Genomic DNA, 144179 nt, shown 5'->3' with positions numbered 1-144179 from the left:
TGTGGTTAGTCACTAAGTTGATCAGCATTTTAAAGTCTCAAAAGTCTTTCATTCTAAAGTTTTTTGTTTATCTTTATGATAAAGTTATTGCTGAATAAATTCTTCTCTCGCTTCTCGCTTCACTCTATATCAATTTATATGTCTTTTCAGGTTTCTCTGAAACTACCACCTTCATTTCTTATAGCAGAGTAGCATTCCATTACAATTATATGCCATAATTTATTGAGCCATTCTCTAATTAATGGGCACCACATTTTTCTATTCTTTGCAACTACGCCTGGTGGCAAAGAATTGGAAATTGAGGGGATGTTCATTAATTGGGGAATGGCTGAACAAGTTGTAGTATATGAATGTGATGGCATGCCATTGTGCTATAAGAAATGATGAGCAGGCAGATTTCAGAAAAACCTGAAAAGACTTACATGAACTGATGCTGAGTGAAGTGAGCAGAACCAGGTGAACATTGTACACAGTAACAGCAGCATTGTGTGATGATCAACTTTGATAGACTCAGCTCTTCTCAGCAATACAATGATCTAAGAAGATAATTCCAGAAGACTCATGATGGAAAATGCTGTCCACATCCAGAGAAAGAACTATGGAGTCTGAATGCAGATTGAAGCATACTATTTTTTCTCTTTCTCTCTTTTTTCCTTTCTCGTGGTTATTCCCTTTTGTTCTGATTCTTCTGTCACAACATGACTAATGTGGAAATTTGTTTAATATGATTGTACATGTACAGCCTATAGCAGATTGCTTGCCTTCTTGGGGAGTGGGGAGGAGAAGGAGGGAGGAAGAAAAGAATTTGGAACTCAAAATCTATTTATAAAAGGGAACTTTTTTTTTTAGTTAAACATTTAAAATTTATTAAATTTTTTGATCAAAAACAAAAGAGCTGCTATAAATATTTTTGTACATAGGCAAACCCATTTTTGTATGAGGTAACCCTTTGAGGAATTCCCCCCTCCACCCCCCTGGAATTCACCTTAATGAAGCCACATATGCGTAATTCCCAAACTAAGCCACTAAAAATGGGATAAGGGAGGGTCTCCCACTGGAGTCTCTGATTTAACTGGCTTTGTAAAAGTAAATCTTTTGTGAACTCCCAAGGGGGCTGGAACTCTAGAGCTCTGCATTGGTTCCCCTACCAGAGGTGGGGAACCTGTGGTCTTAAGGCCACATGTGGCCCTCTAGGTCCTCAAGTGCAGCCCTTTGACTGAATCCAAACTTCACAGAACAAATCCCCTTAATAAAAGGATTTGTTCTGTAAAACTTGGACTCAGTTAAAAAGCCAAACCCAAGGAGGTAGAAGGCCATACATGGCCTCGAGGCCACAGGTTCCCCCACTCCTTCAAGACCATCCCCTCAGCAGGTACTGTCCCAGTAGTTCATCAAGTTGCTGCTTCAATTCTTGCAGCCTTCCAAATTCCATGGTGCTATTCAACCCTTCAACCCTTCTGTAGAAGAAGCTACCCCTCATTTTATAAGGAGCTATCACACTGTTTCCCTGTTAGGGACAGAGAGAGAGAGAGAGAGAGAGAGAGAGAGACTGAGTGCAGTACAGAGAAAGAATGGGGAGAACTTTAGGACAATATTGTAATTTATCTTGTGAAAAGGATGAAGAACAAAGTTGTTAAGTTGTTTCAATAGTGTCTGACTCTTTGTGACCCCATCTGGGGTTTTCTTGGCAAAGGCAGTAGAGTGGTTTGCCATTTCCTCCTCCAGCTCATTTTACAAATGAGGAACTGAGACAAATGAGGTTAAGTGACTTGCCCAGGATTACATAGCTAGTAAGAGTTGGAGGTCAGATTCAGGAAAGTGAGTCATCCTGACTTTGAGCCCTTTATTTATTATCCTAAAAGGTATGGAACAGTGTTCTTAGTTGTGAATAGAAGTCTTTTGTGGTTATAGTAAGGGTTTCAGGTAAGTGCTGGGATCTTACTGCTAAAATATAATTACCTCTTGACTATTTTATTATCAAAATAAATTGCTAATAAATAGTATATTTTGTAAATAATATTTCATTTTATCCTATGAGATGATAGTATTTAATGTATACAGAGTTATGAGTAACTACTATTGGGAAAGAAGGTTGCTCCAGTTTTAAAAATAAATAATATTTGAAGAATTTGGATAGAGCTCTGAGCTTAGTTGATTGAAAGATATGTTGAAATTTTATTAATGAAGAAATATACAGATATGCCACTAGATTACCCTAGAGTTTAATATAGGATCAAATCAAATAAGTAGCAAGCTGAGGGGTGACCTATCTGTTTGACTCCTCACTCTCACCCCACATATGTAATCTATTTGCTTCTGTCTCCACAAAATCTCTTGAATTTCTTTCCTCCTCTTCATTCATACTACTCCTACCTTAATTTTAAGCCCAGATCACCTGGAGCATTGCAATTGCCTGCTATTGGTGTTTCTGCCTCTTCCTACTCCAGTTAGTCCTTCACACATTTATCAAATTAATTTTCCCAGAGTGTAGGTCTGATAAAATATAAGCTTCCTTTTCAGTCTTCTTACCCTTCTGAAATTCTCTGGGAAAAAACTCTGAAATCCAGTCAAAGTGACCTACTCATTCTTCCACCCATCTTCCATCTCCATGCTTTTGAACTGGCTATTATCCCCTATTCTTGGAATGTATTCTCTCACCTCTGGGAATCCTTCTTCTTCCTTCGAGGATCAGCTTACATGCCATTTTCTGTATGAAGCCTTTGTCTTCCCTCTAGCGACTAGTGACCTGTCTCCCGTGACCATTTTGTAATGTACACACACACACACACACTTATTTGTTTGCATGTGGTCTCCCCTACTAGAATGTCAGTTCCTGGAGGGCAGGTGCTGTGTTAATCTTATTTGCTGTTGAGTAATTTCAGTCATGTTTGACTCTTCGCGACCCTTTTTGGGGTTTTCTTGGCAAAGATGTGGTTTGCTATTTCCTTCTCCAGCTCATTTTACAGGTGCAGAACTGAAGTAAGTAGGGTTAAGTGACTTGTCCAGGATCACATGAGTAGTGTCTGAGGTTGGATTTGAACACATAGGATGAGTCTTCCTCATTCTGAACGTGGTGCTCTATCTACTGCGCCACCTAGCTGCCCACCTGACACCTAGTAAGCATTTAATCAACATTTACTGACTGACCGATTTTATGTCGTGCAATGCTGCAGACTTGCTCTACCAAATCTACCCTCAGGTGCAGCTGGCCACATTTTCTCTTTCGTGGTTCTTGGGGTAACATCTGAGAGGTAATGAGGGCTGTCTAAACCGCCATCCAGATGAGTTTTCTCAATACCAACTGCCAGTGATTACTGCTTCAATGCTTCAAAACCCATTGATATCATCACTGAGTAATTAACATCAATTACCTTTTACAAAAGGATATTTACTGAAATTACAAATCAAGGACATAAGTACGATGAAATGGGAGCACTCTCCCCTCTATCCCTTTGGTTTCTGGGCAAGAGTAGGCTCCAGGTTAACTAGGCTACTAGTAACAATTTGCCCCATCAAATCTCACTTCTGAGGGTGGCAGAGCTGCTGGACGGGAAAGACATGGCTTCTCTTCTGCTGGGTGGACTCACCATTAGGCTGGATCCTACAGGTCATTCCTTCATGCCTGTTCTGGAGCTTCAATCTGCTCAGGCTGCAGGAGCCACAGCAGTTTTTGCAAGAGACTCCTGTTACTGGGAAGTTCGCAAAGTCATTCCGTGTCCAGTACTTTAACCTAAGAACAAAGAATAAAACAGACAGAAGCAACATAGCTCAGCATGTGTCCAAAACCATTTGGTGACCAGGTTGGGGATGGGCTCCTCCAACCAGAAAGTTACAGCATCTTTTCCTTGTCACTCAGACTCCAGTGAGTGTGTTTTGGCTTTTTTATGCCTTCTGTATACAAACTCTGCTCTGGCTCATTATCCACGATTAAGGATTTTAGCCACACACTAAAGAAGTTTCCCTGTTATTAGCCTATTCATGAACATCAGAACCACACAAAACTGCTTCTCCACCTCTATTTGACTTGTTGATGTCCACTCTTTAGCTGGAGAAATCTTCTTTTTCTCCCTTTTCAAATATAGCTTTTATAAGCTCTTTCAGTTAACCACCAACCCTTAAAAAGGCATTTAGAAAATGACAGCCCTTAATGTGAATAACAATTGTCTTGTAAGGCAAACTGCCAAATTCATCAAACTGGCTCTCAGAGCAACACACTCAAGCAGACACCGCGGCATCCAATCAGAGTTCAGCTCTCACGGCTGATATACCAGGCTCACTCTTACCACGATGCTTTTCCTTGCCAAGCCAGAGATGGCAGCAAAGACTAACAAGTGCCTGGATTGTTATTGCTGCGCTTTGCCAATGAGGTCATTCTTCTCCAACCAATCAGGAATGATTTGGCGGAAGGTTCCTCAACAGCCTCAGCTTTGGGTTTTTCGGGCCCCTGCTGAGTCTTCAATTCTTTTCAGTTTCCTTTTTCTGTCTTGCTGATCAGCGTGGTGTCTGCCACCCTTTGTGAAAAAATAAAATGAGAGCCACCTGATTCTCAGTGACTCACCTTTCACTTAAAATGTCGGAACTCTTTAAATTTCCTCCTTCAAATTTATGGTCCTTTCAAAATCCTATCTCCATCACCAAATATTTATATGATTTCCCATTTTCTTAGTTTTACCTTCTTTAATCATAAAACATTTGTATGCAGATTAGGAGGGGTTCCCATCATGCCTCAGCTCTTGGAAGTTCTCAACACAGTAGTTGTCTCTTTGGTGCTCTTGTAACTGTTTCTTCATACTCATGTTTCTCTGGTTTTTAAAAATAAAGGCTATTCCTCTTGCCTTTTTATAACATTAAACTCTTTCCATACATGTGAGGCATTGCTCCACATTGTTACCAAAGAGATCCCAGTCCTCAGATCCACATCATTGATCATTTCTTTCCAAAACTGTCCAAAATCCCATCTGGAAGCTCTGTTTCTTCATACACATAGCAGTCTATGTTAAAAAAATTTCTACTCTTATTAGCTATCTCACCTCCTTTGACAATAAAAGTATCTTCTTTTACACAAAAACATTTTATGCCTTTTTCATCATAAACAACTCCTTATAAAAAGAGGGCATATGCATATATAAATACATACATACATACATGCATACATATTCTTCCCCAAGTGAGAATTTGGAGTTCTCTAAAAATTAAAATTTCAAGAAAGGAGAGGTATGAAACATCATATAACTACCAAAATATATTAAATGTTAACATATTCTACATTAAATTAACATGGCATTAATTTTTTTAATTTCAGGTCAGCAATATATAGGCAAAAGGAAACATTGCCATTCATGACTATTTCTGTGTATACATATAATTATATCACCAAATAAATAACCAAATACATAATTCACATGTAAAAATCTACATAGGCAAATACGGTAATAATACACATATATACTGACTTTTGATCAAGCAATATAACACCTCTTAACATATGGCATAAAATACAATATCAGAAGGCAACTGTATATAGCAACACACATCACACATTTGCAACAGAATTATGTTTGGTCATCGGAGTTAAGCCTCTCCAGATTTTCCTGGTGTATCATATGTCTAACAACTGACATTTCTTACCTTCTTACTCTCTTGGTTTCTAAATTTCTAGGTGCTTTATTATTAGTATTATGTGATAGCAATTCTATAGTCTTAGATAACTTAAGCTGCTTATCACAGTCCCCTACTAATGAAGCTATCCTCTCTACAACTGGTTATTCACATACATACATATGTATCTGCATGCATATGTGTCTATATACATATACTCATGTCACACTGTAAAATGTAGTTGCTCTCTTATCATTTCTTGAATTATTATTCCTCTTTGACTCTCTCTCTCTCTCTCTCTCTCTCTCTCTCTCTCTCTCTCTCTCTCTCTCTCTCACAATATAGCTAGTGAAACTACCTGAACTTTTGATAGGTACCAAAGTTCAATTAAATCAGCATCATTTGAACTAGTCTTCTTCAGTTCTGGAAAATGTTTTTGGTTTTACCCTAGTAATATCTTTTCATATTAGTTCTCTTTCTTGTCTTTTTCTTTTCTTTCTTTTTCTTTTTTTTCTCACTTTTCATATTAGTTCTCTTTATTGATTCTGGAACACATTGATTTTTCAATAGTTTTGTCTAGTCAATAGTCTTTGGTCTCTGCTTTGGTAGCAGCTGCTTCTGATCTATCACTTGGTTTACGCTTCCATAAAGCATCTCATTTTGATGTCCCCAATTCTAATTCTTGAAATTATATGCAAGTTACATTTGGAGTTTTGTGCACATCACTTTCACCTGTATTTCTTCAATTCAGATATCTCATAGCTAAGAATCTCCAAATTATTTTCATTAAGAAATATTTCAAGAACCACAAAGGTTTTTTTCTTTCTCAAAACTTCATAATCTTCTTGCACCCTTTGGAAACAAACTTTGACCTCATACACTCTGAATTTCCAGCACTAGTTCCAAACCAAGTGATAGTTCTCCTTTTTAGTGCATGTAACATACTTATGGCAAAGTGGTCCACAATTATAGCAGGCAATTATTCTTCTTTTCTGATGATATCTTTATGGTCGTGTTCCTACATCAACTAGTGGTGACTTAGTTGAGGATGAGGTCATTTTTATTGTGTTTGGAGTCCAGGATGACCTAGATTCCTGATTCCTGTTTCTGTTTCTCATATACCAAAACTACATTTCTCTTATTAATATACCCAATACTTTTACATCCATCCAAACCATTGTTCCATTGTTCATTCTGAGCTAGTGATCTTCCATCAAAGGTACTGGATCTTTGTAACCTTGCTCTCTGGTTGCTACAATTAGATTCGTATGGAGTGTTGTTCTGTTTTATATTAGAGCATTTATTTATTTCTTCTTTTGAATCTTTGCAATGTGAAGTGATATCTTTCTTGATTTCTACAGCACACCTGGGAACTAATGGAATAGAAATGGCATTAGATCAGTTTTCAGCTTGTTAATACTTATTATTATCAATAATACATCAACATTTGGTACCTTTTTTCATAACCTGATGAACTAGATTTACCTTTAAGCATTGGAAATATACCATGTCTCAGCACCCTTGATTGATTCTAATGACATCTGTTTCTTCACATCCTTTTGGCATTAATTTTAAAAGTTGAGGCAACAAATATAAATTTATAATTTACCAATGCAAAAAGTCTGTCATCTCTTTTCTGTATAGTATTTTATTGAAAAATATTGCATCTATTTTTAGGTGTCTCACCAGCATGAAAGTGCTTTACTAATTTCTATAAGCATTTTTGCCAAATTATTTCAGGGACTGTACTTTTATGCCCTGCATGATTCCCAAACTTTCTAATAATCCCCTTTCTCCACTTCCAAGGTTGCAGTGCTTCAATTACATTTCTAACACAAACATTCCACGTTTTCTCCACAGAGAAAAATACTGATTTAGGCCTGCAGCTTGTGTGGATAAGCTTATTAATCTCTCTTGCCATTTATTATGTTTCCAATGGTTTTTCTTCCAATTTAATTCTGATAAGTTTTCTCCTGATATAGCATTTTAACTCTATTTAGAACTTTCTCTTCCTCTCTGATAGGTTTTATAGTCATATTCCATTTTACTCCCTGAAATCTCTATTCTACTAGGAATTTTTAAATGGTCTATATGCTTTAGTAATTTGCAGAAAGCAGAGAATGTTTTATTTTTCTTTAATCTCTTACTTATTACTTCATATTGCCCTATATTCTCTAACAGAGTCTTTTAAAATATCTTCAATATCTTTATCACTTAGGTCAGATGACTCTCCCTTAGCTAATAATCCTCTGTGTGCTTCCACCTGTGTTTTTAAGTGCCAATATTCTGAATATGTTACATCTGGGTTACTTGTTAACCTTTATATTTAGTATAGAGACAGAAAATCACAAGTTCTAATATATAAATCATTAATTTATATCACAGCAAATGTGCCTTACACTGAGCAATGTACTTGTCTCTCCAGATAGAACGCAAAGTCTTTGAGAAGATAGCCTGTTTCATTCTTTTTATTGTATCTCTTTTCTGTATAGTATTTTATTGAAAAATATTGCATCTATTTTTTATTGTATCCCCAGTGGCTTGCATATATTATGTGCTTGATAAATGCTTGTTGATTGATTCAGTAGTGGCAGCAAGGGGGAGCAGAATTTAATTATCCACTTTTCCCCCAAAACTGGGTGTCAGGCAGAGCCATCTTTAGAAGGCTGTGGGGCAAACACGATTTTATAAGTGCATGTTCTTAATACTTTTACATAGGAGAGATCTGATAAAAATGAAAATTAAAGGCAGAAGGGGAGGAGAAATATGGAAGGGATAAGACACAAAAACAGGTAAATTTTTATAGGGAAAGTGTGCTAAAAAGAAACAATGCATAACACACAATTTGTGAGTCCTCCAATAGGGCCATCAGTTCTTTTAGTATCTGTTATAATAATTTTATACCCTAAGACTGGTATTTTTACCTCCAATTATGACTATTTACCTTCTCTATAATAGCCGAGTTGGAGAAGGAAATGGCAAACCACTCCAGTATCTTGCCAAGAAAACCCCAAATGGAGTCACAGAGAGTCAGACATGATTGAAACAACACAACAACAAAATAACAGCCTAGCCTGCCAGGAACAAAGCCCCCTGACATTCCTCCCCCAATCCCCTGTACCAGATTCCACTCCAGTCTGAGGACTTACAAGGGGACCTCAGTCAGAGACAAATCGGTTCTTGTACTAATCTAGGTTGTGCTGTTCCAATTCATCCAGTGGGAGTGCAGTCTAAGACTTCTAGACCTGTCTTCAGAATTACATAATGCTCAGTGTGGGAATCAAAGCTACTCTAGATCAGCTGCCTTCCAACATCAGTGGGGCACAGCCAATTGAAATAGGATAAGGCTGCTTCCTTTCCCTCAGACCAGCCGGGGTCCTTGGGGCAGCTAATCCTCCGATGATAACTGGTAGTTAAAGTCAGCCTAAAAAAGGTTGTTTTTGTTCAGTTGCGTCCAACGCTTTGTGACCTCATTTGGGGTTTTCTTGGCAAAGATACTGGAGTAGTTTGCCATTTCCTTCTCTGGCTCATTTTACAGATGATGAAACTGAGGCAAACAGGGTTAAGTGACTTGCCCAAGATCACACAGCTAGTAAGTGTCTGAGGTCACATCTGAACTCAGGTCTTCCTGACTTCGGGCCCAGTGCACTATCCACTGGGCCACCAAGTTGTCCCTCTTAAATAAGTATACAATTACTTTTACTCAAAACTGGTTACTTCTGAAACTAGGGGGACACCTCTGCTCCAAGTTGGTTAGCTTGGCAACTTTTATAGAGCTGAGGTCAGGGGAGAGGAAGGTCATGTAAAATGCACCGATCATTGCACCAATCACAGGCGTAGGGCGGGAAGTGTGCCGCCTCCTCAGTACCAGCCTACCTGTGGAGAGAGTGCTGGATGCAGAGTCTGTGTGATTATGGGCAAGGCAATTAACCTGTCTGAGCCTTACTTTCCTTAGCTGCAAAATCAATCCATCTGCAAGCATTTTTAAGGACTCACTATGTGTCAGGCTCTGTGCCAAAGAAAAGAAAAGGTAGTCCTTACTCTCAGGGAGCTTTTATTCTAAAAGGGGAACCAAAATGTATATAAATAGTTGCATATAAAAATATAGAGAGGGGGCATCTAGGGGTGCAATGGCTAGAACGCTGGTTGGAACGCAGACCCTGAAGTCAGGAAGACCTGAGTTCATCCACTTAGATAGATGGAGTATCAGAGAAGTTTATCAGAAGTTTTAGGCTGAGATCCTGACGGACAGATAGACACTACAAGGAAGATGCAGTGGTTCCCAGCCAGTGACATTCCTAGCAAGAGGACAGAGCAGAAGTCTGGAAACATCAGAGGGGTCTAGTGGTTGTATCATAGGATTTGGAGCTGAAAGTCGCCCCGGAGATGATCAAGTCCATGGAGGAAATGGAAGCCAAGAGTGGTGACGTAACTTGCCCAAGGTCACACAACTGATAAGAAGGAGGGCCAAAATTCACAGCTGGGTTGTCCAACTCTCCATGCATTGTTGTTTGCTCTAGGCTATGATGCACAGCTCTGGCTCTGTGGTTCTGTGAATGTGCAGGAGAATATGAGACAATATAAAAATGTCCTCATCAAGGTTGAATAGGTATCTCAGGGGAGGCAAGCAGTACCTTGGTGTTTTAGGTCAGACGAGCCTGACTCAGGCCAGTCTGATGCTCTAGACTAGATTCTACAAAATGAGACACTGGTAAATCATCTGAGAGTTAACAAAACTCTTATAACTTGCTTAGTCTTGGCATGGAAAGGATGTGTACCAAGTATATGGCATTGATTCAGCTGGGCTCAGTGTCCTTGACTCTGCATTGATCAACACTGGCTAGCAGAGAAGAGAGTGTTGGACCTGTGATAGGAGTTCTTAGCTCCTCCAACTCTGGCTTGTTTGATACTGAGAGCTCTTTTCAGCCCGTCCCCTTCTGATCTTTCTAAGTTTCTCAGACTATACTTTCCTCCATGCGCTCTATGATCCAGCTATACCAGACTATTTGATATCTCAGGTCTGTGTATTTATACTGCCTGTTCCTCAAGGCTGGAATGCTCTCCGTACTCAGTTTCCCTGGCTTACTTCAAGACTCAGCCAAATACTAGGGTTTCCTAGTCCTCTAAGCTACTAGTGTCTTTCCCTCTGAGGTTACCTTCCACCACTACCTTCCTCCTATGGATCTTATAAATCCCTTGGTATTTGCATTTGACTTCCCTTTTAGAACACGATTTCCTTGAGAATAGGGACTGTTTTTGCCTTTCTTTGCATCATCGACACTTAGCACAGTGCCTGGCACATAGTAAGTGTTTAATAAATGCTTGTTGATTGAATGACTTGCTGTAGCCCTAGCTCTGAGGCTAAGGGCCTGGTCCTCTTACCTCCAAGGGGCTGGTGCTTTCTAGGTATCCTCTCTTCTCTTGCTAGAGGACTGGGTCCTAGAACTCTCCAAGAATTTGGTATTACTCAGGAAGTTCTGCCCTCCTCTGTGCAGGAAGGTAGGCACAGGAACTTTTTTGATGGTGAGGTTTCCTCACATGGTAATGAAAGAGTGATTTGTTTTACAGAGGCTCGCCAGGTGGGGAAAGGCTACTGTAGAAGTGAAGAACAAAAGGCTGGGAACCCAGGGCTGGTATCTCAAGGGAGCGATCTCTCCTGGGGATGGTGGCAGTGGAAAGAAGAGCAGGAATAGGACCAGGCCAGGGGTCTTCTGTTTAGGGGCTTTTCCTGGAGGCTAAGAAGGACCCTTTATGAACAGCAGCATCAGGATCTTGGAGAATGGTTGTATGAAGAATAAGATTAGGAAGAGATTTTCAATCTTCATTCAAATACCCTTCAAAAACAGAATCAGAACAACACACCCAACACAGTAACTGACTATAAGTATCAGTAGCAATACTAGCAACAAGAATTTTTTTTTAAAAAAATCACAGAAGAGCTGAAATAAACAAAACATTGTTGGAACTAATATGGATATTTTAAAAATTATAAATAGTTTAGAAGTTATGGCTTATATAAGATCCCATTTTAAAATAATGCGTAACAATTAGAACCACTGCTGAACTGGACTAATGGGCTCAGTGATCGCCTTCAGTCATGGACAAATCTGTTTTCTTTTTCAAGTTCTTTGGTTCATTCTAACTCTACTGGGCTGTGGAGAGAATTTAGTTAAAGCTTAGGTCTGGCTCATGTCTAGAGACTCTCTAAGGGAGTAGCAATAGGAAGGTATTCAATGTATAATATGGATCAGATATGGGACTGCTATCTATTTCCTCTACACAAAAGAAATGCTTAATACACACACGAGACCCACAAGCATTCACTGATAGAAAAACCTAAGACTGGATTCAGCAACTTGTAACTACTCTTACACTTTCCTGGGAGGTTCATCAGAATATGAAACACCCAGATGGAGTAGTGAATAATTACTGGACAAGGAGTCAGGAAGACCTGAGTTCAGATCTTGTTTTGTCACCGTATCAACTTGCCTTGTGACCATGGGCAAGTCACTTAACCTCTGACTGCCTTGATATTGTCATCTGTAAAATGATGATAATAAATAGAACTACCTCACACGGTTGTTGTGGGGATGAAATGAATGGATGTCTATAAAGCACTTTGCAAACCCTAAAATGCTAGATGCCATTTGTGGGGCTACTTTGCCCTAACCGTACAATTCTCTCCAGGTCCGTGTTTTCCAAGCCAGGTTTGAGCTCCTTCCTGTCAGTTCAATGGTATTTAGTCCATTGCAGAGACTCTCCCTGATGCAGTCAAGGTACACAGAGTAGCCCCATCTCTTGAACTCGCACGACTACCTCCCAGGGTAGACGTGCATCACTGTTCAGTCGCCTGTGTTCAGGGAAGGAACCATAAGTCAGCAAGGGACTCCAAGGCCAGGGCTTGCCTGGCTGTGTGCTGGCACATGATGGGCTGGCTGCTAGATAAGCCACTCACAACCTCACAGGATGTCTAGTGAAAAAAAAAACAAACACCACAAGCAACAACTTACCTCATGGGAGAGGTGAGGGAAGAAAGACAGCCGAAAGCTGCCTCACCCTTTTAGTTGATGTAGTACCACACACACCCTTTTACTATTATGGGGCAAGAGGATGACAATCAGGATTTGCTGCATCATACAAAAGCATCAAGTCATTTTGAAGCTGAGCTGCATTCGCAGTTGACTGGAAGCAAGCAAGCAGGACTCCTGGTGGAGTCCGCATAAACCTTCACTCGTGATGGCCCAAGACTATGGTGCTTTTGAGTGCCTACCTGGCTCTTTTCTCTACTATTAGGGGTCATTCTCCTTGAAGCTTCAAGTCACTGCCTCCTTATATCTGTGTCTGTCTTCAAGGTGTGCCTCTGTTCCCTCAACTCATAATTACATTCAGAGACAGTGTGGTGTAATGGATAGTGTGCTTAAACTGGGGTCTGTGGGAGAAAAATAGATTTTCATTAATTTTTAAAAATTAAACTATTTTAAATGATAAAATAAGAACTGAGGTCAGAAGATGTGAGTTTGAATCCTGCTTCAGATGCCTGCAAGCTGTGTGACCTTTGAGTAGCTCACTTAACTTTGGGGATTCTCGTCTATAAAATGAGAGGGTTGGATCTGATGGCTGCTGGGAGCCCTTTGCACTCTAATTATATGATCCTGTGATCATCTGGCTACATCCACTGAACTGTGTATAGTATGAAACCTTCTCTTGAAACCCTTCATTAGAATGTGATCCTCTTGAGGACATGGACTGTCTTACTTTTCTCTTTGTATCTCCAGTGTTATGCACACAACAAACACTTCATAAATGCTTTATTTATTCATTCTCACATAAGTACAATACGACATAGAAGAGGAGACTTCTCTTCATATTAGAGGTGTAGACAAATAGCTGGAGTCTCATCTGAGGAAGGAAAACATAATTTCTGACTGGAGGCAGAATCAAAGAAGACTTCATGGAGGTGGTGGCACTCAAGACAGACTTTGAAAACAGGTAGTATTTTATTAGGTAGAGGTAGGTGTACCATTAGAGGTTTAAGGTGGCAAGAAGTGATGGTTTATATTTATGGACACATAGACAGTTCATTTTATTTTTTTTTGGCAGGACAATTGAGGTTAAGTGACTTGCCCAAGGTCACACAGCTAGTACATGTGTCAACTTTCTGAGGCTGGATTTGAACTCAGGTCCTCCTGACTCCAGGGCCGGTGCTCTACTCACTGCACTACCTAGCTGCCCCAACAGTTCATTTTCTAATGTAACATGCCTATAGTGACTGTAAGACTTGGAATGGGTGAAAGTGCTGTTGGCTGGAGTGGACTGACCCAACTTCCCAAATTTAGGGATCTGCTCCAGTGTGACCTTGGGCTTAAGGTAGAGATTATAAAACATGGTCTAGGTAAACTTCTGGATTTTGACACAGTTACACACACATAATAGAGACAAAACAAAGAAAACTATAAACCAATATCTCTAGTTAACACTGATGGAAATATTTTAAATAAATAAAATACCAGTTAGCAGGCTACAACAATGTATTTAAAAGATTATAGGTTGAATGGGTTGGCTTTATACCAGGAATGCAGATTTGATTCAATATAAGACAGACTATAAATATAATAAAACATGTTAATAATTAAAGCCCTATGGTAATATCAATAGATGCTAAAAAGGCTTTTGATAAAATATAACATACATACTTCTATTAAAAATTCTAGTAGTCGTAGGAATAAATGTGCCTTTTATTAATATAGTAAATAATATCTATCCAAATCCAAGGACAAACATTATATGTAATAGAGAAAAGTCGGAGGCCTAGATTAGAGATAAAGCAAGGATGTCCATTATCACCACTACTATTTAACATAGTGCTAGAATGCTAGTTATAGCAATAAGACAAGAAAAAGAAATAGAGGGAATAAGCATAGGCAGAAAGAAAACAAAATTATCTCTTTTTGCAGATGATAGGCTGTTACAAAGTAAACAAAAAATTAATTAAAATAATAAATAACTTCATCAAAGTTGCAGGATTTGGAAGTAATGCACTAACTCATCAGTATTCCCATTTATAACCAACAAAACCCAGAAAGAAGAGCTAAGAAGATAAATTGCTTTCAAAAGAACTACAGAAATTTTAAAATGTTATGCAGTGTATCTAGCAATATTTACTCAGAAGCTATATGACTCTAACTATACAACACTCTTTGAAGAGATAGACAGCCTTAAATAACTGGAGAAATATTACTTGCTCATGGGTAGGTTGAGCCAACATAATAAAAATTACAATGCTGCTTATGTTAATTTACTTATTCAATGCTGTAGTGAGCACCCAAAAGAATATTTTATAGAGCAAAACAACAACAACAATGTAATTAGTTTGGAGGAACAAAAAGCTCCAGCGGTAATAATGAAAAGAAGAGGAAGTAAAGGTATCTGTAAGTACCAGATCTTAAACTGTGCAGCAAACCAGTTTTCATTAAAAAAACTTAGTAACAGGTTTGTTTGTTTGTTTGTTTTTTAAGAGAGAGAGGTTAATCAGTGAAATGTATTAGGTATATAGAGTACATAGAAGCAAGAAAACACAGCAGCATTATATTTTATAAAGACTCCAATTTCTGAGGGAAGGACTCATTATTTGACAAAACTGAGGGAAAAACTGGATAGCAGTCTGGCAGAAATTAGATTTGAGTCATACATCAAGATATGTTCCAAATGCATGTATGACCTATATATAAATGGTCACATTGAAAACATATTAAACAAATGACAAAGAGGATTACACCAGAGAAAATGGGCAATTGTGATTAAATATAATTGGAAAGTTTTTGCACAAACAAATCTAAGTTAATAAAAATTAGAAGGGAAACAAGTTACTGGGGGAAAATCTTTGCAACAAGTTTCTCTGATAAAGGTTTCATTTCTTAGATATATTAGGAACAGATTCAAATTTACATGAATGAATAAGAACCATTTCTCAACAGATATAGTCAAAGGATATAGTCTTAAAAATAAATCCAAGTTATCAATAATCATATGGGAAAAAATCACTAATAATTAGAGAAATGCAAATTAAAGCAACTTTGAGGTTCCACCTCATACCTTCAGACTGGCAAAGATGACAAAAGAGAAAAATGACAAATTGTTGGTGGAGTTGTGAATTGGTCCAGCCATTCTGGAAACTTTCTTCAGAAAGTTACCTAATTGTGCATATCTTTTGATCCAGTTATACCACTACTAGATCTATACCTCAAAGAAATCAAAGGAAGATTAAAAGGATCTATATGCATGAAAATATTTATAGCACGGTAGCCCAAAATTTGAAACTAAAGGGGTATCCTCCTTTTTGAGAATGGCTAAATAAATTGTGGTAATAGGATATTATTGTATCCTAAGAAATTATGAAATGAACAATTTCAGAAGAAATTGGAAAGATCTTGATGAACTGATGCAAAACCAAAGTGAACAGAACTAGGAGAACAAGCTATACAACAAAAACAACTTTGAAAGACTTTAGAACTCTGATCAATGTAACGATAAATATGAATCCAAAAGAATGAAGATGAAAACATATCCTTTACCTCCTCCCAGAGCGGTGATGAACTTAAAATGCAGAAGAAGACATATTTTCAGGAATGGACAATGTGGAAATTTGTGTTGCTGGACTGTGTTGCTATATACTGACAGCTTTTGGGGTTTAAGAAATTTGCTTGAGTAAGAAAGTAGTAGGAAGTACAGATTAATTTGTTTAAATGCTTCTTAAAATAAAAATAATGATAATAAACTTTAACAAAAGGAAAGGAAGCAGGAGCCACGGAGGGAGAGGGATGATTAATAGAAGATGAAAGGCATTATAGGAAAAGGTTTGGAAGAGAGATTGAGGCAAATCTCTCAAAAACTGCTTTGAACAAGGAAGTGCGATAGATCCATGCACACTGACCCAGAGTTCTGTAAAGGAGGGGTAGGAGTAAGTTAAATTCAGCAGAACCAGGGGAAGCCTCCTTTGAAGAATGACACTCAAGGCTATGCCTGTAGACTGCCAGTCCTGTCTGGGACTGAGATTAATAGGATTGTACTTGTAGGAAACTATGAAAAATGTTCTCCAGGGGCCAGGAGGTGGAGCTGTAGGACAGGCTATTTGAGACTTGACTACCAGAAAGCAGATAAGTTTTGGGACTTCAATTCACAAGAATGAATATACTTGCTTTTGCTTACTTTCAATGAAGAGGGAAAAGGGAAAAAGAGGAAAGGCCATGGAATTGTAACTCCAGCTTTTTAGCTTTGTGTTCTCTCCTAGGGTAGGATTTCACAATCCCTAGGCTCTGTGCTAGGTAGAAGCGGGCATAGTAGTTACGATCAATTTCACAGTTTTAAATGGGCAACCTTCGTATTATAATAATGACAACAACAACACATAATAATGCTTTAAAATTTGCAAAGCGTTTTACAAATATTATCTAATTTTATCCTCACAACAACCCTGGAAATTAGTTGGTATTTTAATCCTCATTTTACAGATGAGAAAACTGAGGGAGAAAGAAATTAAATGACTTGTCCAGAGTTGCATAACTAATAAATGTCTGACACAATTTGAGCTCAGGTCTTCCTGACTCCAGGTGTGGCACTCTATGCACTGCACTACCTAGCTACCTATGTAGATATTGGGAGCATACCAAGGCCTCCTTGTTCCCCCTGTAGGCTTCATATTTATTACAAAATAATATTACGGCAGTACTTTAGTGTGAGGTCCTTGGTATAATCCGAATAAGTAAACTTGTCAATCTTTCGTTAAATATCACTTCCAAAGCAATGTCCTACTCTGAAATGTTTTTACATGATTCTTATTGAATACCTAACCAGTTTCTAAAGGGAGAAGACTGATCAGACCAGTAAGTACTCTTCTCTGAAAGTGATTGGTATAATGGTCAGATTAAGAGTGAGTTTACCACTTTCAAGGTTGAAAGGAGAATCCTTAAAAGGAATATTTTAAAGAGGGATTTGAGAGATTATGGGAAATGATTCTCCAGGGTTCACCAAAAGTTATTACTAGTATTTTGTTTGATGAAATAAAAAACCATCCCTTAAATTTTGTTTTCCTCTTAAATCTTGACCACAGAATTTTGTCTTGAATTCTATAAATTTAGAAAATGGCTTGGGCAGAGAGATTTTTCTAAAACAGTACAGATCCAGGTCCCTTCAGATTTCTCTCTCTAAGCAGAGAGGCTTAGTAGATTGGATAATTAATAAAATTGTCTCTTATATACATTCAACCTAAAAAGCCCAGAGAGCTGGAAAGAGGCCTTTCACAGCCTACTGCAGGGTGGGACAACTGTGAGAGAAAAAAAAAGTATGAAGACAGGAATGTGTGTGAAGTAGAAACATACTGAGCAATCCTGTTGAGTTGGAACAGAGGATACATGCAGTGAGTGAACAAATCACTTCTCTCTGGTCCTCAGTTTCTTCATCTGTAAAATGAGGATATTGGACTCTGGGGTCTCTTTCCTCTATAAGTTGATAACCCTATGACTAAATGATTCCTAGGCTCTTTTCTGACTCTGAAATCTGTGACTTCCTTTTCCTCCTTTTCTTCCAAGCATTGAAATCTTACTCCATTAGAATCAACATTAATGAGGTAAGCTTCTGGTCTCCACCCTGTCAGTGGTTTTGTTTCTAAACCCTTGTGCAACTCTTCCTACTTCAAAACTGCTTCCTGTCCTTGCTGCCCTTCCTATAAGGGCTGAGTCTCATTCTTCCTTTTTGCATCCTGTTGTTGTGTTTTGAGCTGATTCATGATCCTGCTTAACATTATTTGTCAGGTTAAGTAGCCACAAGAGACAGGGACTGAGACCCAGGGCCACATACATTCTGAGGAGAGGAGAAGGATTTGAAAAGGGTTGGGGTCCTAGGGCACTTCCTGCGAAAGGGAAAATAGCCCTAGTACAACAGAATTCTAGGAAACCAGTTAAGTGGGACCTTAGGGGTCATCTAGTTCAATCCTTCTATTCAGATAAGAAGCAACTTGTTCAAAGTCTCACAGTGACTTACTTAGTGTCAGAGCTTGCCCTAGAATCTGGATCTCCTCGCTGCTAGCCAATGAATAGTCTTCCCACCACACCACATATCTCCAAAGCTCAAGGAGAGTGAATTCTAGGCAAAGTGTCAGTCAGCAGCTTGGGTAGCAAGCATTTTTGGCACTTGTGACATGAATAAAATGAGGAAACAATAAGTTTGTAGTCATCAAGACTTGGACCTTGGATTTCTAACTTGCAGTTTGGTGTTCTTTCTGGTCCACCGTGAGTCGGGGAAGTCTGGCTACTTTCATTCTTATTGAATTCACATTTATTAAGCATTTACTATGGGCCATGCAGCATTCTTTACACTGAAAGAATAAAGAAACAAGTCACTACCCTCAAGGAATTTAAAATATAATGGGGGGAAAGGATCATATATATGTCACAAGTATTCTGGGCTTTCTTTTTCAACCAGATGCAGAGTCTGGACTCAACCATGGCAGGTTGAGAGGGTCTTTCTTTAATGCCATTGGCTCAAACCCTACACTATATGCTTTACCCCAAGATTGTCAGTTGAGAATAGTTTAATCAGCCAGCCGCAAGCAGTTTTTTAAAGAAAGGGATATTTAGTAAGGTGACAGAGTAAGCAGAGTTGGTATAAACCATCCCTTCCCCGTCCCTTTTCTACAAAAAAGTCTATGACATACTTAATATACATATAGAATGGAGGAGAAATTGGTCTGAAACTTAGAGAGGCCAAGAAGCAAGGGTGTAACAAACAATTCTTGGTTGCTAGTAGTCTTTTTCTTCCATTTGCAAGGTGCTCAAGAAGTTACTTGCACCCACAAAGAATCTGTATTTAATTTGTTCTTGGTTTTCCAAAGCAGATATTGCTACTAGCAGATTCTGGGACAACATTAGGGCATTACTGGGAAGATGGGAGCTATTGCTGCTCCAGGGGTGTGGTGATAGGACATGAATAGACTGGAAGTCCAATATCCTCTGGACCCTTTGAAGCTGGGAGGTCCTCTCCTGGGTAATGGAAGGAGACCCAGTCAAGACTGAATCCAAGACTTTTCTTCCCACCCCGCCCCCCAACCCCGCTCTCTTTGATACCATAGTTCCTGCTCAGAGATTTTCACTAGAATTCCACACAATTTCTAATTTTTAGAATTTCTCCATTACTAGCCAAATAGATGTTTTTATACAGGATTTTATACAAAGGTTATAACAAAATCCCCTAGCCAACTATGACAGATTTCTCTTTTTTAAATCTTATTTAATATTTTAGTATTTCCCAATTACTTGCAAAAACAATTTCGATATTCTTCTTTTCTTCAAATTTTGAGTTCTAAATTCTTTCCTCCCTCCCCTCCCCTCACGTTGAGAAGGCAAGTAACTTGACATAGATTATACATTTACATGTAAGTCATTCTGGGAAAGAAAACACTTTTTGTCAAAGAAGTGGAAATTGAGGAGATGCCCATCAATTGGGGAATGGTTGAATAAGTATATGAATGTAGTGGAATACTATTATGCTATAAGAAATGATGAGAAGGCAGATTTTGGAAAAACTTAGAAAGACTTACATGAACTGATGCTGAGCGAAGTGAGCAGAACCAGGAGAACATTGTACACAGTAGCAACAACATTGTGCAATGGTCAGTTATGATAGACTTAGCTCTTCTCAGCAATACAGTGATCTAAGACAACTTCAAAAAACTCATGATAGAAAACACTATCCACATCCAAAGAAAGAACTATGGAGTCTGAATGCAGATCAAAACATACTATATTGTCTTTTTGTTTCTTTTTTTTCTTTCTCATGGTTTTTCCCTTTTGTATTGATTCTTCTTTCACAACATGACTAATGTGGAAATATGTTTAATATGATTGGATGCATATAACCTATATCAGATTGTTTGCCATCTTGGGGAGGGGGATGGGAAGGGAGAGAGGAAGAAAATTTTGGAACTCAAAGTCTTTTTTTGTGGCCCTTTATTACATATAATTTTTATTGCATCTTGATCTGAATTTTCACGAGTTTGAGTACAAATTTTCTCCCCATTTCTACCCTCCCCCAACTCCAAGATGGCATATATTCTGATTGCCCCATTCCCCAGTCAGCCCTCCCTTCTGTCACCCCACTCCCCCATCCCCTTTTCCCTTACTTTCTTGTAGGGCAAGATAGATTTCTATGCCCCATTACCAGTATATCTTATTTCCCAGTTGCATGCAAGAACTTTTTTTTTGAAAATCTGCTTTTAAAACTTTGAGCTCCAAATTCTCTCCCCTCTTCCCTCCCCACCCACCCTCCCTAAGAAGGCAAGCAATTCAACATAGGCCACATGTAAAACTCTTCCACAATACTCATGTTGTGAAAGACTATATTTTGTTCCTTCCTATCCTATCCCCCTTTATTTGATTTTCTCCCTTGACCCTGTCCCTCCCCCATCTGCCCTCCCTTTTATTGTCCCCCTTTTTTTGTCACCCCCTTTTTATCCCCTTCCTCCTTCTTTCCTGTGGGGTAAGATACACAATTGAGTGTGTATGTTATTCCCTCCTTAGGTCAAATCCAATAACAGCAAAATTCACTCATTGCCTCTCACCTGTCCCCTCTTCCCTTCCTACAGAACTGCTTTTTCTTGCCACTTTTGTGTGACATAATTTACCCCATTCTGTCTCTCCCTTTCTCCCTCTCAATATATTCCTCTCTCATCCCTTAATTTGATTTTATTTTTTTAGATATCATCCCTTCATATTCAACTCACCCTGTGCCCTCTGTCTATATATATATGCATATATATATATATATATATATGTATATTTACTGAGTTCTCATGAATTACACATATTGTCTTTCCATGTAGGAATGTAAACAAAACACTTCAAGTTTAGTAAGTCCCTTATGATTTCTCTTTCTTCATTACCTTTTCATACTTCTCTTGATTCTTGTGTTCGAAAGTCAAATTTTCCATTCAGCTCTGGTCTTTTCACTGAGAAAGCTTGAAAGTCCTCTATTTTATTGAAAATCCATATTTTGCCTTGGAGTATGATACCCAGTTTTGCTGGGTAGGTGATTCTTGGTTTTAATCCTAGCTCCTTTGACTTCTGGAGTATCATATTCCAAGCCCTTCGATCCCTTAATGTTGAAGCTGCTAGATCTTATGTTATCCTGATTCTGTTTCCACAATACTCAAATTATTTCTTTCTGGCTGTTTGCAGTATTTTCTCCTTGATCTGGGAGCTCTGGAATTTGGCGACAATGTTCCTAGGAGTTTTCTTTTTGGGATCTTTTTCAGGAGGCAATCTGTGGGTTCTTTCAATTTCTATTCTACCCTCTGGCTCTAGAATATCAGGGCAGTTTTCCTTGATAATTTTTTGAAAGATCATGGCTTTCAGGTAGTCCAATAATTTTTAAATGATCTCTCCTGGATCTATTTTCCAGGTCAGGGGTTTTTCCAATGAGATATTTCACATTGTCTTCCATTTTTTCACTCCTTTGGTTCTGTTTTATAATATCTTGATTTCTCCTAAAGTCACTAGCTTCCACTTGCTCCAATCTAATTTTTAGGGTAGTATTTTTTTCAGTGGTCTTTTGGACCTCCTTTTCCATTTGGGTAATTCTGCCTTTCCAGGCATTCTTCTCCTCCTTGGCTTTTTGGAGCTCTTTTGCCATTTGAGTTAGTCTATTTTTTAAGGTGTTATTTTCTTCAGTATTTTTGGGGGGTCTCCTTTAGCCAGTCATTGACTTGTTTTTCATGGTTTTCTTGCATCCCTCTCATTTCTCTTCCCAATTTTTCCTCTAATTCTCTAACTTGCTTTTCCAAATCCTTTTTGAGCTCCTCCATGTCCTGAGACCATTTCATGTTTTTCTTGGAGGCTTTTGACGTAGGCTCTTTGACTTTGTTGACTTCTTCTGTCTGTATGTTTTGGTCTTCTTTGTCACCAAAGAAAGATTCCAAAGTCTGAGACTGAATCTGAGCACGTTTTCGCTGCCTGTTCATGTTCCCAGCCAACTACATGACCCTTGAGTTTTTTTGTTGGGTATGACTGCTTGTAGAGTAGAGAGTACTTTGTGCCAAGCTTGAGGGGTTGTGCTGTTGTTTTCAGAGCTATTTCTATACTGCAAGCTGTGCCACACCAGCGCTCTTCCTCCCCCAAGACCCACCAACCCAGACTGCGACTCAGATCTTAAGAAGGCTCTGCACTCCCAGTCTGATCTGCCACTTAATTCCTCCCACCACATGGGCCTGGGGCCAGAAGCAACTGCAGCTGTAATCCTCAGAGCTGCACCACCTCCGCTGCCCCCAGGGTGGTGACTAAACCGTGAACTCCTTTCATTCTGTCCCCGCAGTTTTTCCCACTAATCTGCTCTGCTGTCTTTGGTGTTTGTGGGTTGAGAAGTCTGGTAACTGTCACAGCTCACTGACTCAGGATGCTACGGCCTGTTCCACCCGGCTCCTGGTCTGGTTGGTCCTGGCGCAGCCCATGCTGGGCTCTGCTCCGCTCCACTCCGCTCCCAGCTCCATGTGATAGACCTCACCCAGTGACCATCCAGGCTGTCCTGGACTGGAGCCCTGCTTCCCTCTGCTATTTCGTGGGTTCTGCAGTTCTACAATTTGTTCAGAACCATTTTTAACAGGTGTTTGGAGGGTCCTGGGGGAGAGCTTTAGGCAAGTCCCTTCTTTCCAGCCACCATCTTGGCTCTGCCCCGGAACTCAAAGTCTTATAAAAGTGAATGTTGAAAACCATCTTTACATGCAATTGGAAAAAATGAAATACTGTTAAGTGAAAAAATAAATAAATCCAGGTCTTTTTTGAAGCTTTCCTATCTCTGTCAAGGCCACCGCAATACTTCTAATAACCCAGGCATCATCCTTACTTTCTTTCATAATTCCTCACTCTCCTTCTTTGCACATATCCAAGAAGCTGCCAAGTCTTATCAATTCTAATTCCATTTCTTTCACGTGCCTTCCTTTCTAGTTGTCTAGTCACCACCCCATTGCTTCTTATCTCCCTGGATTAATTCTGTACTCTCTCCAACCTATTCTACACACACCCGCCAAAGTGATTTTCTCAAAACTAAAATCGGGTTATATCATTCCCATGTCAAATAAACTCTAGTCCCTGTTACCTCTGGGATCACGTATAGATTCCTTGTTTGGCACTTCACAACCTGGATCTCACTTACCTTTGCAGCCTCATTATGCGTCCCTCCCTGTCATACAGTCCATAGTCTAGCCAACCTGGCCGTCTCACTGTTCCTTACATGTAATGCTTGATCTTGCATCTTCTGGCCTTTTCACGGTCTGTCCTCTATGACTGTGATGTGGTCTCTGCCCGTCTCTGGCTCTTGGAATCCTAGTTTCCCGAAGCTCTGGTTATAAATGACCTTTTGCACGGAGCTTTTCCTGATATCATCATCTGCTAGTGTTTTCCTGCCTTGCTTCCTCCCACGCACCAGTTACCTCATATATAGCACACTGTGGTATATTCAAATTTACTTATTTATGTATAACATTGAGGAGCCACTGCTGGGTCCATAAAGACTAGGGTACTGCATCTGTTCCTTATTTTGTACCTAGCCATGTAGTTTGGACCATGTTGATTCCTGGGAAGCCTAGCGTCTAATGAAAGGGGTGGGGCTAGGCTTCTTTCTTGTTCGAACACTCTTTAGCTCATTAAAACCTCCACCCCAATGCCCCAGGGACAAATTTACTTATAATTTGGGCTACAGCTCATATTTATAGTTCCCTCCCAGAGGGAAGGTGGGGACTATGTACGCCATGAATCAGGCATAAAACAAGCAATTTATTCCTACCCACACAGGAAATGCTAAGCATAAAAGACTGACCGACAACATGCATCAACCAATTGACTTAAAACAGAATTCAATAATTTGTAATTACATTTGCGGCCTACTGGCAGGATGATACTTAAATCTCATCAGAACATGAAGTAGTTTACGGAAATATTCTTAAGTATCCAAACAATTCTTAGTATGTTTGCTGCTAAAGCGGCCAGGCTTTGGCCATTATTTCTAAGAGTTCTGGAGTAGTTGCCAGGGACTACTTCCCCTCCCTGCCTACTAGCTTCCATTCAGTTATGATCCGACGGGTCCCAGGACTTCTCACATTTCATATTCACACAATTGTCTCCAAGCTTGGTCCATCTCAAGATAGATGTTCATTCACCTGAGATCAGGGAAGAATAGACAAAAAAATGGGGGAAGGGCATCCAAGGTCCTAGATGCAGGCCTGCCCATTTGAATCCCTCTGCACTAGTTGTCACGTGGACATGGTCGTCATTATGCTAGGGTGGAGAAAGGCCAATCCTTCCCTACCTTTAAAGTCCAGGGTGGGGACCTTGAAAGCCCCAGGACTAGCTGCCTCCAGAGGCAGCACTCAGACAGGAATAGCCCAGGCCAAGTGAACTCTCTAGCACTCTGTCTTGAGATGTCATAGAAGACCTTGAAGATCCAAGTCTCTGAACTTCAAAGATCCAGGAAGGCCCAATTCTTGGGCCTCAGTATCTAGTTTATAGTATATATACGGGAGGAGGGATCATTTGCTTTGGGACAGGATCCGCAACTAAATGGTGTGAGCACGGCCCGCCTGGTTCTAAGTATGGTGTCTAAAATTAGGTCCTTCCTTCAAGGGTTTCTGGGGTCGCTCCAAAGAATGCAGGTGGAGACCAAGCAAAGCCAGCCATCCTGCCCAAAAGAACAACAAGGTGTGGAGTCTGGCTTTGGCACAAAATACCCATTCAGAAATTAAAGCTAGAGAAATGAGTGAATCGAAGGAAATATAGATCTCTACGAAAACTTGTAGATCTAGCAACCCCTAAAGAGGAGGAACTTTATAACGACACTACTTCAGACCTGTCAAGTTGGTAAACTTGACCAAAAAAGAAAAATGGCAGATGTTGGAGGGAATACAAGAAACAGTTTTCCTGTTGTGGGAAAAGCACAAAGGCTAACACACTGTTGGAGTTGTGAACTGTTCTGAAAAGTAATTTGGAACTATGCATAAAAAATTTACTAAGCTGTGCATATCTTTTAATCCAATAGGACCACTGACAGATCTATATCCCCAAAGAGGAAAAAGATCCAGCCATGTAAAAATATTTACATCAGCTGGCAAAGAACTGGAAATTGAGTTTGCTCATCAATTGGCAATAGCTGAACAAATCTCACCTTCTCCAGGAAGCCTTTACTGGTCCCCTTTCTCTCTGAGATTGTATATAATTGTTTTCATGTTATCTCCCTTATTAAAATAAAGCTTCTTGAGATCAAGCCCTGGTTGTTTTTGTTTTTTAACTTTCTTTATATCCTCAGAGTTTAGTGCAGTGCCTGGCACATAGTAAACACTTGATAAATGCTTATTGATTAGAACTGACTGGAATATTCTTGTTCTGTAAAAAAAGATAAAGGAGACAGTCTCAGAGAAACCTGGGAAGACTTTTATTAACTGACAGAGAACAGTGATCAAAACTAGTAAGTAATTTATAGAATAATTTATACAATAATGGCGACATTGTAAAGACAAACAACATTGAAAAAATTAAGGAGACTGATCAGGGAAGAAGGCAGCGTGTTAGGATGTAGAGAAGCGCAGATCCTCTGTGGGGTTTAGAAATGCACCAGTCTAAAAAGAAATAAAAAGACATACTTATATACTCCTCCACTCAGCTCTAAGATCAACAGTAGGATCTCATGTAAACTTGTGGAGACCCTGAGATAGGTAAGCTGGGTAGGTCAGAAGTAGAACACAGAGAAACTTGGGAAAGGGTTAGAGTGTGAAGTGGAGTTCATTCAGCCTCAGCTATATTCAGCCCACAGGTAGGAAATATGCCTAGGCAAAGACTAACTTGGGCATCTGGAAATCTATGGTAGCAGGAACCCAGTGAGAAGGAGCAGTCCCCAGGTACTCCAGGTGGGGCCTAGAACAGCATTAGCAACCAGAACCCAGAGGCAGGAGAAAGGCCCTAGGCAAAGACCAACCCAAGGTTTCTCCAAAGCTGTTGGCAAATGACTGGTGCTAGAGTAGCCCTGTAGCCCAGAAACATGAGGAAAACACCTAGGCAGAGACTAACGTAGAGAGAGGTTTTGGTGCCCTAGTGCAAGAGAGGACCCCTAGACAGAGCTCAGAATTGGAACAGTCCAGAAATCCTTGGAAGAGGGACCAGGCAAGCTCTGCTGACACCATTCAGTTGTGGATCCTGTCCTAAGCAAAAGGGAAATAGGAGGAGAAAGGGACAAAGGAGGGGCAGAGAGTTGTTTAAGATGAGTATAGGATAAGTAAGGAAATAGTCATAGGCAAAATAAGCTTAAATATTTGAGGGAGAAACATGGAGGATTAAAAGGAAAAGAAGGAAGAATAAAAAACCTGGGGTCAGCAAACAATAAGAGCTGTAACAGAAAAAATAGGCCACTTCATTTATAGGTGCTAAGCAAACTCCCTCTCTTTTACTATATTCTTGTTATAAAGTAGGTGGTGATAGCAAAGAGAGGAAACAGTACTAGAGGACAAGATGGGGAAAAGTACACATTTAATAATCATAATTATGAATATCAATGCAATGAGTGTACCCATAAATAGCAGAATGGATTAGAAAACAGAACCTGACAGTACGTTGTTCATAAGAAATACATTTGAAACACAAAGATTCATATAGAGTTTAAATGAGGGGCTATAGTAAAATCTAGTATGCTTTCACGGGGATAGCAATAATAATTTCAGATAAGGCTCTGGTAAAATATATATATATATATATATATGTGATAAAGAGATAAGGGGGGGCAGTTAGGTGGCATAGTGAGTAGAGCATCAGCTCTGGAATCGGGAGGACCTGAGTTCAAATCTGGCCTTAGATGCTTGATACCCTTACTAGCTGTGTGACCTTGGGCAAGTCACTTAACCCCAATTGCCCTGCCTTCCCCACTCCAAAAAAAAACATTCAAAGAGATAAGAGAGGAAATAAGCTTAATGTAATGCTTAAAGATACAATACATACATCAAATTTCTATACTTAATATTTATGTATCTAAAAGCATAGCATCTAAATAATTAAGGGGAAATTGGAGGGAGAAATAGATAGTAAAACTGTAATAGTCAGAGACACTAATGTAATCCTTTTAGAATTAGACAAATCTAATAAAAATAAAAACCACAAAGAAGAAATTAAGGGCCTGAATAGAATTTTCAAAAAAAATTGAGATGACACATCTTTGGTTACTACCAAATGAGGAGAGAAAGAGTTTTGTATAATGAACTGGTGAGTCAAAGAGCCAAATTTTGGAAAAACAGAAAATTTAATAAAAGAAAATTATAATAATGAGATAGCATGTCAAAACTTATATGATGTGGCTAAAGTAGCTTCTAGGAGGAAATTTATATCTCTAAATGCTTTCATTAACAAAAGAACAAGTGAATGAGTTAGATACACAACTAAAGAAACTTGAACAACAATAAATCAAAAATCCTTAACTAAGCAGCAAAGTAAAAATGCTGAAAATTTGAGAAAAGATTAATAAGCTTGAACACTCCAGAACTAGAATGAATTTACAAGTAAATTACAGAACAATTAATTCCAATACTATATAAACTGTTTGTAACATTAAAAAGGCCACCTTCCAATCTCCATGATCTTCATATCTAAACCAGGGAGAGATAAGACAGAGAAAGAAAGTTACAGATATCCTTATTAAACATTGATGAAAAAATTTAAATAAAATATTAGGAGACAGGCTATAACAACACATTAGGTTATACACTATGACCAAATTGCCTTTATAAGTAGGGTTAGTTCAACATAAAGAAAACTATAAATATGAGACATGTTGATAATATAAATAATAAAAACCATATACTTATATCAATAGATGCTGAAAAACCTTTTGACAAAACCAAGTTACATTTCAATTTAAAGCTTTAGAAATCATATAATAAATATCTTTTGAGAAGATTGAGCAAGATTCTGTATAATTTATTTATTGATCCTGTTTATAAACAATTTATTTTGTCCTGTAACTTGTTTTGTCCTGTAACTGCTTAAATCATGGCTCTTTGTTTCTGAACTTGGTTCAGAGTTTCAGCTGGCTTGTAATTGGTAAAGTTTAAAAATGCAATTTCCCTGTTAATCACTGATCTGTTCTTGCCTAAAGAGATTTAAGCGACTTTGGGGATGTGTGTGAAAGCAAAGAAGTCAGACCTAATATCTTTACACCACCAACCTCTCTTTCAAGGATGTCTGGTTTGTTGCCCAAAAGTCTGGGCCACTATCTTACACTTGCATTCAAATGATAAGCACTTCTTAGTTTCATGAGAAAAGAAGGGGAGCTCATTGCTAGCCCCATCACCAAATTTCCAACCAATCGTGTTGTTCCCTGCACCTCAGCTTTGTAACCAATCATGTTGCCCTTAATCCCATGTTGTTCTTTGTTCTGTGTTTCCCAAAACCTATAAAAGGGGAACTGTTCTTTTACTTAGGGTCTTTGGCATAGAGGCAAATCATTGACCCATTTATTGTCAGGCAGCATGCCCCTGCTAATAAATGTTATCTTGCTTGGAGAATTGCCTCAGTGTAACCTTTTGTTAACTTTCAAATGCAACACTTTATAAATCTAAGAACAAACATTATGTGCAATGGAGATAAGTTAGAGGCCTTTCCAGTAGAAGAAAGAATAAAGAAGTATGTCCATTACCACAACTATTACTTAACGTGGTGTTAGAAATATAGCTGTAGTGATAAGATAGGAAAGAGAAATTGAGAGAATAAGTATAAGCAAAGAGGAAACAAACATAGTGTTTTTGCAGATGATATAATGATGTACTTGGAAAATGCTAAAGATTCAACTGAAATTAATTGAAACAATAAAATTAGTAAAGTTGTGGGATATAAAATAAAATCACATAATCATAATCATAACTAGCGTTTATATAGCACTTTAAAGCTTGCAGAGCATTTTACAAATATTATTTCATTTTATCCTCACAATAACCCTGGGTAATAGGTATTATTATCCTCACCCTCATTTTACAGATAATGAAACTGAGGCAGGTAGTTTTTAAGTGATTTGTGCCTAGTCTGAGGCAGGATTTAAACTCAAGTTTCAATTCCAGGTCCAGTGCTCTGTCCATTGTACCATTTACCTGCCTGTATGTACAAAATTTCAATATCTCACCAACAAAGCCTAGCAGGAAGAGTTAAAAAGAGAAATTCCATTCAAAATAACTAGAGAAGCTATAAAATATTTGAGACTGTATCTACCAAAATTCAACCAAGGACTATATGAATCCAACTATAAAATATACTGCTGAAATAAAGTTATACTTAAATAATTAGAGAAATATAAATTGCTCATGAGTAGGTTGAGCTACTATAACAACAAATAATAATAAAAATTATACTAGTATCTAAATTCATTTTTTTGTGCTATACCAATTAAACTACCAAAAGGATGTTTTGTAGAGCTAGAAAAGAAGTAATAATGAAATAATGAAATCCATATAGAGGAATAAAAGGTGAAGAATCTGAAGAGTAATGATCAAAATGGGGGAGAAGGAAAAGGGTCTATTGGTACCAGATCTCAAGCTGTACTATAAAGTAATAGTAATTAAAATATTTTAAACTGGTTTAAAAACAGAGAGATCAATCAGTGGCTCAGATTTGGTATATAATCTGCAGAAGCAAAAAACACAGTAGTAGAATCACTCTGATGTGCCAAGAACCGTGCTAAATTCTCAGGATACAAAGAAAGGCAAGACACAGTTCTTGCTGGACTTCCAAGGGCAGAGTCAAGATGGCAGAGTAGAGAAAGCACTCAGATGAATTCTCCCAACATTTCCCTCCAAACAACCTTAAAGTGACATCTTAAATAGAATTTTGGAGTGGCAGATAACAACAAAAGCTCAGAAAGAGACATTCTTCCAGCCCAATATAGCATAGGAGGTTAACATAACCTTAGTAACATAAGAGAGATCTGTGACATGGGTGAGGAGGCTGGCCCAGAGCCCATGTGGATGAAACACCAGTGGTAGGACTAGGCGGTGGTGACAGAAGCATCAGCAACTTTGGGACCTCTCAAACCAAAGATGACCAGGAGTAGAAGCCCTGAGGGGCAATATCACTTCTGGTCCCAAGTGTTCAGTGACCCTGAGGAATAACATTGTTTCCCTAAGGGAGGTCCCCAGGGAAGAGGAGCCCTAAGGAGCAGTATCGATTGCAATCCCAAAGGATAAGGGCCTTTCCTGGATAAGAACCAGAGTACAGGCCTAGAAAGAAGTGATCACACTTCTCCCCAGATCATACTACCAATAAAAGTACTGATAACTTCTAAACCCCCGGAACTAGCTCTGAAAACAGCAGTACAAAAAAACTGGAAGCTTGAGACAGTGTTGCTTCCCCACCCCATGCCACCCATGCCATGAAGTTCCAAATAAAGAAACAGGGTGGGAAAAATGAGCAAACAACAACAACAAAACAATCTGACCATAAAAACCTACTAGGGTGACACGGGAGATCAAGACACAGACTCAGAATGAGACAATGAAATCAAAACAGCTACAAAGCAAAGCCTCAAATGAAAAAATGTAAATTGGAGAGGAACCCAATAAGGTTTTATAGAAGAGCTAAAAAAATTCAAAACCAGAGTTGTAGATGAAAAATTAGGTGAAGAAATGAAAGCAAAAGGAGAAAATTATGAAAAGACAATTAACAACTTAGTAAAAAAAATACTGAAGAAAATAACATCTTAAAAAATAGAATTGGCCAAATGGAAAAAGAGGTATGAAAGCTCACTGAAGAAAGTAATTCCTTAAAAATTGGAATTGTCCAAGTGGAAGGTAATAACTCCATGAGACATCAGGAAACAATAAAACAAAATACAAAGAATGAAAAAAATAGAAGACAGTGTGAAATATCTCATTGGAAAGACAATGACCTGGAAAATAGATCAAGGAGAGGTAATTTAAGAATTATTAGATACCTGAAAGCTATGATTAAAGAAAAAACCAGATATCATATTTTAAAAAAATACCAAGGAAAACTTCCCAGTATACTAGAACCAGAGGGTAAAATAGAAATGGAAGGAACCCACCAATCACCTCCTGAAAGAGATCCTAAAATGAAAATTCACAAAAATATCATAGCCAACTTCTAGAACTCCTAGTACTTCAAGCAACTAAAAAGAAACCATTTAAATACTGTGGAGCCAGTCAGGATAACACAAGATTTAATGGCTTACATGTTAAAGGAGCAGAGGGATTAGAATATGATATTCCGAAAGTCAAAGAACTGGAATTACAACCAAGAATAACTTACCCAGAAAAACTGAGTATAATCCTTCAAGAGAAAAAAATGGAAATTTAATGAACTAGAGGACTTTCAAGCATTCCTGATGAAAAAATCAGAGGTTAATAAAAAAATTGACTCTCAAATACAAGAGTCAAGAGAAACATCAAAACATAAACATGAAAGAGAAGTCATAAGGAACTCAATAAGGTTAAAACTACCCTTCTAGCTGGGAAGATGATACATGTATCTTCTAACAAGGCAGTTAGGGCAGTTAGGAGGATTCTACATAGAAAGAGGGTGCAGGAGGGAGTTGATTATGTTGGGATGATGTAAAAAAATGGAGAGGTGAGAAAGAGAATTGCTCTGGGAAAGGGAAGAAGAGAGAGGAAGAATGGGGAAAATGATCTCACATAAAACAAGCATTCAAGGAAGAGCTTTTACGTGGAGGGGAAAATGTGTGTGTGCAGGTATTAATGCTTAAACCTCAATCACATCTAAATTGGTTCAACAAGAGGGAATATGTATATGTGAGTATGTATACATATTCATATACACACATATATATGTAAATACATTTACACACACACTCAAGTAGTAATAGAAATCTATCTTACCCAACAGGGAATAGGACAGGAAGGATATAAGAGAAAAGGGGGTGATAAAAGAGAGGGTAGATAAAAGAAAGCAGTGGTCAGAAGCAAAACAGACTTTAGAAGAGGACAGAATAAAAAGAGAGTGAGAAGGATAAACAGAAGAAAATAGCATGGAGAGAAATGTACAGTTAGTAATCACAACTCTGAATGTGAATGGGATGAACTCACCTATAAAACACAAATGGATAGCAGAATGGATTAGAAACCAGAACCCAATAATATGTTATTTGCAAGAAACACACTTGAAACATATACAGTTAAAATAAGGGTCTGGAGCAGAATCCATTATACTTTAGCTGACATAAAAAAGAAAGGGATAGCAATTTGATCTCAGACAAAAACAAAGGCAAAAATAATTAAAAGGGATAAACGGGGAAACAAATTCTTGCTAAAATGCAACATAGACAATGAAGTAATATAGCAATACTAAGCATATATGCACCAAATGGAATAGATCCAAATTCTTAAAGGAAAAGTTAAGTGAATTACAGGAGGAAATAGACAATAAAACTGTAGTAGACCTCAACTCCCCCCCCCCCCGAACTAGATAAATCTAACCAAAAATAAATAAGAAAGAAGTCAAGGAGATGAATAGAATCTTAGAAAAGTTAGATATCCAGCCTCAGACACTTGACACACTTACTAGCTGTGTGACCTTGGGCAAGTCACTTAACCCCAATTGCCCTGCCTTCCCCCCTCCAAAAAAAAAAAAAGAAAAGCTAGATATGATACACCTCTGGAGAAAACCAAATGGGAATAGAAAGAAGCATACCTTCTTCTCAGCTGTATGTAGCACCTTCACAAAAAAAAAAATGACTATGTATTAGGCCATAAAAACCTCACAACCAAATGCAGAAAAGTAGAAATATTAAATCACCCTTTTCAGGTCATAAGGTAATAAAAATTACATTTAATAAAGGGCCATGGAAGTATAGATTAAAACTTAATTGGAAACTAAATAATAAAATCCTAAAGAATGAGTAGATCAAAGAACAAGTCATAGAAACAACCAATAATTTCATTAAAAAGAATGATGAGACAACATAACTAAATTTGTGGGATGCAGCCAAAGTAGTATATAGGGGAAAATTTATATCTCTAAATCTGTGCATTAATAAAAGAGAGAAAGATCAGATCAATGAATTGGGTATTCAACTAAAAAAATAGAAAAATAACATTAAAAATACCCAATCAAACACCAGAATTGGAAATTCTGAAAATCAGAGAGATGAATATTACTGAAAGTAAACAAAAACAAAATGAAACAAAAACCTTTGAACTAACAAGTAAAACTAGGAGTCAGTTTTATGGTTAAAAAAAAGCAACAGCAAAATGGACAAACCATTGATTAATTTGATTTTTAAAAAAAAGAAAAGCAAACTGCTAGTATCAAAATTAAAAGTGACTGCATGATCAATGAAGATTTAATTAAAGCAAATATTAAAGTTATTTTGTCCAATTACATGCCAGTAAAACTGAAAATCTAAATGGAATGCATGAATGTTTACAAAAATATAAACTACTCAAATTAACAGAAGAGGAAATAAAATACTTAATCCTATTTTGGAAAAAGAAATGAACAAACCATCAATGAGCTCTCTAAGAAAATATCCCCAGGACCAGATGTATTTACAAGTTAATTCTATCAAACATTTAAGGAACAGTTAATTCCAATATTATATAAACTATTTGAAAAATAGGCAAAGGAGTCCTACCCAAGTCCTTTTATAATACAAATATGGTATTGATACCTAAAGCAGGAAAAGTGAAAACAGAGAAAACTATCAAGCAATTTCCTTAATGAATGTTGATGCAAAACTTTTTTTTTCAACCTCTGCTTTTAAAACTTTGAGTTCCAAATTCTCTCCCCTCTTCCCTCCCCACCCACCCTCCCTAAGAAGGCAAGCAATTCAACATAGGTCACACGTGTATCATTATGCAAAACCCTTCCACAATACTCATGTTGTGAGAGACTAACTATATTTCCCTCCCTCCTATCCTGTCCCCCTTTATTCAATTTTCTCCCCGGACCCTGTCCCTTTTTGAAAGTGTTTGCTTTTGATTACCTCCTCCCCCTATCTGCCCTCCCTTCTATTGTCCCCCCTTTTTTGTCCCCCCCTTTTTATCTCCTTCCTCCTTCTTTCCTGTGGGGTAAGATACCCATTTGAGTGTGTATGTTATTTCCTCCTCAGGTCAAATCCCATGAGAGCAAGATTCACTCACTCCCCCTCACCTGCCCCCTCTTCCCTTCCAACAGAACTGCTTTTTCTTGCCATTTTCATGCAAGATAATTTACAATTTAAAAAAAATCTGTGCACTAAAGAAAGAGGTGAAGGGAAACACTGTAGGTTTTACACCCCCCAAACCCACCCCCTCTGATTTTCAAAGTCTATTTTCAGGGCTGAATGGCAGCGGGAGGAATTTCTTACATCAGAGAGAATGACAACTGACAGGAAGAGGAACCCAACCCAGACCCAGCTGGTCAGAATACCTTGGAGTTGCTTGAGTCTTCTGTGTGGTCTTTTTTTACTTCATCAATGTTATCGATCAGCTAAGGGCATTGACATCCTGGCCCAAGACGTGGGACGACATGCATGTAACACTAGTGAGGGGTGAGAGCAGGGGGGAATTGTGTGGCACCAGGCCTACCTAGCATAGGGGACATTGATAGCATGGGGGATAGAGATTAGGCTCCAGAAATAGTGACTCTGGTCCTCCTGACTGGGGAGAAGTAGCATGAGCCCCCAGGATGAGATGTGGGGGAATTGCTTAGATCTGGTATAGGAGAATATCACCAGTTCAGGAAAGGGAGGCAGAGTCAGGCCCTAGAAATGGCAGTGCCTGGTGCAAGGAAGCAGTTGCAGTGTCCAAAGCAGCACCAGCTTGGCACAGGAGATCAGTGCTATACCCTGTATGAAATAGGGAGAAGAGTCAGGTTCTATGTGGTGACACCTGCCCAGCAAAGGAAGGCAGCGGCAGCACCCATGTCAGCGCTCCAGGTTATAATGCTACGCACAGGTGGCAAAGCTTGGCCTAGGCAAAGTGTGTGTGTGTGTGTGTGTGTGTGTGTGTGTGTGTGTGTGTGTGTTAGGAGGGAGGTGTGGAGCCCCGGAAACAACATGGGCCACAACAGTAGCCGTGGCAGCAGACAGCAAAAGGTTAGGCCCTGGTGGCAGTGGGCAATGGCACAGTCCTTATATCAGTGACAGATGGCAACAGTGCAAGCCTCAGAGGCAATGGGGAGCAATAGCAGGCTCCATGTAGGGCATACCCTAACAGCAGCAGAATGGTCAGTCATATGGGCCCTAGCAGAGTAGGCCAAGTAGCAAAAGACAAGCCCAGTATAATCTTTTGGCTTAGGGTGATCCGGAAATGATGAGGTCCTTCTGTGTTGTTACCAGTACAGTATCCAGTGGCCGTTGGACTCCTTCTTCCTTAGGGAGTGCTTAAGGACCAAGGGCCTGGCATTCATTGTTGGGAAGTAGCTTGCTTTCTTGGTGAAGGGGGACCTGAAACTGTCTGCCCAGCCCCAATAGAAGAATGGAAGTATTTTCTCATCATCCTCCAAGGAGGTAAATTTTTTCCTTTCCCATCCCTGCCCTCACCCTCACCCCCCCACTCCCAAAGAGAGAGAAGTCCTAGTTGATGGGCCAGGAAATACTGGGTAGTGTTACAGTGTTATTCCTAGTTATAGATCCTCTGGTGCAAGGTGCATAAAGGACGGAAACTGCCAAAGACTGGCATCAACTATCACACGTAGTAGCCAGAATATGTTGATCTAAAACTCTTTCCTTTCAAAGTGTGTAGTTTGGGGGTATGGGGAAGGGAGGAATGCAAGGACTGATATTTCTGGTCTTTTAAGATTCTCTCACAGTTAGCTACAGTGAGAGTGATATTTCTTGTTCATTTCTTATTCATTTCTTGTCTTTTATTTATGCTATCTTTCTAGTTTTCTTTTTTCTTTTTCAGGGCTGCCTATGCCAGGTTTCTTGCATTCCTTAGATTAGGGTTGTCCAGTAACAGACCTAAGGCCATTTAAGTGGAAGTGTCAAACACATGACCAGTTAGCAGCAGAAGGTCCCACAACAGTGGAGTGAACCAGATTACAATGTAACTGGGGAATATTTAACAAAATGAAAGATACAATAAAACATGGATAATATTAATACTTATTTTTCTAAGTCAATATATAGGACAGCTAGGTGGCACAGTGAATAGAGTGCTGGGCCTAGAAGCAGAAAGACCTGAATTCAAATCTGGACTCAGACATTTACTTGCTATGTGAACTTGAGCAAGTCACTTAACTCTATTTGCCTCAGTTTTCTCATCTGTAAAAATGAGCTGGAGAAGGAAATGACAAACTATTCCATTATCTTTGCTAAGAAAATGCCAAATGGGTCAGGAAGAGTTAGACATGACTGAAACAACTGGTATATGGCCTGGAGGGATCCTTATGTGTGGTTTCCATTTTAGTTTGGCACCATTGCCCTAGACATCCTTTAAGAAACTTGCCACCAAGGGGTGGAAGTAATAGGAAGATAGATACTGAGATGGGCAAGCCTCGCTTTCCTTTCTTTTTTTTTTGGTAGTTCAGTTTTTATTTCATAATCATAAACTTAACTCTGAAGTCTAGCCAGACTTATGGAAGGAAAAGGGAAATGGAATCCAAAGAGAACTGCCGCAAGTGAGAACACAAAGATTGCAGGATATAAGAGACAACAAGATTTGGGAGTGCTGTCCTTAGCTACAGAGGCTAATGGTTTAGTGGTTAAGACAAAAATCAAATCCAAAGAAAACAAAATTTCACAGTCAGCAATGTTGATCTTCTTTTTTGTCTTGTCATTTTGGGACCTGAAGTGCTTGATGACTTTCATGATGTTCATGCCTTCTTTCACTTGGTCAAAAACCAAGGTGCTTGCCATCCAACCAGACTTAGCAGTTCAGATGAAAAATTGGGGGTTACTTGTTTTGGGTCCAGGATTTGCCATTTGCCAAGATGCTAGGACCAGTGTACTTCAGGATGAAGTTCTAGTCAGCAAATTTCTCTGTCAAAGTCTGTGGATGGACTTGCCACCAGTGCCATTATGATATATGAAGTTGCCATCCTAGCACACGAACCCCAGGAATGTGAAAGCAGATTTCCTTATATCCAAATCTTTTCTCTCCAGTGCTCTCAGAGCAGGGAAGTTGTCTGTTGTTTTTAGACCTTTGTCTTCAAATAGCTTGAAAGAAACTTGGTCTAGGGGCTTATTATTTGACACAAGTGTCAGAGTACATGATGGGGTTGGCCATTGCCACGGCCATGGCTGGGCTAGAAGTTGCAATGTAGACAGCAGGGGACGTGGGGAAGGAGAGGGTGGCAGCATTTGGCACGCTGACCAACTGAAGCGGAGGGCTCCCGTTGCAGTGTCTGTGAAACTAGGCTAGCTTTTCCTAAGGCTCTAAAAGTGGAAACTTAAAAGGTGTTGAAACTGTCCCAGAGAAATGATTGGCTAAGATGACTAAGGCTCAGCTTCCTGGTCTCTTTAGAAAAAAGTGAAGAGTTGCTTCCTGAGACTTCTGAATAGCAGACTCGATCAGGCTCAGATGAATCAATGCTGTATCTTCCCTAGATATCCTTTTCCTGCTAGGGCTAAGTAAACCTTATATTAACTTCTTAGCAAGGACTATGAAGTGTTTCATTTTGCTAGAATCTGGGCTCTAAGAAGTGGTTATCTCACCAGGAACCAGGCCTCTTCCTTACTTCCTGGGCAACAGTTTCAAACCATGGGGATGTTTGGCTATTCCTCCCCCAGCCCCTTATGTGTGCTCACACTTTTGCTTGCTTGTACAGTATCTGGCGGATAGCAAATGCTTAATTAGTGTTCTATCTGTCTAAGAATTCTAGATATAGGGATGAAAAAGACGTGAAATCAGGTAGAATAATAGAAGATTAATACCATCTGCTGGAGAACTATTGTTAGAGAGAGAGAGACTACATGATATAGTGGAAGCAGAATAACTGAGGACAAAGAGAGGGAGCGATGATGACACCCTCATCTGGTAGGAGCTACAGATAATTCGAGGCAATTTGATGACAATAGCCACGTGAACATACCTTAGTAGGAGAGAGCAGGTCTGAGGAATGTACTCGAGAGTCATACTAGACAAAGCATTTGCTAGGGTCCTTCTGAAAGGGCGTTAGTAGTGAGGTTGCTCAGTAGGTAGGTGTTGTCTTTTCCCATAATCCCTACATTACATTTATCTGTCTGGTAGACAAACCTGTTCAGTCTCTGGGCCTTATGAATTACGCAGGAGCCTGCAAGGGTTACACCCTGGGTGGTTTTCTAGTAGTAAAGTACTCACACCGTCTGGGTGGGGACAAGGAGCCAGAGGCTTGAGGAGCGCCCCAAAGTGTACTGGGGGTTGGAGAAACTTTTGTTTCATGTGGGGGTCTCATGGGAGAGACACAGGGGTTACACAGACTTATCTAATATCAGCACCCTCTAAGTTCAAGGTCGCCTTTGAGATGAAATGAAACAATTGTTAAGTCATTGAACCATTGAATGAACAAAAGGAGCTTCACTTTGCCCTAAAACGGAAAGGGCGTACAACAGGGATACGGTAGCGCTTAGCTTTGTAATGGCAAAGTTCCCTGTGTCTCCCTTTGGAAACGTAGTTGGTCATCAGGGCAGGGCCTGGTACCTTGAGTGTTCTTCAGACATCTACCAAATTGGAAAGAAACAAATCTAGCCAGTAAACCCTAAGTTAAGCGGGCAGCTTCTAGCCAACAAAATTGACCTTCCTTTCGAGAGGAGAAAAAGGAGGAGAGGGAGAGGGAGAAGATGACCTGAGTTCCCCAACGAGCTAGGTCCCCATTCCGGCAGCTGGGTCGACTCACAGGTTGTGTTTGTCCTTCGTTTTCGAAGAGGACCATGGCATCAGGGAAGGGATGACATGACTTGCAGTTGATTTTGATTTGAGTGAGGGAGGGCTTAGAGTAAATGTCAATGGTAACTGTTTCTCTTTGGAACAGCAACCCTAAGGGTCTTCCCTTCCCAGTTTGATTTTTTTTTCCTTTTTTTCTAATTAAAGGGGCCATCCCTTGACTTACTTCTTAAAGAGGCCTATTCACTGAATGGGCATTGCCTCACCCTAGGTGAGTATGTGAAAAGGCCTTAGCCTAAAAGGGCCACAGTCTCCCATTGCATCCTGGGTCATCTCCAGTCATCCTGATGAATATCTGGTCACTGGATCCAGATGGCTCTGGAGGAGAGGTGGGGCTGGTGACCTTGCACAGTCCTCCCACTTCACTGGAAAAATCCAGGGAAACCTGAGTTACATTCCAGTCTCAGAAATGTATTAGCTGTGTGATCTTAAGCAAGTTGCCTTATCTCTGTTTACCTCAGTTTCCTGATCTGCAAAGAGGAAAAGAATAATGGTATCCTCCTCCCAGGGCTGTTGTGAGGATCCAAATGACATAATGATTGTGAAGTGCTTAACACAGTGACTAGCATATGGTAAGCACTATATAGATGTCAACTATGATGATTTCTTTAATTGGATTCTATACTGGATTTTTTCGTGTGATTAGTATAAAATGCCAAAGGGGTTAAGATTAATCATTTTTTAACATAAGATAATTTGGAAATGTATTAGACTGAATGGATATCATCTGACTGTTAATATGTTTTATTTCATGTTTTAAACATACGATTTTGTTTATGTTACTATTGTGTTTCTAAATTCTCTTACACTGTGAAAACTGGAAAATTATTAGAAATATTGTTAGAAAAACAACATTTTTGTCTGGATGCTGTTAGATTATGAATTAAGCTGTTAAAATCTGGTAAATATATTTGAAAGCTGTTAAATATTTAATGGGGTATATTTTGTTTTAAAATAAATAAAAATAACAAAATAACAATAATTTACTGTTTGGGGAAAAAGTAGCATGAACCCTTTAAGATACCCTTATCTGTGACGACCCTTAAGACTTTGTACACAGGCAGGGTCACAAGATCATATCAGCCTTACTGACTGTATGTTGCAAAATCTAAAATACTGAAGTTTGAGGATCTACATTTGAGAAAATAGGATTCTTTCTCCCCTTCCTTATCAAATGAGGGGAATTTACACATTTACTATAATTAGGAGTTTTCATTTGAAAAATTTTGGCTACCATTTACAAAATTATGAAAATGTATAGGGTGGTTTAAAGATATAACTTCAGTACATTAATATGAATCAACTATCAGGTATTTGTTGTATGTCTGGAATCCCAGAATGTGGTTAGTTTTGATTTATAAATAAAGGATAAATGAAATGTAACTGCTAGGAAAACATGAGAAAATTAGTAACATTCCAGCTGTAAGCTATGATTACTGAAATTTTGCTATTTGAGGTAAAAAATCTTGGGACTATAGTTTAATGGTGTTTTGAGGGTTTTCTTGCTTTTTTCATTATTTATTTATTTAATATTTTTAGTTTTCAGCATTAATTTTCACAAGAGTTTGAATTACAAATTTTCTCCCCATTTCTACCCTCCCCCCCACTCCAAGATGGCAAGATGTCTCCGTTCCTCAGTCAGCCCTCCCTTCTGTCACCCCACTCACCCCCATCCCCTTTTCCCTTACTTTCTTGTAGGGCAAGATGGATTTTTATGCCCCATTCCCTCTATATCTTATTTCCTAGTTGCATGCAAAAACTTTTATTTTTTGTTTTTGAACCACTGTTTTTAAAACTTTGAGTTCCAAATTCTCTCCCCTCTTCCCTCCCCACCCATCCTCCCTAAGAAGACAAGCAATTCAACATAGGCCACATGCATATCATTATGCAAAACCCTTCCACAATACTCATGTTGTGAAAGACTAACTATATTTTGCTCCTTCCTAGCCTATTCCCCTTTATCCAATTTTCTCCCTTGACCCTGTCCCTTTTCAAAAGTGTTTGCTTTTGATTACCTCCTCCCCCTATCTGCCCTCCCTTCTATCATCCCCCCTTTTTTTATCTCCTTCCTCCTTCCTTCCTGTGGGGTAAGATACCCTATTGAGTGTGTATGGTATTCCCTCCTCCAGTCAAATCTGATGAGAGCAAGATTCACCCATTCCCCCTCACCTGCCCCCTCTTCCCTTCCAATGAACTGCTTTTTCTTGCCACTTTTATGCGACATAATTTACCCCATTCTATCTCTCCCTTTCTCCCTCTCTCAATATATCCCTCTCTCATCCCTTAATTTGATTTTATTTTTGTAGGTATCATCCCTTCATATTCAACTCACCCTGTGCCCTCTGTCTATATCTATATCTATATATCTATATATCTATATATATATATATATATATATATATATGTATGTATGTTCCCTTCAGCTACCCTAATGCTGAGGTCTCATGAATTATACACATCATCTTTCCACGCAGGAAAGTAAACAAAACAGCAAAACAGTTCAACTTTAGTAAGTCCCTTATGATTTCTCTTTCTTGATTACCTTGTCATGTTTCTCTTGATTCTTGTGTTTGAAAGTCAAATTTTCTATTCACCTCTGGTCTTTTCACTGAGAAAGCTTGAAAGTCCTCTATTTTATTGAAAATCCATATTTTGCCTTGAAGTACGATACTCAGTTTTGCTGGGTAGGTGATTCTTGGTTTTAATCCTAGCTCCATTGACCTGCGGAATATCATATTCCAAGCCCTTTGATCCCTTAATGTAGATGTTGCTAGATCTTGTGTTATCCTAATTATGTTTCCACAATACTCAAATTATTTCTTTCTGGCTGCTTGCAGTATTTTCTCCTTGATCTGGGAGCTCTGGAGTTTGGCAACAATATTCCTAGGAATTTTCTTTTGGGGACCTTTTTCAGGAGGTGATCTGTGGATTCTTTCAATTTCTATTTTACCCTCTGGCTCTAGAATATCAGGGCAGTTTTCCTTGATAATTTCTTGAAAGATGATATCTAGGCTCTTTTTTTGATCATGGCTTTCAGGTAGCCCAATAATTTTTAAATGATCTCTCCTGGATCTATTTTCCAGGTCAGTGGTTTTTCCAATGAGATATTTCACATTGTCTTCCATTTTTTCACTCCTTTGGTTCTGTTCTATAATATCTTGATTTCTCCTAAAGTCACTGGCTTCCACTTGCTCCAATCTAATTTTTCAGATAGTATTTTTTTCAGTGGTCTTTTGGACCTCCTTTTCCATTTGGGTAATTCTGCCTTTCCAGGCATTCTTCTCCTCATTGGCTTTTTGGAGCTCTTTTGCCATTTGAGTTAGTCTATTTTTTAAGGTGTTATTTTCTTCAGTATTTTTGGGGGGTCTCCTTTAGCCAGTCATTGACTTGTTTTTCATGGTTTTCTTGCATCCCTCTCATTTCTCTTCCCAATTTTTCCTCTACTTCTCTAACTTGCTTTTCCAAATCTTTTTTGAGCTCTTCCATGGCCTGAGACCAGTTCATGTTTTTCTTGGAGGCTTTTGATGTAGGCTCTTTGACTTTGTTGACTTCTTGCTGTATGTTTTGGTCTTCTTTGTCACCAAAGAAAGATTCCAAAGTCTGAGACTGAATCTGAGCACATTTTCGCTGCCTGTTCATGTTCCCAGCCAACTACTTGACCCATGAGTTTTTTGTTGGGTATGACTGCTTGTAGAGTAGAGAGTACTTTGTGCCAAGCTTGAGGGGTTGTGCTGTTGTTTTCAGAGCTATTTCTACACAGCAAGCTCTGCCACACAGGTGCTCCTCCTCCCCTAAGAACCACCAACCTGGACTGTGACTCAGACCTTAATCAGGCTCTGCACTCCTGCTCTGATCTGCCACTTAATTCCTCCCACCAGGTGGGCCTGGGGCCAGAAGCAACTGCAGCTGTAATCCTCAGAGCTGCACCACCTCTGCTGCCCCCAGGGTGGTGGCCAAACCGTGAACTCCTTTCATTCTGTCCCTGCAGTTTTTCCCACTAATCGGCTCTGTTGTCTTTGTTGTTTGTGGGTTGAGAAGTCTGGTAACTGCCACAGCTCACTGATTCAGGGTGCTAGGGCCTGTTCCCCCTGGCTCCCTGTCTGGTTGGTCTGGGCACAGACCACGCTGAGCTCTGCTCCACTCTGCTCCCAGCTGGGTATGATAGACCTTACCCAGCAACCATCCAGGCTGTCCTGGGCTGGAGCCCTGATTCCCTCTGCTATTTTGTGGGTTCTGCAGCTCTATAATTTATTCAGAGCCATTTTTATACGTTTTTGGAGGCACCTGCGCGGGAGCTTACACAAGTCCCTGCTTTCCAGCCCCTATCTTGCCTCTGCCCCCCCATGCTTTGAGTTTTTGATTATAGAGATGGTAGTCTGAATTGTCATGAAGCTAACAGTAGAAAAAGGCATGTGCTGCAGTCTGAGAACTGCTACAGGTGGATATTTGTCTTTGGGAAAAGTTGAGGTGTGGCCTAAGGCAGGAGCCTCTTGACTCAATTTCCCCATTGTGCTATCTCCTTTCTAACAGGAAATTTACCCACTTGGTTAGTCCTGAACCTGGTTTTTGATACTTTGTGACTAACGTGGAACTTTACTACATGAGTGGCTGTCAAATATTCCTGGTGTTTGGAATCAAACACAGCTAAGGGAGTTTTTCCTGTGTTGTAGTGTATGTCAGATCAGTGTGTGACCTTGAGGGGATGAGTCTTGACATTGTTATAACTATGTCCCTACTTTTCTATAATCAGGGCAGGTGAGCAGTAGAAGTTTTGTAAGAACAATACTAAATCCATTAATTAATAGATTGATACCAGAACATCTAATTTGAGAAAGCAACAGGATTAGACTCTTTTCTCTAAGAACTATATGCATATGTATATGATTGGCTTCTAAATGTATCTGGTATGAAAATTCAGGCTTTGATTATGTTTTAGTAATAAGTTTTCAAAATTGTATTAAGGATTTTACATGTAAAATTGCACTGATAATTGTAAAGAAGGTGAAATTACTTTCCTGTTTTAACGTATTTGTCTGATAATTTTAAAAGACAGAAGTGTTTATTTTATACGTTAGACATTCATGATTTTTTTAAAAAAGATTTTTATATCAGGTATAGGGTATACACACACACATACATACATACATATATATATATATATATATATATACACACACACAAAACTGAATTATGGGTTTCTAATTTGATGTTCTTATAGCTCTGTGGCTAATAGGATCAGAACCATAAGCTTGAGCTGGTTTTCACCACATGAACTAGTTCTTGGAAAATCAAATATAAAAGATCATACTAAATTGTATTACTGTAGTCATGTATATTATAGTCTTACTTGTTGTTTAGTCATTCAGTTGTATCTGACTCTTCGTGACCCTGTGAACCATCCTGTCTCCATGGGGTATTCTTGCCAAAGATACTGGAGAGGCATGTCATTTCCTTCTCCAGTAGATTAAGGCAAACGGAAGTGAAGTGACTTATCAAGGGTCACACAGCTAGTAAGTATCTGAGATCAGATTTGAACTCAGGTCTCTTGACTGTAGGCCCAGTGCTCTGAGCCACCTTGCTGCCTTCTCCAGTCGTGTTACTGGCAGATTTTAGCAGAATTATCTAGGGGTCTCCACAAGTGATTTAGAACAAGACAAGCAGAGTCCTCTTCAGAGCTGTTCTGAAAATGAGGCCTATTCCAGAATGTTCAGAAGATATTTCCAGGGATAAGACGACTACATGGGAAAATTGGGACTGAAGCCAATATGTGATGCTTCAATGGCCGTTTGGAGTGGATTACTAGGATAGGAGAAGACAATGTTATCTACTATTGGTGATCATCATTGTATTACTTTGGCCTTTTGTTTCATGGTGTTTCAGCCTGCTGAAGTTATGTTGGTGATGTAAATATCTTCTCTCAAAATTAGATCATCGTGAGCCCTCTATATAGTACGATCTGTAAATTGACTTATGTAATTCTGATTATGAATGTATGGAAAACCTTATAGGTTTGGCTTATAGATAAGTGATTCATAGGGGAGGGTGCCAGCCCCACCTCCCCCAGGAATCAGAGGAGGAGATTTGTGGGAATTGAATGAACTAAACTGATGCCACTTGTGACTCAATTCTGGATCTAGTTCAGTTCCCTTTCTATTCAATTATGGATCTAGTCCAATTTCTGTCTTGCAAGAAAATGTTATTCAATTATGGGAATGGTGAGAAAACATTATTGTATTGTTTGAAACTAGCCCTGCATGGTTAAGAAGCTGAACCACCTGTACTTTTTGCTTAGAGAACTTTAAGGACCTAGGTTATGCTGACCAGAAACCCAGTCAGATCCAAGGATTGCTCAAGGAGTTTTCTCACAATTCTACATCTCAAGCAATCCATATGTCTTAACTGAAAATTGGCTTATACTGGTCAATCAGTTACTGCTTTCTTGTTCTTTTGATTGAATACAGACATTTTTTTGGGGGGGAAGTGGGACACTTCTTTTTTTTTCTGATTTCAGGGAATTGCACCTGTTCACTCTACCCCTCCCAACTCAGAAAGCCTTTAATCTTTCCTTCAATTAGAAATCAGATTATCTAATCTTGAACCCTGGTTTGTATCCTGTTGTTTTCTTTTAATGCATAAAGATTTCTCCCCCTGTATTCAGGGTCCAGTGCCAAGCTGAGAAGGCGTGGTTCCAATTTGTTATGCAATAGGTATGTATTGCTTAATAAATCGATATGCTTGAAACCTTGAACTTTTGTTTCCTCTCTTATTTCAGATTTCACCCATTGCAGTCTGGAGGTGGCCAAATTTTCATGACCTTGTGAATGATGTGTGCTCATCTTCCGTAGTTCATATGTAACTTCTGTGTGCCACTTCCAAGTGGATGACTCCTGAATTTCTTTTTCTAGTTCTCATTTTTCACCTACAATCCTATAACCAATAGTTGTCTAATAGATGTTCTGCTCTCTGTTCAAATGCAATATTCTCTGTTAACTGGCTTTACCCACTTATTAGCTGTGTGGCCTTGGTAAAGTCATGTCTCTCAAAGTCTCGGTTTCCTCTTCTATAGAATTAGGGGGCTGGACTCTTAAGACCTTAAGGTTCATTACAGCTGTAAATTCTATGTCCCAAATTAAACTCATCCTCTTCCACCCAGACAAGTTATTCCAATCAGCTTCTTGATTTCTTGTCGATGAGTCACTGTTGTGTCACCCAGATTTAAAACCTCGGAGTCGTCATTGGACTCCTTCCTCTTCCTCTTCATTCAAAAGTCCTCATAATCTTCTCTTGTTTCTTCCTCTCATTATACCTTCATCCTGAATTCTATCCAGTCAACCTGGTCTCATTGTCCTCTGACACATCAGACTCATTCTTATCTGTTGTCTCCCCTGCCACTCACTACTTATACTGTCTTCTGCGTGGTGCGGAGGAAAGAGGGTTGGAATTAGAACAAAGCCCAAGTTTCCTCACCTGTAAAATGTGGAGGTTGGATTAGAGTCTCTTTCAGCTGCACGATGAGGAAATTGCGGCCCAAAGAGGGCCAGTGAAGGGAAGTAATTTTTTTCCCCTTTGCCCTAAAAACCCATCGTTCTTAAAAGAGAAAGACAGACTTTGAGGGGTGAAGGGGTGGCTGCTAGCAAAGTTCTATACAAGGGCGGCTGGGGAAGCAGACTTGAGCAGTTACTCCGATGGCCGGGGGGTAACTGACAGCTCAGCTTGCTGGTCATCCGGCGGCAAAAGGCATATTTCACTTCCTCTATGATTTTTTTTCCCTGAGCACCATAGCCTACATTGATGTCTCCTTTTTTTTTTTAACTCCTATAGTACTTAGAGTACTCGATTATATGCTGCCTTGCATTATTTTCTTACTGCCATTTCATATTAACTATTATCTTTCCTGCCGGGTGTGTAAGTTCAAGGACTCTGACGGGTGTATCTAACTTAGAGCCAGAAACAGAGTAGGCATTTAACAAATCCTGTTTTAATTATTTTTTTATTGTCCTGTTCTACTGAAAAGTGACAGCTAATTCACAGATTCATGTGTTTTATTGAGTATCTGCTATATTCGAAGTTAATATTTTGCATAGTGAAATTACAAGATTCCCCGTTGCTCTGGCTAGGTTACAATCTACCTTAGGAAGGTAGGAGAAGCCAGATATTTTTGAGGATTTGAGACTGATTATGGATATTATAAATCATTGTCAAGCCTAGAAGCAAGGCAGTCCCCTGAAAAATTTCATGAATATCATAGCTATCAGCATTTACAAGGAAAACTGTTCCTATTGTTCCTGTTTCTAGCTAAATAGCTTAATTTACATATCAGTTTCTTAAAAATATTTTACCTTGGGCCTGATAGGGAAATATCTTTAAGGCCCAAGTCATCTTTGATCCTAAATTCCCTCTTTTCTCCCACACCCCTTTTCTTCCCTTTTCGTTAAATGCCTATTATTCCTCATATCTAAATAGTAACCGCATTTAGCTGTCGTCTTCCTTTGAATCGTCCCTTGCACCCATTTCTCCCATTCTAATGATCGCATTGCACGGATAAATCTCGAGTCCCTCTACTCTTCCTCTCCAGATTTTCTAAATCAGGTTAAAATTAGCTTCAAGGGCAGCTTTCAAAATGAAAAGAAACTATAAAAGAATGCAGTATGAGGAGAGTGTTTTTTGGATGAGAGAAGGGGCGCACTTTCAGGCTTCTGTGATTCGTAGGGCGAGGAAACCCTACACAGAAAGCGCTGGCTCGGGGTGTGAACCTGCGGCCTCGAAGCCACATGTGGCCCTCTACGTCCTCAAGGGCGTGTTCCCCAACCCTGGGCTAGCTGGAAGGGACTATACGGTTCTTCTAGTCCAGCGCTTCTTGTAGTGTGGTCCAGGGGGACTCCTGTGGGTCCCAGAGATCCTTTCAGGGTGCCTGCTAGGTCAAAACTATTTTCATAATAATACAAAGACGTTTTAATTTCGAATACAGTAAATATGAATTAATAACTTACAGAAACAAAATCTCTTTTTTGGGGGGTATATCAGTAATTTTTAAGAGCGTGAAATCAGTTTAAGATTAAAAAAAAGTTGAAGAACCACCGATCTAGATTCTAGTATAACCCCTTCATTTTACAGATAGGGGAACTGAGGCCCGGGAACTGTAAAGGACCTTGTCAAGGTTACAGAGCAGGTGAGCCAAGAAGGAGGATGGGATCTTAACCCGAACGAGGAACTCGTACCCCACGGTGCCCACGCAGGGCGGCCGACTCTTGCCCTGGGACAACGCTTCCCAGGAAGAGCTCGGGGATGACCGGCCGCCGAGAAGGGTGGAGGAAGCGGGCGGGGCCCCTGCTCTTAGATCTGTGCGGCAGCCCTCCGCGCTTGCGCAAGAACTCCTCCACGCTCTCCCACTCCTGCGTGGCTAGGGCAGAGAACGCCCCGGCTGGCGGGTCGCTGTCCTCAACACCAGGCTTCACCCTCTTCCTCCCCCGCCCTTGACGCCATCCTGTCCCTCCGCCCTTCGGTACTGGGAGCCTGGACGCTCCGAACCCACACCCCCTCTCCGCGCTGCGTCACAGAGAGGCTTGTGACGGCCCCGCCCGCCAGAAGTATCGCGCGCGGAGGTCGGTGCTGCGCGTGACGCGGCACTGGGGCGGAGGGCGAGAGCGCGAGCGAGTGCGAGCGAGGGCGAGAGCGAGCTCGCTGGAGAGGAGGCGAAATCGAGGCGCCGAGGAGTGCGTCTGGTCCGGTCCGGTCTGGTCCGCGAAGATGTCCGTTTGACACTGTCCAGGTGAGACTGACGCGCCGAGCGGACCGGAAGGGCCCAGGCTGGGCCGGGTTGTTCGGGCCTCGGCTGAATTCCGTTTCTGCCGGCCCGCGGCCTCGGGACCTGGGGCGGGGCGGGGCCGGGCCGGCTGGGCTCCGCTCCGCTCCCCTGGGGCTGCCGGCCCAGCTAGCCCACCTGCAGGGACCGCGCCCGGGCGGGCCTGGAGCTGTCATTCAGTCAGTCCTGCGCCTCCGCCGCGGGAGTGGCCGCGCCCACCCCAACCTCGGCGCCCCTCTCGGGAGATGGAGGCCGGCGTGGAGGGCCCGGGGCAGGGAAGACAGCGGAGGCGGTGCGAGAGGGCCGCGCGCCGGGGACAAGCTGGGACGTGGCACGGCGGGCACCGGGGCTCCGGCGGTGCGAGAAGGGGCCGAGCTGGACGGGGGGGGGGGTGGGGATGCGATGTGGCAACGCCACCGCTCGTCCGGGCTCTCCTTTTCCTAGGGGTCCGTTAAATGTCACCCAGGTGGTTTCAGGTTGCTTCTCGAGGGTCGCAGATGAAGCATTGGCATAGCACCGTTGTTTTTTTCTGAGCTGGAAGGGACTTGAGGCTGTCTAGTCCAGTCCCCCTCATTTTACAGACGAGAAAACTAAGGCCCAGGGAGGTTAAGTGATTTGCCCAAGGACACACAGGTGGTATCAGGTAGGATTTGGCCTCTGTCCTCTGACTACAGAGCTAGTGCTTTTCCCACTATGCTAAGCTGCAGGTTACTTATTCTTTTTCCCAAGGATGTAATTGAATGACGATACTATTACAATTAGGTGCCTCTTCCAAAGCACTTTGACACATTCTGTTTATGCGTTTCAAGTCCCACCTCACCTAAAATCCCACCACGGACAGGAAGCCCCGCCCCCCAGCCCCTCATAATTCTGTTGCCTTCCCTGTGTTATTTCCTATTTCTCTTGTATATAGCTTGCTTTGTATATATTTGTTTGCATGTTGTCTCCTCCATTATATTGTAAACCTCTTGAGGGCAGGGGTTGTCTTTTCCTTCGTTGTGTATCCCTGGCGCTTAGCACAGTGCCTGACACGTATAGTAGACACTTAATAAATGTTCATTGAATTCAATTGGAACCTGAAAGTGGAGCTGGAACTAAAAACTTGATCCTCTTATCCTTGGTTGAGATACCTTTCTCAGCTGATTGAATGATCAGCTGCTTCGGTTAGTCGATTTAACTAGCTTTCTTCCGTTCTAATTTCTGACTTAACTCTGGGGAAAAACTGAAGTCAAATTAGGGAACTTTCAAAAATAAATAAAAACTTAGAATATTTTTGTTTTAACAAGAAAGTTTAAAAGAATATTTGACAAACGTGTTGGTTGCTAGAGTATAGTGACAACTATATAGATAGCTACAATAGCATAAAGCTTTTCTAAATACTGTCCTCAGATACAAAAATAAATTTAGGCTAGATGAGGTGATTTGATAAGCAGACTGTTGCAAGAGATGTCTACTGAATTGATTTTCTTAGTCAGTAGCTATACTTGTATTCCATGTAATAGTGCTTGACATAAGAATTGTCATGCTGGGTCCCTTAGGAATCTTTTGAGGCCAACCCCTCTCATTTTACAGATGAAGAAATGAGACCAGGGAAGTTAAGTGAATTGTCCTACTAGATCATGCGGCTAATAAATGTTTGAAGTGGGATTTGAACTCAGGTCTTCCTTATTCTATCTGTCCAGTATTCTATCCACTGCACCTTGGTGACTTTTGAAAAATGGTCTCTATTCTGTATAACTTTTATTAATTAAATAAGTTGTATTCCTTGTCTTCATGCTTTTTTTCTTTTGTCCCTTAAAAAAACTTCATTAATCAAGCTTTGATTTCTTTTGCAAAACAAGGTTACTTTCAGTAAGTTGTTTGCTTGAGTGTTTTGATCTTATGTTTTTCTTAGAGATCTCTGTTATGTTTAATTTTGCTTGGCATGAGTCTATTGTTCCCATAGGGTTCCTCTAAGAATCTGTTTTTATGGATGGAAGTTTGAAGCATGACTTTCTCCACTTTTGCATTGCTGACTTCTTGGAGAGTTGTAAGCAAACTTTTCATCTCCTGAGGATCCTTGATCTTGCCTGCCTGCTCCTCTGTACAGCCACTACCAACTTTTAAAAAATTGAATTACTGTTTTTCTGTAAACTGGTGGTGTCATTTCAGTAACGTTCCTAGGAATGGGCTATATTTATTAAGGAAGAAGTCAGTTTGGGATTGGCATTGGTGCTTGGCTTGTAGATAAATGTTGTCTCAGTTGATATTTATATATATAAAGTTTTTTGATGATTTTTGGCACTACTGTCACTTCTTAATAATCTCACCTCACCTAGAACCCTCTCTTGTAACAAAGAGAAAGAGTTGAACAAAACAAATGGACACAAGGACCACGTCTGAGAGAATGTGTAGCATTCTCTGTTTCTAGACTGGAAAGAGATTTATTGTTTCTTCTCTGGGACCAAGATTGGTTATTAATCAAGTTTGGCTGCCTTTTTTAGTGTTTTCATTTATATTTTTGTAGCTTATATTTTTCTATTCATTCTATTTTCTTTGCTCAAAGAAATACCAAATAATTTATCAAATAATATATCTTCCCAAGTTTCTCTGAATTCTTCATATTTGTACATCTATAAATATCTTATAGCATATAAAGTATTTCTGGATAACATTAGAGGGTAAGGAATGCCTATAAAGGCCTCTTGCAGAAAGTAGGACTTGAAGGAAATCAGAGATTTCAAGAGTTTGAGGTGAAAACAGAGTTTTCCAGGCACGATGGGGCAGCCGGTGAAAAGGCATGCAGACAGGAGATGGAACATCATATATGAGGAACAGCAAGTAGTCTAGTATGTTTAGACCATACAGTGTGGAGAGAAGTAATATCTAAGAAGACTGCAAAGGTAGGAAAGAGCTATCTTGTGAAAAGCTTTAAATGCCAGACTGAAGTGTTTTTATTTAATCCTAGAGGGACTAGGGGGCCTCTGGAGTTTGTGTGTGTGAGGGTGACGTGGTCAGATCTCTTCTTTAGAAATCACTTTGGCTGTTACATGGAGAATAGATTGGAGTGGGGGAGGCTTGAGATAGAGAGACCAAGTAGGAGGCTGTTGGACCTCTCTCCCTCCTCATCTCTGCCTCTTCACTTTCCTGTCTTCCTCCAAGTCTCAGCTCAAGTCTTTTCTCCTGCAAGAGGTCCTTCCCAGTCCTCCCTAGTCTTTGTGCCTTCCCTTCAAGATGATCACTAATTTGTACTGTATATATCTACGTACAAACATCGTACATAGTTGTTTGCATTTTGTCTTGCATTAGACTGAGAGTACTTTGAAAATCATGGACTGCCCCCCCACACCTTTCTTTGTGTTCCCACAGTTCCCACTGTGTCCCCACAGTATCCCCACAGTGTCTGGGGCACATTGAAAGTGCTTAATGAATCCTTGTTGCTTTGACTTGACACAGTCTATAGAAGCCAGCCAAATTGGCTGGGTCTCATATGTGACGTTGCATCTCTGTATCTTTTCAAACCCCAACCCCCCCAATGCCTGGAATACATTCCTTGCTCATTTCTGCCTCTTAGAATACCTAGTGTCCTTCAAAACACCAGTCAAGATCCACCTTCTTTTTGAAGCCTTCTTTTATCTCCTTCCTTCCACATTCGCTCAGCTACTAGCACCTTCCCTGCCCCCGTTACCTTCTGGTTTATCTTGTATGTACTTAAGTGTACATGCTTAAGGGACTGTTTCATTTTTATTTTTACATCTCTAGCACCTGGGATGATGCCTGGCACATAGTAAGCTTTTAATAATTGCTTTTAATTGATTGCCAATTTGGTTATGAGATAAAACTTCCGGGTTGTTCTAATTTGCCCTTCTCTTTAATGATTCGGATCATTTCTTTCATATCAATCAGACTCCTTTTATGTTCTAGGCATTCTGGTACAAGTATGTATTAAGTGCTGGGGCTATGGTTCCTTGCCTTTAAGGAGCTTACATTCTATGTGAAGGATGTATGTTCATGGATATGAGTGTACCAGATGTACAGTGCTTGGAGTGGGGTGGGGAATAGGGATTGCGAGGCTGACTAGAATCAGAAAAAGCCTCCTGAAGGAGATTGCATTTGAGAAAAGAGCTGGGGATTCCAAGAGGAGGTGAAGAAGAGAGCATTGTAATACCTGTGGGCATAGAGGACAGTCTGTGCAAAAACGTGGAGGTGGAAGACAGAGTATTGTCTATGGGGAAACAGTAAATAGGTCAGTTTGAATGGAACATAGTTTATGAGAGGGAGGAGTGTGTAATCATTTATAATGTACCTTTTTTACATTTAGGTCAGGTATTCATTTGGAGCTTATGTGGAGGTTTTGATATATGATATAAGATACTGGGCATACGAGCATACTTCCTGCAGAACTTCTTTTTAGTTTTCTCAGAGTCCTATCCAGTAGGGACTCCTGTCAGTAGTTAAGTGTTCGTGAATTTATTGAACACTCGGCTACTACTGTGTTCATTTGCTTCTAGGTCTTATATTGTCTTTTCCACTGATGTACTTAAAGCATTTTTAATCGGTACCAAATGGTTATAAAGTTTCCACTTAGCTATGTTTCATGTATCACAAAACTTACTGAACTTCTTTCCCATCTTCTACCTCTGTTTCTCTGCCTGTCTGGAGACATTTGCAGATGTCTGAGAGTTAGTGATTCTCTTGTCCGATTGAATAGTAATATAATAGTTGTTTTTCTTTGAATAGTTACTATATTAGCCAAATTATAAGACTGCTGGCTCTAAGTGAAATTTCTTTCAAAAGAAAATATAGGTACTGGCTATAAACACTGAATATAGTCCATGGTCAAGTTTTATTATACAAGTGAGATTTTTTAGGGAAAGTGTGTGATGTGTATTTGGACCAATATGTTATTCTTCGATGGGCAATGTGTTTATAAGAGTACTGAATGAAGAGTTCAGTGTTGGTCCTTGCTTTTTAGCTTTGTGGCCCTCGGGAAGTTATTCAGCCTCTGTTTCTCTCACTTGCTATATCTATAAAATGTGGGGCTCGATCTCTAGTATTTCCAAGTTCTGAAATTCTGTGATGTTGTGTTAGTGATATCTGCCATTCTTTGTATCTGCCTTTCTTCTCCCTCATGTTTCAGTTCACTTTAGCTATGTGTAAGATACTGCGCTAGGCACTGGGGATGTCTGCCAATAAACGTTTGTTAAGCACCTACTATGTGTCAGGCTTTATCTTAGGTTTTGGGGAAATGAAGAAAAAAATGACACTCTCTGTCCTCAAAGAGCTTCTGTTCTGTCGGGGAAGATAGCGCGTGCACATGAAAGGACGTACAAAATGTAGACAAAGTGGTCTCAGGGCAGACTGAGACGCTAGCAATGCAGAGTCAGAAAAGGCCTGTTATAAATGGTGACATTCGGATTGAACTTTAAAGAAAAATGAGAGATTCTAAGAAGTATGAGGGCTGTTCCTGTCTTAAGAGAGGGGCTGTCTTATTTAAGGCAAAAGAAGAACATTTAGACTGGACTGGAGAATTCGTGAGGGAGATGAACACATCTCTTGCATCTGTCGCCTTCCTCAAGTCTCCGCCTGTCCAGCCTATCCTTCATAGAACTTCCAGTGATGTTACTACAGCATAGATCTATGCCACTCAGTCAACTCAGTACACTTGAATGGCTCCTTATTATCTCTAGAATAAAATATAAGCCTCTCTGTTAAACATTTAAAGCTCTCCATAACTGGGCTTCAGCTAATTTTTCCATCTTTATCATACATTAATCCAGGAATTTGGGTTTATTCATTAGGTAGTGGGCAGCGAGGTGGCACATTGGATAGAGTGCCAGACCTGGGGAGGTCAGGAAGACCTGAGTTCAAATCCAGCCTCAGACATTTACTAGCTGCATGACCCTGGGCAAGTCAGTTAACTCTGTTTGCCTCAGTTTCCTCATCCATAAAATGAGCTAGAGAAGGAAATGGCAAAACATTTGTAGTATCTTTGCCATGAAAACCCCAGTGGAGTCATGAAGAGGTGGACACGACTAGAATGACCTAACAGCAACAGTGACAGCGGTGTACGGGATTAACGTGTTGGAGCTGTGCAGTACTCTAAGTGCAGTGTGTAGGATTAGACCCACTGGAAACGGGAAGGTGTAGGAGCCTGTTTGCTGTGACCTAGAGGAGTTGGACTGGGGCTGTGGGAAACCAAAAGACCATAACTCTAGAACTGGACGAGGAAACAGGCTCAAGGTTGTGGGACTTGCCTCTCACCTGGTGTCGCAGAGGTAGTGAGCATCAGAATTGGAGTTGGTTTGGGAGGCCGTGACTCCAGAGACAGTGCTCCTTCCATTGTACTACTCGTTGAAAAGAGGGGTGAAGGATGCAGAGATATTGCAGGAAGATATCTGTTGGAACTTGGGCAGGTAAATGAGTTAACTCGGTTTGTAGCCTATGTATACATAGATGGTAGGTCAGAAATTGGAACAAATGGAGACTCCTGTAATCCATCTACTGGTTTTAAAAAAGGAATTTTGCTTAGTCATATCAAGGGAAGGCTGTCGAGATCAGGGAAGGGGAACGTCCAGGATTTTCAGCTGAACACAAGGTTCCTAATTCATGCTCTTGTTTCTGGTCTATTGTCTGGAGCCTTAGGGAGGGGCTGGATACACTCGCATTTTTTGTACTTAGGTGACCAGAAAGCTATGTCAGTGGCCTGAGCCATGGTCCCCTGAGCCAACCAGATCTCAAGGACATTAAAAAAAAAAAAAACTAGCCTAGTTTTTTTTTTTTTTTTAGTGGGAGGAGAGGGGCTTAGGATAGAGGTTTTATCACACCATACTACTTGGTGGTAAGGTCCTTAAGGGCATCTAGAGCAGAGCAGATAAACTCACTGGTAGTGGCTGGCAAAATTCCCAGGTGTGGCCTCAATCAAATTGAAATGTAATTGGGGAATATTTTTGAAAAATAAATAAAAATACAGTACAACATAGATAATGTTCATTTGTGTATGTATATTTAAAGTCATTATGCTGCCCACATGGATTCTTTTCTGTTTGAGTTTGACATCACTGTACCTCCTCTGCTTACCTTTAGTGTTGATACAGGTCTACTCTGACCTCTGGATGCAAGAAGGCCCACATGGGTAGTACTGAATGATTTCCTTTAATTGTCACCTTTGTCAGTTTGTTGGATGTGATGTTAATCCTCAGAATTGTTTTCATATTTTATTATGTAATATTTTAATTTTCAACATTGATTTCCACAAGATTTTGAGTTGCAAATTTTCTCCCCATTTCCACCCTCCCCTCCATCCCAAGATGGTGTATATTCTGATTGCCCCATTCCCCAGTCAGCCCTCCCTTCTGTCACCCCACTCTCCCCCCCTCCCATGCCCTTTCCCCTTACTTTCTTGTAAGGCAGGATAGGTTTCTATGCCCCATTCCCTATATATCTTATTTCCCAGTGGCATGCAAAAACAACTTTTTTTTGAGCGTCTGCTTTTAAAACTTTGAGCTCCAAATTCTCTCCCCTCTTCCCTTCCCACCTAAGAAGGCAAGCAATTCAACATAGGCCACACATGTATCATTATGTAAAACACTTCCACAATAACCATGTTGTGAAAGACTGACTATATTTCCCTCCATCCTGTCCTGTCCCCCTTTATTCATTTTTCTCCCTTGACCCTGTCCCTTTTCAAAAGTGTTTGCTTTTGATTACTCCTCCCCCTATCTGCCCTCCCTTCTATCATCCCCCCTTTTTATCCCCTTCCCCCTACTTTCCTGTGGGGGTAAGATACCAAATTGAGTGTGTATGTTATTCCCTCCTCAGGTCAAATCTGATGAGAGCAAGATTCATTCATTCCCCCTCACCTGCCCCCTCTTCCCTTCCTACAGAACTGCTTTTTCTTGCCACTTTTATGTGAGATAATTTACCCCATTCTATCCCTCCCTTTCTCCCTCTCTCAATATATCCCTCTCTCACCCCTTAATTTTATTTTTTTTTTTAGATATCATCCCTTCATATTGAATTCACCCTGTGCCCTTCAACTACCCTAATACTGAGAAGAGTCTCATGAATTACACACATCATCTTTCCATGTAGGAATGTACACCAAACAGTTCAACTTTAGTAAGTCCCTTATTATTACTCTTTCTTGTTTATCTTTTCATGCTTCTCTTGATTCTTGTCTTTGAAAGTCAAATTTTCTATTCAGCTCTGGTCTTTTCATTGAGAAAGCTTGAAAGTCCTCTATTTTATTGAAAATCCATATTTTGCCTTGGAGTACGATACTCAGTTTTGCTGGGTAGGTGATTCTTGGTTTTAATCCTAGCTCCATGGACCTGCGGAATATCATATTCCAAGCCCTTCGATCCCTTAATGTAGAAGCTGCTAGATCTTGTGTTATCCTGATTGTGTTTCCACAATGTCAAATTGTTTCTTTCTGGCTTCTTGCAGTATTTTCTTCTTGATCTGGGAGTTCTGGAATTTGGTGACAATATTCCTAGGAGTTTTCTTTTTGGGAACTTTTTCAGGAGGTGATCGGTGGATTCTTTCAGTTTCTGTTTTATCCTCTGGCTCTAGAATATCAGGGCAGTTCTCCTTGATAATTTCTTGAAAGATGATGTCTAGGCTCTTTTGCCATTGCTCATGCCAGTGTCTGTATTGCTGAGACCAGTATTTCTACCTATTTTACTTCTGCCCAACGTCTCTTTTTAGTCTTCTGCCTTTAGGCTCAGCATGCTATTGCTGATAGAGCCCAGGGTACTGTCCACTGCATCCCTGTTCCACTGCTTCTGCCTCTGCCTTGGGGGCTTATTTCAATACGCACCAGCAGGCAGTCACCAACCACTACTGATTCTTCTCCTGACCTCTGACAGCTCATGGACTCATAACATCATTCTTTGGAGGACAAGTAACTTCTGCTTCTTCAGAATGTACAGCTGCCTCTTGTCAAATAACCTTGTGGTTTTTTGTTTTTTTAGGTCCAGATGTCCAGTTCCAGGGTCTCTTGTATAATATTCAACCCTTTAATCTGATACAGGTCAAGATTCCTTTCTGTGTTTTTCTTCATTGTTTTTACACTGAAGCTCTTCATCATTTTTGTTGTTTGTTATTTTGTTTTTGGAGCATTCTTTTTTTATATCTTAGAAAATAGAAAGATTTCCCTCAAGTCTCTTTACATTCTCATTTGGGAGTGATAGCAGCTTCCATTTTGAAAATAAATAAGAGTCACTTGGCCAAGATATATGAGCATTGCATATTCAGTGTCGATCACTGCAAGCATCTGCCTGTCTTCTGTGACCTACTGGACCTAGCCTCAGTACTTGTCTTTCTGCCTGGTAGCTGTCCTGTACCCTCATCCCATGAACCTGTGTTCAGGTTCATGAATCCTAGGCATTGCTTGAGCAGTATTCTTGTTTTATTGATAATTTTCCACTGCCATATTAATAATATAAATGTATAGATATGTAAAATGCTCTTGGGACTCAAAGGAGTTTGCATGCTAATTGCAGCATCCGAAGTCAACAAACACAACTTGGCAATTGTTTGGATGTGAGGTATGGGAGATGTCAAAGATGAAAACCTGAGAGAATGGTGGTACCATTATTTTATCCTAAGGAAGGCAGGAAGTAGGACAGTCTTGAAGAAAAAATGGTAAGTTTAGTTTGGTATATCTAGCAGTTTCACGTGCTAATGAGATATCTAAGGGAAATGCTCAATAGGCAGTTGAAAATGGAGCTCAAGAGAATTGGGGCTGGAGAAGGAATATTTCCCCTTTCTTCCTTAACTAACCTTAATATGAAAAAAAATTTGGATATAAGTTCAACTTTAGTGCCTCATCATAGTATGGAGGTAATGGTGGGTTTTTGAAGGTTATATCAATGAAGCATAATCTCTGGTAGGTAGGTTCTGCCATCTTTAAAAGGTTTTGAGCATGTTCCTAGTGAGAGACTGAATTTACTCACTGAGGACCAGCCTAGCTAAATACGGAGACACTTAGCCCAATTGGAATTTTTTAAGGACCTTTGCGCTTAAGGATACTTTGTGCTTAGGGTGATTAATTCTTTACCACTTACTGAGTAGAGTTTTATGTTCTCTGTTCTTCATTGAGAAAGTAGATTGTAATGTGAAAGGTTCCAATTATTCCCAGCTCCCTTGAGAACTTCCCACCAAAGATGAAAAAGAACACCATATGAAGCAATGATTCACTAAAACGGAAAGGAAATACCATCCAGTCTAGGACTTTACAAGAAGTCTAGAAGGCAGTTGCTATTCTTGTTGGGGATCCTTCAGAGGACCTCAAGCCAATGGGATCATAACCCCAGCTTGTCAGAGCAAGTTCACAAAACAAAACCAACTTCAAGTGGATTACTTACTGAACAAAGAGACTGAAAGACTCAAGAGCCTAGATAGTGCCCATCTTGGGTCCTTAAGGAATTCTATTGGATTCACCCTGGAATTCACCCTAATCTTCACACTCTGCTTTCTGCTGACTTAAACAATCCTTTGGGATGGTGATGCAGTATCGTGCTAGATGTAGGACCGTCTGATCCCCCTAACTTGAGGATCGGGCAGCTATTCTAGTCCACTTGGGTTCTGTGTGCCAGTTGCAACACCCGCCTAATGCAAGTGGCTCTCAACTTGTTCCCCAATTGACAAAATTTTACTTTTATCCCATCTTAGAGCAGGAAGTTTGCCTCTGCTGATCATCAGGTACAACATCATGTATCTGACTGCTCAGGTTAGGTGTCCAAACTCTAAGGAACCATGTCCATGATGAATCAGTGCCACCATAGGAAGGGGAAAGGGAAGAGTTGTCTAGTCTAGCAGTTTTTTGGTTTTGACCTCCAGGAAGACTTACCTGACTAGAATCGACTGCTTTTGGACATAATGACCCTTCCTTATTTCTTCCCTGGAGCAGAGATCCTGCATCTTAAAGTCCTTACCCCCCTCAAAGGGCTCTATAATGATCTGGAGAAATAGCTTATGCTTCTCTCATTTGGAAGGCTTCCTTTCGTCTGGGGCGATTCAGACAATTTCTTCCCAGAAGAAACTTGGAGTAAGCAAAAGGTAGTATTGTTGGGAGGTGTCTTGCTTTCTCACAGCATGAGGAAGTTATTATGTAGCTATAGTAAATGTCTATTTACTTGGAAGAAAGGGCATCCCCCCTAGCGAGTTTGTGATTATTCTGAATCTCTGGATAGAAGTGAGGGAAGAGTCCTTATTTAGTTCCCATGGAAGAATGGGGCACCCTCTTTGCAGAGGCTTCTAAAGGGGCAAAGTCTTAGAGTATCATCTTCCTGATGTGGTTTTCAGGGAGGTGGATATTTTGGTTGGGTGATCAAAGCAGTGCTGGGGAGGGGGGATGTTATTTGGAGAGCTTCAGTATCAATATAGATCCCGGAACAGGCTCTGTGTAAGAGGTCTGCCGTTTCTTAGTCACTGTACCACAGCCGATCCTGATGTGTGATTAAAAAATTGTTGACTGTTAGAGATGTCTTCATTTGTGCTGTGACCCCGATGTTCCTGTTCCTGCTGCTGCTCATGATCACCACCTTGCCCTGTAAACTGATTTGGTATCTCCCAACACGTGGATTAGATTGTTGAGATCTAAGAGTTGGTCCTTCTAAAAGGAGGAGAAGCTTAGAATTTCTGCTTTTGTTCTCCTTAGGATTTTTTTTTTCTGTATGGCGACTTTGTCATTGTTGTTCTGTGGCTGTTTTAGTTTTGCTTTTTTTGGTTTATTTTTTCATTTTTTACCATAGGAAGATTATCTAGTGAATTGAAAGCATTTAAGTGCTAGAAGGTTTTCTAGAAGAGCCATAAGATTTTGCCCACGTAAAGTGATATGTGATACAACCAATGTCTTACCAGGTTACTCCTCCTTCTTAAAAGGCAACAAACTTGTTCCTAGGACTTGATTGACTTATTCTAAGCCTCCCTTTATGCAGCTTCCTGGTAGCTTCTGGTAATGTTGACATGGTTTCCTGGTCTCCCTTGAGCATAAAAGTTCCACCCCTGTGGGGGGTTCAGGCCCTTAAGACTTGGTTGTCCTAAGATACCCTCTCCAAATGGAGATGGGGTGGGATGTCTGCCTGAGCTAAGTACTACTATGTCTTTTTTTGAGATCCTTTCTATGTTATGGCCAAATATATCTTCCTTTATAACTGTTAAATGACCTATGAGTGTCTCATTTTGTCCCATCACCAAACTAGAACTAACAAGGTGTCAGTGTGGGTTAGATCTGCCCTGAACAAGGGAGATTAAAAGGAGGGGAAAAGGGGGAAAAAGCAGTGATCTAGGCCCGGCTTTGTGAAGAGAGGCAGTTCAGAGGAGTGAGATTACACTTCAGTTACAATTGTTGTCCTTCATTCCCTAAGGGGACCAAAATGACCCTCACTGGCTGATCAGACCAGTATGAGTTCAGAGGGCCATACAGCAGGTTGGGCACATGAACATTTGGAGCGAAGATTTTTCTAAATTTGCACATGTCATGTTTCTTTTGAGCTACTGCAGTTCTGCTTCACTCGTAGAGCATGGCAGCCATCCTAGGCAGCCCTTTGCTAGCATCTCCTGTGTCATGCAATTCCAGACATGCCAGAGTTCTTCGGAGAGATCTTGAGAGTGTCCTTGTATTACTTCTTCTGACCTCCATTTGAGTTCTTGCTTTGTGTAAGTTCTCTGTAAAATAGTCTTTTAGGCAAATGTATGTTTAGCATTCCAATAACACAGCCAGCCCATCAGAGTTGTGCTCTTTGTGGTAGAGTTTGAATGCTTAGCAGTTCAGTGATTTGGCACCTTATCTTACCAGGTGATCTTCAGAATCTTTCTAAGACAATTCAAACGGAAGCCATTCAGTTTCCTGGCATGGTGCTGGGATACTGTCCAGGTGGTATAGGCGTATAGCAGTGAGGTCTGCACAAGGGCTCTGTAGGCCTTCAGTTTGGTAGCCAGTCTAATACCTCTTCTCTCCCAAACTTTCCTTTGGAACCTCCCAAAAACTGAGCTAGCTCTGGCAGTGCGTGCATGAACCTCATCATCTGTGTGTACCTCGCTGGAAAGTATACTGCCAAGATAAGTGAACTTACCTATGGCGTTCAGTATTTCTCCATTTGATGTAACTGATGGTTCCATGGATGGATGGTGTGATGCTGGCTGGTGGAAAAGCTCTGTTTTCTTGGTGTTAATTGTTAGACCAGATTTAACATGAGCAACAGAGAATCAATCCATATTTTGTTGCATCTCCATGTCAGAGGCTTCATTGAGTGCACAATCACTTGCAAACCAAAAAAGTCACATACCAACTCTCCTTCTACTTTTGTCTTGACTTGTAACCTTTTCAGGTTAAATAATTTAACCCTAGTGTGGTGGCTGACTTTGATACCAAGGCATCTGACAACACTGCTGAAAACATAATGCTGAAAATTAGTATGGGAGCCAGCATATACCCTTACTTTACTCCATTGGTGACTGGGAAAGTGGGAGAGCAGCATCATCTGTTATCTAGAACCTGTGTAGGTATGGTGTCATGAAACTGATGTATAATACTGATGAAATTCTCTGGGCACCTAAATTTTGCCATATTTTTCCACAAGCCCTCACGACCGATGGTGTCAAAGGCCTTGAGCAGAGTGATGAATTGGTTCTGTTCCTGAAACTTCTGGAGTTGTCAGACAGCAAACACCATATCAACTGTTCCTTAGCCTTTTTTGAAGCTACACTGTCTCTCAGGTAGATGACCATCTTCCAGGTGAAGGATCAACCTATTTTTAAAAAAATATTTTATTTTTCCCCAGTTACATGTAAAAACAATTTCTAACATTCATTTAAAAAATTTTTGAGTTCCAAACTTGCTCTTTCTCTCCCTCATCTCCTCCCTCTCTGGGACAGTAAGCAATTTGATATAGGTTATGTATGTTCAGTCACTCAAAACATACTACCATATTAGTCATGTTGTGAGAGAAGACACAGGCCTAAAGGTAAAAAAAAAGACATGAAAAAAATACAGAAAGTGAAAAATGGTTTGTTTTGATCTTCATTCAGACTTCATCAGTTCTTTCTCTGGAGGTGGATGGCATTTTTCATCACAAGTCCTTTAGAGTTGTCTTGAATCATTGTATTGCTGAGAATAGCTAAATCATTCACAGTTGATCATTGATCGGTACTGTAGTACTGCTGTTCCTAAGTACATTGTTCTCCTGATTTCACTTTGCCTCTGTTCGTGTAAATCTTCCCAGTTTTCTGAAATCAGCCTGCTTATCATTTCTTGTGGTATATGATTATAGTACAGTAATATTCCATTACCATCAATATGCCACAACTTGTTCAGCCATTCCCCAGTTGATGGGTATCCCCTCAATTTCCAATTCTTTGCTACCAGAAAAAGAGCTGCTATAAATATTTTTGTACAAATAGATGAAGGATCAGTCTATTAAGGAGGACTCTGGTAAGAATCTTGCCATCAGTGACTAAGAGAGAGAGACTCCTCCCTCTCCCCCCACTTTGTGATTGTCAGAGAACAATCTATTTCCTTTACCTTTATAGAGTTAGACAATGGAGGCATCCTTGAACTCCTGGGAGAATAACTTCCTCTTGCCATATAACCTGGAAAATTTCAGTCAGCTTTTGTATAAGCAGTGGACCCCCTGCCTTGTATCTCAGCTGGAGTAGAATCAGCATCAGGTATTTTGCCACATGAGAGGAGCCTAATGGCATTCAAAAACATCTTCGTCAATGGGAAGTTCAGCTAGAGAGGGATTAACTTCAATTTGAGGTATACAAACATTATAGAAGTGTTTAGCCCATCTCTCCAGGATCATGTCCTTATCACTAATCAATGTGGTTCCATCATCACTGAGTAGTTGAGATGCACCATAGGTCTTTGGCCAATAAATAGCCTTCAGGGCATTGTAAAAGTACTGTGGATTGTTACTATCAGTGTAAAACTGAATTTCTTCTGCCTTCTTACTGCATTTCTCTAAGCTTCACTTGCACTTTACTTTTGATGGAGATGATATGTTGCCGTCTTAGCGATGGGTGAACTATCCTGCACGTAAACCTTGTGAAATTCTTGTTTTTCAGTGATCAGCTTCTAAATTTCCCCATCATTTTCATCAAACCAGTCTTGATGTTTGTGAGAGTTCTGGCTCAGATGAATAAATGCAGTGCTTACATCATATCTCTGAAAGCTGCACACTCCTTTTATGATCTGCTCTTGCCAACTATGTGTTGGCTCAGCTTTCTCTCCAAGTTGGAATGAACTTTTCCTGGTTGGAAAAGCACTCTAATCTGTTGGCATTGAGACTTGTGGTAGTCATCTTGCTTTGGGGCCCCTACTTTTGTTGAATGTGAATATTTAGCTTGGAGAGGATAAGTCTGTGATCAATCCAGCATTCTGCATCACACATTGCCTTCATCACTGAAGTGATGCATCCTGTGTATCTTTTCTCTTTACAGTGACATAGTCTGTTAAATGCCAGTGTTAAATGCCATCAGGGTGGGTGCATCCACGAAGTTTTCTTGTGTGTAGGTAAACAGAAGACAGTGTTGAAGATGAGGTCATGAGACGCACAAGTCTCCAGTAGTATGTGAACATTGCTGTTTCCAGCTGCATTCCTCCCATGGACTCCCTGCAGAGTCTGGTGGTCTGTGTCTACTTTTGCATTAAAGTCACCCAGAATTATAAGCTTGTCCTTTTTCAGCATGTTGATGATAAGGGTCTTCAGGTCTTCCTAAAATTTTTCTTTGACCTCATCAGGGTTTGTCATGGTAGGAACATATGCACAGATGATGGTGGCATGGCACTTTTCTACAAGTGGCAATCTCATTATCATTAGCCTATTGTTCGCTTCTTTTGGTAGGCATATAAACTTGTTGACTAGATTATTTTTGACTGCAAAAGTTATGCCAGCTTCATGGCACTCCTTTTCAGTGCGGCCACTCCAGAAAAACATGTATCCAGCTCTGCCTTCGGTAAGCTGGCCTTCATTTGCCAGCCTGGTTTCACTCAGGGCTGCTGTTTGGATGTGATACCTGCTTAGTTCTCTTGCAACAAAAGCTGTTATCTTTCAGGTCTACTGGATTTCGTGTTGTCCATAAGCGTGTGCACATTCCACGTGTAAATGGTGAGTGGAATCATCTTTGCAAAAATTTTTATACATTTTTTTGTGTTTTGACTGTAGGGTGGGATCCCTGCCTGCCATGGTAAGCAGGCCAGGGTTGGGTGAAGCAGACAATTTTTAGGGCCCCTTTTTAGCCCCTTCCTCACAGCAGGAGGTGAGCACTGTGGTCCTTTTAAAAGGCTGCTCAGACTTCCAGGGAGTCGCCAAACCCACTGCTGCTTCATTTCAGTGAGAAGGTGACTCTATGGTCTAGGCTGCCTGTATTCAGGATCGTGACTACAGCTCCCATTGTATCTGCACCTGTTACTTGCCTGTCACCACAGGACTTTGAGAGAGGTAAAAATGGTAAAATGGCATAGTTAATGTCTTTTGCTTTTCGCATAAATTGGATTTAAGTGAGGCAGAGTTGCTTGACTTCGTAGGCCTCACTCTCTCTTCCAGAGTCATTAAAGTCCAGTGACAGGACAAAAGTCAAGACTAGTGACGATGGTCAGGATTCAGTGACCTTGGTGTCTGCGATGTCTAACCAGGCTCAAAGCACTACTGGCACCTGCTTCTGCTGCTTTCATGGCCTGTTGGAACAAATTATTCTCATCTGCCCATTCTACCAGGGGAAGTCTTGACATGCTTGGGGTAGATACTCCCTTAACTCACCAAAGGGTTTGAGACTCCTATGTTACCCTCAACCTGGTTTAGCCTGACTGTAGAAATGGTTTACTGGGGTGTGGCCATTGTGCATACTACTGCTTCTTGGAGCCACAGATGAGAGTTGGGTAAATCAGGTGGACACCAAAGGTGGAAAGCAGACCTGAGAAAGGGCTTAGCAGCCCTTATACCAGAGTTACTAGTCATCTCTGAACACACCCTCCTTCAGTTGTACATTACTAGTGTTGATTCTGTTCCTTTTCTTTCCTTACCTTCTTTGTGAAAGGACAAGAAGCAAAGAGAGGAAAAAATATAAGATGTGTTGGAGGGAAAAAAAATTTGCCTAATTGTGAATGTGAATTGAGTAAACTATAAAACAGGAGGGTAGCAGAATCAACAATAAGTTGTTTACAGGAAACAAACTTGAAAAATATTTGTAGATTAAGTTATGAGCTGGAGTTATATTTTTTATTGTTTCAGATGAATAAAAAAAGCAGGGTGTAAATCATGATATGATAAAGCAGTAGTAAAAACAGAAATGCTTAAAAGAGATAAACAGTAAAAAGGCACAATAAACCGCAGAAATCTCCCCCCTCCCCCCTCACAAAATTTAAAATTCTATTTGGCTTGCCCAGACCTGGGGTGGGAAACTTGCGGCCTGGAACCCACATGTGGCCTTCCAAGTCCTTGGATATGGCCTTTTGACAGAGTCCAAGTTTTACAGAATAAATCCTTTTATTAAGGGGCATTTGTTCTGTGAAGTTTGGATTCAGTCAGAGGGCCACATGTGGCTTTGAGGCTGCAGGTTCCCCACCCCCGTTGGCCCCTTCCTACGTTTCCAGTCCGATTACACTTTATTCCCTTCCATGTAACTCTGTGATCCAGTGTAACTGGTCTCCTTGAACACCTCACACCTGACGCTCCGTCTTCTAACTCTCAAGATTTTCACTTGGCTATTCTCTACTCCTGTAACTCTTTCTATTCTCATCTTTGCTTCCTAGCTTCCCTGGCTTCTTTCAAGTTCCAGTTAAAATTCTGCCTTCTACAAGAAAGTTTTCCTAATCCTCTTTACTGCCACTGCCCTCCCTCGGAGATTACCTCCAAGTTGTCTTGCTCAGGTCCTGATTAGTGCAAATAATGAATCCTGAAAAGTGGTTACATATTTGAATTTGTATATTTCAGTGTTATAAATATCTGTAAATTGGGCAATTGGTTCTACATAACATAACAGCAAAGGATAATAAAAATGTATTTCTAATTCACGTTTATTACAAACAAGGTAATAAAGTAGTTATAGAAAGCAAAATAAAAAAAAAGTTACTGAATATTACACCCAAAGAAAGGAAACAAGTATTTATTTATTCAGCACCTACCATGTGTCAGGTACTATGCTAAGAGCTTTACAAATATTATCTTACTTGATCTTCACAACAACCCTGAGAGATAAATGCTAAAAATAAGCCTACACTGATAATGTGATGAAAATATCTTTATTGCTTAAAATATTTTGGTGATTACTCTAAAACTGTTTTCTATTTCTTTGAATTTTCATACATATGCTGGTAGGTGCAGAGAGCTTTATCTACATCTTTGCAATCTTGCACACTCCATTCTCATGCAGTAAACCAAGTTACCAGGGGCATTACCAAAAATTAATAATGCTTTAAAATGATATTGTCCTTGAAGTATTTTTCAGCAGCATTAGAAAATAGCTTTAGTTACTTATGCTTTCTGGAAGAACTGGAAGCGATAGAGCTTCCAGTAGCTTCTCACAGTGTAAGGAATTCAGTACATAAAGAAGCATTGGTTTTAGTTTAAAATCCCTTAATTAAAATATAAATGCAATAATATTAAGTATAATAATGATAAATATGAAAATGTAATCTCCTAATTTACCTTAGACAATTTAAATTAATGTGAGTTTTTCTTTCTTAGAAATGTAAATTCTGGGAGGCATCCTTTTTCCAGAATAAGTTCAGCCACTAAATTAAAAATTTATTGATTAATGTATCCTTTGATTATTTTCTTAAAAAAAATCAAAATACCTAACTGCCATATTGTCATCTGCACTCTGTCCACCTCTCTGGTAGTTTTAACATGATGTATTATTTCCTCACTATCCATTTCATTTCCATTTTCTTTCACTATTATATACTTGATGTTTTTGTCTGAATGGGTGCTAAAAAGAATGTGTTTTGATTACAGTTTTCTATCTGTACAGCTAAAAGACGTGCCATTTCTATCTGTGTCACACTCCTGTTCCTTGTAGTTGTTTGCAGAGCACAAAAAACTGATGTAACTTTACCCTTTTATTTCACCTGCATATTTTATAATATTCCATACCATAGATTCAGACATTCCAACATTTTACTCTGTTGTAGTGTTACTATATGACCTTATTCATACTGTTCAGTTACATCAAATTTTTGTTCTAATGTAGTAACAAGCTTCTTTTTTGTGGTGGCAGTGTTTCCATCTGAAGTATTTTTCCTTTTGTTCATTTTATTAAAAACCCCCTTCCTCGTTTCTCATTTCCGTCCTGGTTGTACTCTCCTGGATTTCATCTTAGTTTTTGGAATGTCACTGTATTGGAATATAACATCAGTCCTGAAAGTCACACTTCTTCAGTGGTCCTTGTCCCTGGGTCCAGCCCTTTCTTCCCTTTGATTGGGGAAGGCCACACTCTAGACTTGATAATGCCCTTTCCCATACCTGGTAATGCTCCCCACCCCTCTTCAAGTTCTTTTATGCATTGTCTTCCTTTATTAGATTGTTCTTCCATTAGATTGTGAGTTCCTTGAGGGCAAGGACTCTCTTTTGCCCTTCCTTATATTCCTAAAGCTTAATATGGTGGCTAGCACATAGTAGGCACTTAATGTTTATTGACTGCCAATTTGAAACTGGGCATTTTTTAAATTGATGTCTTTTGTTTTTTCCATACTCAGTATCCCTTCCCCTCCTAGAGGGCCACTCCATATACAAATAGTATTTTTTTAAAGACAAAAAAAGGAAAGAAAAAGAGGAAAAAATAACTACAACTGATCAATACATTGAAAAAATCTAAAAACCTGTGATGTGTAACACTTGTAGACCTTTTACTCCCCTTAAGGTGCATTGAGAATGTCTTCTTAATATCATTTCTTTAAGCCCTCTCAAAAAAAAAAAAGAGAACACAATTCTTATGTGCAGTAGCACATAATATCCATGCTCAACTATAGGCCAGTGCAGATGGATGACTTAGTGGTGTTTTAAAAGCCTTGACTAGCTTGCATCTATCACATCAATTGAATTTTGACTCACATTAAATGTGGTATTATTTCTGGTTAAAAAAATTAAATCTGGTATTATTTTATAATTTTTACTAAATTGAATTTTGCATTATTTGAACTTACATTAATTGTGACCTAACTGTATATATCTTGCCTATACATAGTTTGCATGTTGTCTCCCCCTTTAGACTGTCAGTTCTTTGTGAGCAGAAACTATTTTTTGCCTTTATATCCCCAGTGTTTAGCATACTGCCAAGTACATAATAGATAATTAATAAATGCTGTATGACTGACTGACAGTATTTAATATATATGCCCTGAATGGCATAGCATCAAAATATTTAAAGATAAAGCTAATTGAAATACGGGGAGAAACAAAACACAAACTTGAGGACCTCAGTGTGTTCTTTTTAGACCTAGACAAAGCTAATAAAAATGTAAACAAGAAAAACTTAAGGATCCAAGTAGAATTTTAGAGATATTAGCTATATTAGATCTCTAGTGATTACTGAATGGGAATCAAAAGAAGTATACATATACCTCAACTTTGCATTGCACGCTTTACAAAATTGACCATTTGCTATTGCAGGGCTGTCCAAGGCCACATACAGCTATTTATGCACCCACCTACAAGCATAGAAATTTACATAACTACTTTAGTAAACCCGCAGAGCTTTCACTAAAATGGCAAATCAAAATATATTGTCTATTATTTCAATAAAAACCTAAGGTTGGACAGCCCTGTGCTAATGCATTACAAACAAATGCAGAAAAGCAGAAACTAATTGATCTTTTGCTGCATACTCCATAATGCAACAAAAATTACAATTAAGAGTATTTGAAGAAAGGATTCAAAATTAAGTGTAGCCTAATATACAAAAGAATGTATGGTCAAAGAACAAATTATATAAACAATAAATAATTTTATAAACATGACAACAATGAGAGAGCGTACCAAAAGTTTTCAAAAACAACCAAAGCGGTCCTTGTGGGAAATTTATATCTCTAAATATTCATCCACAAAAGATAAAAAGAACAGATAAATTATTTGTAACAAATCACCTCCCAAATAAAAATCAAAATAAAAAGTCTGAAAAAATCAAAGATGACATCAAAAAACCCTCATGGAATTGATGAACACCGCAAGGCTCTTTTTTTTTTGGGGGGCAGGGGAGTGCAAAACAAGACAAATTTACAAACTGATTTTAAAAAGAGAAAGCCAAATTTTTAAAAAGAAAATGAAAAAATGATTTACAGCTCATGAAGAAATGAAATTATTTTAAAAATTGTGCATATTGTTTTCCTGGTTATGCTTATTATTTCACTTTGCATCAGTTTGTTTAAGTGTTTCTTTGCTTCTCTAGTTTTGTCTTATTTACCCTTATAGCATTGTAATATTCCATTCCATACCACAATTTATTTAGCCATGCTCCAATTGGTGGATATCTACTTTATTTTCAATTCTTTGCAACCACAAAAAGTGCTGCTGCAAATATTTTGGTATAAAAAGAGCCTTTCTTTTTGACAAGACAGCAAAAGATGGCATCCTCCTATTTGTCACTTTACACTCAAACCTGGGAAAAACAAAGCAGAGAAAGAAAATTACAGAGCAGTGTCTAATAAATATCCATACAAAGTGCTGAATAAAATATTAGCAAAACTGATAAAGTAACATATTAAAATTATATAGTATAGCCATGGTGGATTTATACCAAGAATATAGGATTGGTTCAGCATTAAGGAAACTAAACATGAGACTTTGCTAATTAAAAAAAAAAACTATATTAATGACATGATTATATCAATAGATGCAAAAAAAACTTTTGACAAAATATGCCACCCATTTATATAAATTTAAAAACCTAAAGAGCATAGGAATAAATGGAGTTTTCCTTAATGTGGTAAATAGTATGTATGTAAAACTAAGAGCTAGAATTATATTTGAAAAAGATTTGAGGTGAAGCAAAGGTGTTAATTTTTATCACTTATATGATGTCATCCTAAAATGGTGGCTTTTGTTACATGAAAGGATAAAGAAATTGTAGGAATAAGGACAAACAAAAATATTATTTTTTTGCGAATCTAGTTTACTTAGAGAACCTAGAGATTTGACTAAAAATTAATCGAAACAATTTCAGTAAAGAAGCAGTATAGAAAATAAACTCATAAAAATAATGTTTTTCTTCATATTATTAATAAAACTCAATAGGAAGATCATAGAGAAAGAAATTAATTTAAAACTATCAAAATGAAAAACTATCTGGGAATTCATCTATCAAAACATGCTCAGGACTTCTGTGAATTCAATGCTAAATGTTCTTTACTGAATGAAGACTTAAAATAATTGCTTCTGGTTGGACTGGGTTAATATCAGTGATGGGATTCAGCCAGTTTGCACCAGTTCGACAGAACTGATAACCTAATTTTGTGTTGAGTTCGGTGAACTGGTTGTTAAAATGGCACTTGTAATCAGGGTTCTCTCTAAGGTGAGCGCCTGGGCACCTGCCTAATGTGGAAATCACAAATTTACATTTCTTACTCTTTTTTAATGTTCTTCTGCGCAACAGCATTTTCTAAGCCTCATTCTGTCCATAGGTAAAAAAAAATTGGCAGAATTATGCTTGTATTGTTTATTCATTTCTTAACTCATTGTACCTTTGATGAAATACTACATTTTAATTCCCTCATTTTTTTTGATGAGAGTATTTATTTAATTTAATATATTTAGTTTTCAGCATTGATTTTCACAAGAGTTTGAATTACAAATTTTCTCCTCATTTCTACCCTCCCCCCCACTCCAAGATGGCTTATATTCTGGTTGCCCATTTCCCCATTCAGCCCTCCCTTCTGTCACCCCACTCCCCTCCCATCTCCATTTCCCTTCCTGTGTTGTAGGGCAAGATAAATTTCTACGCCCCATTGCCTGTGTATCTTATTTCCTAGTTGCATGCAAAAACTTTTTTTTTTTGAACATCTGTTTTTAAAACTTTGAGTTCCAAATTCTCTCCCCTCTTCTTTCCCCACCCACCCTCCCTAAGAAGGCAAGCAATTCAACTTAGGCCACATGCATATCATTAAGTAAAACCCTTCCACAATACTCATGTTGTGAAAGACTAACTATATTTTGCTCCTTCCTAACCTATCCCCCTTTATTGAATTTTCTCCCTTGACCCCTGTCCCTTTTCAAAAGTGTTTGCTTTTGATTACCTCCTCCCCCTATCTGCTTTCCCTTCTGTCATCCCCCCTTTTTTATCTTCTTCCTCCTCCTTTCCTGTGGGGTAATATACCCAATTGAGTATATATGTTATTCCCTTCTCAGGTCAGATCTGATGAGAGCAAGATTCACTCATTCCCCCTCACCTGCCCCCTCTTCCCTTCCTGCAGAACTGCTTTTTCTTGACACTTTTATGCGAGATAATTTACCGCATTCTGTCTCTCCCTGTCTCCCTCTCTCAATATATTCCTCTCTCATCCCTTAATTTTATTTTATTTTTTTACATATTATCCCTATATATTCAACTCACCTTGCGCCCTCTTTATATATGTGTGTATATATATATATATATACATATATATACACACACATACATGTATACATACATACACTCACATATATGCATATTCCCTTCAGCTACTCTAATACTGAGGTCTCATGAATAATACACATCATCTTTCCATGTAGGAATGTAAACAAAACAGTTCAACTTTAGTAAGTCCCTTGTGATTTCTTTTTCTTGTTTATCTTTTCATGCTTCTCTTGATTCTTGTGTTTAAAAGTCAAATTTTCTATTCAGCTCTGGTCTTTTCACTGAGAAGGCTTGAAAGTCCTCTATTTTATTGAAAATCCATATTTTGCCTTGGAGCATGATACTCAGTTTTGCTGGGTAGGTGATTCTTGGTTTTAATCCTAGCTCCATTGACCTCCAGAATATCATATTCCAAGCCCTTCGATCCTTAATGTAGAACTGCTAGATCTTGTGTTATTTTGATTGCATTTCCACAGTACTCAAATTGTTTCTTTCTGGCTGCTTGCAGTATTTTCTCCTTGATCTGAGAGCTCTGGAATTTGGTGACAATATTCCTAGGAGTTTTCTTTTTGGGATCTTTTTCAGGAGGTGATCTGTGGATTCTTTCAATTTCTATTTTACCCTCTGGCTCTAGAATGTCAGGGCAGTTCTCCTTAATAATTTCTTGAAAGATGATATCTAGGCTCTTTTTTTCATCGTGGCCTTCAGGTAGTCCAATAATTTTTAAATGATCTCTCCTGGATCTATTTTCCAGGTCAGTGGTTTTACCAATGAGATATTTCACGTAGGCTTCCATTTTTTCATTCCTTTGGTTCTGTTTTATAATTTCTCCTAAAGTCACTAGCTTCCACTTGCTCCAATCTAATTTCTCAGGTAGTGTTTTTTTTTTCAGTGGTCTTTTGGACCTCCTTTTCCATTTGGCTAATTCTGCCTTTCAAGGCATTCTTCTCCTTGGCTTTTTGGAGCTCTTTTGCCATTTGAGTTAGTCTATTTTTTAAGGTGTTGTTTTCTTCGGTATTTTTTTCCGTACTTTTTGGTTCTCCTTTAGCAAGTCATTGACTTGTTTTTCATGGTTTTCTCTCATCATTCTCATTTCTCTTCCCAATTTTTCCTCTACTTCTCTAACTTGCTTTTCCAAATCCTTTTTGAGCTCTTCCATGGCCTGAGACCAGTTCATGTTTTTCTTGGAGGCTTTTGAAGTAGGCTCTTTGACTTTGTTGACTTCTTCTGGCTGTGTGTTTTGGTCTTCTTTGTCACCCAAGAAAGATTCCAAAGTCTGAGACTGAATCTGGGTGTGTTTTCACTGCCTGGCCATGTTCCCATCCAACTAACTTGACCCTTGAGTTTTTCAGTGGGGTATGACTGCTTGTAGAGTAGAGAGTACTTTGTTCCAAGCTTGAGGGGATGTGCTGTTGTTTTCAGAGCTATTTCTATACAGCCAGCTCTGCCACACCAGCGCTCCTCCTTCCCCAAGAACTGCCAAGCTGGACCTGACTCCGATCTTAAACAGGCTCTGTACTCCTGCTCTGATCTGCCACTTAATTCTTCCCACCAGGTGGGCTTGGGGCCAGAAGCAACTGCAGCTGTATTTCTGTAGCGGCACCACCTCTGCTGCCCCTGGGGTGGTGGCCAAACTAGGAACTCCTTTCACTCTTTTCCCCATAGCTTCTCCCACTAACCTTCTCTGTTGTCTTTGGTGTTTGTGGGTTGAGACGTCTGGTAACTGCTGCAGCTCACTGATTCAGGGTGCTAGGGCCTGTTCCACCCGGCTCCTGGTCTGGTTGGTCCCGCCGCCGCCCATGCTGGGCTCTGCTTCCCTCCACTCCCAGCTCTGTGCACAATAGACCTCACCCAGCAACCATCCAGGCTGTCCTGGGCTGGAGCCTTGCGTCTCTCTGCTATTTTGTGAGTTCTGCAGTTCTAGAGTCTGTTCAGAGCCATTTTTTTAATAGGTTTTTGGAGGGACCTGGCGGGGGGAGCTTATGCAAGTCCCTGCTTTCCAGCTGACATCTTGGCTCTACCCCTAATTCCCTCATTTTTGTTAATTCAGTAAATAAACATATAATGTAAAGAGAAAAAGTGATAACCAGAGGGTGACAAGCTGTCATTTGTTCCTGCTTTGTGTTATGCCCAAAATTCCCCCGAGATAGTGTGAGTGCGCTGGTATTCCCTGAATGGTGAAAACAATAGGAAGCTGGGACATGATAAACCAATAGAAATATAGATTGGGGGTTATCTTATTGCCTATTTCGGAAGCCATGGAAGCAGAAGGAAAAAAGCGTTAGAATAGGTAGAATGAGTTTTGTTTCTGCATATGTTCCAACATTAGCTGCGGTGGTCATGTGGCTGCTTTCGCTTCACGAGGATGTGTTTTTGTCAGGTATTATTTAATATTTTTCATTAATATTTTTTAAAACTCTTTCTTATAACATAATCCAGTTTGCTGTACCTCTTTTAAATGCATGAAATATTTAACTACCTTTCAGTATATCTTTTTGTATACTTAAAACAGTCATTATGGCGGAGAACCGGTTGTTAATTTATTTGAATCCACCACTGGTTAGTGTAATACCTAGCTAAATTAAGTTATGAATTTAGTGCCATGCCAAAGGGTTACTTTATAGAACTTGAAGAAATTTAATTCATATGAAGTAGCAAAAGGTCTAGAATCTTGAGAGAAACAACAAGAAAAAATAGGAATGAAGGGGACCTGGCAATACCAGGTCTCAAACTATATTAAAAAAAAAAATCATTGTGGGACGAAGACCTCAATACTCTGTATTTTGGTATAAGCTTGTCAGAGACATATTTGTTAATTAAATGATTTTAAGTCTTAGTACCTTAGCAAAGAGATAGAGCGAGAGAGATATTCAGAAATCCAAAGGGAGAGAGGGACTCAACATCTTTTGGAAAATCTCTCTAACCCAAGCCTTTTTCTTTGTAAAATCCATAGGTTTCAAAATCAAAGACTAAATTGTATAAACAAGATTAAACTGGAGTATGCAGATTAGGAAACAGTATCATTTTAGAAAAAATAAAACAACTTTTGGTTGTATCCTGGAGAATCATCTTCCTAAAACTATGCAATTCTTCTTTAAACTTCTAAAGAGAGTCTTCTTTCAACCTGGTCAGAGGTTAATTCAGGAGATACTTTTATTAATTAAATTAATCAAAGACTTCTTTCTCTGAGTTGGATAATGCCCTAATCAGTTTTGGAGAAGAATCCTTCCTGGAATGATTTATCTTCTTCCTTTAGAGAATGGATTGGCTTTTAGTAAGAATGATGCAATACAATCAAAACTCAGTACCATTTGTACTGGCAACAGCAGCATATGTCTCACAAGAAGTTCTCTGCTTCCTGCCTCAGAAGTAAAACAGCAGGCACAAGAGGAAGGTGAAGAGATAACCCTGCTAAGCCCATCCACCTCACAGCCTTGTATGGGGGCGTGTACTACAAGGTTGTGTGCTACATGATTCACATTGTTCAGAAATTGAACAGGACTGGCTCCAAGGTGAACAAGAGGGAAGTTGTTAAAACACACACCATAGAAACCTACACCCCTCCTTTCATGGTCATTGTAGGCATTGATGGCTACATACAAATCCCTGTGGCCTCCAGATATTCAACACCAAATATGTTGAGCACATCACTGATGAGTATAAAAGGTGATTCTAACAAGGCCTTCATCCAGAACTGCAAGAAATGGCAGGATGATGGCAAGAAACAGTTGGTCAAAGACTTGAGCAGTATGAAAAAATACTGCTAGGTTATCTGGGTTATTGGCTACGCCCAGTTGGATTTGTTTCCTCAAGGCAGAAGAAACCTCATCTGCTGGAGATTCAGGTAAAAAGTAGGCTGGGACCAAGAGAAGCTGGAGCAGCTGGTGCGGGCAGAAGGCAATGATTATTGTCATTAGGATAACAAAGGGGATGGTGGGGAAAAGGCAGCAACTCAACTGAGCTCTCCCAAGAACCCCTCTGAATACCTTTAAATAATGCCATAAAACAATTCCTGGGGCAGCAGAACCCACAAAAGGACGGGGTGAAATAATTTTCCAGCCAGAGACAACTTAGAAGGTCAGCAGGAAAGGTCTGTCGCACTTGGGTAAGAGTGGAGCACGGTCCAGTGCAGGCCATGCTAGCAGAGACCCAGCCCCAGCAAACCAGGACCAGGCCTTGGGAGTCACTGTATCAACAGCAGCAACAGCTTCTGGAGATTTCTGCCCATGGATGGTTAAGGGGATTGAACAACTGGTTGGAAGGAGACTATAGGGGTCTCTCTGCTAGCACTGAGGCAGAACTTTGTCCATTTGCCCGTACTTGGATCTGGGTGGCAGTCCCAGGGCGAGGAGGAACACTAGCACACCAGAGTTTGTGGCTGCAGTGGAGTGGGGATCCTAGTCACAAACCAGAGCACAGGCCAAGAGAGTAGTAAACACACTTCTCCTTGGTTCATACCTTAGATCAGACCTAAAAACTTACAGGTTCCTAGAAGTATCTCTGAAAACAGCTACTCAAAGCCCCTGACATTTGGGATACTGCACCCTCCACCCTGGAAGCAGAGCCCTACTTTAACAAAGAGTTAAAATTGAAAAAATAGATTGGGGAAATGAGCAAACAAGAAGGAAAAATCTGATCATAAAAAGTTACTATGGTGACAAGGAAAATCAAAACACACACTCAGAGGGTAACAAAGCTCCTACATCCAGAGCCTCCGAGAAGAATATGAGTTGGTCTCAGGCCATGGAAGAACTCAAAAAGGATTTAAAAATCAAGTAAGAGAGATAGAGGAAAAATTGGGAAGAGAGATGAGAGTGATACAAGAAAGGCATGAAAAAGGAGTCAACAGCCTGGTAAAAATACTGAAGAAAATAACACCTTAAAAAACAGACTAGACCAAATGCAAAAGAGGTCAAAAAAGCCAGTGAGGCAAAGACTGCCTTAAAAAGTAGAATTGGCCAAATGGAAAAAGAGGCACAAAAATTCACTGAAGAAAAAAAAAGTCCTTAAGTAGAATTGGCCAAATGGAAAAGGAGGTACAGAAGCTCACTGAAGAAATAAGTCCTTAAAAATGAAAATTGAGCAAATGGAATCTGATGACTTTATGAGAAATCAAGAAACAATAAAACAAAACCAAAAGAATGAAAAAGTAGAAGACATGTGAAATATCTCATTAGAAAAACAACTGACCTGGAGAATAGATCCAGGAGAGATAATTTAAGAATTAATGGACTACCTGAAAGCCATGATAAAAAAAAGAGCCTAGATTCCATCTTTCAAGAAATGATCAAGCAAAACTGCTCTGATATTCTAAAAACAGAGGGTAAAATAGAGATTGGAAGAATCCACCTATCACTTCCTGAAAGAGATCTCAAAATGAAAACTCCCAAGAACATTGTAGCCAAATTTCAGACTTCCTAGATCAAGAAAAAAATATTAAAAGCAGCCAGAAAGAAACAATTCAAGTATTGTGAAGCCACAGTTAGGATAAGACAGGATTTAACAACTTCTACATTAAAAGATCAGAGGGCTTGGAATATGATCTTCCAGAGGGCGAAGGAGCTAGGATTATAACCAAGAATCACCTACCCAGCAAAACTGAGTATAATTGTTCAGGGGGAAAAATTGGCATTCAATGAAATAGAGATGGTTCAAGAATTCTTGATGACAGGACCAGAACTGAATAGAAAATTTGACTTTCAAATACAAGACTCAAGAGAAGCATACTAAGGTAAACAGGAAAGGGAAATCATAAGGGACTTAATAAGGTTAAACTATTTACATTCCTATATAGGAAGATGATATTTATAACTCATAAGGTCTTTCTCTTTGTTAGGACAATAGACAAAGGCACAGGTGTGAGTTGAATGTAAAGGGATAATAATCTAAAAAAATAAAATTAAGGGGCGAGAGAGGAATGTACTGGGGAAAAAGGGAAAGGGAGAGATAGAATGGGGTAAGTTATCTCACTTAAAAGAGACAAGAAAAAGCTTTTACAATGAAGGGAAAGAGGGGAGGTGAGGGAGAGTGAGTGAACCTTGCTCTCATCAGAACTGGCTCAAAGAGGGAATAACATACACACTCAATAATTGAGTATAGATATCATACTGTACAGGAAAGTAGGAGGGGAATGGGATAAAAGAAGGGCGTGGAGGTGATAAAAGGGAAGACAGATTGGTGGAGGGGGTAGTCAGAGAGAATAGAATAAATGGGGGAGGGAACAGGATGGAGGGAAATACAGTTAGCAATAGTAACTGAAAAAAATTTTGAAGGAAGTTTTTCTGATAAAGCCCTCATTTCTCAAACATATGGAGAACTGAGTCAAAATTTTAAAAATAAAGAGCCATTCCCCAACTGATAAGTGATTAAAAAATGAACAGTTTTCAGATGAAATAAAGCCATATGAAAAACATGCTCTAACTCACTATTGATTGGAGAAATACAAATTAAAGCAATTCTGAGGTACTACCTCATACCTATCAGATTAGCTAATAGGACAGAAAAGGAAAAAAATGTTCTAGGGGATATGGGAAAAATGAGACATTACTGCATTGTTGGTGGAGTTGTGAGCTGATTCAGCCATTCTGTAGAGCAATTTGGAATATGCCCAAAGGGCTATGAAACCATGCATACCTTTTGACCTTGTAATACCACTACTAGGTCTGCATCCCCAAAGAGATAAAAAACAAAAAGGAAAAGGACCTGTATGTACAAAAATATTGATAGCAACTCTTTTTGGTGGCAAAGAGTTGGAAATTAAGAAGATGTCCATCGGTTGGGGAATGGCTGAAAAAGTTGTGCTATGTGATTAGGATGGGATGCTATTTTACTATAAGAAGTGATGAGCATGATGTTCTCAGAAAAACTTGGAAAGACTCACTGAGCTGATACAGTGAAATATACTGTGTACAAAGTAACAGCAATATTGTAAGATAATCAGCTGTGAATGACTTAGCTATTTTCGGCAATACAGTGATCCAAGACAACTCTGAAGGATTTGTGATGAAAAATGCTATCCATCCCCAGAGAAAGAACTGATGATATCTGAATACAGATTGAAGCATTAAAAAAAACAACAACAAAGGACAAGGGTTGCAAAGGCATCTGTGTCCATTGGCACACTCAGAATTCCCCTGTAATGCCCTTCAAGGCCTGTGCAAAGTGTATTGGAGGTTCATCTCCTGCGCATCTGTGGCCTGGGCTGGTCTGAGATCTTCGCTACACTAGGATCTTCAAAAAGATCCAGAAGACTGGCTAGTGGTACCATATTAAGGGTGATTCGAAATAAGACACCTCCTGATTATAATCTGTCTGATAAGAGGGTTTGTCACTGTGGTGAAATGATTGGTGGCTTTGTCATGCCAAAAGGCTGTGTTTTAGGGACCAAAATGTTTTCTCCCACCCTGTGACAGTCTGCTGATAACAGTTGAAACATCATACCCTAAAGACTGACTCGGAGTTTATCAATACCACCTGCAGATTTGACCATAACTGTTTCTAGATCATAGAGAAGAAGAAAGAATTCATGGGACCTACTTAAGAATGACTATGTTGCTGAAGAGAAGACTGATTAATGTAATACCTAGCCAGCCAGGTGGGAGCTGGTGAACTCAGCAAAATTTAAGTTATTTTTTAAAATTGTAAAGAAAGGAATTTATTGTTCCAAAATTGATAGTTCATAAAAGACTGAGAAGCTTCCCCATTCCGAGTAGACCAGGCACCAAGACTAAAGTATTGTCCTAATATTATTTTGTAATATGTAGTCTAAAGAGGGAATAGGTGTTTGGGGTATGGGCTAATATGATGATTATAGCAGTTATCACAAAAATTATTTAGTACTGCTTAAAAAAAGGAAATCACTAAAATATTACATAAACAAGACAAAAACTACTGGAAAATGGGCTCTCGGAAGTTAAATTTAGGCAAACACCTCATGTTTTATACCACATTAAGCTCCAAATGGATAGATATGTCATCTACATAAAGATCCACTAGAGGAGCAGGGAAGGAGATGATATCTTTCACAAATACAGATAGGGGAAAGGGAGAATTTTTGACCAAACTGTGATAGAGATGATCATAAAATATAAAATGGACAAGTTGGATTATATAAAATAGAAAAACTTCTGCACAAAAAAAGCCAGTAGTTAAAATTAGAAGGAAACCTGTTAATTGGGGGGGGGGGAATTGTTGCAGCAAATTCCTCTGATAAAAGCCTGGTATTCAAGTTACACAGGGAATTAACGTAAATCTATAAGAACAAACCATTCCAAAGTAAGATAAATAAAGGCACTTCTCAGTGGAAGAAATCCAAGCTATTATTATATGGAAAAATGCTTTAATTCACTAATGATGAAAGAAATGTAAGTTGAAATTGTTTTGAGGTGCTACTCCATCATATTGGCACAAATAAAAGGAAATTGACAATTGTTGGGGGGGTCTGTAAGACAAGTATACTAAAAAGCATTGTTGGTGAAGTTGTGATTTAAGCCAGCCATTCTTTTATCTTTTATTTTTTTTTATTTAATGTTTGGCCAGCCATTCTTTAAAGCAGTTGGAGCTATATTTCAAAGTGTGGATGGGCCTTTTGACTCTTTGATGCCATTACTAGGAATGTACCTCAAAGAGATTAAAAAAAAACAGAGGGAAGGGATCCTTATGTACAAAACTCTGTATAGTACGACTTTTTGTTGTAGCAAAGAACTACTAGTTGTATGATCAAAGTGGGTGCCTGCGAGGTTCGGCTAAACCTATTGTGAATATAGTGGAATAATATAGCCTAGTAAAAAATGCTGAGCATGGCAGATTCAGAGAAACTAGAGGCTACTTGTATGAGCTGGTATAGAGTCAAATGAGTAATAGTAAGAGAATAATTTACATGATGACTACAGTAACGTAAAGGAAAATAATTTTGAAAGACTAAAGAACTTTGATCAGTGTAATGACCAGTCATGACTTCAGAAGACCTCATTGAAGCATGCTTCCTACCACTTGGAAGAGAGGTGTTGAACCAGAAGTTTAAAATGAGCCAATGCATTTACAGACAGGTTAATCTAGTTTTTTTCTCCTACATTAAATGAAACTTCTTTGGTAGGAAGGGACATTTGGCGGACAATGAGTGATGTAGAAAAGAGGAGAAACAATAAAAAAACAAAAAAGGGAACATAGAAAAGCAGTTTTTTGACTTGATGATTTGATATATTTTGATACATTAAAAAAAAAGTAGAACATAATTGACACTCACATTTTCATGTAACAAAAGACCTCCCCAAAACAGAAAGGTATGTATTTCCCCTTAAAAACAAAAGTAGATTGAATGGTGTTTCCTTTAATTGATATTTTCTTTCACTTTATTTTTCCCCCTTTTCCACCCTGCAATGATTAATGAATATTAATTCAAAAAGATTTCTAGACCTTGTTTTGATGTTGACCATTTTCATTATATTAGGTGCATTTCATTATTTTAGGTGTTTGTAAACTGTAAGATGGCTCTAATAGGCCTATTTCACAATTAATATGTTGTTAAACTTGAATACCATGAAGACACCCTGAACATGTTGCCATGTTCTTTGTGTACCTGAGTTTCTTCATGTCTCATGCCTGAGTAATTGTTACTTAGCTACCTTCTGATAGCCATAGTGTCTAGTTTCTAGTTTTGTGCTTGAAGCAGTAAACTTATAAATTCCTTTAAAATTAGATACACAAATAAACTCATCTGATTGTTTCCCCATCCTGTGGAGGTAAACTCCTATTTATTCTATTCCTATGATTCAGAGTTGCTGTCTGTGAAGATGATAATCCTTTCTTTTTACTCCCTGTCATCCTTAACTACCACAGCCTTGCCTCTCCACAGCCCATGTCTTCCTTTGCCCTTTATTCATGTAGAACAGATGCTGTAACAGATCCCTTTTCTCAAAGAGGTGAGGGATTGTAGGTAAAGAATGTTGCATAAACTGTCACATTTGATCATTTTATCTTTTGCTTTTGCCTGTCTTTGTTACAATTTTTTGCTTTCCAACATTTCTTGTCTCATGTAGTCATTGATTTATATTTGGTCTACCTAATTTCCAGAGAGCATGCTACTTTGGTACATTTTAACATTTTAAACTCTTTTTTTTTTTTTTGCCTTTCAGTTCATTCTTGCCAGGTCTTTTATTTCATTAAAATTTTTTTTTCTCTATTGTAGTCCTTGTGGAAAATCCATGTTTTTCTTTGGATTTATACTTGATACTTCTCTTGGACTGTCTCTCTTCTAGGTTAGATCTTTTTAATTATCTTTGGATTTATAATAATTGTCTGGATCTGTAGTAATTCTAATTCTAGTGGTTGGTATCTTTGTTTTTTTACATACATCTCCGGCCTTGGATCCTGAAGTAGGGCATTGTGCCAAGGGTAGGTATATCCACTGGTATATTTTTGGGCAGTTAGTCATTTTGCTTACTCTGGATCTATACCTGCCTATCTTTACCCCTCAGAAGTGTCTGTGATAAGAATGCCAGTAGGTTTTAGGTCCTCCTGGATCTTTGAGATTTAGGTTTTCAGAGCCTTCTGTGGCATCTTAGGCCAGAATGCTATGGAACTCAGAACCCCTAGGCCTGAGATGTCCCAAACTGAGTGCTACTACATCTATATTGGTTGCTGTGGCTCTAGGTGACTTCCAGCATTAATATCGTGGGACTTTGCTTTAGGAACTGTCTGCTTTTTCTGTCTCAATATAGAACCTTTCAGACTATTGGCATCTCTGGCCCATCTCTAGTTGTGCTGAGAGACTTTCTTCTTGTTTGCTTGCATTGGTACTGGCTTTTCTAGTGGATCCCCTTTACAATTGCACTGTGGGCTTTTGGCATTTTGTATGGTACTGGGATGGATTAAGTCACTCACTGTAGTTACTTAGTTGTATTTCTTGGTCATTATTTGATCTGATGCAGTATTTTTGTTGGAGTGGATATATGGGAGCTGGGCTTCCAGCATATTCTATTCAGGCAGCTATCTTAGCCAGAAGTGCTCTTTTTGAGGGCGGGTGGGAGAATGGTTAAAAGGGAGGTGGAAGAGGAGGCACATTGGAAATCAGCTATGATTCTAAGAATACTCTCATTGTTTATGTAGATGTTTCTTATACAATTTTAATAGAGCTAGGAAGTATGTATAAGGGTCAGTAATTATTAATATTCTCTGTTGCCTTTTTTCGTTCTCATAAAGATATAACTTCTTTGCACATGCTTGGTCTAGTCTAGCCGCTCTTCCCATCTTTCACTATTCGGGACACTGGTATTTGAGTCCAAATATGTACCTCCACTGTCAATGAAGAAAAGAATTTGTTATATAAAAATATAGATACAACATTTATGTTTTTGCCTCTTTGCCCTTCCAATTTCACTCTTAATGATTTTTGCTTTATTGTGTCTCTAACTAGATTTTCTTTTAATTTAATTTCCCTTCCATTGCATCTTATTTTATGAGGCAACTACTGCTCACAGTCTTCAATTAGTCAACAAGCATTTATTAAGTTCCTTCTGTGTGCTTGGTGCTGTGCTAAGTGTTGAGGAAACCAAGACTAAAGTGGAATAGTCCCTGCCTTCAGTTAGTTTGCATCAGGGAAATAGCATGTAAGATTTTACAAATGAGTTTATGCTCTCAACCATTGGTGTCACAACTCAAATAGAAATGGGGAGATGGAGTGCTACTAAATAGTACGTGAAGATCTTTTCAGGCCACATATTGACTTAGAAAATGACATGTTAACATTATCTGTGTTCTATTTTATTTTATTTATTTTGTTAAATATTTCTCAGTTATATTTTATTCAGGTTCCACCACATTCAGGAGTGTTCCCAGTCTCATTTTTGATACCTCACTTCCAAACCATTATTGCCTTTGGCTTCCATATCCCTTTGCATGACAAAAAATAATTTATTGGCTGAGATGGTTTTTAGGTGGTCTCATTGTGATAATTAATTTACATAGGTTAAGCTCAAGCTCCTTGTGAGTAAGCATTGTTTCATTCATTTGTGAGTTTTTGTGAGACGAAGGTCAAAGGTATAAACAACCTTATGTGTGGCTGAGGTGGTGAAGATCATAGGAGCTGAGGAGGCAGATAAGCTGATGAGCAAGAGTATTTGAGATGACATTATCATGTAAATTGAAGTACCCAAGTAAAAGGGCAGGAAGACTGAGCCATGTGCCAAACTAAGAAAGAAAGGAGAATGACTTGGGTTGTGGTCAAGATAGCCACCATGATCTGGGTAAGGTGATATACCTGGGTAGAGTGGACCACAAAGGAAGAAAATGACTACATGAAGGTGGTGTAGGGGAAGGGACCTGGAAGAGGCATTGAGGAATGAGGAGTATACATACTCTTCCTTGCCCAGTGTGTCCTAGAGGCAGGAGAAAAGGTCCACTCAGTGCTAAAGAGGATTGCTAGGGATGTATTATGGGGGAAACCAGGTAGAACAGTTCTACTACGAAAGGTAATTTGTTAAAAATAGAATAAGGGTTCCATTGGGCAAAATGGAAAGGTAGGTTAGAACTGGATAAGGACTGTGGAAAGGGTAGGGCTGACATGGGATGGGCATGAGATGAACAGAAGTTGTGGCTAGGGAAAGGAACTTGGCTCCAGTCAGTCTGTTCAGAATCACAGGAATTCTTAGTGGTAGTAGATTTTCTGGCCCTTTTCGGTAGCAATGCTAATGTTGATTTGATAATTATTCTCTGAGCAAATCGATAGAAAGAGGTGGGAGTTGGGTTGTCATGGCAGAGGGATGGTAAAATGCCCGGGGAGGGTAAAATGTCCTCTGTCTAGGGATGGTTGGAATGGATGTCCAGTCTGGGACTGGCTAGGTACTGAGGATTGAGGTCAAAGTTTCTACTTAACTCTCCAGCAAGCTTTGTCTCTCTTTTTTTAATTTTAATTTTTTTTTCGAGCTTTGTCTTAAGGTGAATTTCAGAACTGAATAGATTGTCTGGGGTGGCACAATATAGAGAGTCAGTGATCTTTGTGGTGAGTAATATTAATAGCTATGTAGTTTCAACTTGGACCTCCACTTTGTTAAAAATAATCCTCCCTTTGGGATTATTTTATGCCTTCTCTCCTTTTTTTTTTCTTACCTGAAACCCCTTTCTGAAATATTTAGTGATTTAGGTAACACAATTTTCTGAGAGTTCTCACATTTTGTTAAGTGTTTTATCTTGATTTAAGACATCTGAATTTTTTGTGCCTAAACAAGATTTTAAAAACATTTATTAATATCTTTTGGTTTTTACCACCTTCATTTATAAATATAACCCTCCCCCCTGCCTACCTAGAGTCATCTCATGACAAAAAAAACCAGAGTCGTTCAACAAAAGTAATCATCAACCTAGACTGACAGTTTATATAATACTCAACCCCAAGAAGGGAGAAAAAAGAATTTTTTTATGTCTTTTTGAGGCAAGTTTGGTCACTATAACTGTAATAATTTTTTATTCAATTTTATTTTCAGTTCCAAATTCTCTTCTCCTTTTCCCCTGCTTATTGAAAAGACAAGAAAAACAAGGCCCATAACAATTATGACAGTTGCATATAGTCAGATCATTATAATTAAAGTCTTTTTTTTTGAGCCAGTTTGGGTTAAGTGATTTGCCCAGGGTCACACAGCTAGTAAGTGTATAAGGCCAGATTTGAATTCAGGTCCTTCTGACTCCAGGGCTGGTATTCTATCCTGCCTTGCCTCTTAGTCTTCAGGGTTGTTGTTGCTGCTGCTGTTCTTTCATTTCCATTGTTGTAGTCATTATATGTGTGTGTATGTATGTATGTATATATGTGTTGTTTTCCTGCTTGTACTTATATCAATTTGCACCAACTCCTTTGTTTTCCTATGGCTCTTTGAATTTTTCTTATTCATTCTTATAGCGCAATAATGCTTTATTGCATTCATGTGCCACTTGTTTAGCTAGTCCCCATTCAGTGAGCATCCAGTTTGCTTCCAGTTCTTTTTCACTATGCTATGAAACATGCTATTAGGAAAATTTTGGTATAAATGAGAACTTTCTTTTTTATTTTGATTTCTTTGGGGTATAAGCCTACCAAAACGGTATTGATATCTCATTCGGTTCCTTAGCATAATTCTAAATTTCTTTCTAGAATATTTAGACCACCATGAATTGTTTTAAGTACCCTTTATATTTGGAGGCTATCCTGTTGTTCAGAGACTTTATTGAAGAACATAGGGCCGCTAAATGGTTAAGAATGTGCTCTCTCTTTTCTTCTAGCATACTTAGTTTTACTGGTTAACTAAATCTAAGTTCATGACCAAAGCTTCATAATTTTCTATGTGTTATATATTCTAGTCTCTTCAGTTATGACTTATCTTTTTTGGGAAGTCCACTGTAATCCTGATTGTTGTAGCTTGGTATATTATCTGTCTGCTTGTAGTTTGCAATATTTTTTCATTATCATGTGCAAGTTTAATGTGTCTAGGAGAATTGAAGCTTGAGTTCTCCCTTAGAGACCTTAAAGGTTTTTCTCAGATTGCCAGAAAAAGCTGTACCCTTGCTTGTCCTCCTTTCTCAATTTTCAGTCCAGCTTCCCTGAACTGAAACCTTTCTCTTCGAAGTTACCAGATATTTTAATTGCCAGATACAATGATCGCTTCTCAGTTCCTTCTCTACGTATCCACTGCATTTGACGCTTGATCATTCTCTCTGCCTGGCTATGCGCTCCCCTTCGGTTTTTGTGATACTATTCTCTCTTAGTTTTCTTCTGTCAAATCACTTCTTTATCTCTTTGACTGGTTCATCGTCCATGTGATGCCCTCAAACTGTTGATGTTCTCCAAAGCTCTTTCTCTTTTCGCTCGCTGACGTCATCCTCTTCTGTGGGTTTAATTACTATTATCACTATATAGATGGCTCACAGATCTGTGTATCCAGTCCCACTCTGTCCCCTGAGCTTCAGTCCAACATCACCAATTGTATATTGCACATTTCACACTGCATGTCCCAGAGACCTGTCCAGAACTGAACTCTATCTTCGTCCCCAAACTCACTCCTCTTCCAAAGTTCCTTCTTGTTGTTGATGGTGCCACCATTTTTCTGGATATCCCGTGGTCATCTCAAACTCAGTGTGTCCAGACAATTCAGCTTTCTCTCCCTAACGCTTTCAGCCCCAACTCTCCTGAATTTGCCAATTTTTTGTTGAGGGCACTACCATCCTTCTAATCACTCAGGTTTCCAAACTTGGCATTATCGTTGACCCCTTTCTCTTTCTCACTCACCCTGTGTAGCTAGTTAGTTGCCAAACCTTGTTTTTTCTACCTTTGCAACAACTTTGGTGTTTATCCCTTCCTTTTTAATCACATACAACCCTAGTAGAAAGCCTTGTCGTTGCTTCTTCCCTGGTTTTTTTGCTGTAGTCTTCTTAGTGGTCTCCCCTGCCTCATCTGTCTGCACTCTACTACAGTTTCCACACAGCTCCTAAAGTGATTTTCTGAAATTGCAGGTATAACATGTCACTCCCTTTGCAATCTGACTCTAACCTGTATTTTTAACCTTATTACATATTATTCCATCTAACATATTTTGTATTCAGGTCATTCTGACCTTTTTAAAAACAAACTTTCTCATATACATCACTAAACTTCCCATCTCTGTGCTTTTGCATTAGTTATCTCCCATGCCTTATGGCACTCCCTCCTTGTGATAGCCTCTTAAAATATACTTGGTTTCCTTCAAAATTAACCTCAACTGAATCCTTCTACATGAACCCTTTCCTCATATCCCTTGCTGTTAATGTTCTCCCCTTTCTCCTCATTAACTTGTATCTATTTTGCATATATTTAATGCACACATTTTCTCCTCAATAGAACATAAGCAGGGCAAAGTCTGTTTGTTTTTTTTTGCCTTTATGTCTGTCACAGTGCCTGCCATGTAGTAGATGCTTAATAACTAACTACTTGTTGATTGATCAAAGATCTCATCCATTCTGATGGTTTTATAGGGACTTCATTTTTATGAAAATTGTTTCTAAATCTGTTTATCCAGGTTTTAGCTCTTATGTAAGCCCCAGACCCAAATCTCCAACTGTCTTTTAGACAATTCTACTTTGTATGTTTCAGTATCCCTTCAAAGGATACACCAGGACTTCTCTTCCCTTCCAAATAGTCTCCCCTTCTAGCTTCCCTGTGCTTATATTGGTGCTGCTGCTATTCTCTTGTCCTCCAAGTTTGAAATCTTGAATACTCTTACTTCTTCCTCTTTCATCACTTGTATCTAGGCAGCTTACCAAATCCTATCAGTTCTCCCTCAATTTCAATATTTCAATATCTCTTGTACATACTTCTCTTTTAACATTGTCCTTCTCTGATTCAGGCCTGTAACATTTCATGTTTCAATTATTGCAGCAGTAAAAAAAAATTGGTCAAAACATTTGTGAGAAACTGCCTTTGTTTACTGATTATTTCATAACGTTCCTGGTTCCATTATTTTCATGTAGATAAAAGATGAGACTATATTTATGGTTAATACTAGAGAACCAGGTAATTGATTTGAGAGGCATAATGAAAAGAGATCTGGAAGTGTCAGGAAGATGAGTTTGAATTTCCCTTATGACTTTTACTATGTAACCATTTTGATAATACCTTTAATATCTATTAGGCTTCATAAGAGACCAAAGGAGATAAGGCGTTATGACCTTTAAAAGACTATCTACTTCAGCTTTTATTTTTGATGCTTCCCAGAAATTTAGTTGTTCATTTGCTAGAAAGGATAAGACAAAGTTAAATTGAGTGTATTTTAGCAATGTACAGTTTAATTTTAATTTCTGAATTGATGGAACCGCTCTTAGACCTATTCAGTGTGCCTTTTTTTTCCTAAGTTGTAGCTTAATTTGAGACTCTTCATTTTCTGAGTTGGCCTTAATTATTGACTTGCATGTTGTAGATTAATTTGTGTCTTTTACCCTAAGACTATGCCTTCAGGCTTGATGGACTTGATTGGGAATTCTAGGAAGCCAGTTTGAGTCCCAGATTAGGCTCAGTCAAGTCAATAACTAAAATTTTTTCCTTCTCTCTACCTATCAGATCCTTCACTGGATTCCTTGGTTCAAGTCCTGCCTCTGATAAATAATATACTGGTTATGTGACCGTGGGCACAAGTTACTTAACTTCAATGACCCAGTCACCCCTCTAAGACTGTATACTACAGAAATGTTACTGGTCCACATTGGTAGAGGGAATGCACCAATGGAGTTCCCAACATCAATGAAATCACAAGTCCAAAAAAGAAAAGAGAGAGCTTGGTCAAAACCAGCTTTACCAAAGTAAAGAGAAGGCTACGTGGAAAATCATATTATGAAGCATAGACATAGATTTTACTGCAAATCCAGAAGTAAAACCCAAAGAAGGAATGAACTTTTTACTACTGCGTGTATGTAGCTGTCCCTGCAGTGCTCCTTGGGTGGCAGATGGTTTCAGAGGCAAGTGCTTTTCAAGGAGTTAACTGCATTACTACTCTAGCAGGAGCTACCATGATAATTCTTTTGACTCAAAAAGCAATGTTTTCAAGGGTCCTTGTTTCTACCACAGTATAGTGCTCTCTACAACCTGTTAACTACAACTACAAGGATTTCATGTGCCTTATTTTATGACTGCTGTTGATCTTGTCAGTCTCTGAATGGCACTAGGCAAAGGGGGGAAGCAAGGATAAAAATAGATGACTCAACCTAAAGAAGTAACAAAATTCCACTGAGAATCTTTGATACTCAGTTTTCACCAGAGCATGAGTTTATTGTTCTAGAGTTTATAAAAAGAATGCATTTGTTTACGTGGTTCCTATTTCTTATGTCTAGTTCTTAAAACTTTTTAATATGTTATTGTCTTTACAGACTATTTTGACCATGGATGGTGAGGAAATACCAGACTTTTCAAGTTTAAAGGAGGAAACTGCTTATTGGAAGGAACTTTCCTTGAAATACAAACAAAGGTAAATGTTGAAAAGAGCAGTAGGGAGTAGTGTAACAATTAGAATATCTGCCTAGGCCCTGTTTTTTTTGCTGTTATTTTAAAATAGCATATTAATTCTAAAGTTAAATTTCCAGAGTTAGGAGGGAAGGAAGGTTGTGGTCTATATTACATAATAAAGTAATGTTTTTAGTTGGGGCTTGTATTATTTGTTGGGTGCTTGTGTTATTCTGACTTTGTTATTTATTATTTGTGTCACCTTAGACATGTCCCTTAATCTGGGCAAGTTTCCTCATGTATAAAATAAATCTGTGATTCTGTGAATAATAGTAGTAAAGAAAATATTAAAGGTAGTTGAAAAGGCACTATTTTGTAGTTCCCCTACAATTTTTATGCTTGTCATTTCTTGATTGTTGAGTGAATATTAAATAATGGACATGGCTACATTTTCTTTTTTCTTTTGTCATTGATACATTTTTGATATATTGATATATTTTGTTTTGACACAGCAGACACATCCTATTTACTCAAACAGACCCTCGTACAAGCTGCCCTTTCCACTTTTGTATCTTACAGATTTGTTAACGGACAGGAATGATGTGTGCTTTACCTTTGAAAGTTTGGTTCCAATAATATCCATTGTAATTGATGTGAATTTTGTTGCCTTTTAATGTTGTCTTTATTTGCATTGTTATAGTCTTTACATTTATTTATTTGTTTTAGCTCTGCTTTACCTTATACAAGTTTGCCCATGTTTCTCTGACTTCTTTATATTTACCACTCCTTAGGGTACCATAATACTACATTGCAGTCATCTACCACATTTTATTGAGCCATTCTTTAATTTTTGGACAGACTGGTTTGTTTCCAAATGTTTATTGTTATAAATAGTGCTGCTATGAATGCTGGGGTTTTTTTTGCTTATATATGGGTTTTTTCTTGCTCATAGCTGCATTTTCACTGAGAGCTAGGTTTATATCCAGTCTGGGTTTATATTTGCAGTACACTAATAGACCTCATCCAGTAAGTCTCTTTAGTCACCCTTTAGGTGAGCAGTTGTTCTTTGCCTTTGGCACTCCTGTGTTATATTCTGGTCCTGCCAGTCCTCAGTCTACTTTCATCTACTTTTTCCTCTTGCTTCTTCGGTACTAAACTTTGCTGGAAGAAGTTATAGAACCTTGTCAGCTGGGCCCACTAAAAATTCTGGTTCTGTAACCTCACCTGGGTCCTCATTCCACTCATTGGCTGTTCTAAACTAAATTTTCTCCTCAAACTCCCTAGGCCGCTACTCCCATTTTTCGTTATCACCACCCACCCAATCCCCACATAATTCTATCCTGTCTATAGACAAATTAAAACCTTCCTTTGTAACAAATAGACCAGGAAAACAAATTCATGTTAGCCAGGCATGCAATATGTTTCATTCTGCACCTTTAGTTCATTAACCTGTGCCTAGAGGGAGGGAAACTTGCTTTCATTATCAGTCTTCTGGAATCATGTTTGGTCATTGCTTTGATCAAGATCCTGAACTCTTCAAAAAAAAATTCCTTTTTCTTATTATGAACTTCACAAACCTAAATACAAAAGTTTCCTCTTACAAAGGACAGAAAAAGAGGGCTGCTTAGGAAAGCATAAATGTCTATCTACTACTATTGCTTCGTAGGGTTTTTTTTTTTTGGTGTCTTTCAAATTTAATATGGCATTTCCAACATTTCCCTGATTGTGTCCCCTTTTGTATTTTCTTCTGCTTTGTCCTATTTTTTAATGGTTCATTAATGATTTTTTCTTAATTTTTTAAACTGTCATCACTGTCCCCAGTGACTTCCCTGACCAAAAGGAAACAAAAGTTTTCTCTTGTAACAAATAAGTATGGTCACACAAAACAGAATCCACACATTGGCAGTGTCTGAAAAAGTGTGTCTCAGTCTGTACCTGTAGTCTGTTATTTAGGTGGTGTAGTAGATAGAGCACTGGGCTTAGAATAAGGAAGACCTGAGTTCAAATTCAGTCTCAGATTAGTACTATCTGTATGACCCTGGGAAAGTCACTTAGCCTCTATTTGCCTTAGTTTCCTCAACTGTAAAATAGAGTGGTCATCCTGGATTTTTCTAAATCTGTTCTTTTTATCATTCTTACGGCACAGTAATGTTTCATTTCATTCACATGCCATAATGTGTTCAGCCGTCCTAGTCACCTATTTTGTTTCCAGTTCTTTGCCTTCTAGGCTTCTCTTGACTTCTGCATCTGTGTTTCAAAGACAAGCTCTGGTCTTTTTTTTTTGTCAGTAGTCCTTTATTTTTCCCTGTAGGATTATACTGTTTTGCAAGAGAAGTTATTCTTAGTTTTAAGCCTTTTCATTCATCCTTTGGAATATTGATTTTCAAGATTTCCTCTCCTTTATGAGATCTTGACTGTCATTACTTGGTACTCAGACTTTTTCTTCCTATATGCTTGCAGTACTTTTCTTTGACCTAAAAGTGTTGGATTTTAGCTAAGACATTCCTAGGTGTTTTAACTGGGATTTTTTTCAGGAGGTGACTTGTAGATTCTTTCTATTTTTACATAGTCCTCTAATCATTATAGATTTGGACAAGTTTTCTTTTATGGGAATTATAATTTTTTTGTTTGTTGGTGGTTTTCAAAGATCATACTGATTTTTAAATGATCTCTCTTCAACCTCTTTTTCAGATCAGTTTTTGATATACATCTATTCACTACATTCTATTTTTCTGGGAGTCTACTACATGGGCAAGATTTTCTACTGATTCCAAAATTGTTTTTTCTCCTTCCCGTGTTTTCCTTAAGTACTCTCAGTTTATTTTAAAAATCTTCGTTTCCCCTTGACATCTTTATTTCCAAACCATTTGTTTCTGTGAGGATTTATTTTTGTCCATATTGAGTTACTTTGTCCTTCTGGATTTACCTCTTGGGCATCTTTTAACCTATAATATTTCTTTGTTGTATTTAGAACTTTATTCTGTTTGTTCTGTCTTCAGTATCAATTCCAGGATGCAGATTTTGTGCTAGGGTCAGGCTGTACCCCTTGGATGGGATGGCCGTGTCCTGTTTGGATCACTCCTCTCTGGAGACTGGATGCAGTGGATGGGGCTAGGCCCCACCTATCTCTGTCTTCTTTTTCCACTGATGGCCTAATGTAGGTAATAGCCTCAATCAGTCTCTGTATCCTGGTCCTTGTGTTCTGAAGAGTTCTGAGAACTGTTTTCTTCAGTGGCTCCAAAAGGAGCATGAACTCCAGGCATCTTGGAGAGCCCAGTGGTGCGTGGCCCCATCTTGCTGAGCTGTAGAGGCTGGCTCCTCTCCCACCATGACTCTGACAGGAAAGGACAGAGCTTCTGCTGGCTTCAGGCCCTGTTTTCTGGAGATCAGGCTAGCTTTCCTTCTCTACCTCATGGATTGTCCTTGCTAAGAGTACCTGTAGACTTCTGTTCATCTTCTTGTGCTTTCCTGTGCTGGATGGAAAAGCTTGCTGTGATCTCTCTTTGGTTTTCTTGATAATTGTTTCTTTTGGTAAACTTTTACATTTTTTCTATGGTGTGTATTAGGCAATCTAAGACTGGCCACAATATTTCATGTTGCTATCTTAACTGGAAACCCACCCACTTTTCAAACCTGTACAAGTGGACTTCTGAACTTCTTTCCAAGGTTATCAACAGTATCTTAATTGTTAAAATCCAGTGGCTTTTTCATAGTCCTTACTCTGCTCGACCTCTCTGTAGTTTGGGGCATTTACTGATCCCTGCTTTTTCTAGGTGTTCTCATCTCCAACTTTTGTGACATTATTCTCTATTGACTCTTGGTTCTCCTGTCTGACTCATCTTCAATATCCTTTGATTCTTCACTGTCTCTTTCACACACTGTTGTTGTTAGTCTGGTCTTCTCTTTTTTTTTTTAATCTGCCTTGGTGATACCATATATCATTGCCCTGGTGCTTCTCCAGTGGGAACATTGATCACTAGGCTGAATGCCAGAAGGACTAGAGCTTCAAAGACTAGGCCTGACACAGAGCTGAATACATGATCCGCATGTGGGATATCTTTTAGATGTGTCTAAAAAAAACTGATTAAACTCTCCCCCAAAGGCACCCCCTACCTCTGCAATCACCCCCTCCCCCCATGAACATACACAGAAAATAAGTTAAGGAGACTAGGGATTCTGATACAAGGAGGCAAATTTGACCTCATTAGGTATCATTGAAACTTGGTGGAATCAGATGCACACTTGGAATTTGGTTCTAGGAAGGTGTAACTTGTTCAAGAGAAACAGGATAGGTGGGAGGAACAGAGTTGCTTTGTTTATTAAGAAGAAAATCCTGGAACAAGAGAGGGGAAGGTGGACAGGGTGATTCGAACCTTTTGAGAACAACACGGTGCTCTCACTCTGTCTCCTGACTTATCTTAGGTTTCAGCTTCCTCTTTGCTGCTTTTGTTCTGCTTCTTCAACTGCACAGATCATTCTCCTTGGGCTAGAAAACAGAAGCAAAATAAGAACCGAACATTGCTGCTTTCTCTCTATTGTTTGTTATAATAGTTCAGTTTATACCTAAGAGTGTGCCACTTTCCCACTCTGATATTGTTTAAAAAAAATAACAAAAAAACCCTGATATCCCTGAAGACTTATGTGAATAAAGTAGAAAAGACAAATACTTTGAGCATGTAATTAGTAAAAGTAGAAAACCAACAAATTCTTAATCTCTAAACAAACACAAAAGAGATTTTGAAAAGGAAGGGTAAAATAAATGGAATTGAAAATTTGTGGAAAATTGAGTTATTAAAACAGCTGGTTTTGCTTAAAAGACTAAAAACTGATTAAAGCATTAGCTAATTTAATTTTTTTAAAGAGAGGGAAACCAAATTGTCAAAAAATGAAGAAGGTGAATTCACAACAAATAGAAGGAAGGAAGCATTTATTAATAGCACCTACTATCTGACAGGTACTCTCTATGCTAAGTGCTTTACAAATATTTCATTTGATTCTCCCAACAATCCTTACAGGAGGCAAGTGCTGTTGTTATCCTCATTTTACAATTGAGGAAACTGAGTTAGCAGTTAAGGGACTTGGCTAGAGTCATACAGCTAGTAGGTGTCTGAGGCCAAATTTGAACTCAGGTCGTTCTGATTCCAGACCCAGTGTTCTATCCATTGTACCACCTAAATGCCTCTTGGGTTAGGAGAAGAAATAATGAGAATCATATGGCAGCAAAATTAAAAGCTTAAAGAAAAGGGATGGATTTTTCTAAAAATATGAAACAAAAATTACCCCCCTCCAAAAAAATAGCCTGTATTTTGAAGGAGAATATGAGTTAACCCTAAATTCCTATATAAAAAATTCTACGTCCAACCACGTTTACAGTTGGATTTTTTCAGACATTTAAGTAACACACAATTCCTATCCACACAAACTAGAAATGGACATAAACTTTCTATGAGGGAATCATGGTCCTGATTTCCAAACAAGGAGAAATGAAGCAGAAATGAATATTCATACAAAAATACTAAATAAAATACTGGAGAAAAGAGTATGTAGCATTCTAAAAATTGAACATTATGACTAAGTTGAGTTTCTGTCTGGAGTACAAGGATGGTTTACTATTAAGAAAACTGCAAAAAATCATTAATAAAACTTATAAAAAGTATATGGCTATATCAATAAAGGGAGAAGAAAACATTTAGTAAAATACAGCACCCATTTGTGTGAAGGATACTAAAAAATAGAGCAAAAAAATTCAGTGATTTTCCCTTTATTATCAGCATGTTTGATTTTTAAAGACTCTTAGACACATTTGCTAAAATAGAAGGAAAAGTAGGAATAATTGCAGTATAACTTATTCTACATGTAACTGTGGGACATACTTTTTCACTAATGTGCACTCTATAGGGTAGAGTGGGCACAAATTTAAAAATGGTTGTTGTTCTTTGTTCTTGAAGGGGACCAAAATGACCCCACTGTGTTGGAGTCAAGGTGCAATGTGTCTGACTGTCGCTGTTCAGACCAATACAAGATCATAATGCTGTGCCGCAGGTTGGGCACAAATAGTCCATATGCACATTTGGGGTGGAGTTGTCTCTAAATTTGCACATCTCACATTTCTTTTGAGCTACTGCGATTCTGCTTTGCTCATAGAGCACGGCGCCTTCTTGGACGTGGGTACACCATGCTGCGCAGTCCTTTGCCAGCATCTCCCATTGATCACAAATCAATTCCAAAGTTCTTCAGAAAGACCTTGAGAAATGTCCTTGTGTCACAGGAATGTAAGCAGTTTAAACTTATTGAATCTCTTATGATTTCTGTTTCCTATTTATCTTTTTACACTTCTCTTGAGTCTTGTATTTGAAAGTCAGATTTTCTATTCAGCTCTGGTCTTTTCATCAGGAGTGCTTGAAAGTCCTCTAGTTCACTGAATGTAGGTTTTATTTATCCTCTGAAGGATTATACTCAGTTTTGCTGGATAGTTGATTCTAGGTTGTAATCCTGGCTCCTTTGCCCTCCAGAATATCATATTCCAACCCCTCCACTGCTTTAGTGTAGAAGCTGCTAAATCTTGTGTTGTCCCAACTATGGTTGCATGATATTTGAATTGTTTCTTTCTGGCTATTTGCAATATTTTCTCCTTGACCTGGAAGCTCCGGAATTTGTCTGTAATATTCCTGAGAGTTTTTATTTTTTGGATTTCTTTCAGGAAGTGATAGGTAGATTCTTTCAATTTTTATTTTACTTTCTGGTTCTAGAATATCAGGGGGGTTTTCCATGATAATTTCTTGAAAGATGATGTTTAGGCTCTTTTTTTGATTATGGCTTTCAGTTAGTCCAATAATTCTTAAATTATCGGTCCTGGATCTATTTTCCAGGTTAGTTGTTTTGCCAGTGAGATATTTCACATTGTCTTCTATTTTTTCATTCTTTGGATTTTGTTTTATTGTTTCTTGATGTCTCACGAAGTCATTAGCTTCCGTTGCCCAGTTCCATTTTTTAAAGAATTAATTTCTTCACTTTTCCACTTGGCTAATTCTGTTTTTTTAGGAGTTCTTCTCTTCAGTGGATTTTTGTGCCTCTTTTACCATTTGGCCTATTATGTTTTTAAGGTGTTATTTTCTTCAGTATATTTTATGCTTCCTTTGCCAGACTTTTGATTCTTTTTTTTCCATGATTTTCTTGCAACAATCTCATTTCATTTCCCAATTTTTCCTCTACCTCTGTTATTTGATTTTTAAAAATCCATTTTGAGATCTTCCAGGAATTCTTTTGGGCCTGAGACCAATTCATGTTTTTTCTTTGAGGCTTTTGATGTAGCAGTTTTGAGTTTGTTGTCTTCTTGAGTTAGTGTTTTAAGCTTCCCTGTCACCATAGTAACTTTCTATGGTTAGGTTTTTTTGTTTGCTCATTTTTCCAGCCTGTTTCTTAACATTTTACTTTATGTTAAAGTTGGTCTTTGCCCCCTGGGTCCCACTGTCCCAAGCTTCAAGCCTTTATTCCTGTTGCTTTCAGAGATAGTTTTGGGGGTCTGTAAGTTCTTCAAAGGTGGTATGATATAGGGAGAGGTGTGGTCACTGTTCCCCTGGCCTGTCCTCTAGCCTGTGAGTGATCCACAAGCACTCTTTCCCATGTGGAACAGGGACCAGGGTTCCCATTCCCCTGCAGCTGCAAGCTCTGGTGTGCTAGTGCTCCTTATCCACATATAGGCAATGTGACAGAGTCCTGTACCCACTGCCAGCAAAGGGACCCCTTCAATCTCCTTCTGACCAGTTGTTTGACCCCTTTCCCGTCTGTGGGCTGAGAGTTTCAAAAACCCCTAATGACTTTGCTGAGTCAGTGTATCAGTAAGGCAATGATGACAGTGTACATGATGATTGTCAAAATGTTTATGTGGTTCTGTATTGCAAAGTATACGAGACTCTCCACATAGAAGGTAGAAGAAGTAAACCAGCTATTCAGACACCAGACAACCAGATCCCACAAGCCATCTGCCCAATCCATCACAGCATCAAAGCATTCGATGCATAATGTCACAACATGGAGCCTTACCATTCCAAAACCTCTCCCACCCCCCACCCCCTGCTGGGGTCTTCGCAAAAGCAGACTCACAACACAGGTGTCACTGTCTGTTCAGCTATCAGAGGCTGACTTGCGTTACCTCAGCTCTAACAGTCACAATGCATATTAACAGCTGTCTCTGTCTCTCTCTCTCTCTCTCTTTCTCTCAATCTCAATCTCTCTCAGAATTTCCTGTGGCACAGTTTCTTTTTCCCCTCAGCAATCTCCTCCTGCCACATGTGACCCAGGCTTCCTATGACATAAGCAGGTCACATGGTCTACTAATGGGTGGGAAAGATCTTCAAATCTAAATTGCTGTTACAGTCTGTCACCCCCAAAGCCTGCTGCTATTTTTCTGAGGCCTGACCTGTGCTGGTACGGCATGTGCTAGACTGTGTTCCACTCTCACCCAAGTGGGACAGACTTTTCTTGCTGACCTTTGAAGTTGTCTTGGCCTGGAAAATTGTTTCCCCCCATTCTTTTGCAGGTTCTGGTGCCCCAGAATTCATTGTTTGGAGGGCAGTTTGGGTGAATCTCTTCCTTCTCCTCATCATCTTGTCTCTGCCCAATAATCACATTTTTTTAGGGAGTCTCATAACTCTTTGGTTAACTCTCAAAGCTTTCTCCTCCAGATTTTTTACTTTTGTTTGTTTTGAGCTTTCACTGTGGTTTCCTTCCTTGATTTCACCATTCTGATTTTGAGTTGAACAGTTATATTTCTCAGCGAATCTGTTGTTTTATTTTTTTCCACAGATATTTACAAGTAGATTTCCATTATCTTCTCATCTTCACTACTTTCATTTCTTCCTTCATTTCCATCAGTACAATTATTTTACACATTGATGTTCCTACTGTGTTATTCTGAATAGTGTTGCTTTAATTTATTATATTTTTCTTTCTTGTATGTTTGCTGCAGGTTATTTCATATTATATCCATCTGGTTGGAGCTTTTCTTTATTCACTTACCTGTTTGATCCTTTTCCTTTTTTAAAAAAATTATTTAATTTATTTAATATGTTTAGTTTTCAGCATCGATTTCCACAAGAGTGAGAATTACAAATTTTCTCCCCATTTCTACCCTCCCCCCCACTCAGATGGCATATATTCTGATTGCCCCGTTACCTCCCTTCTGTCACCCCACTGCCCCCCATCCCTTTTTCCCTTACTTTATTGTAGGGCAAGATAGATTTCTATGCCCCATTGCCTGTATATCTTATTTCCTAGTTGCATGCAAAAACTTTTTTTTTGAACTCTGCTTTTAAAACTTTGAGTTTCAAATTTTCTCCCCTCTTCCCTCCCCACCCACCCTCCCTAAGAAGGCAAGCAATTTAACATAGGCCACATGTGTATCATTATGCAAAACCCTTCCACAATACTCATGTTGTGAAAGACTAACTATATTTTGCTCCTTCCTATCCTTTCCCCCCTTATTCAGTTTTCTCCCTTGACCCTGTCCCTTTTCAAAAGTGTTTGCTTTTGATTACCTCCTCCACCTATCTGCTCTCCTTTCTTCACCTTTTATCTCATTCCTCCTTCTTTCCTGTGGGGTAAGATACCCAACTGAGTGTGTATGTTATTCCCTCCTCAGGTCAAATCTGATGAGAACAAGATTCACTCATTCCCCCTCACCTGCCCCCTCTTTCTTTCCTGCAAAACTGCTTTTTCTTGCCACTTTTATATGAGATGGGATCTTTTTCAGGAGGTGATCGGTGGATTCTTTCAATTTCTATTTGACCCTCTGGCTCTAGAATATCAGGGCAGTTCTCCTTGATAATTTCTTGAAAGATGATATCTAGGCTCTTTCTTTGATCATGGCTTTCAGGTAGTCTAATAATTTTTAAATTATCTCTCCTGGATCTATTTTCCAGGTCAGTGGTTTTTCCAATGAGATATTTCACATTGTCTTCCATTTTTTCATTCCTTTGGTTCTGTTTTATAATATCCTGATTTCTCAAAGTCACTAGCTTCCACTTGCTCCAATCTAGTTTTTAAAGTAGTATTTTCTTCAGTGGCCTTTTGGACCTCCTTTTCCATTTGGCTAATTCTGCCTTTCAAGGCATTCTTCTCCTCATTGGCTTTTTGGAGCTCTTTGGCCATTCGAGTTAGTCTATTTTTTAAGGTGTTGTTTTCTTTGGTATTTTTTCAGTATTTTTTTTGGTTCTCCTTTAGCAAGTCATTGACTTGTTTTTCATGGTTTTCTCTCATCATTCTCATTTCTCTTCCCAATTTTTCCTCTACTTCTCTAACTTGCTTTTCCAAATCCTTTTTGAGCTCTTCCATGGCCTGAGACCAGTTTATCTTTTTCTTGGAGGCTTTTGAAGTAGGCTCTTGTGACTTTGTTGACTTCTTCTGTCTGTATGTTTTGGTCTTTTTTGTCACCAAAGAAAGAATCCAAAGTCTGAGACTGAATCTGAGCGTGTTTTCATTGCCTGACCATGTTCCCAGCCAACTTACTTGACCCTTGAGCTTTTCATCAGGGTATGACTGCTTGTAGAGTGGAGAATGCTTTGTCCCAAGCTTGAGGGGCTGCGCTGTTGTTTTCAGAGCTACTTCTATACAGCCAGCTCTGCCACACCAGCGCTCCTCTTCCCCCAAGAACCGCCAGCCCGGACTGCGACTCAGATCTAAGCAGGCTCTGCACTCCTGCTCTGATCTGCCATTTAATTCCTCCCACCAGGTGGGCCTGGGGTGAGAAGCAACTGTAGCTGTAGCTCTGTAAGCAGCCTCGGAGGTACATCACCTCCGCTGCCCCCGGGGTGGTGTCCAAACCAGGAACTTCCTTCACTCTGTCCCCGCAGTTTTCCCCACTAACCTTCTCTGTTGTCTTTGGTGTTTGCGGGTTGAGAAGTCTGGTAACTGTCACAGCTCACTGATTCAGGGTGCTATGGCCTGTTTCACCCGGCTCCCAGTCTGGTTCATCTGGGCACAGCCCACGCTGGGCTCTGCTCCACTCTGCTCTGTGCGATAGACCCTACCCAGTAACCATCCAGGCTGTTCTGGGCTGAAGCCCTGCTTCCCTGTGCTATTTCGTGGGTCCTGCAGCTCTAGAATTTGTTCAGAGCCATTTTTTATAGGTGTTTGGAGGGTCCTGGGGGAGAGCTTTAGGCGAGTCCCTGCTTTCCAGCTGCCATCTTGGCTCCGCCCCCCCCCAAAGGAAAATTCTTACATCCCTTTTCTTTTTTTTAAGAGATTATTTTCTTTTAAGATGGTTTGGTTTGTTTGTTTTTTGGTAACACCACATTTTTTTGTTTTGATGTTTTTGTTGCTATTTTTGAAGAGGATGTGGGTTCTATTGTGCCATCTCATTCTACCACGTTCATTTATTATGTGCTTATGTTGTAATTTATGTATTTGTGTTCTCATCTCCACTAGGTTTAACCCCTCCTTGAGGGCAGGGATTATGTCTTAATTTGTCTTTGTCTCTCCCCTAGTGCTTATTAAAATTCGTTGCACATACTAATCACTTAATATGTCTGTTGAGTGCATGTTTTTTACTTAAATAAAATAGTGTTCAAGTGGTTAAATCTTTGTGATACAACATAAAATTTAATTCTTCTTTCTCTGTTCTCAAATAGTTTTCAGGAAGCACAGGAAGAGCTGGTTGAATTCCAAGAAGGAAGCAGAGAATTAGAAGCAGAATTGGAGGCTCAGCTAGTTCAGGCTGAACAAAGAAATAGAGACTTACAAGCTGATAACCAAAGATTGAAATATGAAGTAGAAGCATTAAAGGTATTTGAACATCTCGTTATAAGATCAACTTTATATAGTTATTTAATTTTTTATTTTAGTGAGAAACATAATGTGATGTGCTTACTGGCTTTTGAAACAGATCTCTATTCAGTAAATGAAAATGAATGAATAAATGAATTTATTGCATTTATAAGTGGCAGGTAGGTGGCATAGGGGATTGAGCTCTGAGCCTAGAGTTAGGAAGACCTGACTTCAAATACAGCTTTAGACACTTATTTTCAGTGTGACCCTGGGCACATCACTTAATCCTGTTTGCCTCGGTTTCCTCATCTGAAAAATGAGTTGGAGAAGGAAATGGCAAACCATCTCAGTATCTTTGCCAAGAAAACCCCAAATGGGGTCACCGAAATGACTGAACAACAGTAACGACAACCATTTATTTAGTGTATTTATTATGTGCCCAGAACCATGCTTTTAAATACTGCTTTCATTATCCTAAAGAGCTAAAGTGAAAGCTAAGAGGACAGGAAAGAGAGCAATAGAAAAACTACAGTTGGGTCAGTGTGGTCCGTGCACTAACAGAGTGCAGGCTAAGTCTGTGACACGGTAGGTGAAGCTTAGAGAGTTGTTTGGCCATAAAACCATATGTGAAGAAGCAAGAAGGGCCTGTAGTCTAACCTCTTCATTTTATAGATGTGCAAACTTAAACTTTGAGAGAATTTTAATGATTTGCACAACTACTAAGTAACATAGGCAGTACTTGAACCTAGGTCTTCCTGCCTCCAAGCCCAGATTTCTCATCTACACTGCCTCTATAATAGTGCGTGGGGAAAGAAACTGAAAATCGATTTTTAAAATAGTTTTTCCCCCATAGGATTATGAAGATTTTTGTATTGTGTCTTTAAGAGGCAGCATGGTTTGTTCGATAAATGGCTGCTCTTGGAATCAAGAGGCACTGAGCCCATTCTTGTTTCTGAGACATACTAGCTGTGTGAGTAGGGGCAGTGACCCCAGGTAGCTTTCTAAAATATAAATTATAGATAAGGTTGGTTGAGAGTGTTTACACTATGAGTTCCCTATACTAATGAAGTCTTAGGTCTGAGCTAAAACCAAAATAATTTGAAAGATCTCATATTTAGAAGTATAATTCTTTATTTTGGAGGTAGGTATCAATTTCCTAGCTATACCTATAAGTCTCCTTTGATATTTGATTATGGGATTATTCTTGAGAGATCAGTGCTAACTTTTTCCATAGTACTTCAAAGTACTTAAACTTACATTCATGTTCTGAGTCCTTTGTTTTGGAAGAAATTCAGTTATTTGGTGGTAGTGTATTCTGAATTTACCATAGACTGGATAAAGTTAAACTCATGTTCATATTCAGTCTATACATTGAATTTATATAAAATTTTCTATTAGTCATCTACAGCTGCTGTCATTTAGGAGGTTGTCAATGTCCTTCTAAATTTTTGAGGCAATGGAATCACATTAGTTGACTTTGACTCTTCAGAGAGCTCATTATCAGGCTTCCTTTTTGGGTTGGGTGTCAGGATAGTTGGTGGCAATGTCAGTGAATCTGATTTACTTGATTACACAAGTACATTTGGAATTTATATTTAAATTTTTATGAATCAGTGCATCTAAAATGTGTATATGATTTGACTTTTAAATATTGGAAAGGTGACATACCATATTATCAAAATTATGTTCCAATTTAATTTTTTTCCCAATCAAATTACAGGAAAACTAAATACCAATGCCATAGTACTAGTCCCTACACTTACTCTTACTTTTAGGAGAAACTAGAACATCAGTATGCACAGAGTTATAAGCAGGTCTCTGTTTTGGAAGATGATTTGAGTCAGACACGAGCCATTAAAGAACAATTACATAAGTATGTAAGAGAGCTGGAGCAGGCCAATGATGACCTGGAGCGAGCAAAAAGGTAGGTAACATACATTTTAATTTTTTTTACCCAAATATGGATATTGTAGATAAAATCTTTGCCTATGGTCCCCTTTTTCCCTGCTATCTAGAAGGGAGTTGCAGCTTTTGCTCATTTAACTTGCTCAAATCCAACAATCTGTGTAGCAAGAAAGAAAGAAAGAAAAATAGCAATTTAAATAGTGTCCACAATTGCATTTTCTATTAATGAATATATTTCTTTGTGAGCAGGTAACACCTGGTTCGATTGGTTCAGCCCCAGCCTTCAGGGTACATATATGTAGACTTAACTGAGCTAATAATCTGGCATCTCTAGCCCCAGTCATTTTTATGATGACACAATTAGAATTAAGTTTCCTGGTTCCCTTCCCCTCTCAGTTTTCATTTCTTTTTTAGGGAGTTCAGAGAATACCCTCATTTCAGTGGTACACACTATCCCACTGTACCTTGCTGCCTCATCCACTGGTTATGATGGGACAGTCTCTTATTAATGCCATGTCAGCTCTTTGTCTGAGCCCTGAGTGGCTCTGCATGAATATTCTGTGCACATTTGAACCACCAGCCTTGTGCTGCCTCTAAAACTAGGGGCAGTGGGGTCCACACATCTATACTGTTACATGATGGCATCTCTTCTCCTCCTGTAATAGCTGCCTATCCCTGTGCCACAATGTCATCTTTAGGAACAATTCCCTCACCACTTGTACTACTATCTTGGAATGGCTATGAGGTGGGGGCTTGGAATCTGCTATTAACCTCAGTTCCCACATACCTCTTATAGTGAGTGCATTTCTATGTATTGAGTGTGATTCTAGAATTTTCTTCATCATGCCTGTAATCAACCTATTCATTTTGCTTAACCTGGTAGAGCTAATGAGGACAAGTTTAGTAGGCTTTCATAGTATTCTAGGTCACTCGTTTTTACTTCCTTTTTGTCTTTTTTTTTGCTTCTTAGTAAAGCAGGAAAAAGAGACAATTATGTAGCCGTATTATAACCTCCTTAATACTTTTTGTTTTTATATCACTTTAAATTTCTAATATATCTTTTTTTTCCTCTTCCCAGAAAGCCGCTTCTTATAGTGAAGAATTAAAAGAGAAAAAAAAGTTCAGTAAAATTAACCGACAAATAAAAAAAAATCTTACATTATATGCTATGTTGCATGCCCATAGCTTTGCCTCCATCTCAGAATTAGGGTTAGAATTGGTTATCAGACCTATTTATTTGATGCCAAAATTTTTTTTTCTCAGTTGACTATTTTCCTTCTTAGGTGAATTGATTTTGCTCATGCAAAAGCTTTTCATTTTCATTTAATTGAAATCATCTTTTCATCTTTTGTTATTGCCTCTATCCCCTTATTTGGTTAAGAGTTTGCCCCCCTGGACCAGGACCTTAATTTTTTTGTGTCATAGACCTTTGACAATCTGATGAACTCTGTGAACCCTTTTTTCAGAATATTTTCAAATGCATAAAATGCATAAGGTTATGAGATAAACCAATTATGCTTAAATGAAAATGGAGTTTTTTTTTTTCTCATCCAGGTTTAGGAACCCTCTGAAATCTATCTTTCTGTAGACACCTTGGGAGTCAGTGGACCTGAAGCTAAGAACCCCTGCCATAGAAATAGCTGTGAAAAGTACCTGATTTAGTTCTCTTCTAACTTTTTTTTTAATAACATAGCCTTTTATTTTCAGGTCACTTAGTCATTTTTCTACTTTGCCTTAACAATTCTTGTCAGATAGGGAGTTTTTCCTTAGGTAACTTGTTTATCACACCCTGGCTATTGAATTCATTTATTTGTGATTCTTTTTTTTAAGGAAAGATTAAAGATATTTTCAGAGAAGAGATTAGCAGGTGGAGATTAGATCCCCTGGTTAATGAAAAAAATCCAGGTTTGCATTTTAGTCAGTAGACAGCTGTTTTTAGCTGAGAAGTTGATTAAAGGAGGGGAAAAAGCCAAGGAGACATGCCAGGCAGCTCCGAAAGTTACAACTCAGCCAATTTTCAGACATGGACTGGGTGAGAGAGGCTTTGGTTCAGTTTGGGCAATTTTTCCAGCATTTCCATCAGCAAGGGAAAGCCAGGTCTCTTCTCAAGTTGAAGCCCCAACAAACTGACAAGATCTCAGTGACTTCTTTCCCAAGCTGATTTATGCCAGGACTTCTCAATACATTCCCTGATTCTATTCTGCCAAATCAGGGCCTCTGCAGCTTGGGTCCTAAAAGGCCAGTCTCTTGCTTGTAGCTCATACCAAACCATCCCAAAGGCATAAGCATCAATTGTGCTGGAAAAGGGTGGCTTGTCTTCATCTTTCCCAGGGGTCATCTCCGAAACAATTTCTGGGGCCAGATAGCATCATCAGTTATGTGGCAGCTTCAGTTTGTTTTCCTACCTGTCTTCCTGGACCTTACCAGAGATCCCAAACAGCTTGAAGTCTGTGATGACCACTTTACCATTGTCATAGAAGATGTTCTTGGATTTCAGGTCTTTGTGTGATGTCCTTGGTGTATAGGATACTCCATGCCTTTGACGATATCCTGAGCAATCTGAATGGTTTTGTTTATCCAGGTTTATCTTGGGGATCCCTCACAAATGAGTGAAGCATCTGTACTTTATAGAAACTGGTGATGATGGTGGGGGCGGTGTTAGGAATTCATACATACCCCTCCATGAAGAGTGTGATCTTCTTGTGCCATACCTGCCTGTTAATTCACCACCTCCTTTTTAAACAGCTTGAGATGGTCCTGGTTGTTGCCATTAATCTTCAGAAGACAGATTGTCGCCTCCTTGTGCTCTCTGCCCTAGTAGACTCTCTCCTACTGTCCCTGCCCAATGCGCTCTCCCTTTGAGATTGTGCCCCTCCTGCAGGTAGACTCTGGTCTTGCTGAATGTCCATCTCATCTTTGTCATCTTCCAACTCTGATTCACTTGCCTCTTGTTCTTTTACCTCTATATCATGGTTGTCAGCCATAGCGGCTTTCAATTGGTCATTGACCTGTGTATCTTCAGCTGCATCAGGCTTGGGGTAGAGTGGAAGCATTTGGGAAACTAAACCTGTTGAACCATTGGGAAGGGGTTTGGTAGTGGTGTTGTACTGAGGAGGGTTGGAAGATGGTGTGGAGGAGATAATAGAGGACAGTGAGGTGAGTCATGGCTGGGGGATGTTCCTTCTTTGTCAGGGCTTTTGGGAGAGTCGTGAAATCGAGTTCTGTTGATCTCCACTGGGTTGCTGTCTGAAGGCAAAAATTCTGTCCTCTGTAGTGTAGATAATGGTAGGAACAATATTCTACAAACACGGGCTTCTTTTATGTTTTCTTATGACCTTTTAACCTGCAGTTCTTCACCTTCTCCCCAAACATCACGCTCTGATGCCTCACATGACACATCTGGGATAGCCAAGACTTTGTGGAGAACTTGTGGGTCGTCTCTTTGTACTGTCTTTAGGGATCCATGGGGGAGATCAAAATTGATGGAAATTCTGCTACAGAATTTTTGTTGATTCTGTTTCCAATTTGTGACTCCTGAAGTTTGCTCCTGATAAGAGTCAAGAAGTTGGTAAGCAACTGAAAAAGTTTGTGGCTAGGTAGGGTGGCAGACTGAACCACTGGAAAGAGTACTTCAAATCACTGATACTAAGAAAAATGCAAATCGGAACTAGTCTGTGGAAAGAGGATGGATACGTTGGGAAATGTCATAGGTGATGTAAATATAGTATCTTTAAACATTTATTTTAAAATACATTGATAAACTTAATCAGTATTGCAGGTAAGTTCCAAAAATGATTGCATTCTCCTTAGAAGTTATTTTGTCAAGATTTCTTCTACTGCTTATTCCACTGGACTTATGTTTACTAATTACTAGATTCGTTTACCTGAGGGAAAAGTTTAGTGTGGTTTATCCCCTGGTAGCAGTGATTGATTCTTTCTGCTTGTCGAAACAAAAACAGCCATAGCATAGAATAAGAAGTGAGCTTCTGAGGCAATGCTTCAATCCAAGTTTCATAGCTATTTCCATTGCTTTTATCTGCTACACTGTTGCCTTACAATGGATAATTAAGGACTGTCTGAATTCAGAGGAAGAGGGAGAGAAATAATTTTGGCTGGAATAATCAAAAAAAATTTAAAAATGGAATAATTTTGTCTTAACCATTTGCATATGTTACATGTAAACACTTTATTTCATGAAAATCTAATATTTTGACCTTTATTTTTAGGGCCACAATAGTTTCGCTGGAAGACTTTGAACAAAGGCTGAATCAAGCCATTGAACGAAACGCATTTTTGGAAAGTGAACTTGATGAAAAGGAATCTCTGCTGGTCTCTGTACAGAGGCTAAAGGATGAAGCAAGAGGTACAGGTTTTTCCTGCAGTGATTGGTCCAAAACACTATTCACATTCTTAATGGTATCTATGTGCAAAGTGAACAGAGCTTTAGACTTGCAGGCAGGAAGACCTGAATTTGAATCCTGGCTCAGAGATTTACTAGCTGTCTGATCTTGGGCAAATCACTTACCTATGCTCAGTCTCAGGTTCCTTCATCTGTGAAATGGGCCTAATAACAGGGCCTGCCTCAAGGGGTAGACAGCATGTTTTGTGAAGCACTCGCTGTGTGTATACATGTTAGCTGCTGCTATTATTTTTATTATTCCATTTGCTGTTACATTTTCCTGTGGTTCTCTGCTCCCTTAGAGTGTTCATCTAATTCTCAGGGACTTTAGATTCCGCTTTGTGTGTTCTACATCTGTAGTCCTAGCCTGTAGTTCTGTTTTCAGGTGTTTGCAGTTCATTTCCATTTGAATATCGTAACATTATTTCCTTGGAAGTAGCTTCCTTTCCTGTCCTGCTACAGAATTTTCTTCCACGCCTCCAACGATGCTTACAACTTAAAGCTCTCTTCCTCTAACTTCCTTTTTTCTTAAGGAGCCCCGGCTTCAGAACCTTCATTAGCCTATAAGCCACTTGATATCGTTTTGAGAGTCATTAGCCAAGAGGTAGCTGTTGAATTTGTGAGAGAATGTGAATTAATTTTTAGTGGGAGAAGAGCTGAAGCTTAAGTCTTGAAAGATGAACATAGGAGGTTAGAGGATAAAGAAAAAGTCAATGGAGCAAACAGAAGAAATTGTAGACATAGGAAGAGAAGCAGGAAGTATCATTGTCATTGAAGTAAGGGAGAAAAACTAAGGAACAAAGTGAATGTCAGATGTCTTAACGAGGTCATCAAGGAGAAGGATTTTAAAAATATCTAGTGTTACCAAAAGAGAGATCACTGTTGACACTAATGACTCCTTGGATCAGGGATTTTGAAGTCTTAGATTTTAATCTAGTGGAGGGGTTCAGGTCCTTTGTTATAATCTTGAGGAAGCCATTTAAAAATATTTGATATTTTAAAGAAATCATTACTTCCTGCTGGCTCTTTTTTACATTTGGTGTCTTTTTTTTCTTTTCCTGTTAGTATGTTAAGAGAATACATTACCTGCTAGTAGTAGAATGTAAAATCCGTTACTCTTTCCGAAAAGCAATTAAGAAGGGATAAAGTATATTAAATTTCTCTTTAGTACATCACCTGGTGTATTTTTGGCTCATCTTGATTTTTTTTTAACCGGGGTATGCAGTGGCACAAGTAATTATTCTCAAGACTTCAAACATAGTAGACACTTAACATTTTTTGAATGAATGGAAAGTGCTTCCTATGTGTAAAACACTGTGTTAAGCAATGGGGATGTTTAAACAACTTCTCTCAAGGAGTCCATATCCCGTTGGGTGACACAACACAGAGAAGGTTTCAGAAATAAGGCAGATGGTAACACTTCGTTAGTATTGTTCCCATTAATAAAACCCTCTCAGTTTCTGATGTCAAATCATTTGATGCTGCCCAGGTATTAAGAATTTTTTTTTCTGGGTCTGTAGTATCTGTGGCTGCCAAGGAGGTGGCAGCTTCAGCACCTATGCAGGTCTCACATTTCCACAAGGGGCAGATTAGAAATAGTGGGATGAGACAGTACTGCTATTTCTAGGGTTCTTAGACTTAGCTCACTGAGAGTAGCAGTTGGTCAGCAGTGGGTATTGATAGGAATAGGCATGGCGGCTCTTTCTCCACAGGCCTTGGCCCTGTGGATGATGGTCGTGGGGTCAGTCTGGAAGCCGAGCTGAATAAACATTTTTAAAGTTCTAAGACATTATTTAAACACTTGAGTCATTATAGTAACCCAGTAGACACTTTCTAATATATAAATACGAGAAACTGAATGGTTTGGAAAATTTGTAGTTGAGACACTATTGAAAGAATATGTAATATTCATGGTAGCCTATTCAGTTATAGTTCCTGAATGATATCCTGTGCTTTGTCTCTGTTACTTCCAATAAGTGTTACTACTTAAACATTTTTTTTAAATTATAGATTTAAGACAAGAACTAGCAGTGCGTGAAAGGCAACAAGAAGTAACCAGAAAGTCAGCTCCTAGTTCTCCAACTCTAGATTGTGAAAAAATGGATTCTGCTGTTCAGGCATCCCTTTCTTTGCCAGCCACTCCTGTGGGGAAAGGGACAGAGAACAGCTTTCCTTCACCAAAAGGTTTGTAATTTCTTCTCTCTTCCCAGCAGTAGAATGTCAGCTTAAATAGTTTGATGATTAAGCAGGATAGTTGGGGATACTGGTGGACCAGGCCTATGGTATATTCGGCATAGTGATACTCCTATGGGAACTCTTGATTGGAAAACTACTTTCAGCAGTGCAGATTGACACCTGCTCTGCAATTTGTAATCTTAGACAGTTGCTTTGGGACACTTAGAGGTTAATTGGCTTTCCAGGATCACGTAGCCAGAGGTAAGGCTTAAAAATAGACCTTCCTGATTTGGAAGCCAGCTCTCTATCAAGTATGTCATGTTTAAATGAGTCTTTGTTAAAAGGGTAAAACATTTCTAGTCATTTAGTCAACTAGCACTATTAAGTAGCAGGTATACAAAGAAAGGCAAAAAACAAGAAAACAGCCCCTCCTCTTAAAGAACTCCCAGTCTAATGGGAGAGACAACATACAAACAACTATGTAAAAACATGATATAAATAGGAAAATTATATTCTTAGAAGGAAGGAGCTAAGATTAAGTAAGGCTGGGGAAAAGGCTTCTTACAGCAGGTTGGAATTTAGCTGAGATTTCAAAAAAGTCAGGGCGTGGAACTGAAGAATGAGTGTCTTCCAGGCTTTCGTTACAATGAAAATTCTTAGAGTCCGGAGAAATGTTATGTTCGAGAAACAGCAAGGAGGCCAGTGTCATTGGATCACAGAGTTTATGGAGAGGAATAAGTAAGAAGGTGGGAAGGGCCAGGTTATGAAGGGCTTTAAAAGCCAAAAAGAGGAAGTATAAAGCAAGTATATAAACCATGTTTTTGGATGGATGACTATATTAGGAAGGCAGAATTTATGATTTCAAAGAGAATCTCATATGTGCCTAAAAGGTCCGGAACCGCAGGATATAAGGAATTCTCTAGGCAGAAGGCAGGAGAACTAAAGCATGTATTTACACTCCACAGTAACAATCCCACAAACCAGCGTCCCCATTTTGATATTTTCATCAAAAGCTTCCAGGCCCAATAAGTCCGCCTCACAAGAGTAACCTAGGAGGCCACAGAGAAGCGAGATAGGTATAAGGCAAAATCGTATACATGCTTCCCCTCTACGGTAAGAAGATTACCCACTAGCCTCTAGTCAGCTCTGCTACCGGCAGCTCAGCTTCGGCTGTAGGCGTCTCTGGCTCCAACCGGAAAAGGAAAGGAGGATCTTCAAGCTGTCCTCTCCCCTCTTATAGAGTTTTTGACATCATCAAGCGCCGCCTGAACGACCAGGGCCGATTGGTTCTTGACTTGGCCACTCCCCCAGCGTAGACCACGTTAACACACCTCCCCTCAGCCAGCGCCACGACTCATCACACAGGAAGCTCTGGTCCTGCCCTGGAAGAGCAAGCCCCAGCGTCCAGGGAAGCTCAACGAGGCAAGCTGAGTCATTCAAAGAAAACAAAGTCCATTCTGGCTACAATGACCTGCCAAAAGAAAACACTGGGGAAATGTACAAATTTAAAAAAAACATTTTGAGAGAGAAATACATGACATTTAACTAACTTGTTTTTAAATTAAACACAGCGTACATAAAATTTCATCAAATACAAAATTAAATAATAAAAACATACTTTAGTTGCAGGTAAAGGAACATCTAGGGAAAAGAGAAAGAGGAGATACATTCAAACCAAAAAGAGTGACTGAAGGGGAAAAAAACATCTAAACAAAGAAAAGTAGAGAGAGAGACATTTAGCATAGGGGAGAAGCAGAATGGGAAACGTATTAAGAGTAAAATGGAAGAATCAACAGAGATAAGAGAAAGGAGCAAATATCTCTTCTTGCCCTAAATCCTGTATCCACCCTGCCAAAGGCCTTTGTTCTAACCTGCTTTACTATCTATTATTTCCTTCTGGATCCCAAAGACTCACCAAAAATGAATTGTAGCTTTTTGAAAGGCATTGGCCCCCCCAGTCAGCCAAAGCACCTTTGTTTCCTTTCAGCAACATGTTATCTTTTTTTCCTTTCCTATCATTTGTTTATGGATTGGGGCAAATCTTAAAGGGGTTTATGAGGTTCTGTTTGGATTTTGCCGCTCCCTTGTTGCTGGTGGTGAGTTGGGGTTGTAATAGCATAGCATGGCTCAGCTCGGGCCTTAGGTTAGGTCTTCAGAACTGCAACTAAAAAACCCTGAGTAACTGCCACATCAGCATGTCACTATGTGAAGATAAGCATTTATTTACAGTAACCAAATGAAGCTAACGAAGCTTCAAATTAATAAAACAAGCAACACCAAATTTAGAATAAAGTAAAAGAAACCTACAAAGGCAACTCTAAACATTGAAATGTCTTTTTCTGAACCCGTAGCCAGTAAGTTTTAACTTATTCCTTCTTCAAGAATTTCCTTAGTCATTTCTGTGAGAGTTATATAGCCTTTTTGTATTTATTGTAGTGTATGGTGAGAGTTGTTGGTCCAAAGCCAGACTACTTTTCAGTTTGTCCAGTAATTTTCATCAAATAGGGAGTTCTTTCCTAGATATGTTTTTGAATTCTTTTGACACTGTTATTGAGTTAAATTTTTTCTGATTCTTCCTTGTCTGTTCTGGTCTTTTGAGCTACTTTTATGTTTTTAACCAGTACCAAAATAGTTTTGATAACTTGACTTTATAATATAGTTTAAGAACAGGAGGCACCATTTCTCTTTTAAAAAAAATCCTTAATATTCTAGATCTGTTGTCTCTCCAAATAAATTCTGTTATTTTGTCTAGCTTTGTGAAGAGTCATCCCTTTGGCAGTTTGATTTCTGTAGCATTAAATCTTAAATTTAATTTACATAGTACTATTATAGCCTTGAGTACCAAATATCCTTCCAGTTATTTAAATTGTTTTTAATTTCTTTAAGGAATTTTTTTGTAATTATTTCTTTATGGGTATTGGGTATGCTTTGGTAGGTTGATTCCCGGGTATTTTATGCATTTTGTATTTACTTTAAATGGCACTTTCAGTTATTCTCATATTTTGTTATTGTTACAAAGAAACATTGGTATTTTGTTGGTTTATTTTGTAGCCTTCAACTTGACTGAAACTTAATTGTCTTGATTAGTTTCTCTGATGATTCCCTAGGATTTTTAGAGCAAACCATCGTAAGTATAGGGATAGGGACTAGACCTGTAATTTCACTGGTATGATTTGTACTGGATGAAGAAAGTCCCTCTAACCAATGCAAATGAGCACTGACTCTGCACTTTTAAATCTTAGAGAGTTTAAAATTTCTGAAGTGTCTCATCTGCTGATAATAACATTCCCAGGGTCATGCAATCAGTATAGTACTTGAAGCAAGACTGGAATTTAGGTCCTCCTGCCTCCAGAGCCAGGTCTATTGTGCTCACTAAACCTCACTGCCTCTAGTAGTAAAGTATTATGTCATCGGTACCAAGGGGTAGTCTTCTTTGCTTATCTTTATACATTTAATTTTTTCTCTTTGTTTTATTGCTAGCATTTCTAGAACTATGTTATATAACATCAGGGAGAAAAGGCAAGCCTTACTTCATTCCTGTAGGTACTAGTAAAGTTTCTAGTGTTTTCCCATTGCATATAAGAAAAGCTTTTAATTTTAGGTGATCTGTGCTTGAACTGTGTAGAATTTTTAGTATAAATAAGTTTTATACTGTGTTTCATATTTTTTGGTATTTATGAAAAAAATGTGGTTATTAGCATGCTTTTGCCCTTTTTTCTAGCATTCTGTAATCAGCATGGTGGGGTGGATTCAAGAACACAGAGTCAAATCCATACTATAATGAAGGATCGGAGTAGAACTTTGTGGAGAATTTGTTTTTGTTTGTTTTACTCATGTTGCGACTTTTTCAGGAAAGTAGATGTGTTCCCTGTTCTCATCTTCATAACATTTCAACTTGGTAGCCTTGGCTAAAGAAAAAAAAGTAATACATAATTTACAAGAGATTTTCACTCAGATTTTCCTGTGCCTACTCCAATTTAGCATTTTCTTTTGTGCCAGGGAAAGGTTCTTTAATCTCTATATTTTGTCTCCAAAATGAGCCTTCTGCATTTTCAAATGAGACAATATATTTAAAGTGTTTAGGGGAGCAGAAAACACTTCAGTTATTATCAGTATTTCAGGAGCAAAGTTCATTTTTGAAATTGGTAGTTGCATATTGTAGTTATTACCGTAGATGAAGGCACAGGCTAAATGAGTATTAATAAATAGTTTCAACAGCTACAGAATCTGTTGTCTATATCTTGATAGTTATTTTTCTTTCAATGGAGAGCAAAGTCGGTGGTAAATCCAGAATTGGCTATGGCTTCGTGTGAGTGCTAAATCCATTTTGCTCTGTTTCCTTTGAAGCAGGAGGCATGAAGAAGAGGGGTGATGTGTGTACACCCAGGACTAACTTAATTATTAAAAAGTAGGGGTAGGAGTTATGAAACAAATTATGCTTATGATGAGTAAATGTAATATGTGCAAAACCTAGAGAACTATAAACAATATGTCTTTATTTCCTCTAGGTATACCAAATGGTTTTGGTACCAGCCCACTAACTCCTTCTGCAAGGATATCAGCATTAAACATTGTAGGGGATCTCTTGCGGAAAGTGGGGGTGAGTACTCAGCTATTTATCCCTTCAAGTTTCAGTTACTGTGTGGTTACTCTCTATTATGTTGAAAGCAAAGAATAGAAAGGAACCTTTTTTACTATTAAGAAAATGTATAAACTGAGAAACTATAGAATATAGTGTCTAGAAGATTTTTTAATAGAAAACCAACTCCATATTTCTGTTTTTTGTTTTTTAGCCAGGCATGATCAATCCAACTTAATTATTCATTTGTGGAGCAGCTAGGTGGTGCAGTGAGTGGAGCACCAGCCCTGGAGTCAGGAGGACCTGAGTTCAAATCTGGCCTCAGACACTTGACACACTTGCTAGCTGTGTGACCTTGGGCAAGTCACTTGACCCCAATTGCCCTGCCTTCCCCCCTCCAAAAAAAAAACCAAACAAAAAAAACCATAAAAATAATTATTCATTTGATTGAATTTTTCATACCTCCTCCCTTCCTGCCTGATGATGGTTCACAATAAACCTCTAAGGGTAAATGGGAAAGAGGAAGGAGTTCAGGTTTCAGTCTCTTAATCTCATTATTTGCTGAAAGTTTTCTTAAAAATATGGAGTGAATGACTTCGCTATTCTCAGCATACTGTGATCCAAGACAATTCCAAAAGACTCATGATGAAAAATGCTGTAGACATCCAGAGAAAAAACTACTGAAGTCTGAATTCAGATAACAGCGTAACATTTTTCACTTAGTTTTTTCATGCTTTTTTTTTCTTTTTGTCTCTGTCTTCTTTCACAGCATGACTAATGTGGAAATATGTTTTGCATAATTGCACACGTATAACCTATATCAAATTGCTTACTATCTCAGGGGGGAGGGAAGGTGAGGGAGAGGTTTGGAACTTAAAAAAAAATTCTTTAAATGGATGTTAAAAAATTGTCTTTACGTGTAACTGGGGAAAAAATAAAATATTATTTAAAATATGGAGTTCACATTAATGTCTTAAATCAGTTGTTTAATTATTTTTATGAATAAGATCTTTCTCACAATAGCTGTGAGTACGTTGTAAACCTTAGTGTTTATCACTAATTGTGAACCAGTATACTGTATTGTTTATTACAGGAATTATTCCTTTTTTCTCTGTGCCATATCTGTCCCTCTACTAAATGGGAGTGATGACGTAGATCATGTGGTTAACAGGCTGAGCTGGTTTCCCCAGTGTGACACAAGGCCGTATGAGTGTTTAGGGGCTGTGTGAGAAGTCACCAGTGTTTACTTTTTGTGAACATTGTAATCATAGACATGAAGTAGAAGATAGAGATTATATGATAATGCCCAGTGATATTAGCAAAACATTGTTAGTTTTGTGCAAAATTGATATTTGTTTTATTTCAAAAGTTGTATTTAGAGAGTACCGGATCTAGAGTTAGAAGACTCGGATTTAAATTCCAGCTCTAAAAAGCAAGCTAAATTTAGAAGAGCTCAAAGGAGATGTTTGGCTATTGTTAAAATGGTTATTATAATTCCCATGTAAAAAGTATGTATTCTGTTGAGTCGAAGATTGGATAGAGAACTAGGAGACCTGAAATCCATCCCTGACTTTACCACTTTTGTGTTAGATTTTTTATTAACTGTCAGGGTAGGGTGGTATCCTCCTCCTTCAGAGAATAATTCATTAAGTTTATAAAGCGTTTTGACCTCCTTACAAAGAAACTTATTTTATTAGCTGTTTATTGTTTGATTAGAACACTAGTTGTGTAAGTTATTTAGATAGCCTTTCTTAAAAAATGGAAGAATGGCATCAATTATCCATGAGAATACAGAAGTGGTTTGAAATACAGATTCTTAAATGCAGACACTGTTTTGACAAGCAAATTATTATTTTTTCTTTATTTAGGCCTTAGAATCCAAATTAGCTGCTTGCAGGAATTTTGCAAAGGATCAAGCATCACGGAAATCCTATATTTCAGGGAATGTTAATTGTGGCCTGGTGAATAGCAACAGCACAAAGTTCTCTCGTTCAGGGCATGCATCTTTCTTTGATAAAGGGTAAGTCCTAAAGAACGTGGGAATTAATTTTTTTGAGTAAGACATCAAGAAGAGTTGCTGAATGACCAGGTGTGTTTAGTGAAACTTGGTGCACTTAAACACATAATACCTAAATAGACTTAGTTGGGCAAATCCAGAAAGCATAAACCAGTGGAAACTTGTTAAATTTAATCCAGGTCACCTGAGATCTACATTATATGTCATTATCAACCAGATTAGAATAGAATTAATTCTTATTTCCTTTAGAGCCTCTGCCCAAACCTTATAACCCATGTACAAAATAACAGACTCATTTAAGAAATGAAATTTGCTAGAGTTGCCTTACTTGGCCAGTAGGGATCACTCTCCTCTTGTTGGCCCACAAAGGAAAAAAGCTTTAGGCTAACTGAAAGAAGTAAATATTTCTAAAGGCATCTCTGATTCGGTAGCTTTTGAGCCGTTGCCTCTCTTATCACTAGTATTACTAACATAGGGAGTTCTTTTCTCCCATTTTCCCTGTGAAAGCAAAGCATTAGTTGCTAGAAGATTTCATAGACTTTTAAGGGAGCCTGCATTCCTTGTTTTGTTTACTAGCTATAATAAATACATGAAGAGTGTTAATGCCAGGTGTATTTAAGCCCACTGTAAAAGTAGCTTTTTACTCTCTTTGCATAAACATATATAACTGAGTATCTCCATTATCTTTGCCTTAGAAAGTTTGACTCTGGAGCCAGGCAAATAATACTGCTAATTAATGCTATTTGATTAAAGAGCATTTTACTTTCAAAGCGCACACGTCATTAGATCTAATAACCCTAACCATGTATTGCATATTGCTGAAATCTTAAGTAATTTTTTGTCCATCTCCTGGAGTTTCTTGGGGGATACACTCTCCCTGACAAGATGTGGACAGTTTTTCAGATAGACTTGAAGAATGGCCATATATTACTCTGATTTCAGGGGAACAGATAAGAATTTTGTGTGAAGACTTCTGTTTACCTCAAGTGCTATGGAGAAAATAAAGGGGCATCCTTTATATAAGCTTTGGGTGTTGGAAACAATATCTAGAACGTACATTAAATTTTTATCTAGTAACTTCAGATTGTCCCTAATATATTAGTTATTTTCTCCCCTTTTTGAATCATGTTTTCTGGGAAATCTATCAAACTTGTTAATACCATTCCAGGGGAACTGAGATAAACTATAGTTTCACTGATCAAATGCATTGTAATCTTAGAGACATACTAATATGTATTCCCATCATAGGAACAATGTCTTAAGTGTTGGTTTGGGGTGATCAGTACAATATTAATTGTGTGTACTGGCATAATACAGTATAATACTACTGTAATCATGTTAAAGACTGAAGAGATTTTTGTGGATTGGCCTAGGAATCTAGCCACCAGTTAAAATACTTCCTGTGGGAAAATGTGCTCCTGGCTCTAAACATCAGACCTATAGGTAAATTTTTGGAGCTCTAACCCTTTCGTAACCTATTTGCTTATGTTCTGTCCCTTTTTCAGGTCACTGAATTATGGCTAAGAAAATAAGCCTAGTTAGAAACATGAAGGAAGATAAATCTGTGTTAGTCAGATGGTCATTGTATTTCCTAGTGGGCTGGGAGGACTCATATGGAGGCCAGATGGTACTCTAATGCTTTTTTTGGTCAAAGGGGCATCATCCCTCTGGCTTCAGTTAACCTAAGGTTCGTTAATTGACATTTAATATATGTCAGCATGTACAACTTTGGAACAGTGTTAAAAACCTTTTTATTTGAATTGCTTTAAAAAAACACCACCAAGAGATTTAAAAACTTCATTGTATGTCTAAATCCCAATGGAAAAAGATAATGAATTATCAAAATAATCTGTACCAGCCTATCTAGAAGACATTTCTCCAGAGATGACTCTTGATGCCTATTTCTGTAGGTGGAACTTTGATTAGACTGAATGATTTCTAAGGTTTACAGTTCTGCAACATTTCTAATATGTCAACTTCCACGTTCTGTTGTCCAGGCCTTCTCTCCATTTCCCACAGCTGTTAAAATTCCTTTATTTTTCCTTGTCCATGAATTAGGTACAGCTTACTTCTTTGACCTATTCTCATGTGTCGTTGTGAGCTAAACAGCATAGGGATAAGGGGTGGTTTGAAAGGATGGAGCTCAGTCCCTTCCAGTGACAGATTTGAAACTGTGGACATATGGAAACTCTTCAACACCTAGCACAGAGTCTGACACATTTTTAATGAATGCTTTTTGACTGATTGACATCTATGGAAACAAGAAAGCCTTTCTGGAAACTTAAAGGTGGCGTGTTTGCCAGTGCAGTGTTTAGAGAACCAAGCTTATAAGTAATTTGGGATTATCTCTGGGAATTCGATTCTTAGTAATGAGACAAACATGTGACACTTTCAGACCTTATTGTTAGTATTGTTACTTGTGAATTTTTTTTCAACTATATAAAACCTTAGCATTAGTTGATTAGAATTTTTTTTTCTTTTCTCTGTCACAACTCTTTAAATGGATCAACTAGTGACTTATGCCCGACTGTCCATTTTAGTCTTCTGTTCTTGTTTGGATGAAGGAACTAGTGAACAGCAGTTCATTTTGTCGTTTGGCATATTCAAGGATGTGGACTTGAGTCTCTACTTGTACCACTACTTTGCTGTGTGTTCAAGGCATTTTGTCTCTCCGGGACTCACTCATTGAGCAAACTGGATAATCTCTGTAGTGTATGACTCTAGCTCAGGCTTTGTTCTCAGAAAGGGGGTAGAGTTAGGGAAGGAGAGAGAGTGATTCAAAAAGAAAACAAAGAGTGAATTATTTTGATGGGGAAAATTGTGTTGGTTATTAACAATCTTTTGTTTAAGGTACCTTATTTAACATTCACAACATTGGTCTATAGTTAAAGATTGCTATGCTTTTTCAGGGCTTCTGCAAATTAAGAGAAGTTCGGTAAAGGAGCTGTAAAAGCACATTCATTTTAAGAAAGTTTTAGTGTAAATTCAAAAATGTCCATAAAAATATTATGTACAAACAAGATATAGGCAGAATAAATTCAAGATAATCTCAGAGGGAAGGCCAGTCACTTTCTCACCCTTAAACCTGAGCACTAAGGTCTCTTCCATCTTTGACATTCAGTGATTCTATAACTTGTGTGTGTGGTTTGTTAAAAGCTTTCCTATGCATTATAGAGCAGGCTCTACAATGAGCCTGTCTTTCCTTCCTTCTTCACTGTTCCTTCTGTCCTTTTAAATAGAATGAATGCTCCTTAAGGGCAGGGACTGTGTTTTTGCCTTTCTTTATATCACTGGTGCTCAGTACAGCGCCTGACACATAGTAAGCACTTTCTAAACTTGAATTTCTGACTGCCTGCTTGGCGATATCAAGGCAAAGAAGGTTGAGCCCTGTAAATTGTATCTCTGTTAGAGAAAATCTGTCTTGTAGGCAAGCCTTTCTTGCTCTGCTCCACTCTTAAAAAAATACCTTGCCAACACCAGAAAGAAACCTGTGATAGTTCACTTGAGAAAATTGTTCGCAGAGAAGAATTAGAAGCAATTCAAATGGCTGTCTTTTGTTTTTATTTTTGAACTTTTGAGATGCAGAATTATAATTTAAAAATCGGAGTGAGGGGGCGGAGCCAAGATGGCAGCTGGAAAGCAGGGACTAGCATGAGCTCCCCGCCGAGTCCCTCCAAAAACCTATAAAAAAAATGGCTCTGAACCAGTTTTAGAACTGCAGAACCCACAAAACAGCAGAGGGAAGCAGGGCTCCAGCCCAGGACAGTCTGCATGGTCTCTGGGTGAGGTCTATCCCACACGGAGCTGGGAGCTGGGAGTGGAGTGGAGCTGAGCAGAGCCCAGCATGAGTGGCACAGACCAACCAGACCAGGAGCCAGGCAGAGTGTGCCCTAGCGCCCTGAATCAGTGAGCTGCGGCAGTTACCAGACTTCTCAACCCACAAACACCAAAGACAGCGGAGAAGGTTAGTGGGAAAAGCTGTGGGAGTGGAAGGAGTTCGAGGTTTGGCCACTGCCCCTGGGGCAGCGGAGGTGGGGCAGCTACAGAAGTTCAGCTGCAGTTGCTTCTGGCCCCAGGCCCCCCTGGTGGGAGGAATTACATGGCGGATCAGAGCAGGAGTGAAGAGCCTGCTGAAGATCTAAGTCCAGTCCGGGTTGGGGGTTCTTGGGGAAGGAGGAGTGCTGGTGTGGCAGAGCTGGCGCATCCCCCCAGGCGTGGAACATAGTTCTCTAAACTCTACAAGCAGTCATACCTCACTGAAAAACTCAAGGGTCAAGTTAGTTGGCTGGGAATATGGCCAGGCAGCAAAAATGCACCCAGATTCAGTCTCAGACTTTGCATTCTTTCTTTGCTGACAAAGAAGACCAAAACATACAGACAGAAGAAATTAATAAAGTCAAAGAGCCTACAACAGAAGCCTCCAAGAAAAACATGAACTGGTCCCAGGCCATGGAAGAGCTCAAAAAGGATTTGGAAAAGCAGGTTAGAGAAGTAGAGGAAAAATTGGGAAGAGAAATGAGAATGATGAGAGAAAACCATGAAAAACAAGTCAATGACTTGCTAAAGGAGACACCAAAAAATACTGAAAAATATACTGAAGAAAACAACACCTTAAAAAATAGACTAACTCAAATGGCAAAAGGGCTCCAAAAAGCCAATGAGGAGAAGAATGCCTTGAAAGGCAGAATTAGCCAAATGGAAAAGGAGGTCCAGAAGACCACTGAAGAAAATACCACCTTAAAAATTAGATTGGAGCAAGTGGAAGCTAGTGACTTTGAGAAATCAAGATACTATAAAACAGAACCAAAGGAAAGAAAAAGTGGAAGACAATGTGAAATATCTCATTGGAAAAACCAGTGACCTGGAAAATAGATCCAAGAGAGATAATTTAAAAATTATTGGGCTACCTGAAAGCCATGATCAAAAAAAGAGCCTAGATATCATCTTTCAAGAAATTATCAAGGAGCACTGCCCTGATATTCTAAAGCCACAGGGCAAAATAGAAATTGAAAGAACCTATTGATTGCCGCCTCAAATAAATCCCAAAAAGAAATCTCCTAGGAATATTGTCACCAAATTCCAGAGCTCCCAGATCAAGGAGAAAATACTGCAAGAAGCCAGAAAGAAACAATTTGAGTATTGTGGAAACATAATCAGAATAATCCAAGATCTGGCAGCTTCTACGTTAAGAGATCGAAAGGCTTAGAATACGATATTCCGGAGGTCAATGGAGCTAGGATTCAAACCAAGAATCACCTACCCAGCAAAACTGAGTATCATGCTGCAAGGCAAAATATGGACTTTCAATAAAATAGAGGACTTTCAAGCTTTCTCAGTGAAAAGACCAGAGCTGAATAGAAAATTTGACTTTCAAACACAAGAATCAAGAGAAGCATGAAAAGGTAATCCAGAAAAAGAACAAGAAAAAGAAATTGCAAGGGACTTACTAAAGTTGAACTGTTTTGTTTACATTCCTACATAGATGACATGTATGATGTCATTATTAGGTCAGTATTAGGGTAGCTGAAGGGAATATGCATATATATATATATATGTTTATGTATGTATATATATAGAAATATATATATAAAAATATATATATATAAGTGAATGCGTATGTGCGTGTGTGTATGTGTGTGTGTGTATACACAGAGAGAGAGAGAGCGAGCGAGCGAGAGCGAGCGGGCACAGGGTGAGTTGAAGATGAAGGGAAGATATCTAAAAGAAATAAAATCAAATTAAGGGATGAGAGAGGAATATATTGAGGGAGGGAGATAGGGAGAGATAGAATGGGGTGGATTATCTTGCATAAAGGTGGCAAGAGGAAGCAGTTCTGTGGGAGGAGGGGAGAGGGCAGGTGAGGGGGGGAATGAGTGAATCTTGCTCTCATCAGATTTGGCCTGAGGAGGGAATACCATACATACTCAATTGGGTATCTTACCCCACAGGAAAGAAGAGGGAAGAAGATAAAAAAAAAAGGTGGGGATGATGGAGGGGAGGGCAGATGGGGTTGGAGGTAATCAAAAACAAACAGTTTCGAAAGGGGACAGGGTTAAGGGAGAAAATTCAATAAAGGGGGATGCGTTGGGAAGGAGCAAAATATAGTTAGTCTTTCACAACATGAGTATTGTAAAAGGGTTATACATAGTGATACACATGTGGCCTATGTTGAATTGCTTGACTTCTTAGGGAGGGTGGGTGGGAAGGGAAGAGGGGAGAGAATTTGGAACTCAAAGTTTTAAAAACAGATGTTCAAAAAAAAAAGTTTTTGCATGCAACTAGAAAATAAGATACACAGGCAATGGGGTGTAGAAATTTATCTTGCCCTACAAGAAAGGAAGGGAAAAGGGGATGGGAGGGGAGTGGGGTGACAGAAGGGAGGGCTGGCTAGGGAACAGGGCAACCAGAATATACATCATCTTGGAGTGGGGGGGGGGTAGAAATGGGGAGAAAATTTGTAATTCAAACTCTTGTGAAAATCAATGCTGAAAACTAAATACATTAAATAAAGAAAGAAAGAAAGAAAAGAAAAAAAATTTTAAAACTGAAAAAAAATTAAAAAAATAAAAATCGGAGTGAATAGCTAGCATTTGAAGTCCAGAAGACCTGCGTTCAAGTCGTTCCTTTGACATGTACTGTAAGTGTGACCTTAGAAAAGTGATTTAGCCTTCTCAGTTCTGGCAGCGGAGGCAAAGAAAGTACAGACCAGCACTGGGAGAATGGTTCTCCTTGCCTAGGAGTTCCTATCCCTAATTTTGTTATTCAGCCATTTTTCAGTGGCGTCTGACTCTTTGTGACCCCATGTGGGATTTTCTCGGCAAAAATACTAGAATGGTAGGGGCAGCTAGGTGGCGCAGTGAGTAGAGCACTGGCCCTGGAGTCAGGAGGACCTGAGTTCAAATCCGGCCTCAGACACTTGACACATGTACTAGCTGTGTGACCTTGGGCAAGTTGCTTAACCCCAATTGCCCTGCCAAAAAAAAAAAATACTAGAATGGTTTGCTGTTTCCTTCTCTAACTCTAGATTTTACAGATAAGAAAACGGAGGCAAACAGAGTTAAGTGACTTGCCCAGAGTCACATGGATAGTAATTCTGAGGCTAGATTTGAAATTGGGAGATGAGTTCAACTCCAGGCCCAGGTTCTCTACACCACTAGCTACCCCATCCCTAATTTTAGGAGACCAAAAAGTCTTAAAAGCATTTCCAGTATGATGAGACCTTTTATTTTCCATTGGCAATCAATAGTATTCAGGTACAGCATTTTCTATTAAGTATTTGACTTAATGGATGTTTAAGAACAATTAGAATATGGCTAATTTTTTTTTGTTTGAAAATGAGCATTTTTTCTTGTTAAATATGTAATTTAAAAACATTTTTTCTTGATTCTCAAATGATTTTTTGTGACATCTGTGTGCTAGAGTTTTTCTAAAGGCAGTTCAGATTGCATTTCTGAAGTTATGTGTCCATAGGAAAATTTTTTTAAAAATTGGTTTTCAGACATTTACTTTGTACTTACTCTATATACCAAAAAAGTGCGTGTAAAGTCTAAGTTATCCTGTCTAAATGATCTCTTACAAACAAATTAGAAGTAGAGTATAATAGTTCTACCCTGATAAGTAGAGTATTTGGCTGATTGAATGTTCTGGTTAATTAATGCATAACCAAAACCCCTTTCTATTTCAGCCTGTGCTGTTAAACATTTGTAAAAAGAAATTAGTGTACTTTTCTGCCACAGCATGGCATATGGGTGATAATGGAACCTTTTTATTTGATGATTCCATTTTATGTAGTGCTGCAGGGGCATCTTCATCAAGGTTGTTGTTTTGCAGTAGGGTTAGATACAGAAAGTTTAGGATAGTAGGTTGTATTCATACTGATCTTGGAACACATCCTGGAAGTAAACTTAAAAGTCTCTGTTAGAGATTGTAGAAAAATTCTGGTTATTTGAAGGTTCTGGCTAATGAAGGCTTCACTATTATTAATCCATAAATCCACAGAATGTATATTGCCATATTCACATTAACCAGTGTTTGTTGCTCCCATGTCCCCTTCCTGCCAATAAGTCTTAATTCTTCCCTATTGTATCACTTAACTAAAAGAGTGTGTGTTCTGCCACTGAGTGGTCTCAAAAACAACTTGCCAGGTGTTCCAGGCTTTCACTTACAGAGGTGGACATCCTTAAAAAAACTCCGGTCCTTTGCTCTGCCCTTGGCTTGGATTATACAACTGCTTAGTGATCTAAACATTTAAAACAGCTGACTGTGGCACAGAAAAAAATAAATGGCCACACCCATTGGGTAGATTTATTTTGCTTGACTGTTTTTGTTACAAGGGAGAGTAATTTGGGGAGGGAGGGAGTTGTTGGGGCATGGGGAGATGGTCATAGTGGTGCCCCCCTAAAAGGAAAGAGTGAAACATTTTAAAAAGAACAAAAGAAAGCTGAAGAAAGTTCAGAAAAAGATACATTAGCAGAGCAGTTTTGGAACTACTGTATTGTTATATGCTTTTATATACTGTGTTGATTATATACTTTTAAAAAACCCAAGCTGTACGTAAGGTTTCACTTAGAATTATCATTTTCTGTTTTCTTTGATTCTGAAAATGATTGTGTTTGTCAGATTCATAATAATCAAAAGACAATTTAGTTAAAATAAAAATAAAACAAAATCAGATTGCCATTTGATATCTGCTAAAGTGTGATACTAGAAAGGAAAGACAATGCATTATGTTGGCCAGCCAACATTTTATTTCTTGTGGGCCTTGTACACACTTGCATGTGTTAATTTTTCATGAATAGTGTGAAAATAGTGTATGTGTTGCTGTTTACATAAATTGTTTCCTTTTTTTTTCCTTAGGCAAGAAAAAGTCATATTCCCCACCTTGTTCATGGGTAATTGAATTATTCTGCTGGGGTTGGGCGCATTCTTTGAATCCTGGTGTCCAATTTAGAGACATTAACCAAAATTCAGCATACTAACTGCATGGGCCAAATAAGCCTTGCTCTGTGCAGCAGGAGCTTCTCTTCCTTTCTCAGTTTTAACCAGCTGATAGCCCATTTGTGACCTGTTTTGAGCTGGCTCCATATTGCTGGTTACATTCTGCTTTTAAAAAGAGCTGAAGGAGCTTCAGTTCTGGTTCTGGTGCCACTGAACAGCTCTTGTCTCCTCACTCACCCCACAAATCCCTTCTGTTGCCAGATCTTGTCTTTCTACAAGCATCTCTCATGTGTTCCCTTTTTTCTACTCACATGACTGTAACTCTGGTGAAGGCTCTTATTATCTTTTACCTGGACTAGTGCAAAAACTTTCCAGCTGGTTGGTGGGCCTCCAGTCTGGCCTCATACTGTCCATCTTCCACTCAGCTGCCAAGGTCATGTTTCTAAAGTGTAGGTCTGACCATGTCACCCACAGAGTGAATTTCAGTGACTTCCTAACCACTGCCATGATCAAATATAAAGTCTTCTCTTTGACATTTAAAACTCTTTGTAGTCTGTACAGCCCTCTTCTGTTTTCCCAGTCTTCTTACTCTCCTTCATATGCCGCACAATTCAACAACACTGGCCTACTTGGAAATCCTTTAACACAATGCCTCATATCCTGTCTCCCTTCCTTTGATGTTCTCAATGCCTGTAATGCTCTCTTCTCACCTTCCCTTTTTGTTTCCCTGATTTCTAAACTACCTCAAAGCGTCCCTTCTGCAGGAGGCTTTCCCAGTGTCCCCAGCTGCTAACCCCTTCTTCTTCCAGACTACTACCATCTACTCTGTATGTACGTATGAACCTGGTTATGTACCTGTGGTCTTCCCCATTAGAGTGCATGGTCTCTGAGGGCAGGGACTGTGTTTTTTTGTCTTTTTTTGTATCTCTAGAGCTTAGCACACCATGTGGCTCATAATAAGTCTTTAATAAATGCTTGTTGGTTGACTGGCTGACTAATTAGAAGTTCTTTCTTTTTGAGGAATCAGCAAGTATTTTTAAACTTTCTGCTTATGTTACACCATAGGGGAATGGGGATTTGTTTTTTAATAAGTTAGTAATTAGATCTAGATTTAAGTCACTCTCTAATGGAAACCTTAAGAAAGACCCAAGTAGAAATATGCCCTAGGAGTAAAGTCCATGGTTATATTTTCAATTCTCCCTTCTCATCTTTGCTGCTTCTTCCCCCTCCTCCCTAATAGCTGCTTTTCCATTTGTCTTTTAGACAGAGCCGAAGTTATTTCTCTTGATTCTCACAAAGCCCTCTGAGTTAGGTAGTGACAAGCTTTGGCACTAGTGACTAATGTGGTCAGGGCTCTAGGTAAAGTGAAGCCAGGAGTCCTTTCATCATAATCTAATGTGATTTTGTGGACTTAATGTTGTTACCTATTTTTGTATTCCAAAATCATGACTTATGTGTGTTCCCTTGTCCTTCATCCCTACTTTAGAAGGCAGGAGTTGGACCCCAGAGTGAGTGAGAGTGACACATAGAGAAATTGATATAATTTCTCTAGTGATCTCTCATTTTCAAAGCACCATGAGTAAGGACAAGATGAAAGCTGCAACTCTTCCTGAGCCCCAGCTTCTCTTTGCCGTTAAACTCCACTCAAAGCAATTGCGGTTGGCTTTGACAGCGTCTAGGTATTCTTGACTTTGCAGAGTCAGGAGGAAGCATCCTGTAGAGTGAAGTACTGTAGAAATATGGCTAGTAGTCATAGTCACTATTATTACATCCAGGCCGCTTCCATTCTCATCTCCATTGTCTTCTCCCAGTTGAAACTGTTCTTGCTAAGACCTGAGGCAACTTTTTCATGGTTGTAGACCTTAAGTTCTCTTCTGCTCTTATCCTTTCTTTTACTCCTTTCGATTCATGCAACATTGTACAGCGGAAAGACGGCTGAGAGACCTAGGTTCTCCTCCAGCCTCTGACATTGCAGGATCTTGTCCAAATACTTGTCTAAGTACAACTCTTATGAAGAGACAGCATTGTATAGTTCTTTGGTTCTCCATGTGGGGTCCTGGGGCCCTGGGGATTCCCCAAACCATTTCAGAAGTCCTTTAGGTCGAAACAGTTTTCATACTAATACCAAGACTTTATTTGCCTATTAAGATACTCATCACTTTTTCGAGGTGGCTGGGTGGCACAGTAGGTAGAGCCTGGAATCAGGAAGACCCGAATTCAAATCCAGTCTCAGACACATACTAGTTGTATTACCTTGGGCAAGTCACTTAACCTATTTGCCTCAATTTCCTCAACTGTTAAGTGGGGCTAACAATACCTAACTCGGGTTTCCCTCCCCTTCCCTCTATGTGAGACTAGCTTTGTTTTTAGAAAGTACTTATTTTTCATAAAAGTTATTTACACTAATGTGAAATGGGTTTGTTATTTTTAATGAATTAATATTTTTAAAATTTATCAGTTTTAATTTCCAAAAGATAAAACACACATAAACAAAACTCAGTAATTTTTAAGAGCGTAAAGGGTCCTGAGACCAAAAAATAGGAAAACCCCCTGCTCTATTGGAAAGTATGCTGGACTTAAGAGCAACTTGAGAATCAAGCCAGGCCAGCCTCTGTAACCATGGGGACTCACCTCTCTGACCCTCAGTGTCTTTATTTGTCAGATGGCAATAATCCCTGAAGGCACCTATGTCATTGGTTCATTGTGAAGCTCCAATGATATAAATATGAAGTGCTTTTCCAGTCTTAAAGTCTTATACAAGTATCAGCTATTATTATCAGCTGTTTTTCAGTTGGTAGAGCCTGACTGACACCTATGAGGTTGTACTTGGGATGCCTGATTTTCTCTCCTTATCATTTGATTTCTCCTTACCTATGTCCATCCCCACAGCTAAATTTAGATTTTAGTGATCTCTTATTTTAATTCCTGATCTGTCACAAATGCTACTGTGGTTGTTGAATTATAGTGTGACTAAAGTATTCTTCAGCTTTGGGAAAGCATGGGAGGCCTGAGTTGTAGCCCTGGCTCTTTTGCTTACTACTGTTCGGCCTTAGGCTACTCACTTCCTCTCAATGCCTTGATTTTTTTCTCTGTTTCTTCTTCCTGTAATATGAATTTGAGCTAGATAATCTTTAAAGTTCCTTTTAGTTTTGTTACTTCTATGACAACTTCAGTAGCACTTACTATTTAGAGGCCTCCTAGAAGCCTGTGGCTAAGTTTATCTTAGAGCCTACACAGTATTATTTTCTTCTAGAAAGAATCTCCTTTTGCCAGGAATCGGCAAGCTGTTTTAAAAATTGCTGTCCTTGTTACTCAGAATGGGCATTTATTTTTTAGTATCTTGGTAACTGGACTTTCCATGAGGCCTGGATTTAACTCCTTTCATGGAAACTGGAAGTCCCAGGTATTATTTTCCCCAGGGGTAAAGTGTGTGTGTGTGTGTCTGTCTGTCTGTCTGTCTGTCCGTCCCTCTGTCCATGTCTGTCTTTCATCCACTTCCCTCCAATTCTTTTCCCCCACCATCTTTGATACCTGCCTTTTTATTTGACATTCAGATAGAGAAATAGGGCATAATGTTATGTTTCACCATCTATCTGACTGAGCCTTCTCAGTCTCTTTTACTGGATGTTTCTTAGGGTCTGTCCTGGACCCTCTTCTCTATTCCTTCTATACCAATGATTCTGAACGTAGTGAAGACTATGAATTTCTCAGAATAATGTTTTTAAATATTTGAAAGAAATGCTATATTTCAGCTAGATATTAGTGAAGATAAAGATGTAATTTTTTTTTCTTATCCAAGTTCATTGACCTCTGAGACCTCAGCTAAAAAACCCTATTCTTTATTATAATCTCACTGGGTGATCTTATCGGCTGCTATGGGTTCAGTTCTGATCTCTGATCAGCTGATTGCAAGTGAATTTACCCAGCTCTCTTCTTATCTTCAGTCTTGCTTCACCAAATACCTATTAGACATCTTGAACTGGTTTCCTATATTGCAAACTCAACACAATCAAAACAGAAATCATTATTTTTTTTCCTCCCAAAGTCTCCCCTCTTCTGACCTGTCCTGTTATTATTGTCAAGGATCCTACCACCTAGCTATCCAGGCCTCAGTGCCAGCCTTGACTCCTCACCAATACTCATCTCACAAATCCAGTCTTGGCAGTCCCAGGCTTGTTTCAGCTTTCACAGCATCTCACTTGTGCCTTTCTCCACCCACAAAGCTGTCACGTCACATCTGGACACTCGCAGTAGGTTTCTTTTTTTCCCTCCCTGCCTTGTCTCTCCCTCACTTAGCTGCCAAAATGAGTGAAACTCTGTGAAGTGCAGGCCTGACCATGTCTTCTCCCAAAATCCTCCCCCCCCCCCAAAATCAGTGAATTCCAGTGGCTTCTTATTACCTCAAGGAGCAAATATCAGTTACTCTGTTTGGCTTTTAACATCCTTACTCAGCCTGGCTCCATTCTGCTTACAATCCATGCAATGCTGACTTTGAGCACAACATTCCAACTTTCGTGTGTGTGCCTTTGCACTGGTGGAATCTCATGGTTGAGCTCCTTTCCCTTCTTACCATCCCATCTTCTGCCAGAGGTCTTTCCTTCTCTTCCCCCTGCTGGTTCCCTTTCCTGTGAGATTTACATTGGATGTTTCCGCTGGGTGTCTTCTCTGTGTTCAGGTGTTTGCGCTTTGTTTCCCTTGTATTAGAGGCCCGGGGCTGTGTTTTTAGACGATTTCTTTGTATTCTTAACACTTGGCGCAGTGCCTGGCACACAGTAGACACTTTCGTCTTTAGACGTCTTCAGCTCGACTCTTCATCTCGAGTCTCGTCAGTGTCTTGTTCGCCCTCTTCTGGAACTGTCCTGCTCACCAACGTCTTTCTGAATTGTGGCGCCTAGAACTGGGTACTTCCTGGCACGCTTTTGCTCTGTGACCCTTGATAAGTCTTTGATACTAAGCCTCTTGAAGATTGTATTAACTTTTTGGTGACACGAGCAGTTAGTCCATTTTCTAGCCCAGTAATTAAATCCCTTCTATAATCTTTCTAACTTCTACTTACTGGATTTCCAACAGCCATCCCCAGGTTGTCTGTGTCATTTAAGCCAACACATAGTAAATAAAAATAAGCAAGACCTCCTAGTAGGGTAGGTCTACCAGCACCTGGTACCTGGCATTCAGCACTTTGAAACCTCATCGGTACTGGGGCCTTCATTTCACACTGCTGGTGGCAGTGTGCCCTTTTTCCGCCTTGCTTATAGTCAGTGAATGAGTTACTAGTATTTAAGCTGAATTTGTACTGAATTTGAGGTTTTTGTTTTGTTTTTAATTCTAGGTGCCTTAATATCCACCCCTTTCTTATAACCCTGCCTCTTACTGGTAGTCCGTTTAACTGATTGCCCCATGTGCTTATTCTCATACTAAGCTGCATGGTCTTCATTTCTCTGCATGAAGCATTTCTTTTTGCTGAAGTCACTCTGGATATAGTTTTATAATCTAGTAGGTCTCAGGACTGGATCCAGATAAGATTACTCCCACTGTGTGTTCGTTGTCTTGATTTACTCATTTCCACACTGAAGTCACTGATCCCTTAATTCACTTTTGAAGTTAGCCTTTCTTTCTCAAACGTGCTGTCAGTTTTATATTTTGCTTCCTAGAGTGTTTGGCTTATGATATTGAAATGCTCTCTCTGAACTTTCTGGGATCTTAATTCACTCCTAATACCTTTACACAGAGAGTTTTCTCCATGGGAGTGAGAGAGCGAGTCCTTCTGAGCACCAGGCAAATGGATTCACCCAATCCTCCTCCTGCCTTAATGTGGGCAGTTTTTGAAACTTGTCCCAGGCCTGACTGCTTGAGGGTTGGGAAGGGAGTAGCAGAAAAGGAGTGATTGTGGCTCCTTGTGGACATGGGGTGAGAGATGGAAAACTAGGAAAAAACTAATTTTGAGAATTTATTTTTTGTTCTTCACCCCATGCTAGAAAAGAGCCACACTGATCTTCCTTTCCCCCACCAGTTTTAAAGTAAATTTCCAGACCACCTCTCTAAATTGTTAAATGTTTATTTTGAGCAGAATAGGTTATTCCATATATATCATTTTTCTTCTTAAACTACGTATTGACTTTATTTAAATTTCTGGGACTTGTACAATCTCTGCTTATAAAGGAACAAGAAATTCCTCTTTCTCAAACCCTGGAGTTTGCTGTTTCTCTTTGTGCTTCCATCCCTTATTCACTAGGGGATGAAGGGAGGGAAAGAGGGAGAGCCCCTTGTACTTTGAACTGAGACTCCCAGTTGGCTACCAGGGAGTTTTCCTGGCAAGGGGAAAAAGTCCCTTCTATAATAGAGCTGTTTATTGTGTTAAAACACTGAAGCAATCCCCAGGGTCTGGAATATTTCTGGTGCCTGGAATTTGACTCCTAACCTGATTCTGCCAGGTTTTGGAATTGTTTGTTCACCTCTGTAGGAGCTGTGGGTGGTTGTGCTGGTGTGCACCGGGGCCAGTGACTGAGGGATCGGAGTTCTCTTTGTTTATTCTGATCTCCAGTGGCTAGAATGGGATATATTGTCCTTAAACAAAACCAGACTAGTCCTTTGTACAGTTAGGGAGCCATTGCTAGAGAGAGGAGGCAGGTTTGGGGATGAAAAGGGAATTTCATGGTGTTTGCACGCTAATTTTTAAAAGGTGCTTTCTCTTTGTTTCTCTCTCTTCTGTCACTTTCCAGGACAGTAAATGGCCTTGACCAAGTTCCTGCAGCTGGTCTGGGCTCCTCCAGACCATCGTCTGCTCCAGGTATGCTGCCTTTGAGCGTGTGAGCACCCGGTGTCCAGGTGGAGGACTCAGCCTTCCACTGATGAACAAGGATATACCTGCGCCTCACCTGTCTGTGCCCACACCTGCAAGGCCCAGCTCATGCCCTTGTATCCACCTGCCTTCCCGTAGCCAGCAGATGGTATGCCAGCTGCATGCCATGGCAAACACCGTGCCCACTGCCCTGCAGGACTCTGCTCGATGTTAACCCTGGTTATTTTCTCTTCTCACCATAGTGCCCATTGGTTTCACATGATTGCACTTTCGTGGGTCACAAGCTGATACGTGTATTACTTGGTTTCTCTGGATACAGAAGTTCTCCCTCACCCCACTCAGCCCCTGCAGCCCTTCCTTGCTGTTCCAGTAGGAGTCATTTGAGTGTAGGACCAGTGCAAATCTTGGAGTTCTCTAAAAGATCACATTGATGTATGTCCTTCACCACAGCTTCTCCATCCCCACCCCTACCCTACAGCATCTCTCCTCCTGCCCCCCAAAAAGGGTCTTTTATAACAAAAGACTTGTATTTTGGGGCCTCACTTCTGTCCCATATTCATGATAGTCATGGACACAGGGCACGTTTTTCCTGTACCTTCTGAAGTCTTTTGAGCAGTTAGCATTTCTCTAGGCTCCCATCACCAAGAGCAGCATTTAGTCCTGGCTCGTGGACAGCGATGAACAGGGTCCCTAGGAAGCCCTAGGGGCTGTGTTCTGGAGGACTTTGCAGCTGTGAGGTGTGTCTCCTTCTCTCTGTGCCTCAGACTTGGTGGGGTTGACTACCCCCTCACCAGCTTTCCGGATCCTTCAGTTAAAAACACTGTCTTCAGAGCACTTTTGTTTTGTTCTCAGTGGGCCTAACCAGTTGAATTGGGAGGAGTTGAGTGGCCCGTCTCCAAGGGGTAAGGAGAAGACTGCCTCTCAGAAGGGTAGGACTTTACGTGTTCTTCCTGTCCATCCTTTGATTATTCACATGCTGCATTTACTGTTTACATTTTTTTTTGTATATAGGTTTGTAAACATACTTGCCTGAGATATTTGTGCATAACTTGGGCTTTGTAGCTTTATTTATTCAGAATCCATTTGGCATGTTTAATGACTTGGGATGGTGTCCTACAGGGCAGCTGTGTAAGATCATCATGTGATTTAAAAAATAACAAAACACTTCTCATCAAAATAAAGATCTTTTTTTGTGGAAACAGTGAATTTTACAGAAAAAGAAGATTGAAGTTGGTTTATTGCGTGTATGAGAGAAAGCAAAAGCTGGAGAATACCAATGACTCAAGAAGTTCAAATCCATGACGCAATAAATCAGAAAGAGGAATTAACTTCCTCTGTGCATGGGGCTTCCCTAAGGGTGTAAGGGCAGATATAGGAGAAAGAAGAGTCCCAGTTTTTGTTTTGAGGGGCATATTCCTTGTTCCCTTTTTCTCTTCTTGCCACCTATGCCGATGAAATGAGTGATCCTTAACCTCAAGATCAGAAGCAGACAGAGGATGACCATGAAGTCTTGTGAGAAAATTCCTACCATGTGCTTGTTACGGTTAGATAGGGTGAATCTCACCATCATTTTTTTCATCAAGTGAGGTGTTACCCACTTTTGAGGTCATCCAAACTAGACTTCTTAGATTCCAACTCAGAATTTTCACCTCATCTCTCACCAGGTGAGAGGAGGTTCCAGGTATTTGATAGCAGTAACAAGACCAGCCTCAGAAACCTGCAGACTGGATGCTTACAGCTCTCACACAACAGGCTTTGAATACTACTTTTGTTACAACAGATGAACTCAGCATTAAGAGCAAGCAGAAACTAAAATGCTAAATAAATAAGCAATATCAAGTAATATTTCACATTTGTAAAAAAATAAAATATTATGCAAGTAGTCTTTGCTTTTAGACATACTGCATTCTTTTAGAGTCTGGATTTTAAACAAGTTTTCCACAAGATAGAATCCTGACATCATATGCACAGGTATCTTCTGTAGCAGCAAGGGAAGATGGTATGCTATTAAGGCATCAATGAAAAATGAGGCCTACTTATTTTCATGGATGGAATCCTATTCATTTAAAGTTGCAGCCTTGCTAGTGAAGGAATATTGTCTTCTACCTTACAGTTTTTAAGGGTTGGATCCTATTTTAATGGGTGCTACCATGGACAAATAAGTTCTCAGAGTTTTTGTGAAGAAAGTGCTTTTTAAACATCATCATACATATACGTGAATTATTATTAGACTTGGTGATCATGGTACGGTGGAAACAACTATTTGGAGTCAGAAGACCTGGGTTCTAAATTAATTGTATCACTTTGGGCAAGTAACTTCTCTGGGTCTCAGGTTCTTCATCTGTAAAATGGAGAAGGTCAGACTAGATAATTTCTAAGGGTCCTTCTAGTTCTAAAATTTATTCTCTCTGAGGTTTCTTCCACCTTTGATATTCAGTGATTCCCAGTAGCCTTTTGTAGTGTTGGCTGTGCTCATTAACTTTTTATATAGCTAAGGCCCCTTCATTTTCCAGAGCAGAAATAATCATTTCTTCTTTCCCTCCTGCTTCACAATGCTATTTCTCTCCACATCATTAGATTCTACCCTTCTGCTCATGTCAGACTTTTCAAGTACCTGCATAATTCACTTTTCTTTCTAAGAAGCCAATCTGATAACCTCAGTCAATAAACAGTAAACATTTATTAAATCCATTCCCTCTCATCCTGCCACCAAGACGTCGTTAGCTGTCACAGCCATGAGCCCCTGTTCATTGTCTGCTGCATGTACAGCATTCACTTCATCACCTGTATTGTTCATCCAGCTAGTTCTGCTTGCTGATGTCATGCAAGAACAGATTGATGTTATGAGCACTGGGTTGGGAGTCGGAGGTTTTTGGTTTGAATCCCACTCAGCTACTTCCTGCCTTTACAGCCCTGGGCAAATCATTAAGGAAGGCTGTTTTCCTCATCTGTATAATGAGGGGGATGACCTAGGTGACTTTTTAAGGTCCTTTTTAGCTTTAAATCTATGTGTGAATCTGGTATTTGTAGCCCCAAAACACACTGCCTTGCAAGGGGGTAAACTAAAAGAGGTTGTCTTTCTTAGTTATTAAATAATGAGTGTAAGTTTACCATATTTTGGCCTGGAATTTTATTGCAACATCTCCTTAGCATTTTCCTCTATATAAACACCTGCTTATTGATACCATCAGGGATGCTTTCCAGGAACTTGACTGTCAGTTGCCACTTTTACAAATTTTCCTTGACTAGAGAAGTTGCTGGTGACCAATTGATGAGATTCATATTATTAAGAGCAGAGATCTAGTGGTCAGCTGAGGCTTCAGAGAACAATCTCTTTCAGATGATACAATATAGCTAAGAAACAAAGAGGAGCAGGGGGACAGGCACATTTTCATTAATAAAATACTATTAAAAGAATGGTAATTTGTTACTCTTTATTAATGTAAGACCTGTGCTGCTGGAAGGCAAAGGTAAATAAAGATAGCTCTTGCTTTGATCTAGTAATAGAGATAGACATGTACACAGTTAAATGTAGTAAAACTTAGAGTGTGCTGAGTGCCTAGGAAATCAGTGCTATGAGAGAGATCACTTCTGGGGGCGGGGGAGGATTGTAGAAAATGGCTGGCATCTGAGTTAGATCTTGAAAGATGAGCCTCTAAAGACGAGTATTTGGGTGAGGTGTTTCACAGAGGGCAGTTTTAAAAGGGCTGGAACACTGGGAAGAATGGAATGTATTCAGGGGTGGGGAATATAGCTAAGTTTGACTGTAGTGAACTGTCTTTGGAGATGGGGTTGGAGCCACATTATTAGGGGCCATGAATTCTAGGCTGAGAAAATTATATTTCATTTAAGGGGCGGTTTGGGATACATTAAGGTTTTTTGACATACCCAATTTAGAAAGTTACTCTGTCAGTGTCATGAAGGATGGATGGAAAGGGCAGGAACGGACATTGAGAGATTAGTTAGGCTCATATGATGATACATATGAGAAGTAATCAGGTCCTGAGCTAAAGTGGCTTCTATGGAAAGGGTAAGGAGGGAAATGTTTGTAAAGTTGTATCATTGAAAGAATTGGGAACCTAAACGGGTGTGTGAGACAAAAGAGAAGAGTCAGAGATGACTTTTGAAGTTCCAAGTGGAGTGGTTGGGGAGGGGCAGTTGAAGTCAGGAGGAAAAGGTTTAGTGGGGTAAGTTCAGTCAGTTGGCAAGCACTTGTTAACACCTAAACAAGTGTGCTGGAGATACAACAAAAACAAAACAGTCTCTAACCACAATTAGCTTAATTTTTATAAAGAATATAATATTTAAGTTAGACATAAAGTAAATATAAATAATTTTGTGGAGGAGGCAGTAGGAACTGGGGAAACCAGGGAGGCTCTACATGGCTAATGTTTTGCATGACTTTACGTGTATAATGGGCACTGTATTTCTTGTCTCCTCAGTGTCCCTCAGGGGAGAGTGAAGAAATGGGGAGAATTTGTAACTGAAAATAATAACTTTTAAAAAATAAGAGATGGTAGCTGGACTGAAGTTTTAAGGAAGTTAGGAATTCTACAAAGTGGAAGAGGGAAGGGAATGCATTCTGAACATGAGGGATGGCTTGTGCAGGGCATGTAGATGGTAGAATGTTGCGTGTGAAGAATGGCAAGCCAGTTTGGCTGGACCAATTAAGTGTCTAGAGGGGAGTATAGGGTATTTATTGAATGTGGAAAAACAGACAAGCCAGATTATAAAGGGATTTAAATGTCCAAAGAATTCGTATCCTATCCTAGAGGCTGTAGGGAGCCATTGGAATTTTTTGAGCAGGGGAGTGACGTAGTCAGACTTGGCAACTGATTGGCTATGGGTGGGTGGGAGGAGGTAGAGTTGAAGAAGACTCCAGGGCTCTGGACCAGGGTGACTTGAAGTTTAATGGTGCCTTTATCAGAGGAGGCAGGAAGAGGGATACAGTGAGCATTGAGAGAAATGAGTTGTCTTTCAGATATATTAATTTGAGATGTCTACTGAACATCCACTTGGAAATGTCTACTAGTTACATTTGCCTTTGGACATCACTTAGTTTTTCATTTATATTGTTATAGTCATTATATTTCTTGTTTTCTTGATTCTACTTATTTCACTCTGAATAAGTTCATACGTCTTCCCATAATTCTCTGAATTCTTTATGTTCAGTATGTCTTACAGTATAGTAATACACCATTCCATGTGCCACCTTTTGTTTAGTCATTCTCCAGTGATCGGTATCTCCTTTCCAGTTCTTTGCTGCCAGAAAAAGCCTCACCTGTTTATTCACAGCCCTGGCAGGATTTCTTTGTTCCACCGTATAGAAAATAGTAACACTAGCTGACATCTATTGGCGCTTTAACTTCACCAGCAGCTTGTTTCTCAGCAGTTTGTCTCACTTTTTTTGTTGTTAATTTGTTGGGTAATATCAGAGGCAGGACGCAGTGGGTCATGCAAGGGGCTGCCCTCAGGATTTGGCTGGTGAAGATGAGGGCTTAAACCACTGCTTCTTTGTTGCCTGAGGCATAAAAAGGTAGGCCCGTAAGGAGCCGATGTGCTAAAAGATTTAGCAGAATTCCCACTCTCTTTCTAAATAGCCTCCTAACTCAGCTCTTCTGCCATGGTGAACACTGAGGTGGGGGTAAAAAAAATCTGTTTTCATTAATAATTATATCTCTAAAAAACTTATAAGTAAATCTGTTATTTCATTTTATGGTTCATGAATATTTTGATGCCTTCCAATTCTAAGCCTGACCCAAAACGTTTGATGTTAGGATTGAATAAATGCCTTTGTGGTTGAAATAAAGGGGTACTGCAGAAGGGACCCTTAGGTGATTGAATGACCAATTCCAAGAATTTGTTACCTTTGGTACGTTGAGGCTGCCAATGGGCAACTCTTTCAGAGGAAGAAATGGGACCCCCACTGACGCTGTAGGCTTTGCCCGATGGATGGGTGCTTAAGGGTTGACAAGAGAGCAAGTGTATTGCAAGTAGTTCTTGTTAAGGTTTTTACAAAGGCTGTATTGCCTGGATAAGGAAAATGAAAATATTTGAAATGAAAATTTTTACACGTTCAGCAATTAGACAGATATGGATGTGTTTTTGTTTTTTAAGAACTGTGCCTTGAAGGCAGAGGGGTAGTTTATGGACTTAGTAACAGCACAGGACAGGGCTGATGAAGGCTCAATACATGGTCTCAGACCCAGAGGTGGTTTTGCTTAAGAATGTGTCGAATCTCACTGAGATTGGGGCTCTAAGGAAAGAGGATAGAAAGAAGAGTGAGGATGAGAATTGGGAATAGGTATCATTGGTAAGAGAACCTCAAGCTTAAGAGAGGGTGGGGAGTACTCTGTTAAAGCCCCCTTAGGGAAAGGGAACTTCCTTCCTAGAGTCAGAAGGTGCATGGGCTTTTACCAGCAAGGAACTTGGGTGGCTATATTAGAAATCTAAACAGCAGGTTGTCAGAACAATATATGACGCACTGGTGGGAATTCCAACAAAACTCTAGCAAATGAGCTCCCTGTTGGTTGAGCCCTTAATGGCAAGAAGGCAATGCCAGTAATTCAGACCCTAATCTTCCAGACCGGAGCTTTCAAACTCAGGGCCTTTGGGCTGTGTCTGGGTGGCAAAACTCTCCAGTACAGCCTGAACAAGTTTAAAATGTAATTGGGAAGTGTTTAACAAAATGAATAAAAATTCAATAAAATATCATGTTAATTTTCAGTTTTCTAAGTCAATGTGCAGCCTGAAGGAATCCACTTCTATTTGAGTTTGATATCCCAGTCCCGGGCTGACCTGAGGATGGCCTCCTCCCCTCCATGAAGGGAAACCATTCCAGCCTCTGAAACATGCCACCCTTACCCTAATGGTGTGTTTATTAAGTTTATAACTTAATATTAAAATTAATAGAACCAAGTTAGCTTGCTTTGAAACTAATTGTGTTTAATGAATTTCAGCATAAAATATTGAAACTGTACAAGATTCTTACTTTGTCCATTCCCATTCACTTTTCTCCTGTGGTCATGGTAGATACTGTTTTTTTTTCCTCCCACTTCGCATTATTTGAGATGTAGAAAACCTTTACATATCCATGGTGCAGTGGGAAAAAAGTGTTGGATCTGGAGTCAGTGGATACAGTGCCTATGTGGCTGACCGTGAGCTTTAACTTTAACTTCCCTTCCTCATTTGTAAAGTGAGGCAGTTGTACTAGGTGACTGGGATCTCTCTGATCCTATATTCTTATTGAGCCTCAGTTTACAGATAAAAAACTTAGAACTAAAGAACTTTGACTTGCTCAAGGTCACGGTAAACGTTAGAGCTAAAACCCAGGTCCTTTGACTCCAGATCCCCCAGTGTACCATGAAGCCGTTCCGTATTTCCATGATTCCTCATTCTTGTTGATTTCAGTCGCATTGCGTTATTTGGTCATTATGCCATGTTTGCTTATTGCTAGATGTTTAGGTACTTCCAGCTTTTTAAAAAATTACAAATAATACAACTCTAAAAATCTTTGAACAGTTATTAAAATGAAAAAAAAATTCTCTTGGTATTGTCATTGTCTTGGTCATTATCAGCAATGGCAGTATTGGGTCAAAAGTAATGATTATTTTTGTCACGTTTACTGCTAGATTGCTGTCCAAAAATTCCTTAGCAATCTAGTTTGTTTTAATAAACTTTTATCACTTTGATGGATGAGAAGTAGTTTTAATCTCCTTGATCAGTGAGGTCAAACGTTTTTCAAGTGGTTATTAACATTTCATTTCTTCTTCTGAAAATTCATACATTGTGACCCTTTATTGTGGATTGGGTATTCTGACTCCTTCATTTTACATAAAGCCCACGGAGAGGAAGTCACCTGCCCACCATCATACAGACATTTAGTGGGGAAGCTGCCCTCACCAGTCTCCTCTGACTCTTCCATATAGCAGCATAAGTGATGGAGGAGCTGCACTAACTTCTTCCTTGCACAGCCCTATTTGGGTCGGCTGGCTGGTAGCCTTTATGAAGGCATCAGGCATGTTCTCACAGCACCACTGCGGCATTATTTTCCTATCCTACAGAGGGTGGGCTGACTAGTACTTTGAGGGTTCTAGGGGTGACTGAGCAGCTGGGGTTGTTAGTGCTGATGTGCTCCCAAACAATAATTAGGAAACAGGATTTGCTGAGGATTAACAAAGAACAGTTAGTATAAAACGTTCACCTCCAATTGGGGATATGCTCTCCCCTTGCATTCACATCCTTGGAAGAATGGGTTCAGATGTAAGGTACAATGTGAGGCACATATGTCAAGAATTCTGTGTGGCTAAGAGGTACCTCCTGACTCCTGGTCCTGGAAATCCTTTTATCCCTTCAGAGGCCTCATGAAATTCCTAGCTTTCTGTTGGGTAGGTGACCCGCTAAAGGGTTGAGCTGCTGTTGGTCTGGCTTGGGCTACTCTATTGCTGTTCATACTTTTTCCCCAACTTCTGCCTAGATGCCAGAGGGACAACACCAGCTGCTGCGCTGGCTCCTCACTGGGCTGCCACCTTATAATTTCTAATGACATTTTAATGCCCACAGTGTTTTCATGGACACATCCTCCTCAAACTTACTACTCTGTTACTTCCTGACTCCTGTGGCTACTGCTTCTAGCTCCAAAGAACTCTCTGAGTGTTTGCTTGTGGAACCTCTGATGGGTTGTCTAGGCACTCTTATCTCAGAATATTCCTTCACGTAAGATCAAGAAAAAAGAATAAACAAAATAGAGGTACTGTATGCTTGGCAACTAGATATGGGAATTTGTCCAGCTAGTCTTTGCTCCCTGGCAGCTCAGAGCAGGCCCAGCTCACTGGCAACTGCCAAGGAAGAAGACATAGGTGCATTACCCCTTGTGAGTGTACCCTCTGTTTCAGTCATCAGTTCTGGCTCTGCAGCCGATGAGAAAACTGGCATTACACAGCGCCAACTCTGCTTCCCTAAGGTTTCCATGTACTTCTAGTGGAAGCAGGCAGGGAGTATCTCTACAGGTGACCTAAGGAGTGCCCCTTAGGCCAGCTTATCCCTATTACATTTGAAAACTGTTTGGAGCCCGAGGCTCCCATCCCAGTCTTCCCTGCTCTTTCTCTAATCCTATTGTGCTTGTCTATTTTTTCCCCCTAAACCTGCCACTCAGAGGCTTGCCTTGAGAGTGGACCTGGCTCTCTGTTATATAGCAGGGCTTTAGTGAGCTAACTACTCAGCCATTAAACAGATTTCTAGAGAGAGAAGCTGGAAGGCTGTTCCCCTGAGGAAGGGAACTCTGGGGAGAAGCTGAGAGTTCACTAATTAGATGCTGCTGAGAGAGCCAGAGACCAATAACTGCAGAATAACAGGGCCAGTGTTTCTGGGTTTTGCATAAGGAAGGCGGCTTGTGGCAGAGAAGAATCTTCACTGAGGCTTTGAACATCAAGTAGGTAGCTGCCTCGAAAAAGGTGACTTCATCTTTGACCTTAATCTGGTTTACATTTGGACCCCTCTAGATCTAAAGATTCTCCTTCCAAAAAAGGAACCATTCTTCTGCTCCCTCTTAACCTCCATGCCACAATTTACTGCCTGAAACTTGGCATCCACTCAGGTAACAGCTGGCAAGTAACACTTGCCACTAACCAAGCTAAAGTCGAAGCTAAGCACTTGAAGGTTGCAGCGTTTTTCACTAACACTAATGAGGCTAGGTGTTGCCCTCAGACTCTTTTTCAGAGACATCTTCCCACACACTCTGGGTATTTTCCTCTCATCTCTTACTCATATTATCTTAAAAAGAAAATAAAGCACACCAACTAAACCAAAGACCTCAAGTTGGCCATCTCAAAATGCAGCTGTATCTCCCGCTGTTGGCTATTGATCAAATCCATTCCTGAAAATGTTTGGGAATAAAGTTTTTTATAAATCAAATATTAACAAATATCACTTCAGATATATATTCATGGGAAACTGTATGGCTCTGCTTGTGACGTAAGGATTGCATTTAAGAATACGGCAACTCTGCCCCTCTTTCAGTGCATATTTAAAGGAGAAATTATTATATTTAATATTTTGTTAAACTCCTGTGGAATTTCTTTTAAAAAATCCTAGATATGGAAGCAACATGCATATATGAAATATAATCAGTATTGGGAGATAGAACTAATGCCCACCTCACAGCCTGCAATTTCAGCTTTTACTACATGTAGTTATGTTTTGGGGACAAGATTTATCCATCCCGTAATAGACTTGAATCCTTAGTAACAAGTGATGCTATTGTAGTGTTCTATGAACTCTATAAAGACTTTGCCCAGGGGCAGACGGCGGCCCATCTGCCCACATATGGAATGGAATCTTTCCTTCAGGGCAAAGGTAATGAACAATACACTAGTTTCAAGATGGTAAACATGTCATAAGGCATTTATTTCTGTAACATCTCCTGTACCAAATGTTACTGGAAAACCATTAAAAATTACAGAAGAGAGGTTGTGTGCTAACTTTTATTGGTCACCTGTTTCTTAGAAGGTAGGTGGATTTAATCACAAAATGAACTTTCTTCAGACACCTAGAGGTTTTAGGACTTTCTAAGTTAAATAGGAGTCAAGAGTCTGATGTGGCAGCTAAGGTCAAAAAACCAAAACTAATGTGTTACATGCCTGTATTGAGAGGTCCAGGGCTACAGAGGTGCAAAGTATCTGGCCCTTGTTACTCCACAGCTGGAGTATCATGTTCAGTTTTAGGAACAACATTTTAGGGAAGACTTTTGACAAAAAGTATTTGGTGGGGGGTGGAGAATGTGGTGGCCAGGATAATGAGGGGACTAAAAATCATACCATATAAGAACTTCATGAAAGATAAGGGAATGTTTAGCTGGAACAAG

The 144179-nt window shown here is 39.3% G+C and overlaps 1 protein-coding gene across 7 annotated transcripts; it reads left to right on the top strand.

The window, feature by feature from the left end:
• The first annotated feature begins 48836 nt into the window (after window positions 1-48836).
• Window positions 48837-143781, top strand: NDEL1 (nudE neurodevelopment protein 1 like 1). Of its 7 annotated transcripts, none has more exons than XM_036767260.1 (11): window positions 48933-49247; window positions 65325-65377; window positions 90672-90769; window positions 102372-102525; window positions 104283-104431; window positions 108639-108775; window positions 110822-110995; window positions 115495-115586; window positions 117434-117585; window positions 126439-126473; window positions 133239-134524. In XM_036767260.1, the coding sequence occupies exons 2-11, from the start codon at window positions 65375-65377 to the stop codon at window positions 133244-133246; spliced, it is 1002 nt and encodes a 333-aa protein (XP_036623155.1). In that variant the 5' UTR covers window positions 48933-49247; window positions 65325-65374; the 3' UTR covers window positions 133247-134524. The 7 variants fall into 7 exon arrangements, with proteins under 7 accessions (XP_036623156.1, XP_036623152.1, XP_036623155.1 ...); XM_036767258.1 differs by lacking the exon at window positions 126439-126473 and adding an exon at window positions 57259-57380 and having other exon boundaries at window positions 48934-49247; XM_036767261.1 differs by lacking the exon at window positions 65325-65377 and having other exon boundaries at window positions 48837-49247.
• Window positions 143782-144179: the final 398 nt, after the last annotated feature.

The sequence above is a fragment of the Trichosurus vulpecula genome, chromosome 7 (assembly GCF_011100635.1).
Source record: "Trichosurus vulpecula isolate mTriVul1 chromosome 7, mTriVul1.pri, whole genome shotgun sequence".
NCBI lineage: Eukaryota > Metazoa > Chordata > Mammalia > Diprotodontia > Phalangeridae > Trichosurus > Trichosurus vulpecula.
The sequence above is the reverse complement of the archived record's forward strand: the minus strand, read 5'-3'. Positions and strand labels throughout refer to the sequence as shown.

Coding starts and splice junctions, on each gene's coding strand:
- NDEL1 (XM_036767256.1), top strand. Junction 110,996..115,494: donor CAGCTTTCCTTCACCAAAAG/GTTTGTAATTTC, acceptor TATTTCCTCTAG/GTATACCAAATGGTTTTGGT. Junction 115,587..117,433: donor ATCTCTTGCGGAAAGTGGGG/GTGAGTACTCAG, acceptor TTCTTTATTTAG/GCCTTAGAATCCAAATTAGC.